This window comes from Rhopalosiphum maidis, chromosome 1 (assembly GCF_003676215.2).
Source record: "Rhopalosiphum maidis isolate BTI-1 chromosome 1, ASM367621v3, whole genome shotgun sequence".
NCBI lineage: Eukaryota > Metazoa > Arthropoda > Insecta > Hemiptera > Aphididae > Rhopalosiphum > Rhopalosiphum maidis.
Window position 1 is genome coordinate 84,084,635 of NC_040877.1, and position 144,179 is coordinate 84,228,813.

General features: G+C 26.8%; 4 protein-coding genes across 4 annotated transcripts; 3 read left to right on the forward strand and 1 right to left on the reverse strand.

Annotated features, from left to right (window-relative positions):
- The first annotated feature begins 12,390 nt into the window (after positions 1-12,390).
- Positions 12,391-53,253, forward strand: LOC113556406. Its single transcript, XM_026961326.1, has 4 exons — positions 12,391-13,057; positions 25,156-25,274; positions 35,909-35,999; positions 50,873-53,253. Exons 1-4 carry the CDS (start codon positions 12,851-12,853, stop codon positions 51,023-51,025), a joined length of 570 nt encoding a protein of 189 aa, XP_026817127.1. The 5' UTR covers positions 12,391-12,850; the 3' UTR covers positions 51,026-53,253.
- An 8,143-nt stretch (positions 53,254-61,396) lies between these two features.
- On the forward strand, positions 61,397-73,664 carry LOC113556902 (protein DVR-1 homolog). The gene is made up of 3 exons (XM_026962122.1): positions 61,397-61,616; positions 68,781-69,268; positions 71,997-73,664. Exons 1-3 carry the CDS (start codon positions 61,397-61,399, stop codon positions 72,351-72,353), a joined length of 1,065 nt encoding a protein of 354 aa, XP_026817923.1. The 3' UTR covers positions 72,354-73,664.
- A 2,647-nt stretch (positions 73,665-76,311) lies between these two features.
- LOC113556578 lies at positions 76,312-89,118 on the forward strand. The gene is made up of 2 exons (XM_026961612.2): positions 76,312-76,625; positions 87,327-89,118. The coding sequence occupies exons 1-2, from the start codon at positions 76,575-76,577 to the stop codon at positions 88,929-88,931; spliced, it is 1,656 nt and encodes a 551-aa protein (XP_026817413.1). The 5' UTR covers positions 76,312-76,574; the 3' UTR covers positions 88,932-89,118.
- A 13,610-nt stretch (positions 89,119-102,728) lies between these two features.
- On the reverse strand, positions 102,729-103,917 carry LOC113558804. The gene is made up of 2 exons (XM_026964355.1): positions 103,117-103,917; positions 102,729-103,047 (listed from the first exon to the last, which is right to left on the reverse strand). Exons 1-2 carry the CDS (start codon positions 103,859-103,861, stop codon positions 102,761-102,763), a joined length of 1,032 nt encoding a protein of 343 aa, XP_026820156.1. The 5' UTR covers positions 103,862-103,917; the 3' UTR covers positions 102,729-102,760.
- Positions 103,918-144,179: the final 40,262 nt, after the last annotated feature.

Here is a 144,179-nt window from a genome sequence, read left to right on the forward strand (position 1 = left end):
TTATTAAAAAAAAAAAAAAATATGGCACGAGTAGCGTGAGTTATCTTATATTTTAAGGGTTGCAAGTTTTATCTAACAGTACACAAACTACTTTCCGGGCGGGGAGGGAGGGAGGATGCTCGAGCATAATAGGAAATCATAGTTTTAAATCTATTTATCTTATCGTATAATTCAATATGCGTTTGTTCATATGATGATGTATAATATTTAGTATAATAATATTATTGTATTGGTACATTGTTATTGTTGCAAATCGTCAAATCATATACAATTATTTTCAAATAATATGTTTGCGGTTCTATAACACTTTTAGAGATCGAATGTGATGTGATTTTTATTTAAGATACTGATTGTAGTAATAAACGATCGCAGTCATGACTATCATTAAATATTTTATACGTTTTTATTTTTATAAATAAAGTTTCACGTGCATCAACATTTTTAGTGATTTCATATTGCAAAAATTAAATTTAAAAATTAAATTATCTAAGAAAAGTGTGTTATTTACGTTTCATTATAAAGTTTCAAATGAATTAGAATTTTATTAGCAATCAATAAAAAATGTGATTATATTGCCTCTCGGTTTTCATGTTTTGGAAAATTCAAGCTAAAACCGTTATTGGTTAAAAATTTAGTTTAAATAATAAAAATAAGAAATTTTTTTGAAAGTATTAAATTTTATTTTTATGAAATCATTCAAGTGCAGGTATATGCAATGTTTTATTTCACAAAAACCAAATATTTTTATTGTGAAAGAAATTGTTAAAAAAGTTTTTATTAGGTTTATTCAAGAAAAGTCTGTATACTAAATATAAAATATTATTCAATTGTTTTGATGAAAAAAAATAAATTACCGAAATTCATCAACTTTTATATTTCAAAAAACAAATGAACAAAATCGCAAACTTTTTAATTCAATTCATATAATACAAATATATTTTACAAAAACTTCATAAATTTACGTTATGGTAAACTTATAAGTTTTTATATTATATTTATTTAATCAAGAATACAATATAAAACACATCAAGTCGTTAATCAAAAAATATTTTTTTTTAATATAATTGCCAATAATAATAGCCTTTCTGAATGGCCCAGTCATTAATTACATTAAATATTATTATGAATACAATAAAGTAAATGTTGTTTTTGTAAGTATACTTATTATATTACGCGTATACATTATAATTTTTCAATTTTTCACGAAAAGCAAAAATATCGTTTTTTATTTTTATAATAAGAGTTTTTGTTTTAAAATAAGTCTCACACTATTCATAATAAGCATTTTTTGGCATTTAAAAAATATCAGCGAGTGGTGACTGGCAGTGACACGTCTTAAAAATATTTTAGTAGGTTCCTATCAAATATGGAAAAATTATGAATGGTTTTTCGACCGTTTTTGTCTTTGATGACATGTATACACTCATGAGTCAATTTATTCTAGACATTGTTAGTATCGTGGTTATATAACACTCACCTATCACTTTAAATATATAAAAATTCAACCATGCGTCCGTGTAACATTGACTATAGTTTTTTTTTTTCATAATATCAAGTATCACTGGAGTTTTTATTGCCGTAATATGTTAACTTTATTGTGGAATGTATGCGTGGACATTGTTCGCAAACGTCGTCAGCTCCAATAATGGGTACTATGCAATTTCGAATCATTTTCGAAAGCCGTAAATAAATAAAAACGTTTTGTTTCAGAGTCGTTGCATTATATTAGTCTCTGTTTATTTTTCCTGTGGCTTTATAGTGGCGATGCCGTCGCCACCGCCACTGTTCTGTTATGTGGTATAAATTAAAATTTACTACGCCCGGTGGAGTATTAGAAAAATAAATACCGATTCCCGTAATTAGTTTAATGGTGGTGTTTTGTGTTATTTTACCCTGAAGGGCATTGCCCCTTTGGATTCCACCTTAATTATAAATTAATGCGCCGTTTTATTAAACCTGGTGGTTCCGCTATAGGATTTGTGCACGGTGGCTGCCAATTCAAAAGATAATATATACATATCATATATTTATATTAAACTTTATATTATTAATATTGCATATTTTTTTGAATATAGTTCATGCCATAGGAAAGCAGAATATTATTAATATATTACCAAATCAAAAAATTCATTTCGTTTCGAATTCCAAAATAATTCACAATACACAAACTGTTTGTGTATTATATATAGACTATGTAGCTACTAAATAGCTTTATATCAAGAGTGTATTTGAGGGAGAGCGAGAGAGTGACCCTCCCCATAGGCTTTTTTATTAGATTTTTTTAACGAATACAATTCTTTTGTCGAATTGTGCACAAACAAAACTACACATATACATTTCAAGTGGTTTTTCAAAACAACCCCTTGATGGCGTGTTTATTGCTGTTGCATCGATATGAAACTAATATGATATGCTTTGTGTATACGCTGAACTTAAATTGAATGAATTATGATTATTTAGTTTTATGTTTGAGGCTTACAATTTAAATCATTGGCGTAATCATAAAACATAATATTATTATTTAATAAAATTAACATTTAATACAATTATACGAATGTAAAAACGTTTATATTAAATTGTAATAATTTTGTAGTGTTTATGAAACATATTGTCATGCTTATATATACATTAATTTCATAATAATTATTATCAATTCATTTTTAAATCATTAAACAATTTGGAGTGCTCGATTTTTTTTATATTTTGTACTACGAAGAGAGTATAAAAATGACAATTACAATATACGATCATTATGATCGTTTATTATATAATATGCATATAATTATTATTTAATATTTATTAAATTCACTTCGTCACTAACATTTTAGTATATTTTAGTAGGTATTGAAGTTGGTATTACAATGTGTAATTTATATTGCAATAAAGATGTTATTATAGTGTGTTATGTATACAAATATATTAATTATAATCTGTTATTTGTATTTATAAATAATAAATATAGAATATTTAGTGTAAATATTTGCTAACAACGATGGCGTTCTTACTGAAAACCTTATGAATGGTCGACAATGTTTGTATTACATTCCAGCAATTATTTATTGTTACACTCCGATGTGGTTTATCCACAATATATTTTTGTTTTGCCACCACCTCAGCGTTATCGCTGAGGTTTTGGTCCAGCGAATAGTGTGCTGTTGGATATAGTATAACGATCGCCAGGACTCATTAGACCCGGGCACATTAATCGGATCAGCCCCTCCCTACACTTTAGTCGCCCCCTCAAATCGAGTGGCGAATAGCCGACAGATTGCACGTTAAGCTGCAAGTATAGAATTTATATATATATATATATATATATTATGTGCGAGTGTGTGCGTATACGACATACGTATACCTATTATAAGTCCAAATAATCGCCAACAATATGTATCCCAGCTCTCTTGTTATACATACCCTTTGCCACCTTATCATCACAGTCCCATACTGGTATTCGTTTATATTGCCAAAGCCAGATCGACAAAACGGTCCTAAATAATTTCTAGAATAACGTGTTTGCGGTCTTGATTGTTTCCAATACATTCCATACTTCACAGGTTTCCATTTATTGGAAAACGACTGTGGAATATAGTTGGTGATGGGTGAGTGGGTGGGGGGGGGGTGCTACTGTAATGTGCAAATGGTAACGAATATTAACGCATTTACCATTCGTCAGACTAATTCGAACAATACAGAAACGTACATGTCACAAAAACAATATTGATTTTACAATGTTTGACTTGTACACAAAACGCACGTCCATTTATCTTTTTGTAACAATATATGATATCAAATTTGAAACGTCAGCCAATAAAAATAAAATACAAAAAAATACCAGTTCTTTCAAACGACCCTAAATCAAACAAACTTTTTTTCCTCTACTTTGTACATATATTGACAGGTTTCTATAATTTGACACTGAAACAGAATTGACATTAACTTTAAATTTAACAAAAAAAAAGGTCAATAAAGAATCCTAGGTTTTGTAACGTTAAGCATAAGTGCATTTGTAAATATTTTATATCGATGTTAAAACTTAGATATTATACATGTATACACTACAGCAATAAAAATTAAACAAAAACGTAAGCTTTAAATAAATTCGAACAGTACAAAAGTGTATAGAGCATTTCAGCATCTAAAAATGTATGGATTATGTTTAAACTTTTTGTATATTTCATATTTTTTTTTTTTGTCTAAAGTTAAAAAATAAAAACGAAACATATTATTTATTTTAAAGTTCTACTCCCAAGACAAAATAAACTATTCACTTTGATTAATTCGATTTAGATTCTTAAAATCTTACTTATGAAAATAAAATGTTACATTATTTATTTATTATCTTTATAATCAACGATAAACTTGCCAGTAGAAGATGAAAATGCAATCGACCCTACAACAACAATGATGTAAAAGCGTCTGTATACTCTATAGGATATATGCGTGAGCGTAACCGATAGCACGCTATATACACATCAATTTCCAATAGCATTACAGTTAGAAGTTTATACGCAATAGTCTATTCAAAAAACTAGATGGCTAAAGGAAATGAGGCGGTATTGGCTTGTGCAAAGAATCACTCGGGTGGAAAAACCAAAAAATTTACATTTCAAATATTGACAATGTAGATGTAACATGTAGTACAAACAAATTGAACCGTTTGTATGGTATACAGATTAAAACAAAATGTAAGATATGTTATGGAACGGATATATAAACAAACAATTAGTTAAATTAACGACCGTAATAATTGTGTTACTACAAAATTTAAAATTAACTTATAAAAAATTAAACATTTTCTCTAAACTGTTTTGAATGATCATAGTTGTGTTAGCGTATGTCACAATAATTGTTATTATATTTAAGACTCATTTTTGTCTTAATTTGAATGAAGCAACGTAGATATTTTAATTAATTTAACAAAGATTTTTTTGTTTTAATTATATAAAGTACATTTTATAAAGGAAAAAAAATAAAATCTGATTTACGAACTTACGACCTTATCACCGTATCTCTCATATTTTCTAAGCCAATTATCACGGACCTGATATCCTTAGTACACAAAGCAATATAACTCAAAATCTACTTGTTTGAGTTTTGATTTTGATACGTTAACATTTTTAGAAAAACTATTTGCTGAATAATCTATTGCTTTCTCCTTTTGAATTGTAATTTGAAAAACAGAAGTTTGTACCTCTATAGGACACTCTTTACATACAAAGTACAAAAAAAAATACCATGAATTTTAAAATATTGTGTATAGGTATATTTGAAAATTCCCAAAAATTAGATTTTAAATAACTGCATTATTGAAGAAAAAGGAGGAGAGTATGTTTATTGAATTACTCTGTATAGCATAATATATATGTACAGTGTGTTCACATTAAGAGATACAACTAAATGTTTCAGTTGGATAATCTTGTATTGAAATGGAATTTAGAGGAGTGAAAGAAAGTACTAAAATACACATATTAAAACAAAATTTCAAATTTTTAACCTTTCCTGTACGCGCATGGGCAATACAACTTACTTTTTTACACTATATTTTTTCTACATATTTGGATAGCACTGACGAACTTAGTGCTGTAGGTTGAAATAATGACTCCTCAATCACGATCTTGTTATTATTAGTCAAGTCCAGGCGCCGCTATTGTGGCTATGAATATGATTTATTAAATTAAGTAATTGTATCAAATACCTACGGAAAACCACACGGAATTCGATCAGTAGCCTATAGTTGTACGGTGGTTTCAGTACCGTGTATATAATATTATGTACCGCGAGCGCATTTAAATCGTACCGGAAGCCTAAAACCATTTATTCTTGACACTGCCGTATTTGGTGTCCATCATTTATTCACTGACGGTGTGCTTTAAATGGCCACAGTAATGGCGACGCGAGGCTTAAGTGAATATTTTACGTATTTATAACTGCAAAATCGTCCCACGGTGGCAATAACGATATTATTCCAACCCCTTTCCAACCGCCTAGGCTGTAGTGGCATAAGAACCGCTTCGGAATACCAAAAGCGTATGAAAGCTGATCGGAGACAATGCCGTGAAATGTGTTTTAGCCCCCTAACTCCCTACCGCTCTAGTGGTAAAGTCGTTTAAATGAATTCTTCAAGACACGTAGAGACGTTTATTTTTTTATTTTATTTTATTTTTGTTTAGCTTTTAAAGTTTATACTGAAAAAAACCATTTTTAACCCGGAACCCTGCCCCGTGGGATTTTTTTTCATGGAAAAATGTCTGCATGTGAACAAATGAAAATAACACCGTTACTTGTTAAAAACAATGCATGCATATACGACGAAAGTGAAGGCTGAAACAGTGGTGTACTGGTGCGTAACAGACATCACGTCGTCAGGGAATCCTGAACAGAAGGACGTATGGAGTTCTGAACGGTTTGCACTATGTTTATTAAATGTTTTTAACATCAGCAATCGCTTGTTTGGAATTTTAGATTATTGACAATACTATTACAGTATTACAATGTATGGCTCTAAGTGCAGTTTTCAAATAATAGTATAACTTTATTTTTTATAAACGAATAAATAAAAATAACCGTTCGGAAGTAAATCTGTTTTAGAAATCGTTAAGCTTTAAGTAATATAATGATTATGTGCATGTAATATTCAAGCCGTTAACTCATTTACTGGCGTAGACGACTCGAATAATACTCAATGCTTAAGTGTATTAAGTACTTTCACATTGTTTCGTCACGTTGTTAGTTAATGAACGCTAAAGGTCTTTTTTGCACGTACCGTTATACCGCTCTTATCACCATCGTTATGTCTTAGCTATTCATCGTGCAAAAAGTTTAATTATAAAAATTAATTCAAAATTTAGTCTTTAATATTCCAATATAAATGTTTATTACGTGGAACTATTTTTTAACAAGTAAAATGTATAGGAAAACAAAATATCATTAATGTGCATTATAAACCTATAATTTTTATGGACTGAAAATAATTATAATTTGTTGGTTATGTTTAATTTTTTGTTGTAAATACTGAAGTTTGTAAAATATATTATAATAATAATGTCATATCTTTAGAAGGTAATTTCTTGGTATTAAAATTTTATAGGTATTCAACAATTGGTGTGCAAAAATTATCAAAGTAGTAATAATAATATGCGATTATCGGAAAGTTATGCTAGTAATAACTTAAATTTTTTTATTATTAGAAAATAATATTAATTTTTAAGTAAAAATATATGTATATAAATAAGTAAAATGTGAATTAAATTAATTATTCGAAGTTAAAAAAATAATTGAATAATTCTTACCTACATAAATCAACGTTATTATTATTTTATATAATTAGAGGTTAGGTTAAAACGAAAATAAATTTCTAACACTCATCCAAATAGCTTAAAGTATGTGAAATATTCTTCGTTGCGTAGTAAGAGTTTTAAATAATGTTTAGTTCATTATTTTCATTTGTAAAAACATTAAAAACTCTTGTAGAATAATTTAGCACAGATGTTACAATTTATTTTTCATCGTATTATAAATCATGATTTATAATATATTATATCATAATGGGAAATAAGATTAAATAAATTGTAAACAAAATATGTTTTTAACAAAACATAGAAAAAATAAAAAAAAGACATTCAACTCATGATGATTAATGTTATTGACAAATAGTTATTAAATCACTATAAAAATCATTAAATAATTTTATTTATTCTTATTAAAACATCTCATGTGATGAGTCTTGACGATTGGTCAAAATATTTAGTATCTATACTAAATAGATACCTAGTAGGTATGATAGTTTTACATTTTTAACTTAAAATTAATAAATACAAAAATATTTATTAATCGTATTATCAAACTTGAAAATATACTATATTATATTAAAATTAAATATGTATTTGAATTATAATGTTGTATAATCAATATTATTTTACCTAATTTCTAAGAAAAAAAAGTGTATATAATTATTATTTAACAATAAACTTCTAAATTCTGAATATTGTATCAGTAAAAGCATTTTAAAATAATGCTTAAAAAATAAAAATATTAATAAATAATCTAGGATCTTATAATAAATGCATGTTTGACATAAGACAATATATTTTTTGTTTTTATAATTTAAATTTTTTTATCAATTAAAAATTATGATTAAATATATTATTCTGCTTATTTTAGTTTATTTTGTTAATTAATTAATTTGTCATTACACTGAAGAAGTATTCAGTAAATAAAGTCAAATTATATTCCATATCCTTTCGGTAGATCACACGTCATAACATGATAAATCGTCCATTGCTATATTGCTCTGTTCTTTAAAATGTAAAATATCATTAAATGAAATTAATTAGTGTAATATAAAATTCTGAATTTATTTGTTTTTCAAATTATTTTGTTTAAAATAAACAAGCTTATTTATTCACGATTAAAAAAAATATGAAAATAGTTTATTAAATATTTGTTGTTTTAAGAAAAATAAAATGCTGGAAAAATATTTTATAAATATAAATGTATGAAAAGGAAACGAGTTAAATGAGACTGCTTTTATTCTACGAAGTATATTATTCTCATTTTATGAAAAAAAAAATAAAGTTTTACATTCACAGTACTTTTATAAATACAGACAAATAAACCAATTTTAGCAAAATCAAATGAAAATGTAATAATTTACTATCATAATTCATTTCAACCAGGTATATGATTTATGAAGAAATTTGTAGCTAATATTATACGATATTATTATTATATATACTAACTACCTAATAAAACTTATAATATATTTATATTGTATAATATTATTAATTATGTGCTAAATCCATAGCGTAAATTGTAACTTTGAATTTATTGTTGAATAAATACTGTACTTGATTTTTTTTAACGATTTTTTACATTCCAATAGAATGTATTCGCAAATTTTTGTGATGGAATTTAATATGGACTAGTGAAAGTTTTTTAACGGGAATCAATTAATAATACTAATTAATGCTTAAATGCCCAATGTTGATACTGAGATAATAATAATTTATACACGATATTATATTATATAATTGTTAGATAGGTACTATAATAGTATAATTAGGTTTAATTAGCTAAATGACACATGTGGGTAAGAATTTACCAAATATTAAAATCATGCAAAATTAAGTCATTGACGAGTAAAGTCTAAAAAATAAAAAAGTGGATCGTGTATTGTTAATTACAATAAATAATTAATATTATAATTTAGTAATTTTTAAGTGAACTCCAGACATATATCCCCTGTTCCCAAGACAAAATCCTAAATACCATTGCAGTCTACAAGGATACCTATATCTTGAATACATTATTTTTTTATATCATTAGTTCTTGAAATCCACTACACACAATTCTTTAAGAGGACACTACACATCGGTTATTTAAGAGGTCTAATAAAGGTAAGTTTAATGTATTTCTTAGAGAAACGAAATTATTTTTTAAATTAAGGTTTAAGGATTTAATATTATTACTAATGTATAATATATCGAGAGTTTTTTAATTAGTAGTTGATTATACATTGTATATTTGATATTTGGTTAGAATAAAAAATAGAAAATAAACAATAACTAACTTAAAAATTACGATTTACAAAGATGATAATTAATAGTATATGCTTATTAAAAAGTAGTCATTTCTATAATCAACATTGTAAACTAACTTATTAGTGTGTAAAGTATAATTTATAAGTTGCCTATAAGAGGATAATTATTGATTAGTTAAATAGGTTAACACACACAATAAAAGTCTTTAAATGTATTAATTTTTATTAAATCGCTCTATTATATAGGTTGGTATCTATTTGTATTTAAAATATATTAAATTGTAAGTATTTTAAGATTAACGATTTTTATTATGGTGATAATTGATATTCATGTAAGTAATAGGTAAGTATATCAGGTATATTTTATTTAGCGACTCTTATTTACTCTAATTGTCTTTGAAATTGGTTCTTTACATTTTTATACATTCCTTCCTAAACTGGGAAAATAATAAGATAAAGAGATTTAGACGGTTTATTTGTTAAAAGAATTTTTATTTAAATCTATAAATATTATAAGGAAAAGACCGAAAAAGTACAGTCAAACAAATTCCTTTTTTTTAGAAATCGAATCATTGTTTATGTATATTAACGTAAATATACGTAATAAGGGTCGAAATTGGAGACTTATCTTTTTCTATTTGTTTTCTACACCTCTTTTATGTGTTATAAAAACATATAATATATATTTATTATTTTTTGACATCGTTTGCCTAACAGAAAGCTGCGCCTAGTTATCTACCCCACCAGTGCCATCACGGCGACAGTTGAATTGGCTCACGGCAACGCAAGGTAAATTCCCAATGGACCGTTAAATTGGCTCCCGAAAAACATATAATTTAATTGACTTCCAGAAACATGACATAATTTTTTTCCACTGTGAAGTGTTTTTGAATAAGGTAACGGGAACACGGAGGGAAAATGTTTTGCCAAGTCTTTAGTGCAATGGTAAATAAAAGAAATGTCCATACACAATTCATGACATGTTGGTTAGATATGAGTGATACGACATGAACACAGCCCAATATAAAGACCACAGCAGAATATAATGGTTATTAATAGACTAAGAATAATTTTTGAGTTCGAAAGAAGTGTGTATAACGAATAATATTTAACTCGTGTACGGTATATGTATATACAAATAGGTAGGTACTCGCGTTGCGCGCTCAAGTTTATCAATTGAAAATTAATATTTTGTTTGATGTTCGCAGTGACGTCAAAACGGAAAGTACCTATCTCTACTCCGTTGAACTTTCTCCGATACCCCGGCAAAGTCAGACGTTTATAATAACACAGGTATATATTTCATGGCGATAAAAGTATGACTTTAACATGATGTAGACTTTATACAGCCATAATACTGCACTCTACTCAGCAAGGACCGACGGCGTAAAATGGTCACGGGTTCAGCGTCTAATTCGAAATAAACGTAGCAGCTCGAGTACTCGTAAAAATATTTGAATACAGTGGTCGCCGCTTAATGTAATCACTTTGGTAAGAGACATAATCGATAATATAACCCGATTGATAACACCAAACGAAAGTTGAAAAAATAATAATAATGTAATGTCGTATCAGATTGTATACACATAGTTATTAACAAATATTATTATTTATAAATAATTATAATTTATTACTATTTAAATTTTAAATCATGCGGGTAGATAATATAGAAAATTAAAATTGTTAAAAAAAAATAAAATCGTAAATACATATGTACATATCATATTAACCACTACTAATTTGAATAATATTTTTTTATTGATGTCTGTTTTTTTTTTGTATCGTTAATAGATCACGGATACAATGTTCGTGTTTATAATGTAATTCAAAATTTGACGAGTGACGTTGCACTCCTACTAGTAACACTCTCCCAGGGCCGCTCTCATTCCAAAAGAACTCGGAGGTTTTTCAGTAGGTATCCGTTTGTGGCTAAAGCTCAATTTCTTCAAGTTCATATACTCGTAATAAAGCATGACGTAAGACATATCTTCTTCGGTGAGATTTGATGTAGTAGGTGTATTTTCATAAATTTTCAACCAATTTTTAAAATCTAAGTCTATTTGTTCGTATTATTCTTTTTCTTCCTCGTACTCGATGCTTTCCGCGAAACCTCCGTGTCTCGTGCATATTGTTGATTTGATGACCTGAAACTGATAACACTGTGCGGCGTATATTGATTATAATGACCGCCATAATTTACACATATAAGTATACATCCGGCCCGTGCTTATGGTCTTGGATAACGATTTTGATAACATATTCAACCGTGATTGCATTAAGCGGCGACCACTGTATATAACCGATACGAGTGCCGCACGCGCCACCGCGGCTCATCGTACTAATGGATACCACGCGCAAAATACCGGTAAACAGAACCGCGGTCGCCGACAACAACGCGTCAGGTATTAATAACGTGTCGGCAGTGGTCGTCGTTAAACTATTATCGTGTACTATCGGTATGGGGCACCTATGCGCACGATGTGTAAACCGTGTATAATGTATACGTCGTCGTGCGGCGATCAGACGAGGCGCGTCAGCGACTACACGGTGCCGCCGCGGCGAACTGAAACGGCTTAATTCGAGTTTCCTCCTCCGCCGCCGTTCCGCACGGCCACACCGCCCGCCGCCGGGAAAACGCGCTACGCCGCCGCCACCCCGCAAATCGGCCCCGCGCGCGCACGCACGTGTGGTGGGCGCAGCATCGGCGGGTCGACGGCGGGCCGGCGGGCGGGCGAGAGGGTGCCGTCCGCGGCGTGCGCGCGGGTCGCCCGTGGCAACGCGTCGGTGCGATGCGCCGCCGGCCGTGTGTGCTCTCTGCTCCGCACCACGAGCAGTAGTACGCGCGACGGCCCGATCGCGGAAAAGCTCATCATCCCGTCGAGAGTCCGGCGTCGCCGGAGAACCGCGTTTCTCGACAGTCGCACAACAGTCGGCACGATACCAGCTAGTCCGCGGTCGCACCCGGCCATCAGCTGTTCCGTCGTCTGGTACGCCGCGTACTGGCGTAAGCGCCGCCGAATGATAAATATATTGATATTATTGAAATAACGACAGAAAATATAAAGCGGCGTAACCCGTCGCACACTACACCGCACTCGTATTGTGATACGCTGCCATCGTCGTAATATTATTTTATTATCGTCATAATATTGGAGCCGCAGCGTGAGGCGACGGTCGCGACAGACGGCAACCACACTGTTGTTTCCCGTTTTTGGATTCGTTTCCCGAATATCGTTGTTTTTCGAAAACCTGATTTTGAAGTATTCCCGTACGGGCGAGACCGCTGCGCGGCCGCTTACACGACGTCCGGACATGAAGGACACCGACGAATGTTGCGGGACAACCGTTTTCGGTTGTTTTCCGGGCGCGAGGCGCAAAAATAAACCGCCAAAGGCGAAAGCGTCGCCGCCGGAACAGCATCTGGGGGACAGCCCGGGCGGCTCGGTGCAGGCGTTCTACCGGCAAAATCGCGGCAAGTCTTGCCGGAAGATCATGCGGTTCAACGGATATCCGAACAAAGTAAGCCAAAATATGTTTTCCACCGTTTGTATACAATAACTGAATAAATCATATTATCGTTTATTGCGTTATGCCCCACGGCCGCGTGCGCACGTGTTGTCGTTGCACTTGTGCAATATTTGCGGCTACACTGACCGTGAAAATGTACTATTTACGCGCATAATGATACAATTACCACGGATCGAATTTTCATTTTAATACTTCATCGTCGGCTAGCTACAGTGGCGTACTTAGACCCGATTTTTTTTTTTGGGGGGGGGGGAGGGTATCTCTTCCCCCCGTTAGTACGCCACTGGTTAGCTATGATAAACTATACTTATGTTGTATGAATCGATCAGTTGATATTATATTGTTATGATATGCACATTATTACGCCATAACACGTCATGCCTAAATACAACAACAAAACCAAACACATTTAATATGTCGAACTCGAGAACTCAATAAAATAGTACGTACCCTGTTATTGATATCATATTAATAGAGTAAAAGCTATTATTTATTATTTTGTAGACAATACGATAAAACGTACAATAACACTACATTTTATACCTATATATGTATATGTACTGTATGTCTGTATATGACTATAATACGTATCATTTCAATAAAGCGAAATAATAGTATCGCGCAAAAATTGATGATATAAAGCAATGGTATAAGTAGGTATGGTATAAGTAGGTACACAACGGTTGTAAACAACGATTCTAACAGTCAATCTTCTCTGATTTTCTATTTTTGAGTAGTTAAGTGCTGTTAATATTTTACCAAAACTTTTGTGCAACATATTTGTTTGTCGTCGGATGAAAACTGGTTTTTTACCGTTTATCATTTCAAATTACTTTTAAGTTTTATTATTACCATAAAAAGGATAAGTTTATTATGCTGTAAATCACATTTTTATGGACCCATTAGCTTAAATGTTTGTTCTATTTAAAATATTAAGGAATTCGTAATGATTTGGTTGTACTAAAATTTAAATTACTGCAATATTATAATAATAGGTACTTATTTGAGTATTTTCGATTATTAATAATTCGTTGTATGTAAATTACATTTATGAGTGAATAAGAGCTAACTAAAAAATTAATTTGCCATAAATTTAAAGATTTATGTTATGAGAACATTAAGATATAAACCATATACGTGTTCAATTTTTCAACAAAGGAAAACTTTTTGAGCTTATTCTCGCCCTCAAAAACATTAACTTATATTTCCGACCACTTCACTCATAGGTAGTATTTCAATTATACATTTACTATAAGGTATATAGATAGTTATGTATTTACTATTTAACTAATTTGAAGTATGTATTACTTAATTGATTTTTATTAAATCCATATTATTATTGTAATAACTAATGATTGAAAAACTATAATACAATATTATTTAGCATAGCTTAAATTCCACATTATAAACTTTTGCATTTTTACATTCTTAAAATATTTTTACTGATATATAATAATTATTATTTTTGTATTCATAATGGTAATATAAAAATAAATTAAACATTTTTTGAAGTTTGAAATGTATTTAATGCACGAGGGTATACATTATTGCTAGGTTGTAGAATTTCATAAAAATATGTTTTTGCGTTTTTACTTTTTACATAATCCTACTTGATCACGCAAATGTTTTAACGGTATATATCTAAAAAATAAATGAATATTTCAGTGTTTTCGACCCTTGTCAGTTTGATAGTTATGACTTATAAATATAAACATAGATATTTTATGTGGCTTTAGATAAATTTAGTGTGTGAATCCGACGATTTTTTAGTTAAACTGTCAAAAGTATATCATTTTAAAGACAGTTTTCAAATCTAAAAAAAAAAAATATGATTTACTTTTTCCTCAATTATTGATTAGAGGTTTGTTTGTATACATAAATCAGAATATAATAAACTATTGTAGGATTGTTTTAAAATCATTTTTAGGTATGAATTATTTGTGAGATACAACCTTCCTTTGATTTACGTTAAAAATTCCACGATACATTTCTGGAAAAAATCTATAAATTCAAATTTAATTTTTAAAGATAAAAATTGATCTACCAAAGTTATATAATTTTATCCTGTTTTTAAATATTCACTTAAACATGTTTGACTTGGTAAGGATCCTCTTGAAGAATATTATGTTATATTAGGGTAACATGAAAGAAAAAAATACACGACTTTACTTTACTTAAAAAATTACGACTTAAAATACACTTGAGTGTTAACGTTATTTTCATGTCATTTTAATATTAAACATTTTTGTACATAAAATATGCCTATTATTTCTTAATATACTTAATTTTACAGGTTTGCTTAATAAATAAGTAATTGTATGATTATGCATATAATTATAATAATTTAATTTAGTTCAAAATAAATATTTATGAAAATTAAAACATTTCATTTAATGGTACTATAGAAATTTAGATATTTTACGTCTTATATGATACTCTTTAGTAGTATGAGAATAACAATAATATTATCTGTAAATACAAAAAATAAGATAATTAATAACCACCTATATCATTTTCAGGTTATTACATATTTTTCCTAGATAGTATCTCAATTATTGACTTTTCTTTCCTTATTAATTATTAATGTTTGCAGTAAAAAGAATGATATTATATAGATTTTTTTTCTTATTTTTAGTATAACGAATACCTATCAAAAGAAAAATTGTTCGTTGTAGTGAAAAAGAAAAAAAAATAAACAAATAAATTTAATACAACTTTTAAAACATTCGCAGAAATTATTTTATTTGATAAAACTAATTAATTGTTTGTTTAAAGAAGACGGGTTTTCGTGTTAGATGCTTGGTTGGTTATTGAAAACTGCAGTGAAAAGTAAAAAAAAAAATGCTATAAACACATTTCTCGAGTAAATATTTAAGTCCTACTTAACCTAAATATTCTATTGTCTAGCTGATTTTTAATTCAAAACTATTGGTACGTCTACTCTTGTCCTTTTGCGTGAGCACATTTTCCATTACTTAATAAACAGGCGTTTTATTATTATTCCACTGCTCGTTCTGCAGCTATGTATATAAAAAAAAAAGACCCTAGTATTGTCTAATGTACGTATTTACATAATAATATTCTATTCTATTGGCTACTGTTATTTCGACCGAGTTAGTCGCCACTGCTAAAAAAATATCAATTTTTTAAAAGTGTTGTAAAATTTTCTGGAAAATAATATGTAGATAGTGAATAAGACTTTACGGATGCAGTACATGATCAGGACAAACGAAAAGCCATTTCTTAGCCACTATTTCCCTACTGTTACATACGTGACAACCCTTTTTTTTGTTTTTACTTTCCACACACAGAAATTGGATATGTGATATCCGACGTGCATTGTCTCAGTGTATTGTTCCACACGCAGTAATAGGTCCAATACCCTCCAAAATTGCTACACATACACCCGAAGGCATGACGAACGAGACGCAAAAAACAAAACGTGTTAGAAAAAAAATATAACACCCTCGATAGGCCTTAGGGGTCGATAGCCCATTCCCCTATCCACCGGTGTCGCGATACGGTTATCCGTGGCACATATTTATGCATCGTGGGTAGGATTTTGTTTAAAAGATCCACCGAGAGAATGTAACATATATTTTAGGGACCCTATAATATAGTAGTATATACGCATAAAGTATACGGATGACGCACTACCGTGCGTATAGTGTCGTTCATTAGTTTGCGGCAACGTTAAATTCGATTTGCATAACATTTCCTACGATCCAAAATTGTTTGCGTATAGAGTACGGGTAAAATAAAATACCCCATCTCATCACTTCAAAATAATTTAATGATCGTTTGTGAAATTTAAGCGGTTGATGTTTTAGATTGAAGTAGGAGAAGTGTATTAGTTACACAATGTTGTGTTGTTATTTTTTTTAGATTTTGAAAAAAATGAGGTATTACAAATGTGAGTTTTTTTCTGTCTTTCAGTTAGTTAAGTTTGTGTGTAATCGTTTTTTTTGTGCTTTGAAAGTTTCAACTAGCACTCTATCTAACAATTGGTAATTTTTTCTTATGAGTATATCCTTTGAAGAGAAAATATTTTTAATTTTTTTTTAAGTTTCAATTTTAATAGTTTTCAACTAATAAACAAATGTTAACATTTACAGTTTATTAGTTTATACCAAAATATGTTCTTAAAATATTTATATTTAAATATTATTAAGTATAACCAGAAAGATAGTTACAATAAAAAATATTTAAATATTTTATAAAGTTATAAATAATTACTAAAATGTAATAATAAGAAATTTTTATAGACATTTTATCATGGTTTTTGTTAATGTAATAAATCGGTAATACCTAGACTTAAGTATTATTTAAAAATAATTATAAAAAAATCCTTTAAAACTACAATCTATATATAATATCTCAGTTAAATGTATTAATGACTTTAATTATCTCATCGTATTACAAACATTACCACAAAAGGTTGCTGTTTTTCCGTGTATAAGACATGCGACCTGAGATTCCCTATAGGGTGTGCGAGTAAACGTATGCGACAAATGATAACGGTTTTTCGTGGGTGACATTTTCAATTATATACAGAGAGACCACTGAAAAGTCTCTAGGGTTTTTATTCACCTGACCAGACACCTTTTTTTATAAAAAAATATATTGTTAACGTTTAAAAAAAATGCAAGAGGTAAAAAAATTGTTTTGAGAATTTTCTATCTGTCGTTATCCCTAGCGGTTTCAGGTCGTAAATAGGAAAACTAATTCAAATCGAAGGAGGCCATTGAAATCAAAAATTGCTTTTATTCAAGTACCTTCTAGTAATAGCAAGTGGTTTTCGATTAGTTTTTCGAAAATATACGTATGGTCGATATTCGAATGACAGTGTTTTAAGAGTATTATACGAATGTAGTCCGTGTTAAAGTTTGGATTCGAATTTTTCAATTTGCAAATAAAAATGTATTGATTAAGTTTTAATATTTTTTAGTTATATTTTCCCGTATATTTTTATTTATTTACTACAGCTAATACAAGTAATCGCCAGCTAACAAAATAAATGAACAAATAGATTACTGGGTAATAAAAAAAAGTTTTATAAATGTGTATTTTTGTTGTTCTATTAGTTAAAGATTAAATATATGTAAGGAAATGAATAGAAATAAGGACATTAAAAAGAATATGTATAACTTTTAACTTCTATAAAATGCAAAATTTCAGTATTATAAATTAAAAAATTCAATATCATTTCACTTAAAAAAAAAAAAAAAAAATACAAATATCTACTAATTCATCCCAAAGAGAATTTTTCAAAAATGCATCAATAGGATTTCATTCTAACATTCAATATATTGAAATTCATGTAATGAAAAACATGCGTTTGTTAAAATATATTTTTGGGTTATATTTTGTAATATTGTATGTGTATAACAATACAAATATATTTCTTTGTACAGTTTTGATTTTTTTTTTTATAGAAATACCTACCCAAAATAAAACGTAAACGAGAAAAATATAATTAAAAATCAATTAATATTACATTTTATGTAGGTTCATATTTAGATTATACAATAAAACGTTTAGCTTTTTTTTTTTTAAACTTTATTTAAAGAATTAAATTATAATGTATGTACGTATTTTGGTAATGATTAAGTTTTGACTATTAATAAAATACATGTTTATTATATTAATTACTTAATATCTATTTACCATTTGTAAGGTAAAAAATACATAAATAATTTTCATTCACGTAAAATTTATATATTTACTGGGTATATACGTATATTTATAATTCATACTAATTTATTAGCGTATTTAAATTTGGAGACTTTATTTTATTTTATTGGAAAGCGTGAAGAATCTTATATCTATATTCTATATGATTGTATTACTTAATTTGTGTTTTAATACAAAGTATAGTAATATTGATATATAATATTTTTATAATTTTAGTTTGTCATTTATAACTACAATCAAACCTAACTTAAATTCATTTTTAGGTTAACGCTGGGCTTTAATGTACTTGAACAAAATGTGAATTAAATATGATAATTAACATTATATCATTAGTGCTAAAGAATAAATCAAATGTACATATTTAATATATATACTTTAATAAAAATGAATTTCGTATGATTTAGAAAGAATATTAACATATTAAAAAAACAAAAGCAGATAGTAAATTCATATAACCATCAATCAGTTTCAAAAGTCTGACATTGAAAAAGTAGACTTCAGTATACGCTACGAATGAAAATATTAAGGATAATAATAATATTATTATTTCATACATTGTGCATGCAATAGCTTAAATAATATCGTCTGGGGTTCAACCATTCCCCTTTTAAAGCATTCCAATCTTCACGAGTCAACTTTGTGCGAATAACTGGTGACTATTGTGTTAATTGCCTTTTTCTTTATCGCAAACCGTGTAATGAAAAGCACAAACGTTTTTTGTTATAATAATGCGTTTTATCTGTGTATCTCGTGGGCCAATTTTATTTTAGCTCTGAGAATTGGGATTACTATTCAGTTTTGGGTTAAGATTTAATTTCGGTAACACACGCGAATCAGAGCTGTCTCGTTACTAATGATAATGTCATCGCAATAGTCATAATGATAACTATAATGATTATAATAATAATAATAACTATCACGATGAAGATGATGATGATGATGATAATGATGATGATGATGATAATGATAATAACAACACGCTAGTACGATACCGGTATTTTATATATTACATCATAAATAATTCCATTTCAAAGGCGACACTTTGAGCAAGTAAAAGTAATTTATACCGAACAGTTCATATTCTACAAGAACACCAACACGCTGGCCATATAATCCGTGACAATGACAAATCGCACGTGCAAAAGTTGTTGTACTCATCCGGAATTCCCTGTCAAAAATATGTTTTTAAATGGCTTATGTCTTATATGAGTTTGGGCTCCATGACAAATACCTTTCTCAATTGTCTCGTAATAATTGTTATTACGACTCAAAAGATTTTTTTTTATCGATCGTGAATAGAACTTTGGTTTTGGCGACTATGGCCGATTAACATCACATATTATTCTAATACACAAATGACACTTGAAAAATGTATTTTAATTTGTCATGATGATGTACGATCTATACGATCTATAAAAGTGAGTGGCATATTCATCTAGGTAGGTATTATATTATACACTTATGTATAAGATGACATACCATTATGACCTTCAAAATTGATACATATAGATAAACGCTGCATAGCGACAGTGCACATTATAAACTATATTAATTTGGAGATTACTGGTGGATTACAATTATTTTTGTATGGAAGTATTGAATATGATAATGAAACATACGTTAGGTGGGGTACTGGGGTAGTATCACAGTGTAGTCGTGATTTATCCACATTTTATTTTATTCTGGAGCGGTAACAACAATCGTGTATTAAAAATAAAAATTACATTAAGCTTTAATTTTTAGTAACTTTAATACTGAAATACTAAACAACATAATAAATATTGTTTTAATTTTCAAAGCGTAAATAGATGTGCGTTAAAATGTATGTTATCACAACTTTATTTCAGTTTAAGTTTTTAAATAAACAATGAGCGTAGAAATATAAATACGTAATGCATCTCGTTTCACCCGGATTAACAATTACACGAGTGTACGGTTAATAATAAATCCATTACCAAAGTGTTAAAATATGCCAATTCCAAAAATCACAAATTTTATTTAAAGAAAATATTGTGAGTTGATTGGCTTAATTAATAAAAATGATAGTGAACATAATATAACGTGTTCACTGTTGAATTTTAAATATGTTAAAAATAACCTTTAAATAGTTATATCGTATGTGCTTAACGCAGTTTATGTATAATTAATATCAACCAGTTAATAGACAATAGAAGAATTCAATGTATACTAACATACAATTTTTACAGTTTTATTACATTATGAAACTTTTTAAAAGCTTTTATAAAACCGTTGTGCTCGACAAATTATTGTTCAGCGAAAAAGGGAATTGTAAATATTAGTGCAATTTAAAAACCACTCTCGCTAAAATTCAGAATTCAATATAGTGCTGCATATTTACATAATTACTCTAGGTAAGAATATACACATTATGTAAATCCAATTGATTATTTTCATTTTTAAATTAATATCACGTCAGCTATAGCGGAATCTTAATTTTATGTAGTAATGACAAAATACTACAATCGAAGTGTATGGTTATAGCAAAAGTAGTAAAAAATTATTTTTTTTTTTTTTGTTACCTATGTATTTTTAGGTACATTTAATTAGTATAATATAAAGTAATAGTGTAGTATCTATTTTTAGTAACATAATATCTTCTTATGTTTAAATTATTTATTAATTTATATATATCTCTCTCTCTCTCTCTATTAGCATCGATTATATTATTTACGTTTTATTGAAAATTGTGTATTACATACTTTCAGTGAACATATAATTGAAAACTATATACATACTTTTTATATTAAAATTCATTGCCATTATTGATATTTGTTTAAATAAACTTCATTTTTTTCTATTTAAACCTTTATCTATATTATAGGTACTTAGTATTTATATCCAGCGAAATAGAGCGTAAGATAGTATAGTTAGTAGAAGTTTTTGGATTAAAGTATTTCAATACGAATGAAAATGAAAATAATAAAATATTGTTTTATTTTGCTAGATTTATAAATGTTATTTTTCTTAATACTTTTTATTTGCTTTCAGTTGTTTTGAGGTAAAATAAAGTTTTTATAGAATTCATAAATCAGGATTAAATCAACATTTACTTGAATTAACGCCCACCCTAACATTAAATTAAGAAACCAATATACCTACCATTCTTCTGTAATGTTTATAAACTTTGAAAAGTAAAGGTTTTTTAATATGTATGGTGAATTGTTTTATATTATAATAGATTACTTGTGTTATTAAATATTGTATATAGTTTATATTGTTTATATATTACAAAAACAACAACTTTAATAAATTGTAATGAAATAATATAAAGTGAAAATATGTTATATTTTTTGAATTCAAGGTAAATTCAATTTCATAAGTAGTATTTTAAGTCATATAGTAAAATGAGTATACGTATTTCCGTGTTTATTTTTATTATAAGTTTTTAATATTCTGTTATTTAAAATTTGTATTGCGCGGAAGGTTATAAATTATTTTGCCTTGATAAATTAAATAGTTAAAATGTCAAATAACTGCATGCTAATACAAATCACGATATTACAAAACACGACTATAAAATCAATTTGAATTTCTCAGACTATAATATGAATTTTAGTTGAACGTACATTGTACATTGTCATTAGTACACTTAGAATACTTATCAAGTGTTTTTTGTCGTTATTTTCTTTTGTACTCGATATACTCTCATGAGTCAAAAATAGCCTAATTTTCTTTTTTATTATTGGATAATTCATGATTAGAATAGGTATGTTATACTATCATATATATTATGAACTATATTTGCATGTAGATTGTTTACATTTGAATATTAAATTCCTGTAAAACGACAATTCGAGATGGGGCGTGATAAAATACATGTTCAAGAGTTTTTTTTTACCTTTATTATTATTATTTTTACCCTTATACGTCGAAGCCGCAAACCACGGGATAAACCGGATATTTGATAATTTCAAGTTGGAACAAATCGGGTGGAAAAGATTTCCATCTCCGTCGCGGCCGACGACGAATGCTACATCTAGTCATATCGCCTCAGGACCGTGCATAACATTATTTCCTTTCACATTCCTAATTGCGAATCAGTCAGCTCCGGCGGAAACTCCAATTTTGTATTATATTTTCCTCATAGTATTATTATTTATTTCGTTATTACTTATTTTTTATACTCAGCCTATCTTATGTTTATTATTTTTACGTTTATATTGTTCATTTCAAATATCGGCAATATCACATCTATGTTTTTCTTATGCATAGTACGGTTTAGTAGTCATTGTGAAGATAAAACGATTCTTCTTCGTATAAATCTCCATTGGAAGTAACCGTTCGATCCAACCGGGAAAATAACAAACTTTTTAAACGAACTGCGAAAGTTTTTTTTTTTAGGCCTAATGTAAATGTCGTTTGATCCCCATTTGCTCTAATGTATATATATTTGTACTGCCAACAATGTCTTGAAGCAATTTCCTACGAATTCTATACAAGAAATCTGGGTCTACCACTTTATAGTTTCCTAAATCAAGATAAACTGCGATGGAAAAATACGACTTTTCAAAGTAATGTCTTCGACTTTTAACAATTTTAGGTGTAAAAGATGGGTGACTCACAATATTACGCAACACGTTTACTGACACTGTTTTTAATGATTTGTTATTATTATTTTCACACTCACACGATACATTACTTAACCTTCAGTTTCCTTCAACTTATAGAAACCTAAGTAGAATTTATAATACAATTGAATACATGAGATGATTATTTTACTAACTGTGAATATTATTTAAAATTAAGCTAAATAAACAAAAAACTTAAATCATATGGGTATACATACAAAATGTAAACTAATGAATACTTCGTGTGTTTTGTTTTGTCTTATGTTTGTGTAAAAATTATTAAAGGCGTTAGTATATTGATTAAGTATTAGAAATGTGTATATTTTTCATAAGCTGTTACGAATTTGAGTGTGGTCTTTTTAATAATTCTAATAAAAAAAAAGTGTGTGGTAAAGTAGGTAAAAACGGTTGTATAGTAGGTACAGAGTATTCCTCACCATTAAGTAAATCATTGTAACATATGTATTAAATTTCAATTCACTGATAATTCGTCATATTATACGAAAAACAATTTTGAATGAAGACTGAATTCACTTTTATCAGCCAATTATTTTCAGTAATTCTTAGTAGTTTCACGATATATATATTTTTTATAGCTATTAAAGTAATTTACTATTAGTATTAACAGTTAGTATTACGGTAGATTGATTTTAGTTATTTCCAAAACATTATATTTATTATATTATTGCAATAATACATATTTAGTAGTATTTACTAAATAAATTCGTCAATAGTTTATCTTCAAAAGCTCATACAAATCCACTGTGAATTTACGCTCAATTAATTTTTTTAATTCAAGTATTAAAGTATTTATAAGGGACTATGTATAATATTTTTAGCTTTTTAATCGAGAAAAAAATGTTATTGATGTTAATAGGAAAATAACTAAAAAAAAAAAAACCAAACTGATTTTTTGGTATGTGTAGGTATTCAAGGTAACTAAACAATTATTTAAATAATTAAATTACAATTTTATAAAATTTTCGTATTTTTTCCTACCCGATTATTTTAATAAGTACTGATAATTTTTTATTTTGATCTTCCAAAAGTACTAACTATATTCAATTTTGTACTAGAAACTTTTATCAAAGTCGACGATCAGAGCATTTATTGTATTAGTTACAATTGTTTTCAGAAACAAAAAATAAAAATAAAAAAGTGCATTATAGTAAAATCAATACATTCATACCTCTACTCAGAATATAAATTTCTATCTTCACCTTTGGTTATCAAAAAGTTTTATTATCTTTACTCATATACTTAATAATGTTTGATCGCATAATATGATTTATCAACCTTAACCTCACGCGAAGGGAATTTCATTTCTACTATACAGCAGAGCGGTCATTTTTTAGTTTATCTATTAAATAATATTAATTTTTAATATAATGAATGAAATTGTTACATAGAAAACTGTTGTAGATCACCAAATTTTAGTTAAAATTTAAATTCTCCTTTAAGATACAAATATTATAATTTATAATCCTTCTATTGGCTTAAGTCAAATATTAATATTGAAACTTCTGATAATTATTTTAAATATTATATTCTTCGGTCTTCTTATACGAAATGGAAATGTTTGTTGGTAGATTTAACTAATGCAACATAAATGTTGTCGAATAACTTTAATTCCAAGAAGTTTCGTTTCAGAAATTTTACATAATATACCCTATACGTATATGAATGTTTGGAGTAGGATATTTTCTGTTTTCCGAAGAATACCTAAACATAGATAATAACTATTAAAATTTTTAGTTTTTATACAATATAAATTTATTTTACTAATTAATGTTTTAATTTGTATAGGTGCTTCTTTATCCAGAAGAAGGATGGGCACGGAGTGCAGTTTCTAGCTACTGGACCCTCACGCCATCATGGTGGAATCGAAGCAAATGTAAAGTAGTAGAAGTAACAGGCACTAGAAAGTAAGAATATTTAATTATATGGTGATATATATAATTATTTTTTATTTGAATAAGCATATTAAATATCATTCATTTTATATACATATATATATATATATATATATATATAACAAGTAGGTAAAATGTTGTGCTTAAATCGTTATACAAATAAAATTCATCCTAATATTTTATTTATTATGTAATATGTTGAAACATCTATTTAAAATTAAAATATTCAATTTTATGATTATATTTAAATGTAATAAATTATCATTTATAACATTACGATAAATATGATTACTCGAGTGCGGAAGCAGCCCATTAACAGCACCTCCGAATTTTAATAGCTTAGTTGCTACATTTAAGTATTTCAACATAAAGCGCTTTATTTTTGACATCCTTGAAAATGTATTATGTAGAGTAAATTATGATAATAAGAGACAATGCGAGGAATCTAATATTCGTTGTGAAATATTTCATAGTTTTAGTATACAGTTTTATTTAGCATGAGTAAAAAGCATAGTATGAATATGGGTATAAAAATAAAGAAATAAACGTAATACCTCATAAATTATACAAAAAAAAAAAAAAATGATTGTGAATTTTTTTTTTATGAAATAATTAATTTTTTTTAACTATCGTGTATAATGTACATATTAGCATATATTAGTATTTGCACATTGTACATAATTTTAATTAGTGAAACACGGTTCATTACTTTTTTTTACCAATCACTAATAATATACTATATTATATACTAATATATAGTGTACAATGTATATAATATAATAAATAGTGAATACTATAGCTCGTATAGCGTGTATATTTAGTCGGTCGTGCGTTCAATGAATCGTCAGAATTATGCATGGACCTTAATTTTCATTCGGTAGTATCGTGTTTTATTTTCAATTCGAAACGTATAACTTTTGATCAACAAACACAAAAATATAATAAACCGAAAAATTTAATCCGATTTGTAGTATAGAGTTTCTTTAACAAGATGACTCCGGTGTATTATTTGTCTAACGTAATGCAATTTAATAAGGTGTTATCCTCCGCAAAGCTCGTTTAGTATTCCAAACGGCATTTTGTAAAGTCGAACAGGCGCGCCGAAGAATAGATGGGTTCTTCTTTTACTCTCATCGCCGATGTACACCTAAACTCAAATTTCATACTAATACCTAATTTTACACATCGCAGATTTTTGTTTTAAAACCATATTCGCATACTTACCACGTCATAACTCGTAACATTATATCGATATGACTATATACTCTTACACACACATATATATATATATATATATATATCGCAAGGTAATATTATAACATCATGAACGGCCTACGTATTTACAGAGCTTAAAATAAATGTCCAGTATAATAATGACATGTATATATTCAGCATAAGATTTATATTCTTGACGTGCTTTGTGCTGCGAGAAAATTTAAATTTCCATCATTTGGGATAAGAAAATAAATGTAAGATATAATAGTACTGATATCATAATAAATTATTTTATTAGATTTATTTCCATCATTATATATAATGTATATATATATATATATATATATGTGTGTGTGTGTGTGTGATTTTTTGATTTTATATGGTAATACTATGTTTGATTTTTTTCATGTTTTCTCACTATAAAATTAACAGTTTTTGAAGAAGTGAAAGTACTCGAAAGTTCTATTTAGAAATTCAATACAATTTGCATTAAAAATTATATTGTGTATACACTAAAGTAAATATTTTCAAAAAACTATGCTGCAATGACAAAAAAGTTGATAAAAAAAAAAGCCAGCGAGATTAAAAGTTTGTTACTAAGAAACTAACAACCACTAAGAATCATTTTATTTAAATATGCAACACAATATGGAATTCCGGAACTTAAATTTAATCAGGCTTATAACCAAGTTTTTATACTCTAGTTTATACATATTTTTATTATTATTAACGTAATAAAATCTATTTATTTCGATATCGAAAAGGAAAATTTTTGAGATATTATGTTTATAAAATTAGTATTGAGCATGATGATGTGTATACGTCTTATTTGCGTGTCACGGTATACACTGAATTATACATACAGTTATTATACATAAAATATTGTATTTATGTATTCAGTACTTACCAACCTTAAATAAAATTAATTCAGTTAGTTATTATATCCTAACTAAGAAAATATTATTCGTAGGGGCTTAATGATTTTTTCCATTACATATATTATTATTTTATATACATAATGACATTTAAAAATTATTTAGACAAATGTTGAGCTTATTTATACAACACAATATATTCATATTCGTAATACCCAGAATACGAGGTATTTATTTTTAAACTAATAAAAATATTATAATATATCAAATATCAATTATTGATAATTGTATGTAATATACTAGGTATGTTTTTTTTGGAAAAATCAGTTAAATATTACGTAATATTAATAGAATTACTAATAGTAACTATCTATAGAAAGAAAGTATAAAGTATATTTAAAATAGAGACTAATTCATTGTGTCCGCAAAGTATTGTTTTTCGTATTTTAAATTTATTAATAAATTACAATTTAGTTTATGCATTACAGAGACCTACTCAATATGAGGTTACCTTAAAACTTGCTATACAATACTTAGTGACTTTTCTGATTTTTTATTTGTTACCAAGCCATAATCTAACTTAATAAAGCTAAATTATATGTAAAATATTGCTATTACATTTTGAATTAAAATCAATTAAAGGTCGGATATTTTTGTACAAAAGACTTTTAAGAATTGAATAATAATTTATAATATTTATTATGTTTTAAAATTTTAATGTTGTATAATAAATTTTATAATATATAGTACTGTCTGAAGTTTTGAAATAATAATAAGTTTCAAAAGATACCGTAGTAACTTTTAAGTATAAATAATTCTATACAAATTAAAAAAAAAAAAACATCAGGAAATTAAAATTGAAACAGTGCTTGATTTTTAGTTATTTATTATTCTTAATAACTATGACTGTTATGCATTTTTATTTATTCAAAAAAGCTTTGTATTTAGTTACATATGAATGTTTAATAATTTACAATATTGTATTGTATTGGGCTTATCCTGTGTGTTATAAAATAAGATAAATAAAATAAAAATATTAATAAATAAGAGTACATCATTAGTGTGTAGCATATTCCCTACGTTGTAAAATATTGTCTATACTTATCAAATTATCTTATAAGGGAAGTCGGATTTAATTTTACGCAGAAGATACTTTACTCTTGAAATAGATTACTCTGGCAGTTGTATTAGGGACATAATTTAATACGAAGGCCACGAATACCCTCATTTTCGGGGCAAAACATTGGCAATAATAGAACATAATATATAATACCTCTATTATTTGCGCTGTGTAATTATTTTGTATAAGCATTTATGATAATATGTCCTATCTCATATTCAATTTGTAATAACTTTAAATTCTGTAAGATGCGGAATATAGGAATTACATATATCTATAAATCATGCGTCCATTGATATTTATATTTTTTTAGTGATTAATAAATGTAATATTACGTGTTCAATTTTCAATTAGTGTTATAATTATAAGTAGTACATTTTTTATCTTGAAAAGTACTTTTCTATTATGGTTATTTTTTTTTAAATAATAATAAAATATTCATACTTAAATTTTAAGCTTTATTCAAAATCGATTATCAAATTTCGATGGTTTTATCATTAAGTTCAAATAGGGAACAATTCCCAAAATAGTCTTCATCATCGATATTTTGCATCAAGTTGAATATTTATATGTTTATTATTTATTGAATATAACCTACCAAATGGTAGTATTCTAACTTAAAGAAATACAATTTTACGATCAAATGATAACTTTCTTTTAAATTATAGCTATTGTTTTTAGTATAGCAAATTCATCAAGTGAAAAACGTGAATTACCAATTTATATATACTTCCAACACAAATCGTTTTTATAGCGTTTGAAATATGGTTGTATCAATAACTGAATATGAACAATCAATACCAAATAACGTCCCTCGCACACTACATCAAAAATTCAATTTCACAAGAAATAAAAATGTTTTTACGTTTTTATGATATATCATAGTCGTCGATATGTCGGTCTCTATTGGTTTAATAAAACATATTTTTTGTTCTTACTTTAAAGGGAAAGTTTGAAACAGTGGTAGGTATAAGAAAACTTCAACATTTATTATACGAGTACTGTAAGTTAACTGTAAATTGCGTATACATATTATCTTAAGATTTAATGAATATACTTTATTTTTGAATGACATATGTAAAAGTTTTGTTAAGTAATTACGACCATTAACTAATTAACGTAATTTATATTGCAAAGGTTTAGTTTAAAGATTGATTTAAATTCAATCAACAGTGAATAGTGATACATTTTTTATTATTTTTTTTTGAAAAATAATGAATTACGTTTTAATAAATATTAACAATTGTTTCATTGAAAGAAAATTATTTTTTAAAAGTATAATATTTAATATTATTTCTATAAATGTAAATTCTATTCAATACTTTATAATCGTCGTATAAATTATTTATAACGAAAAGATATTATTCGAACTATAAATATTATAAAAATCAATAGTTTGTGTTTAGCCTGACCTTGCAAAAGTTTTTAGTTAGTAAAATCTAGTAAAAAGACTTATCGTGAGATTTTAAAATTAGATATAAATATTTACATAAGGTTTTTTTTTAAGTTCTCATTTAATAGAACATTATTTGGAACTTAGTATTTTGAATATAATTATCAAGATAAAAATTAAAATTAGAATTAGACACTTATATAATACAATTATTTTAATGGTTATAATTTGTATGTTTTAAGTATATTTTTCTTTTTATTTAATTCACTCAGTAAAATTTAATATTATTATAGTAAAAATGATGTTTTAATGTCTATTTATATTTATTTTTTATATTTCATCTATCTTATAATTAATAATTAATGTTGAATATTATTATTTTAAATTATTGAAACTTTTGATATACTCGTATATCATTAAAACATTCATGTATAATACTCTAACATATTTTTAAACGTTGATATTAAAAAAAAAAAAATGTATTGAGAAATATGTTATAGATTCTATAATTTGATCAAACGAACCTATATAATAACATATGATACAGAACTGCCATGGTAACATTTGAAAAGCGTTAAACAATAATATGATTTCCCATATTGTAGGTTATGGAAACGTAGGGGTACCGAAGTATCCGAATAGCCATTAGCTATGTTTTTTAAGCTTTGTCTGTACATACACCCGGCGGACTTTTGAAGCGAATATTGCATTATCATGTTTTTACTGTCCATTTTATTCCCGCGTTATAGTTTGTATGCAAACCCACTGGTGTATTAAAAGTGTACATAGTATGGTACATAAAGAAATATTTTTTAAAATAAAAATACGTTCACTATACCCGAGACAAAAATGATCGCTAAGAGGGACACGAATTAAAATCGAACCGCAAACATTTGGCAATACAGTTTTCCCACGAGGCTGGTATAAAGCTTACGAATATGAGCCCATAAAACCCAATCCGATATGAACAAGAACGTAAATACGACCTGACGTCGGGTGTTTGTTAACAAACTTGTAAACAACACAGTTCTCTTGGGACTCCCTTGTAACTTGTAAGGTTATATTTGTCATAACCAATTATACATTTTTATTTAATTGCGAAATATAACCGATTATTCCCAAAGGGATAGATGTCACTCCTATCACAAAAACTACATACTTTTAAAAGTTATAAATTAAATAAATAAAAATTTCAAAACATAAAACTTGAATTTTTAAATGTACATTAAATTATAACTGCGTCGTATAAAATAAGTACCTATTTGAAAAATAAACAAAATTGATTGACGACTAAAAAAAGTTATATACAATTTAGCATTGAAAAATAATTTGTTAAATATCCTCTGGGTATCTATACATGTTTTCATAAAATTCCTTTTGCTTTTTTTTATGAACTTTTTATAGCATTTTAGACTTTTTAGGGGTCATAAGATTAGTTCAACGCATTATTAAAATAAATATAATATGAACATAAAAACCATGGATATTTTATGGAATATAGATATATGTAAATTAATAATAAGTACTATATAAAAAGATAAAACTCTGTCTAAAAGTAAAAAATTTACACCTTTGTAGGTGTCACGTGGTTTTCCGTGTATATAAGTTTTTTCTATAAAATATAATCGTTTTTTCAACCATCCACGCATCTTGTCGAAACTGTTGAACTAAAAATAATTATTAGAATACACTAAATGGAAAATAATAGTTCAACTTTTAAAATATTTATGTTCATTAGTTCTATAAATTAGCTGTTTAAAATTTTTAAGGAACACGATTATATCAATTTTTATTGTTGTATTTTGAATTACATTAAAAAAAAAATACTATGTGAATACATAATAATTATGCATTTGTCATGTATCTATAGTTATAATTTTCCAATATCTTCAAAAATAAATTAACTGATAAATTTTAATATTTGAATAAGCTCACGAAATTGTATGTGCCTATCAAAGTATCCTTTATGAATAATTTTAATAAGGTTATTGATAAATAATGAAAATATGTTATATGCTTCTTCATACCATATCATAATGTATGTTTATCATTATTATGGTGTGTACTCTCTATACGTAGTTAAAATATACATATATAACATAGTCGTTAATAATTACTTGCACTGCAAATGAGAATTTAATCGACGTTTAGAAAAATATATTATATCGTTTTAATGATTCATGATGATGGCTCGGAACATTTTGCCTTATTTTGTTAATAGTGATATCAATTATGATCCACATACCTTGAAAAAAAATACTCTTTGACATCGAATTCAGAAAATATGTCCAAAAATTATAAAATTGAAAATGGTTATCATAAGCACTAAATATTATTGCAATTTAAAATAAGTAGGTAACTTATATTTTATGTAAAGGTTAGGTAATTTAAGGGTTGCAATAGTTATATTTTATGAGTAAAAGTTGCTTTAGCTTAATAACAGATTGTGTTTCAGATTATTTATTTTTAAATTTAGTCATTAAACATAAAATAATATATATTATGTATTATATATGTATGTCTTATAGCCTATATAACAAAATGAAACTCATTTGATGATATCAATCGTTTTAAAATCGTTGTATTTAAGGAAGAAGAAGTAAGTAACAATAAGGGATATTTAATTATACTATTAATAAATCCTGTTAGAAGCATCGTATTTGAGTAATATCTCCTCCGACGCAAATGACGCAGGTTTGTGTTGTATAAGATGAATAATTAATCTCCAACTTGAGTGGGTACCTGATCGCTTGGTATTAATCTAACAAGATAAGACCTTGGCAGTAAGTTTCAATTTGCATACCAGTTGCTCGATAATAAATCCTAAGCCCCTAAACGGCAATTCATTGCTCGTTTAGAATCGAGTGAGCTGCTATCGAATGATGAAGATGCAATTTTGAATTCATTTTGAATTCCAAATACGGAGCCATACTATATGTAGTACATATTTATTTATTTGTTTTTATTTTTACTTAATATGTATATAGTGTATACGCTATAAGGTATTTTTTTTTTTTTTTAATTTTAATTTCAACTTCACTATATTATACTTGCAGCTATGCGTCTTTTTCGGGACAGGACAATTGGGTGGTTGGTTCTTGACTTTTGGTACGGTCGATTAATCCTTTTGTGGATAAAGGAAGCTTGTTAGAACTCGGATGCCGTACCGGTGCGTGCGGTTAGATTAAAACGGACAAAGGGCCATGGACTGAGGGCATAGAGGACGAAAAGAGAGATGAAGAGAAATTCGGAAATTGGCTTGTTAAAAGTTGCCATGTCGTCGTAGTCAATTTATATATCCACGACACAATATATATAAATATACGTATATAACAGAATCGGTAAACCAGGTTTGAGTTTTTCCCCGGAGGGCCAGCTGCTACTATGAAACCGATGAACCATGAGAAAGAAAATATTTGATGAACCGTTTGAACGCTTATATAGAATAAATGGATGCAGTAACTCGGAATGAAATAACCTCGTATATACGTCGGAAAGGCAATCATAATATGAAATTTGAAATAAAACCATACATTGAAAACATAATGTCATAGGGAAATGTACATACCTAATAATATTGCATTTTTGAAATCGACTTTATGACCGCGTTAACAGCCTAAACCGTATGATTTATGTTGTCTACTATTTTGAAATAGTAATACGTATATGCATTTTACAGCAGCTATGCCATAAGCGTGATTCGTACACTTCGTATACGGAGATAACATTAATATTAGATATTAGATTTAATATAATCACCGTTGATAACTCTAATATTAATCAGGACTCGTTGTACGAATCCACTAATTCAACTTTGGATGCATTCAATTCTTTATTAATAAGCTATTTAATCAATTTATCCACTAAACCAATTGTAAACCACTAGGTAAGTAAAACACAAAAAATTAAAACAATGGATTTCTAAAGGTCTTATAGTTTCAATTAGAAACCAAGAGAAATTTTATTTTCAACTACAAAAACAACTTATAATGTTATAAGCATTTATTTATTAAATATAGGAATATTTTAAACGAGGTTATTAGGCTAGCGAGAAACTTTTATCTTGATCTTGAATATCGTACCTATTAATCGAGCCAAGTAATGACTTTAAAGAAGTTTGGAATCTTATTATAGACTCAACTAGTATTAATAAAAATAATAAAAATATAATATATCTCATTTAGTTGATAATAATAACATCAAAATTACTGATAATAAAATATTGCACAAGAATTTAATAATATTTTTCCAAAGTCGGTACTGTGGTAACATATATATGAAAAATCACAAATTAAAAACAAAATAATTTTTATATTCTGGATAAAAATTATTATAATCTGACTCTATATATTTAAGCCATATAAATCGTTAGAGATTTTAATCATTTTTCGGAAAATTCAATTACAAATAATATTTTAAAAGAGATAGCCAATTATATATTATTTTATACTCTTTCTATAATATTCGTGTAAATATTTTTATAAACAAATCGAATATAATATAATATAAACAACTAATATATTTTAATAATAATTAATGGGTATTACTAATAATAATATTAAGTATGAGATAATATGAAAAAATATTTATTTTTTTATATGTATTATTGATTAACAAGTTCAAAGAATGAAGATCCGTGACTCGTTGTGTTATATTCACACATATATCACGAATCGATTAGAAGTAGAAAATATGTTCGATTAAAATTCTGTGAAATTATCTTCCATTGTTAGATATAATAAGAGAATAAGTATTATAAGAGAAGAATCATTGCGTTTTATTGCCAGCCTCTGAGACGGAACGCAGGCGTTCGCGGACATTATTATTATTATTATTATTATTATTGCAGTTATTGCGGTGTGCATGATTTCAAAACATTGCGATGAGGCCTGAGGAGTATTGGGGTGAAGTAGATTGCTAGGAGAAAATAATTTTTGATCAGTAACCAAAAGGGGAAAGAGACGGTTGAATAATTCACGATATTGTTTTAGGATTTAGGGATGGGATAGAGATAAGTCGTAAACTTAAGATTGATGTATATCTTTTAACATAAAAAAACAGTATATTTAACAAGTATGACATTTTAATAAGGTATTTTTCTTATTGGGTACTAGTCATATAGTTAGTTAATAAATATAGTAGTTTTTATAAAACAAAACTCTCTTTTTTTTTTTTTATCACCACAATATTCTGATGTTTCAAACGCTCCAAAATGATTTAACTATAGGTATATTTATACATTTTAATTTTGAAAAAATCAATAAATAAAATGTGTATATTTTAGATTTGAAAATCTAAGTACATTAAATGTTAAATTATTATTATAAGACATAAAAAATAATCAAGAAATATGGTAACACAATTATTAGTTTGTAAAATGTATCTAGATTTCTTAAGCTCATACATAAGTTATATAGGCACTTTAATAATTTAATTTCTTTTATGTAATATGCATCATTTCAAGTTACGATTACAAGACAATTATAAAATAGTCAGCCAACTTTAATACGTAAAATAGTAATATAAACGTAAAATTAAAAATTGTATTTAGGTATTTAAGAAAATATTTTACACATTTAAGTTTGGTAACATAAAAGTTAATTGCTATAATAATCATAAGCTTAATATGCATATATTTGTAAGAGATGTGTGGCATGTAACGTTCTTGTCTTCTTGTTGAGAATATAATTATAGTCTTTGTAAAGTAACATAGAATATTATTAACATATTATAACCTTTCATATCTTCATTATACTTATTCATATAATGGTATAAAATGCCTCAGTCGTTCTAAAATAATTAAAAACTCAAATGCACCAAAATGGAAATTATTAATATTTATATAGGTTAGTAATAAGTACTTATACTATTAGAATACTTAATGAATAATAGTTCCAATTTAGCGTGCACAATTTTCTAAAAACTGTTTATTAATTTTAAATTATATTAAAAAAATTTTATAACACGTGAAAAAACGAAAAAAACCGATTTATCACAAGCATAGGATTCAATATTTACTAAGTCTGTTTAATTTTGATTTTAGGTATACAACATTGGCTAAAATGGTCGACACCGATACCGGCAATCTTTTCATCGTCGGTTCGTTTAATAAACGTACTGATCCAGATTTTAAAGTAAGTATATTTATCAAGTTTTTAACGTATAATTTTAATCAGAATAATAATTGAACATCACTTCTGTGGACGTTCAAAGTGTAAATCTAGATTTCTTAGCAATTTTTTGTTATCTTTTGATATTAAAATAACGCAGTATGTAACTTCCGGGATTGTGTAGCATCAACAAATATTAGCACTATTCTTTTATGCATTTGTTTTTCTTAAAAGCAAGCACATAGTTTGTTCTCTTTTTATCTAGACAAAAGGATAGGTTTAACAAATTCGGACTCTGGTGGGAATCATGAAAATATAAGAATGGCCCCTAGGCCGCCGAGGCATTGAAAAAAAGTTACAAAAAACAAAGAAGTTTTGTCAGATGAATAATGTTTGGGGAACAAAAATCTATAAAATAGCTTAAGAACTCAGAAACGTTGGAAGAAAAAAGTGATGAACTTTTTTTTATACATTTTTTCCTGTTTCCCGTGTCTGCCGAGCACTCAAAACTTTTCAAACCCCATTTTTGTATGTAGTTTTAAAATTAGAATTACTACATGCATATCAGGTATCTGAATTGTATTTCCGTAACTATATCATATTTGTTTTTATTTTCAAGATTTATAAATACAACAGTATATTTTAATTGTTTTAATACAATTTAAAATAAATTGGACGTTGTTATATTCATTAAAATATTCAAAAAAAATTCATTTTTTTAAAGAATATAATTAAATATTTTCTTTGTAATGAACAGTTGTGCGCTTTAAAATAATTTTAATTATGTATTCATATTTATATTACTTGGATCTTTTAGCACGAATATAGTATTAATAAATAAGGACTTTCGATTTTTGTATTTTCCAAAGCAACGTGGTAAGGAAATTAAAATATTTCACCAATCAAAAAATGAAACACGTGGTTATGTAATATAGTTTTACACAATATTATATCATAATGCAATAAATAGTATTATATTTTATTTTATTGATCATAAGCAAAAACTTAGTATGTTACAATTTTTTGGTGTTAAAACTTAAAACTAATGCATTTAGCATTACGATAAGGCTAATGGATTGGACTTCAAACATCGCCTAGGTACTTTAAAAAAAAACGTATTGCGTGTCGACATTGACAAGTAAAAGAAATGCTGTTTTTAATATTTTTTTTTTCTAGGTTATGATATAATATTGTATATAATATTGTTAGTATTATAATAAACGGGTTCATTATTATAATTTAAAACTTTGAATGAATAGGTTTCATGTCTTACAAGTATTTTTGTTTGCTCGTGATTGTTATTAAAGGTTTAAAAATATCGAATTTTTAAAATACACTAGTGTTAAATACCCCATCGGTATATGAATCAAGAATTTTATGCCTTAGTTTTTTCATTAAATACCTAGGTAATATAGTGTATTAAAAATTATAATACAGTAAAATATAATAAAAGAATAACAGAATATTATTAGTAGGTAATAGGTAGATTATAGGTTAAGAGACATAAAGACATGGAATCAATCAATCGTTCAAAAAAATACATTACCTTAGAATTTTGATTAAGTCTCCAGAAAAATTAGCAAATGTTAAGAATGACGATTATATTAACGTTTAACATAATAACAGGTCTATAATTTATATAATTATTTTTAACTAAGAAGATGTATGATATTTAATCACAAATTTATATAAATCGAAAATTTTTTTTTATTTCGCTCAGACATTAATAATTGTATTTATGTTACCAATCCGCAGAACTAATCAAATTACATTTTGTAATGCAATTTGTTGTAGTTATAATCCTCAAAAACTAAGTATAGTGAGAGGGGGGACTTGTATTATAGTGGATACGTATACTTGCGAGTATAACAATGTTTTAAATCCGGCTTTACCAAAAGCTGTAGTGGCTGGCCGAAATAATGATGGATTTTCCAAGCCGAACCGAAGGGGAAATATGAAAGGAACACGTGTAAAACAGTATAAAATGCCTATTTATTTTCTCATATATTTCTGTTTATGTGCATTTTTTTCAATCACGTTTCCTCGCGGTCCATCGGGTTCCCAGCGTTTTTCTCTTTCGCAAATGTGCGTCGGAGTCTGATACCTGTTATGCCTATACGCGTTTCACATTTTTTCAGCCTTAACCAAAAATATTTTTCTGCATACCTTTTTAGTTTTTATATATTATCATCGTTTTTTTTTTCTTTTACTAACCACTCAAAAGAAAACCATAAACGATTCGTTTGACCGGGAAAAATGGTGAAAAAGTTATGAGGAATGTGTACGTAGGTATACTATTTTTTTTTCGCATCCCCAGTGATCCGTCATCATGACGAGCTCGTGTATCGTTCCACTCGACCGACCCCCCTGTGTGGTATAAAACAGATGGCTAGTGTGATTTTTCAAGTACAACTTAGATTGTAACATGGTTTCTGACGTAGTTTATTTTACTGAGCACCAACATCAACATCTTGATTTCACCAGGTCAAACGATGTCAGCATATCTTAAATTATTCCATAATATTTGTCGTTTATACAAAATCGAGCAATAATCTAAAACTAGCATTTCACAAAATGAACAACTGTGATGTAAAAATGCGTAAATATAATATTATTACTTAATATAAATAAATAAATTATTGATCAAATTATAATCTAAATGTATTATATATTACTTCCAGCAGCCAGTAGTCACTATTTGCCTTAAACTCTTATAGCTTATATCTGATTTGCATACTATATACGTAAAATAGTACTATAATAGCAATTATAATAATTACATACTCATGAGTATTCGTGCATTATGTTTGATCAGAAATCAAATAGCAAATAAAACGTTGTCAAATAACTAATAACGTTGTACCTATAAAAGTATACACGTATTATATACATAGTTCTTATAGATGTAACTCGTTATAAATTATTATATAACACAAATTAATACACAAAAAGTACAAAAATTATGATAGACTTATGTAAAAATAGGATTTTGATGATTTAAAAATCAAAATTAAATATACAATAAAAACTAAAAAATCACTTAAAAATTACTAAGAACATTTAAATAAATAAAGTAAATGGACAAAAAAATTTAATTTAAATACATTGTTTATTGTTTGAAAAGTTTTTACATAGAAAGTGTGTAATATCATTTATGTAAATACATTGTTCTTTTTAGCGTGTTAGATTTGAATTCAATAATACATCATTGTATATAAATAACGATTCTAAGCGAAAATGGCCCATATTCTAATCTATATTATCAAGTGATATGTTTTTTTTGACATAGCTATAAAAGTAACTTATTTTGCTTTTAGTATTTTAGTAGGTTAATATAATTTTTTTCAAAAATATTGTATTTATTATATTATAAGTATTTAATTATTAATATAATATATATTTATATTGTATATCACATTTTATCAAACTATGTAACTCAGAAAGTAATAATATGTTTCTGTAAATACCGTAAAACAATAAAAATAAATTCATTATAGTAAGTAATTATAGATAGATAATATTTTAAAATAAATTTAAAATGTTATTGCGTTTAGAAAAATTTACAATAATAGAAAATACATAAAAGTTTAAGTTCCCACATTGAAAAAAAAATTTTAAATGTCTTATACCTATAAAAAGCTCAAAAATAGTAAAAATATTTTGAAAATATTATGATAAATAAAAAACAATAATATAAACATCAATTTATGACATTTCCAAATGTTTACGGTTATTTTTTTTTTTTGAGTTATTTATATAAAAAAATAAAATCGAAAAATGGATTTACCTCGTTTTACCCCGTTATACCCAACCACTGAGAGACATTATTAAACTGTATATTTGTTTTTGGTAAATATCGATTGAAAATAATTTTCTCTTGAAATGGATTGAAATAATGATTTTAAAACACATTAAAATAATGCTGCGAATTGAGTTGATAGTATAATTTAATATCGTTGAAATTCAATATTCAATAAAGCTTATTTAATTTGTATATAGGGCTTATCAAAAGTCTTCAACCGATTTCAAAATTTTATACAACGGTTAGGTTACCTAACTCAACTTTTAAGGGGCCAAATTTATCAGCTAGATAAGTTAAAATAAATTTGGTTATCTTATCTTTCAATTAGTCCATGGGTCGTTCACCTGCAGCTAACGATTGCTGAACTATATAATTTTTGTAATCGGATGAAGACTTTTGATACACTCTGTATAACTTTTTACTAATAGACTGTGATTTTTTTTTTTATCATTTTCTCTCGAAGCTTTTATAATAAATATAAACATGATGGAAAAACACTTAATATAACAACAATAATAATTATACGTACCGTTAAGTGATTATTTTGTGACAAATTTATTGAGAATTATAATTTTACATTAACTTAAAACATACCTTTATGCAATTACAAAATATATGTATTTAATATAATATCATGTAGTAAATGAATATATCAGAATAAAATAATATATGGACTATATTATTTTGTTATGTATGCAATTCTTGGTTAATATAAAATGAATTATGAATTTATATATATAACTTATTGTAATATAATGTGGAACTTGCATTCAAAAGTAAAACCAACACTACTATCATTATTATATACCATTATTACTATTATATTATTATTATGAAATAAAACAAAAAATAATGTTAATACATAAGTAAACAACAGTTGGTCAACAATGTTGAGGCTTTTCTAAATAATAATAATTTAATAATTATGGGTCTTGATCTTTGAAATTATAAATAAGTGAAAACTTTCGGTTCAAAAACAAAACTATAGCTTTTTTTTGTATATAAATATAGTGCAACCACCTAATGACTAATGAGTAATAATAATAATAATAAAAATAAATTAATAACGTAATTAATGTAAATTATTTAATTATTATTTTTATTTTTTTAGTTTAAGTTCAGTTTAACATTTACGCTTATCTACATTTTATTATAATGTAATTTTAGCGAGAATCTTAATTTAGCTCTTAATTAATTATTGCATTATAGTAGAATAAAAAATTTAAGAAGAACGTGCGTTGTTAAGAAACATTTAAATATTCAATGAAGATATCTTTCGAATGCAAGTTAACATTTTGGATATTAAATAATACTTTTACATAATGCGAAATAACATTAAATATCTATATTAAACGTATAATACATATATATATATATTATTATATTTTTTTATTAATAATATAATTTACCTACACAATTTCTTATAAATTGATTCGAAAAATTGTTCCATACTTTCTTTACACGTTATTACGTATTGGCTAAATTTAAATCATCGCACAATAATGTAACATTTTTTTTATTTAAATCATGGATCTAGTAAGTATAAAATATACAACCAAGGACTTATAAAAGAATTTTTGGCTGAATTTAGTTTAATTAAAAGAAAAGCTTAGTCAATGGACACTAAATTATCCTTCGACTAGTTATGTATTGATAAACTACGTTTCAGTACAATGATCTGACTGCTAGGATTCGATACTAAAAAGATAAAGCAAAGACACAGACCTTTTATTGTATCTCAGATTTATTTACACCTGTTATTTTCCAGCTTTGACACAAATTAGATAAATTGCAAACTCTTGTCCATTTTACACGTCGTGTGTCGTTGCTGTTTTTTTTTTTATTTATAAGATAAACTAGGGAACCGTAGCGACCAGTAGCGAAGAAAAATAAATCTGTCAATTGGCTGCAGCGTCTGTATATCGGTGCACAGTAGGTACTTGTTTGTATTATGTGTATGGCGTACCCGAGCAAAAGGTCCGCGTAGTAATTAAGTTTTAATCCCTTTGGTCCTCTTCAAACAGGGATGGACGAAGAAAAAAAGGGCCAGTGGGGGCGCATAGTTTCCAATTTTCTCAAGTATAACTCAAACGGAGCAATGCTATACAAAGTAGCCACGTGCTCTGAATATTTCGTGTACACGTATTCAGAGAGGGGAATCGTGCCACGATTAAATCTAGTTTATGGATATATTATATGGCGCTAGGTAATTGTTGTATCGACCTGCAAATAAAGGAGATTGTGTTAATGGGAGATGGTTAAACTCCTTTAGTGCTTGTTTAATGACCTCGTCGCTATTTTTTATTATTATGATTATGATTATTATTGTTATCATTATTATAGGTATTATTTTCATTGTTATTTGTATTTATTATCATTATTTTTTTTTTTCGAATGGAAAATTTGAGGTGATGAGTTGTGATTCATGAACCAATGCCCTTAAGTATGTAATCAACGAATAGTTTTATTTCTCTTGTACCTTCATGGAAAATGTACGTGATAAACCACAAATAAATAACGCTTAAACGAACTTGCAACAAGTTGCAAAAGATTTTTTCATTCCTCTTAAGTCGTAATTACAACGGTATCATTATTTTTAAGTAGTTTCGCACATAATACGGAAAGCGAGTAAAACTTTCTTTTAATAGTGTACATGTATATCAAGTTTTGGTAATTTATTTTTAATCATATTATTATAAGTTCGATATAGCTAGGCTCCGCATAAAGCGTATTTTTCAAATAAATTTGTACATATTATTTCAAAACATAGAGATGAACATATACTATTGTAAAAGTACATTTCCATGATTTGATAACCACCAGCAGGTGGTCCCAAATCGATTAAATGCTCCAAAATGGGTTTATCGATTAATAAATGTTAAATGTGTTTTTGATTATATTATCTTCGTTCAAACAATTCACTTTCATACGAGTCCCCAGAGTTTGAGTTGTTTATAAACCAATTGATGGTGTTAAATACAGTTTATTCACAAAAAAATAGAAATAGAAAACATTGTTTTTATTTAAATAACAGCCTATTAACTATTAATATTATAATGAATTTATTTTTATATTTTTAAAGTTATTATTACATAGTTAATTAAGTGATTTAAAACATTTTAAATATAGGTTAAAATGTACAGTTAAATATCCTTTGATTATTTTTATATAGATTAAAAAAAATATATATTTTTTAATAATAACACATTATTTTTATATTCTTACATGCATATACAGTTTCATTAATTGTCTTTATTTATAGAATACACCTTAGTAATGTTAATTTAATTAATAAAATGATTTAAGAATTGTTATGCTAGTAGGTACTACAATAATATAGAATATATTAATAAACGAGTATAATGTTTAAAATGTCTAATAACAAATTATAAAAGTTATACACAAAAATAACAGTTATTTTTAAATTATAATATTATTAAAGTGTTTACAATTTTAGTTTTTAAATTACTTATTATAATAATATTCCGTGTAATTGGTCTGATAAATCAACGTGTTATAAACGTATAATCATGTAATAGCTTATACAACGTTGCGACGTTGGATGTTAGCCATTTTTTTTTATATAACATTAAAATAATGTAATAAAATCATTGGGAATAGGGATTCATTCATTTCATTGAACCAAATATGCTTCAATAAATCTATAAATAAGATTTAATCAAACTATAATAGAAAATAATTAACTTTATGCCAGCCAAAAACAAGTATAATTTGAATAATTTACGGACTTTTTCAATATAGGAAAAAAAATAATATTGTGCACTTAATGTTACGTTGGAAAAACAATCGAACCCTTATTTTTCTATAGAACGACATTGTCGCCGTACTGGCTTATTCAAATCTGTCAACTGCGTTTATAGGAGATTTCAAGTATTTGTACAGCACTGAGTTACTGTCATTCAATGCAAATTCCTGATTAATTATGCAAGCTGGTAAAATGTTAATGAAATCGTTCTGACTATTGATTGTGTAGCAATATATTTTGTTTCGCTTAAAAGTAAAAATTGAAGAAAAACCTTTTTAAAAAATGGAATAGTTTTACCTTTTGCGGATACAGTGCACAGTGCATAATACTTGCTTGTATTTTGACATTAATCTTTTTTTCGATATTAGTACGTCAATATTTTTATAAAAATATAGTTTGCCAACTTGTCATTAATAAAGTTAAAGTCTTAAAGGTTTTTTTTCAAAAATATGATATAATTAATACTACTTTAAGCTAATATTACAAACATTTTTTTTTCGAAAAATATAAAATTACCGGTAAAAAGTTTGTCTATTGATAAAATAATCACTCTGTATAATATAAGGCGATTAGCGTTGTATACATATAATTCGTACATGTATACGTATAATGCTAAATACCGAACTCCGGATTCCGGGGTTGGCCTATCTCATTTAACCTCGTTCACATGAGAGGAATTACAGTAATGAAATAACGATTGGTCTTACTTTTGTTTTCCCCTATTCTGGTTTGGATGTTTCAAAGTCGTGTTAGAAGTGGACGGGTTAGAGAAAGTTTTAGGATGTGGAATGAGCGTGTCGCATAACTTTTAGGAATTAGTCGAATGAAAATAGAAGAAAACCAGAATTTTTGTTCCCCTCTCTTTTTTCCATTTTGTTTGGGCACATCTGAAACATTTATCATTGTTAGATAAGTTACGCCAACTTGTTATTCAGGCCTAAAAAAAATAAAATAAAAATAATTGTACTGCTAAAATCTCTGCAATGGCTTCGCATACGGAAAACAAAAGTAATATTTAATTAGGTTTTATAGTATCTGTGTAATATGTACACTAATTATTTAATTACTTTAATGAAATATATATTTCAATTATACCTACCTATTTTGAGCGTAAAAATCTTAATTATATAGAAACAGAAACAATAGTCATGTAGTGAATAATATTTTTTATAAATACATAATGACTTATTGAAAGTTGTTGGGTACTTGTCTAGGTCGAGTATTACAAACGAAAGGTAACTCGTGCTTTTCTGAGGATTTGAGTGTACCCTATCACTGAGGTTACTGTAATGGATGGATGTATTATATCATTTTTTCATATAATTGGGTCACAATAATTTTAAAGCATATTACACATTTACAAAAAAACAAATGGTACACTATAATAAAGTAATAATTAATTTTATCAATAACAAAGTTGCGTGCATGTTCCCGTTCTTTCACTGTACTCTATTAATTTTCTACAGTTTAATAATTATTTTAGACTTCATTTTGCAAGACACGAGAAAAGTAAAAATTAATTAAAATAATAATATTCAGGTATAAATTGCAAATTTATTGCATTATGTTATCGAGTTTTTTTTTTTATTAGACTAGTAAATAGTGATAGAGAACAGTACGTAGAAGAAGGAAAAGGAAGTAGTGTTGTGAAAGGACAAAAAACTTATGTTTAAAAAAATCGGTGTTTTTGGTTGCAATTAAAATAGCTGTTTTTAATTTAATTATTTATACATAATTAATAAATTATTTTGAAATGTATTACGATATTCTCTAAATTGTGTTTTTAGTTAATAACTTATATACCAAAACTTTGGTTATGGGTATATAATACTAAATATACTATTTGTGTCCAACTTCTAAGCCACTTAGTGGCACATATACAATTACCAAACAGATTTTTTTGGATCATTCTTTTCACTTGAAACTTTTTTATAAATAAAAACGAATAAATAATAAGGAAAAATCAAAAATGTAGTTTAGTCTTAACTGTCAGGTAGTAATCATTTTTTTTTTTTTATTAAATCTTCTGTATAACAATCAATTTTTTGAAACTATGAAATTAATATATGTAAATAGGTAGTGTCTGCTGCTAAATTATAGACGTATTTAGCTCATTATAATAACGATATTCGTATACTTAACCTAAAACCACTAACCAATATAATTACACGGCGCTGATTTAACCGTAATCGAACGTTGACAGCGACGATCTTTGGCTGTTGTAGAATACTAATTTGGACTCGTATAGCTTCATTTTATACATACGTAGTTGTGGAGGTATCTGTGACAGATCCCTCTGAAATACCGTGGCGTCACGTCGGCTACCTCTATAACTAATTCCTGCGATAATAGGTTGGTATCAATTCAACGAGAAAATGTGTCGAGAGTGTCTACTGTCTTAGGTACTTTAAAATTTCTTCTGAAAGAGATTTAAAATCACACAAACTTGTTAGACTTTGTATAGTGTTATTTGTGAGAGAGGAGGATCATCATTCTTACACAACATAAGCATTAACACTATCCAGACTTTAATGTGGGTTCTTATTCTACTTCTTCTATCTTTGGTAAAAAAGTATATTGGAGTAATGTGGTTTCAAAATTTTATTTGAGACATTTTTCTCAATATACAATAACAATTTTTTTATTTATAATACACAACATCATTAATACTGTCTAATATCTACGATATTTAGTTAATAACAAATATTTTATTTTAATCCATTTTATATACCAATCGGTAAGTTGATTCTATTCGCGATTTCTCATAATAGACATTTATAGGCTATAACTCTTCAATTTTAATCACATATATATTTATTAAAATATTCATTATGTCATATTCTACCTATTTAGCATAAATTCTGTTTTTTTTTCTGAAAGTGAAGGTTATGATTAACATCTCCTTTCTCAAAATATATAATTGTTATATCACACTGAACGTTTCATTGCTCGTAATACGTCCAGTTATAAGTGGTTTTATCGCATCATATCATGGTATTACAGAAGGTTGCTGCGGTCTATTGAGAGATAACTGTAAACAGAAATGTTACATGATTGATTATATTTATACTATTATAACATACCACGCAACTATACCCGCCAGGAAACACGTCTTCGGTCTTCGACCCTCATATTTTCCAAGAGTTTGCACTTCGGTGCATAAATACATAATAGTATTATTGTGTTCACTGAAAACTCGTACATTAAATCCCTACGTCGCATTAATGAAGCTCTCATAAGAGATCGTCGATAGCCCGTGTTGTTTTTCCTGTAAAAAAACACTCTATCAATAATGTTTCGTTATCAATTGATTGCGTAAAATATTTATTTTTGGTCGTTATTCACTTTCAGATTTCAAAATACTTTTTTATAATCAAACGTTCAATCCAAAATCAATATTTTTCAGTGAATAATTTATGTACATAAATAACTGTCAATTTTCTGTAATTTTAATTAAGTTATCACATAGTTAGGTATTTTTCATCGTATTATATTAATATTAAACTACATCGCTTGTGGTTATTAAAGTTCGTTAGTTGATGAGTGATAACTGATAACTGATAAGTTCGTCAAATCAATCAACACGTAACATTGTAGTAGTATAATATATCGATGTGGCATGTACCATATTTAAACGTGTACACTCGATACAGTATAAAAAATTCATTTCATAAGAATTTTGAATTTTTCTTCAATAGTTGAAGGCAATTTATATCGATTTTCACAGAGTGCAATAAATTAATAAACTATAACTTAGGAAATCCAATTGGCATCTGACTTAAAATACAATAAGATCATAATATTATACAAATCAATATCATATTATGATATTGAATCTGTTTAAAATATTGTGAGTTATGATATATTATCTACAACTATATGTGCATGCCATTAAATCCTCTTCGCATTAATCAAATTCACGAGTATATTAAACTTTTTTTAAAGCACGAAGTAAACGTCAATATATCCCTATTCTAAAATTATTTTAATGAAATTCTCTTAGGCTCTTCAATCTTCATATTGTGAAATTTGTTGATATACTTGATAGAAAACAGCATTTCTGGTTCAATACATTTAAATGAAAAATATCTTGAATTCAAGAAGGATAATAAAATGAATAGTTATTCAATCTTTTTAATGTTGGTATTCAATATTAAAAAAAAGGCTATATATTGGTTTGATTTATATCATTACAAATAAGTAAAAGCTTATCTTTTTTTTTTTTACCACCATTATTTATAAAAGCTTTATTTCTAAAATCTGATTGAATTCTTACATTAATCGTGTGACGTAAATGTTCAAAATTTAAATGTTAATAATCAAAAACTAAACTTTGCGACGTTTATATAAAATATAATGTTTAAAATCTCGTAAGGTTTCCGTATCTATACTATCTACATAATCAATCATATATATAAGCATACAAGAGCAAAATACATCGAATAATTATTATTTGTCTATGACTGTGTGAAACGGTAAGTGACAAAACACATTACGTGGGTAAACTATTGGATACAATATAAAGTTGTACACAATATATTACATTGTGCTTTGAAGTGTGTTTATCCAAATAGGTTTTGCGTCTAAATTAATTTTACTAACGCACGCCGTTGGCAATAAAAACAAAAAAATGTCATTGAAAGCGTGGGCCACGTGCGTATCTATAACAATAATCTGTATGTACGTAGGTATAGTTGAAAATGACTGTAACGTGATATTTATACAGTTTTCGAGCTTCTAAAGTATCGAACGGGATAATAAGAAGAACGCGTGCGGCATTCAAAGGATAACACTGTATCGTTTGTCATAATAATAATAATAATATAATACCAACCACCCGTTACCTATTTCAATTTGTCAAATGGATTTCGCGTGATTGTAGTCGTACTACACAATGCACCGTAAGTACTTATGTAATCTATCATTGTTGTATAGGCTCGGGACGGCGATTATTGTGAAATAAAACTGCTGAATCGGCAACGAAAACAACAATAATAACAGTAATAATCACACGTTAAACGACAGACGCGCATACGTCTCGGGATTAGGATCGCGCGGAGAGCGAATACAACCGTCCCCGAGGAAACGAAATTTAAAACCATCGGCTATAACACACACACACACACACATATATATATATGTACATAGTGTATACACTACATAAGTAATGGGGTAGTATAGACCCGCGAGGTGGCGGACGGTGCAGCGGTTGCAGGAGAACAACCGCGTGCATATTTGTTTCGTTTTTACGTGCTCGCGAGACTCACAGTTATACATGATATGTACATAGGATATTTTATATATAACCAGAGTGAGTTGAGCAAAGTTTTAGCAGAAAACTTTATTTTCCGGCATTTCTACGAAATATTATTATTATTATTATTAAAGTTTCCACTGCACATACATGTACGAAATTCACACTCACAAGCGCGTCTGTCTGACGTGGGGGGATGGAAGCGGTGAAGGGAAAGCGTGTACCAAAAGCCTGCCTAATAGAAGATTTTCCGCGTGACAAGACGACGTATATAACATAACAACCAACAATATGTTTCTCTGTGGCTGCGACGACGACGATTATGAATATGTTACGTCGGCCGCAATAAATCAATCTTAATTATTGTGTTTCAAGACTTTTTGCCTCGGAAATCTCGAGTGTACATTATTATTATAAAGGTACCGTGTATATATAACGGCTCTACGCGCGTTTTCTAATTAACCGGAGCCTTTGCCTCCCCCCCCCTCGTCCGCACACGGCGCTCGCTCCGTGGATACGTAATAATTGGTCAATGTGCAGCGCGCGCGGATAGCATGCCGTCCGTTATATTATAACATAACCTGTGAGCGCGTATTACGTGTCGCCTTTGTTCAGGGACAAAGGATTACTTGTAAAAATAACTGCGTTTAATACATATATATATATATATATATATATTATGAGGTCCCTGTCTGCCGTCCCAATGGCGGGCCTTTTGATATATTGCGCATATAACGCGAGTAAACGGGCAAACGAGAAATTACTTAAGTATTCTTTATTCGCTTAATTTTTTTCTTCGCCATCGTTAATTCTCGACGTATTTTCGCTTAGGCAGGCATTTTCTAAAGTTACACCGAACAAATGACGTATTTCACGAACGAGTTCATATTAATATTATTATATACACGACGAAAAATCATTATGGAAAACGCTAGGGAATTTAATTATTTAAATAACAGAAAACGTATTGCACGTGTCACGTTGATGTAGGCTTAATCACACCTTAGTTAAGTGCTTAGAATTGTTATATTGAAATATTTATCATTAGCCCCCCCCTATTATAACAAAACTACGTTGTAAAAACGGGTTTAATTAAAGTAAAAAAACCTATAATCTGCATCGTTAAACTTATATTCTATTCTAATAGAAACAATAAAAACAACATTGTATTGGACCGGTATAATTTTAATTACATAAAAATTCAATTTACAGTTATTGAAAATTTTGCTTTGAAAAGGACCATTTAAGTTCATTAACAATATCATATTATTATTATTATTAATATATAAACAATACTGCAACAAGTGCATACACATGGTGAATTCATAAGAAACAAATAATAATTCGTGAATATTTTACACTATTCACTACACTCTTTCATGCACCAAAATATGATTAAAAAATGTCCAATTTCAATTTAGCTTCTATTTAACAATACGTAGCAATCAGGTTTTCATACTTTTCAAACATGAAACCATTTAATATTTTATACGATGGATAATGATTGATTTGTAAAATATTTTTCTTCCGAATCCGATGTTCCGGAAAAGAGGATAATGAAATGAATATTACATTTTCAAAATCGAAATTAGATTTAAGGAATTTTATTGCTCCAATTTTTATAAATGCAGACACTATAACATAGTAGGTTGCTATATTATAATGTTAAATAAAACATTTTAAATAGATAATATGTACTCCTTTCAACTGTAAAAAATACTTCTATACACACACACACACAAAAAATATTTAATCACATCGTTGTAATGAAACCAACAATGTTTACCTATCTAGTCTCCATACTTACAACTATAAATTGTAATATTATTAGCATTATTATTATCACTACGGTATAATAAGTCAAAACTAATAATTTTAATTAGACAATAATACGTATTGTCTGTCTATGATTTTGAATTCAGTATAAATATATTGATAACTAAAATTTTCTAAAAATGTATTTAATATAATGGTTATGAATATTAAACCAAAAACGATATTATGTATTATGTACAATTAATGTAACGATGTCTATATTTTTAAATGTTAGTAATAAAATTATTTTTGTTTCTTAGTTATGCCTTACGTCCAATGTAAGCACAGCTGATTTCAACATGGGCTACAGTATTACCGGTTCGTTGGAGTGTGGATCAACAAAAAATAACAGTTTCCAAACAACACATTTCGCCGTTATTCGGAGAAGAGATTTTGATACAAATCGACCTTAACAATAAAAATGATTTGAAAAAAGAAAAAAAAGGATTATTCCGACCAATAGACGCGCATCTGAGACTATTCGCTGATTTATGTTTATTCAATCCTAAATAATTATAAAGGTATAATAATACATTAAAGGCATACAATAGGCATGAAAAAACATACCTCGGGGGTAGTCGTGTTTATATATTTCTGAAATGTCCTACGTTTAAGTTTTTGTAGAAAAATATATTATTTTTATCATTAAAACAATGTATAGGTTATGTACCGGTATTAGTATGACAATATTTTTTGTAGCTAAAGACAGGATTCATATTTCACTGCCAATTTTTAATATTTTTTTTTTTTTACTAATGCATCTTTTAAATATAATTTTTATTAAATTCAGTAAAATCAGATAAACACGTAGGTTGACTAACATAATCACTTCGAATGTAAACTAAGTAGGTATGCACAATTGTGTTTCCCGGTGCACATTAAATTCAAGAATAAAACTAAATTTGATTATTCCACCAAAATGACTTGAAACTATTTAATCTTCATATTCGGTTGTTGGATGTAGTAAATAAATTAAATAATATAATATTATACTATACACTACAGTTAGTTATGAATGTACGTGGAGTTACAATTAGATTAAGTTTACTTTGACATATGAGTATAAGTAGTTAAACATTTTATATCGTAATGTGTACCATCTCGGCTTATTTCAGAATTAGTATTTTTCTATTGTTATTAATAAAAATAAAATACTATAAAATTATATTATTTTGAATAGTATAAATCAACATAATAATTAAAAAACATAAATTGATAAATATGTTTTACAATGTAATACGTACCGAGCCGAACAATTCTATGCCAAGTTGTATGATAACGTTTATTCCTTTTTAAATATTCTTCAAAAATTAAAACCAAAATATTATGGTTTAAATAGCCTGTGAAATGTAAATTGATACTATCTAAGTTAATTTATATGTATTTATAGCTTATAATATAGGTGTATACAAATTACGTACTTTAAGAGTAGTATAAGTACCTACGACTATAATTTTAAGTATAATATATTTATTATTATTATTTTTAAGTAGACAATTTTATTTTAATTTTTTTTTTTGTTAATATTTTTTTAAGACTCAAAAGTCAAATTGTATTAATTTATTTTTAAAAATAATAAAAAATAGCTTTTATGTTGTTGTCCACGTTTTAAACACAGATTCGTCACTCTATAGATCCATTTCCAATGGACATGGCAAATAACATTAAAGCAGGGTGAAGTTTCAGGGAAAAGTTTAAAAAAAAATGCAGAACATAAAACTTTCTGTTTCAGATTTTCAGTTAAAGTTTTAAGAATTCGCATGAGCCGTAATGTAAATTTCTGGCATTTTATATACTTTTCATTGCAAGCCCAACAATAATCCGTACGTGAGTTGGTTTTATTACTCAAACGTGATTCAGATGTATCTGATCGGATATGTATGCGCTCAAATATCTTGAATTTCTTAAAAGTTTAACAAGTAATTATTTTAATGTTACTTCCATTTTGTACAACTAATATTATACTGTTAACATCAATATTATAATAATAAGTAATTAATATAACTATAGTTTAAGTCAGGAAATAATTATTTCATTATGAAAATTAATTTTAAATTTATTATTCATGATTAATTTGTTTTTAAAAAAAAATAGTTATAAATTATAATAATATACATTAATCGGTGTTTTACGGCCATAAAATCAGATAACCCGTCCATAAACATTTTGATGTCACTATCCAATAAACATCTAACTATACATTTAAGATATTATTTTAAATGTTCTGATGTTTTTTATTTTGCCTACTGTTTTAGTTGAATCTTTGTGTCCTAAAAATTAGATTATTGTACACATTAACATAAAATATTTTGATATAAAATTACGAAGTTGAATAGAACTGTATGATATAATTAATTAATATATAAGGTTGTATCAGTGGCGTACGCAGGAGGGGTGTCAGAGAGATATGACACCCCGCTTAAAAATAAGTATCTGTTCAAATTATGAAACAAGGACTAAAAAAAAAAAAGGTCAATTCGTGCATATAATTATGATATGACACTCCCCTTAAAAAAATCCTGCGTATGCCAGGATAATGTGCTTTTATAGAACTGTTTATTTATGACTTAAACTTAGGCATAAAAATATATGTATTTATTGTGTATTTGCTTTAATTTTAACATACATTTGTGATATTGAAAACAACGTAAATAAACGTTTATCAATTTGCTATATTCATTGTTTTTTTTTTTTTTTTATAATTAAAATCCCATCTCTCTTAAAATTACTTCCTTGAACTTGGAACATAAATATAAAACAATTCTTCACCATTTAAAAAGATGCAATATACAGTATACACTGTACCTACTTATAATTTTAATTTGGTAAATACAATTTAAATTTAATTTAATGTAATAACTATCTATAAAAAAATAATCAATTTGATTGCAATGTAATTTTATTCTTATTCTTTAGTGCTTATTAAAATAACATTGAATTTTATAATTTTATAATACTATAAGATCTTAACTATAAATAATTTATAATACAATTCAGTGTGTATTATTTGAGTGAAGTTAAATATGATATTTTATTTTTGCTTAATTTGCTTATGATATTATATTATTTTGCATCATTGCATCTTAAGATTTCAAATTCAACGACATATATATTACATAAAATAAATCAGTCGATTTTTAATAAATTTTTGAGATTAAAAAAATAAACTATACGAATAAACAAGTCAAGTTCTACATTTAGTAATATGTCAAACATTTTTTGAATAATCTTAGCACTACCGAATCGTTTTTCAAACGCAATGATTTATCATTGCTTTCAAATATAAAGACATAACTTGACTCGGTAGCTAGCCTAACTTTAACACTTTTATTTAGTATACTACTATATTATAATGGTTGAAGTTGAACCAACTTCTTGAGTAAAAAAATGACTAAGTATCCAAGTGGTTAGCCTGTATAACTTCAGATCGAATATTTAAGCTAACTATTGCACATAATTTAAACTTGCATTAATATCAAACATTAATTAATATTTATTGTCACAGAAAAATGATATTCTCAATACTACATAAATTTTATTCGGCAAATATATATAAAACTATAATTAATGTACACTGTTTTAGTGTTAAAAGTAAAAACCCGTTAATCAGACATACTAACCTATTTAAATCGATCAAACATTAAAACATACACATAAGTACCTAATTATGAAAATAAGATAATTATTATAACGAGTGCCGAATTGTATACGATGTGCAGCTCACCGAAAAACGCGGTCCTCTGTTCGTAAATTATTCGGTTCAAAACATTTTTTACAAAATATTTTAACCCGTTACCGAGTGAATTCAACTATGAGTATTGAGTATTGTGTGTATAGTAATGCACGTCTTTTGTTGTGCGTCGAAGAATTCTTGGCGGCGATCCATTTAACAACACAATAATTTAATCCGCCATCTGGCCGCCCGTATTGACACTTGTAAAAGGAACGCAGCACGTGTACCTTTTGCATGCGCGTATTCTAAACATGCTACTTCGGTACGCACGCCTATTTATTATAAACGGACGGTTTGCACCTATTTACATGGAAATTTAGTGAATAGAGAGGTGTCTACCAAAGAAAAAAGAAAAAAAAAAAAAAACGCGCACATTTCCTATCCCGCCGTGTCAGTCGTGGGCAGATGAAAATATATCGTACGATCTACATTAGACACTGCAGGGCTGTTGGGGAAGGTACCAATCACGTACAGACAAAGGTGTTTCGCATAAAACATCGTTAACTCGTTCCTTCAAAACGAATGCATATTATATATTTTTTATTTTGTTTAGCACGACTTATAATATACGACTCGAACCGTTTCGCAGTCACGTACCCGCCACCTATATATACATCTACACGCACATAACAATAATTCACATAATTATTAATACGTGTTTGTGCGGTGTTACTACGCGGGGTTGGCGTTGAATTATGCAACACACATTGATACAGGAAATTAGTATTGAATGCAAAATGCGTGGTTTCTGGTTTGCTGCACGAGAATTGGCAACTGTCATACGTGTATAATATTATAATACAGTATTATACAATGTACACGCCGTAAAATTTGAAAAAAAAAAAATGATGATTCTGCGTGACAGCATAATTTAATACATTATATTATGGATAGATGGGTGTATTGTAAACAAGCTACACCGTAATTATTACATTTTCTTGTAATATTGAATTCAAATAACTATACAGAGTGATTCGTCAGGTACTCTTACCCCCATTTTCTTTTGATCATTGACTTATTCAAATTGAAATTTTTGAAATTTTTCCAATAGAATAGATGGGTAGGTACCTAAAGATTATTATTTTCAAACATGTACTTAAATTGCTCATACCGTTTAAGGAGTGTATAGTGACGAAATAACTTTATCGTTTTTAATTATTGATTTGTATGTAGTATAAAATAAATTCGAACACATATTAAACTTTACTTTCTAAGGATAATGTCCATTATACTGAGTTTATTTTTACAAAGCATATGATTATTTGTCACTGCAGGGGTGGAAAATATTTCTGAGTAGTTTAAATTAGATGCAGGTTGAGTTATAAGGTAATTGTTTGTTATACTTAAGTCTATAATTTAGAATGACATTGTTAGTACCTATTGACTATTGTTCTGTGCCTTTGTGGCTAACAATTGGCCATTAATTTATTTACTGATTAGATTTATAAATTATCAAGAGTGCAATTCGAAACATACCATAAAATAATGCAAAGAGTAATGATTTTCCAAATTTGTCTTCCAAACTTGCAATAGCCCCAAATTAGTTGAAATATGGATTTGATACCTAGTCGTAATTAAAGTGATTTTTGTATGAAAATTTAAATTCAAGGATTAGATGAAGTGGATAGAGACTGCTGCGTAAAATTTTCTGTCTAAATTGTATGTGGGTTCTAAAAAAAACCTAAGATATTTAATTTTTGGATATATCGGAACTGGTATTGCTTAAGTTTGAGTGGAGAAATTTTTTTTAGTGTGAATTGAACGGGGTTTGATTATGTTTATTTATCAACAAACGAAAATTAAATTTTTATAAGTTTAAAAACGGCTATTTATTATCACTTCCGTCACGTATGGTCTGCATAAATGGATATAATATAGTATTTGTTATACCATGAATTGGTCAGGAGAAATGTTTCAGGGTAACTATTCAAAATTAATGCAATTTTAATATTAAAAAACATTGAAGGTATATTCTTTAGTTTAATTAATTATAAAAACAATATGGATCGAATAAATGGTAATGCAAAATTCAATTATAGTGGTTTTACATACAAATTGACCATTATTACATATTACTTATTACTGATGCACAACAGGTACGATTCAGTTTGAATATAGTCCATTTCCGTTAACAATTAAATTAAATTATTCAATAATAAGTCTTCATGATTACACGAGTATAAATTATACACGATAAATATATGTGATTTCGAGATAAATAATAAATTGGCTTTTTATCCGTTTGAATTTTTAAATACCAATTCATAACATTGTCGTTATATTTATCCATGTTATTTCAATTACGTTTATCGAATAGAACATTTTGTATTTGTGTACAATATAATATTAATGTACAATACCTATACATCTATATGTGTATGTAAATGTGAAAATGAAAATCATTGCCACGCATGTTCTCTGAAACTATTCATCCGATTTTTTTTTTTAAATTAAAGAATACAATATCGTGGAGCAAGTTCAAGTCTATTTTTGATTCTGTAAATTAATAAAAAATCGAGTACTTAATTAATTTTTAAATAATCAACAAACACGCTTTTAAATATTTTCATCCGTTTTACCGATGTCCGATCGGGTTTGGTAAATTAAGTCTCAAATGACTTTACCTCGGTAAATTGAGTCCCGGAAAAATATAGTTAGTAGTTAAGATGAGTCCCGGAAAAAAAATTTTAATTAAAATATATGTGGTTTTAAGTTTTTAATATCATGTTCTAAATAAGTAATATGTGGTATAAATATTGTATAAATTATATAAATTAAAATTCGTTAATAATGGTTTATTAGTGCTATAAACAAAGATTTTAAAATCCCGAGAATAACGAAAATTGAAAACGGATACGATTGTATGATTGGGAATGTCAGAGAGATGTGATGGAAACAGTAAAAGGCCTCTATGACTTGTGATATGTGTAAACAAATAAATAAATATTTTAACAATTAATTGTCGAAAAAAAACAAATTAAAGTCAATCCATTTGCATTGATACTTTTTCAAGTTTTTCTATTCACTTCTATTACTTTATAAGTAAATCATTTAATTAAAATAATACTCAACTGGAGGCCCCGTTTTAAACAGGATTATTTTTTATCTCAGCTTTGTGTCTACTCTTATCCTGATAAACTTATAAACTTCTTTCAGGTTGTTTTTTGTCATGTTTTTTTTTTTTTTTGTCAATTCCAATGTTATTTCGTGATAATTCTTATTAAGGGTGTAGCACCAGCATTTGTTTTCACTGTCTAACTCCCACATAATATAGGAACAAAGATACTCCGTATCTCTCCACGATTACGACTCTCTGGTTCAGTTTAGGGCAAAAGCACCTATTATATATTTTTTATAAAGAAGAGCATTCACCTGTGCATTGACCGGATAGATTTTTAATATATACTATTTTGAATGAATTATTCATTGTTAAAAATAATCGAAATATTATTTTAAATTGAAACATGCTTATATTTATAAAAAATGTAAATATAAAAAATCTATCCGGCCAATGCACATGAAATACTTTTCTTTATAAAATATTTTGCCCTAAACTGAACCAGAGAGTCGTAATCGTGGAAATACGGAGTAGCTTTGTTCCTACATTATGTGGGAGATAGACAGAGAAAACAAATGCTGGTGTAACGGCCCCTTAATACATAATAATAAAAATAATAAATAAATAAACATTAAAAATCTAAAATATACATTTGATGTAAACACATATTTTATTTTCATTTTTGAATAAAATTAATTTCTAAACGAAAATATTATGTTACCGTATAAATAATAATCACGAGAATTGATATCTGTGCAAATACGTAGGTTATATTATTGTTAGATAGCTTTATGTCTAGCGGCGATCGTGATCCAATCAAAAACTCAATTAATAAAAACAAATGTGATTTTGGAATCGTTTATTTTTATATTTTCATTTTATTTTTATTGTTACAACAATCATTAACGTAATGTATAATAAAAAAAGAACACGATTGAGCGTTGCATACATCATTTCAAAACCAATATATTCATAACCACTGAGAATTTTATAAAATTTGAAAATATTAAGGGGTCCAGTATCGATTTGTCAATTTTCAAATTTTCTGAAATTCTATAAAATTTAAAATTTAAAAATTGTATTTTATATTTTATTTGGCTATTTAGTTATAATATTTTTACTTTAATTTACTGTTCAATAAATATCTAAAAGGTGATGAGGAGGTTGATTAGATGAATCTATTAACAAACATGACTATTAATAAGAAAAACGTTCAGAACTCGTTAAATTATTGGATTTTGAAAAATGTTTTATTATCTGAAAGAAAAAGACTTTAAGCCAATATTGAACTCTGATTTTTCTAATTTATTTTGAAGTTACTATATAAAAATTTTTGTAAAAAAGTTAAAAATGTTCACTTTTTTAATAAATATTTGATTAAATATTGTAATTTGTAATATGAAGTTCAATTTGGAATGTAGAATATTTCCCTTAGAAAAAAAATTAAATTTTACTCTACAGGAAAGTGTCATTATTTTCTTAGTAGAGTGTATTTTTCAGGACAAAATGAAAATGACATTAGCATGGGGTGCCTCTTAAATTAACATGACGTGAAATGTGAAAGCATTAAATCAATTGCCCAGATTATGATAATAATTATTATTAGTTACTTACATAGTAAGACCATCGATTTTAAAGTTAAATATTACTTAGTTTTTAACAATATTTCATTTAAAAATGTACAGAATGGTACCTGGATACACTGAGTAATTACAGATTTGAAGGACAGGTACTATATTATTATAGTTCCTGTATTTTTGTGACAATATCGTTTATTATTGTACAAGAGTTGTTATTTTAAATTTTAAAGCAATTATTATTATACCACCTATACTATTTAAAAATAAATATTATTTTGTTTTCAAATATAGTTGTTTATGTAATAGTTATTTTAAATTTAAAATATGTATTTAAATTTTTATGCGACTAAATAAAATATTATTTCAGTGGTTTTCATTATTAAAACGTATTACAAAGACATTATGATTTCTTGTCACGCGCCTTACTTAATTTTTGCTTTCATTTTTCTTTTAATAATAAACAAGTTTCTTTATAATATGACCTTTCTTTTTATCATTATAAACTTATCTTTTGTTTAAATCACCAGAACTCTAAATCCATTACTTTTAAATTTTTTACTATTTAATTATTTAATTAAATTACATTAAATTTTAATGTGTCACACTTTAATTTAAATAATTAATTATATATTTTAAACTCGAATTTTTTAAAATATTGCATAATTTTAACTGAAAGACCTGAAAGTTGGTTGTTGTTTTTTTGATCATAAATATTATAGTTAATACTGTATTAATATATTAAATATGTCATGTTTTTTTTTATCTTTAAACTATTCAATATTTAGTGAAAAATTAAATACCTTCCTATTTCTAAATTATTAAAAAATAATAGTACATTGTTGTTTTAATTTTCACAAAAATAATTGTTAACGTATTGTATGTATGAGTAAAGTTCTTCAATCTCTGTTTTATGTACACAATGCTTTACAGTGTATTATTTTCGAAAAAATGTAGTAATAAGTGTAAAGTAATGATAAAATACAGTTTTGTTTTGTTCAAAACATTTTCATAGGATTCTATACATAATAAAAATGTAAGCATGTAGAGACACAATTAATAGAAAATAAATTTTTACTTTATAAATTTTTAATTTTGCAAACTGTTCGCAACTGTTGACCGAACATGAAAATGATTTTTATTTTTTAACTAACATAATATAATGCAGATAATATTTTAGCGATGTATTTATATTCATATTATGATTTCATTAGAAAATACTAAAGTGGTTAAAATCAGAGGTAGGTATTTAAAAAAATACATTTTATGCATGATTTTGTAATTCTCGTTGAACTATTCAAGTATATCAAATATATTTTTTTATAAATATTAAAAGTTTAAGCAATACATTGTTATGGGATCTGGATATCAGTTAGACAAGTTACAAAAATAGTTCTGATTTCATAAGAACCGTATTAATTATCAGCAATGTAGTCACATGCAGCATAAAAAAAAATACTTCCAGAAGACCAGAACAAATAATTGAATATCCCATTCCTATAGTTTCTTCTTCTATAGAAATAAATTAAAATAATTACATTTTAGTTTCAATTTAAATACCGACCAGATATTTGATGTTAAGTATTCTAGAAAACTAAAAATCAAATTTACCATTTCGGTGTTGTAGGAAATGAATACAATTTTGATATAGTAATATAGTATACAGCAGTAAATTCATTGTAATATTTAAAAGACATTTTTGTATATTTTCAATTATTTACCGTATGACAAACGTAGCATTCCGTGGACACAATATTGTTGTGTTATGGCCATCTGCAAAAATATCGAAATATATTATATAAATGTAATCCTTTTTAAATATTTACAAAGCATTTAACTCTGGTGTTTTGGGAACGTGCTTATATCTTAACAGTTCTCATCGGCGGCCGGTCCATTCAAGATGCTGTCCGTCGAGAAATATGACGGAAAAAGAAGTGGGAAAAAAAATAAGAAAGAATCAAAACAAAACAAATACGTTAAACACGTTTTTCCGTTTATTGACGTGCCTTTCTACGAATATTATTCTAATGGCCGAAATGTGGACCCGTTTCCCTTTGATACGTTCCGGTCCATATTTAATTGTCGATACCGCGCGGCGGCAATGTGCGCGAGTGGATGAGACGAAGGGGGAGAAAAAAAAAAAGGTTCACCGATCGACACGCTTACGCAAACGACATGGTACGGGTATTAGAGGTCTCGGACAGGTACTATATAATAATAATGGTCTCTCACTGCGTGCGTAGGTCAGGTATACACCCATCGTCATCTACCTGTGGACGACCAAGACCAAAGTGGCTCCAGTCGCGTCTGGTCCCTTGCAAGTGTCACACACGGGTCGTCGACAGAACACACCACATTAACGTGCATCTTATCCGCGCGTATTTCTCCCGATCAACCGGTAGTGTGTATCTCGGCCATGTGTCGTGTGTACGCGATCGTTGTTGCAGCGGCGCTGCTCGCCGTACCGCACTGTTGCCGTGCGGCGGAAGGCGTGGGCGACACGTTGATGAAGATGTTCCGCATACAGACCATCGAAAACCACACGGACGTCCAAATACCCAGCTACATGTACGAGTTGTACGAAGACACCGGAAACAGGCAATACGACGTGATAAGGAGCATCTCTCCGACAAAGGGTAACACCGTTCGTTTGAATATTATCTTACTATTTTAATAGAATAAAAATGTATAAACCGTATTTTGGTAAATATTTCGTCGATTCAAAACGGAAATACTGCATTCGGCTACATTACATTCAACAAATTCTGCATATAATATTATTGTCTTTTTTTTGTCTTCTGGTTGAGTATACGTTTAGTTTTAAATCAAGTTAACCCAATAGAATAGATATATAGTTACTTGCATTATCGCGTATGTGTCGATCAATTTTCCGCGTAAATATTATCTTAACATATTTAATTTATGTTAAGCTATAGATAGGAAATCTATAATTTACCTATTTTTTTAATTTTTATTAATGAACATTATGTATTAATAATTCAATTTAAATTAAATACCTATCTTAAGAATTTTTAAGGTACATGTAACAGTTATTAAATAGTAAAATTATTGATAAGACTTTTTAAAATAGAATACATTATTGTTTAATATTTGTATAATATATGATATTCAAAATGTGTTCTCAAATGTCAAGACAAAAATATTTTTAACCACCGATTGACTGATAACAAAGATAACATATTAACATAAATGCATATACCTAATACTAAGGTCTATGCATAAATGTGTCCGGTCTATGCGTTCTTATGACTTACCGTACGGTAAACAATTCGGAATCTGGTTCCTAACAATACCCAAAGTCAAGATTGTGAACTACTGCAATACTGCATACTCTTAACTATAACTCAATAATTTAAATATATTAAAATATATATTTAAAAAATTTTTTAAATAAAATATTTGTGATAATTTTAATCTTCAAATTATCTGTATAAGTCTTTAAAATTCTAATTGTATTATTAATAATGTTATAAAAATAAAATTTGTATATTTATTTAAATTAATAATAAGAATTAATTATTTGAATAGTGAATATTATTAATTGTTGAAAATTATTTTTATTTAACTAGTTATTTTTTCTTACATCGTGAAATGTTTTGTGCCATATTTTTATATGGTTTTTTAAAAAGCATTTTTTAACAAAATAAACTGTATACAACTTATAAGGCTTAACATACTGGGATGGTAGGTACCCAACGGCCGACGTTTCAATCCCCCCCCCAACCCTAATTTAATTATTTATAGTTTTTTCCCGTATTTTTTATTTTGAAATCTGGCATCCCTAGGTTAATAGTGATTGAAATCGTCATATTTTTACTATCTAATTATTTATAACAATTATGTGTATCAAATACCTATTATTATAGATATTAAATCATGTTATAATATATAGGTACTTACAACGCTATGGTGACTTCCAAGTTTTGAAATAGAAGAACATTAAATCATTTAACAGTGTGATGTCATCTATCATAGATTTAGTTTAATTCTTAAACTCTGATTTCACAGTTTAATATAACATAAGCTGTTCATTTAAATAACAATATATCCATAATTTAAGTTACAGTTTTTCAATTAAAAAGTTTAACAATATTAAACTTTGATTATGCGCAATTATCCAAAAATACATAAAACTATGAGAAAGAAAAATACAAATTGTCTAACAAATAATAAATAAATATTTGACTTTATACACTTACTTATTTTGCATATAAGTTATATTTATTAACTGTAAAATCAATTTATTAATTTTCTTAAAACATTTTTATTCTTTTATTTCTAATGTACATTGTTTTAAGTTTAATTTAACTTTTAATTACCTATAACTTATAAATTATAACGAATACTGTTTACTATTTACTATAAAAAAATATATTAAGACAATGATATTGTAATAAGCAATGCTTATTTACTGTTAAATGAGTTAGGTTACCGTATATTTTCCATTTTCTTATAATAATATAATGTAAATTATTAGGTTATTATTAGAGTATTCAGGAGACAAGAGACTGATGGTTCAGCAGCCCTGTTAAAAATTTTAAGAAATTCTTTTAAAAATACTTTAAGTATACTGTGAATGCATTAAGCAAGACCTAACCATGTATTAAAATTTCAATTTCTGTGAAAGTCTCTGCAAAAGTCTAAATTGTTATATACCCACAACGGGATATTCCCGGGATCAGTATATCAAACTTATGAGGGATCCCGCAGTTAAGCCTTCCTATATGACTATACGACAAATTATCAGGCTCCTCCTTAAAAATAAATCCTGGCTACACCACTGCATTTAATCGATTGCATTAAATATATTGAATAGTATAATAGAAAATATTATTGAACGTTATCGTGTTATACATTATATCCCCGTGTTTTTTTCAAACGCTCCTAAGTAATTATAAAAGTAAATTTTTTTTTTTAACATAGCTTTTTATGAGATAATTTAACCTTAATTGTTAAAATAAACAACTAAATAACAGTGTGATGTAGCCTATCATTGGAGAGACTTCTAAGTTTTAGTGAAAATAGTAGTAATTCAAAATATAGTTGTCACTATGCATAAAATCTATAATATATAAATTATAAATATTACTTGTATAATATCGTATTAAATAAAATCAGTATTAAATTTAAAATTAAATATAATAATAAGTACTTATTTATTTTATAATTATTTATAAATGCGTGGTATATTTTATTTTCAATATTTATATGATACAGATGATATCAGAATAAAATTGCATATCAAATTAATATTAATGTGGTATATTATCAAATAAATATTTGTCATACCACATTAATATAATGTAATGGTTAACATTTTTCAGAGATATCTTAATTTTAATAATTGTAATATATAAATAATTGGCTTATAATAATATATCCTTATGAAATTCAAGATATATTTAAAAATAAAGTAATTATTATGTCAATATTATTAATGTTTAAATAAAAATACTATGTAAATATACCTGTAACATATTTTTTCTTTTTGGGTATGCATGAAATATTTGTTATACTTATAGTATAATTAATAACGATCTCTAATATTAATATAAATTAGTTTTATCTTATTTTTTAAAAGTCATTATTAATTTTGGGTTGGAATATAAAAAAAATCTTGTTCACGGTACAATAACGCATTAAATATAATACTCAATCAGCAGTGTATTAAAAAGTATTTTAGGAAATTGCACCCGAAATTACGATAAATTTATAACATTTTTAAATTTTGATTACAATCAATATATTTATCAACTATAATTGAACTAACATTATTATTATATGGCGGTAAAAATATTTTTCCCTTTTTTAAAAATAACTACCCAAATTTTTATGGAAACTCATAAGTATATTGCACTATATATGTAATATTTGTTTCAAGTTAATATTGACATACTAAATATGTATATATTTAATTAATTAATTTTAATATGTAAATATATTGTATTAAATGGAGACGATATATGATTATAATTTAATATTTTTACTATACATTTTAATATTTAAATAAATTGTATACAATTTAAAGACATTTGTGGATTTCAGTATTACTTTAAGGATATATTATGAAACTTATTAAATTGTCACTTATTACCGTGTAAAATGTATACACATTTGGTATGTTTATATACACAGCATAGTATACAATTCTTTACCTTTCTTGTATAGGCGCCAAAAAAAAAAAAACCCAGTGGCGTCAAACCAGGTGACCTATGTCTTTAAAATACTGTAACAAAAGTATTGTATTACGTATTAGAGTAATACTTTAAAATAGTGTTTGTTAATCTTTTGTTATTTATTTTCACGGGATACATTTTATTATATTGACATACTTTATTCAGATGTGATTTATAGCATTACACCTATCAAATTCAAACATCATTCAAAATGAATAACATTTAAAGTATACGAGACCTTGTCTCATATTATATCAATATACCTAACCTACCTGATAATTGTTTATATTCATCGAATAAAGCACTTTTATAGTTATTTGTTTGATCTGGTATTCATTAAAAATATTTCTAAGCCCATAAGTTTGCATGATATTCCGTATAAGTATTGTTTTGAGCGCTCAACTTGGCCGGTGACTCATTTCTATAAATTACTTTTCGACTTCATCGGATGTAATTGTCAAGTCAGGTCGGTATGTGAAAATAAAAGTTCATTAAGCCCTGGTTGGTTGGTTGCAGAAATCCAATTATTGTCAAAGTTTGGTGTAAAGAGTTGACTCGAATAACAAATGAAAACTTTCCGCTGGATTGATTGTTTTTAGAACTTCTTATAACTTAATTACAAAGCCATAGTACCGATCCATTGGAAGATTAATAATATTGAAACTCGTAATTATATCATAATTTTGATTTTGAACGATTAGTTATCGAATTTCTGGTGAATTTAAATTTAATTATTATGCATGACTTATCGAAGGTTTGGTCTTAGGTATCCAAAGTAATAATGGATATCAATAAATTAATTTAGTTACGTTATACTTTAAAATTATATTTATGAAATTTAAAATGCAAACGTTTGAATTGATATTAAATTTTAAATGACAAGCAGATAAGCATACCTTCTAACACTTTCATGTTTAATTTAACAAATTTTAAATACATTTTTATTTAATATAACGCAAGTGTCACCTGCGTATTATATGACGTATGTTGTATATTTATATGGTATGTTGCACCTACTGAGTTTAGACAATGATTTAGTTTGTATTATCGCATAGCAAATAGATGATTCATAATTCATAATAAATAGGATAAAAATATGTTTTGGTTAGAATTTTTAATAACAGATTTTAGCAAAGTAACGTGTAAATATAATTATCTGTTCTTAAATTGAACGAAATTTTGATTATAAATAATTTTTTTATTGTAGTATATCAGTGCATTTTGTTTTTTGATTTATTTTAGTATATATTATAGCGTATATCATGTACTTGTATATTATTATTATTATTATTATTATGTTTTACTTTCTATAGTAATTTGGAATTTTGTTTATACCAGAACGTACGAGTGTTTCGACGACACGTCATACAAGTAATAGAAAAAGACATAAATTCTGGTATTCGGGGGGTGTATATACATACAAAACGTACGCGGGAAAAAAAGGGTCGTTTTCGGAGTTTCAAATTTGGCGCCTTGCCTACTCTACTTCCGTTTAATTTGCGTAGCGACGCCGTCTGGATAACATTTTGGAACATCGTCGTTATGGAAACACACACAAAAATAAAATAATAATAATATAACTACACACCGTAAGTATCTGTCACGTTGCTGTCGGCAGACCCGAGTCTTTCCGTGTACGTAAAACCGATTGTAATTATTGTTTTTACGATGGTTAGTCTCATAGAGAATATTTGGACCGTTTGGGAGACGATTTTCGTTTAATATCGTGTGCAGTATGTTATAAATATATTTGGAAGGAGCGAACAAAGTGAAAAATATATAGTGGGTGTGCGTGTGCGTGTGTGCGCGCGCGCGCGTGTAAACGAAGAAGACAAAATGCGACCCAGCGGTGGGCCGTAGGAAATGGTCGTGGCGCCAGGGACAAAAGACTTTTGTCCGAGGTAAAATACACATAAATGCAGGTGCTCGTCGTCGTCGTCGTCGTCGCGTCCTTAGGGTCAATGCGAGTGTCTAATCTAATGGCTTGTCAATTGGTTCGTCGCCGCCACCGCCGCCGTCGCCGTCGCCGCCGAGACCGCCGCCGTCCGTCCAGTACTTAAGCAGACGAGCCTCTCTCTCTCTGGGGCGACACACGTTTTTAATCCTTTGTAACTCCTCTTCCAATCTACACCACCCCCCAGCCGGCGCATACCTACACGGTTATTATGTAGGTACACGGGAATACACGAGGAATTCGGGAGACTACAGTACATTCGATGTATTTTTTTTTTTAAAACTGGATTTTGGTCGGGATTTCGCCTTGTCAGTCTGGCCCCGACAAATCGGATTTAAGGGGTCGTTATCCGTGCGACTTCCACGATACAAGTAGAAGATAAACGGATTATCAACGTTGTATAAAGTACGTGCGTATGCAGTAGATGCGTGTATTATAAACATGTCTACCGCGGTCGGTGGAATGATGATGCGCGGGAGGAGGTAACGACAGCACTGACAGATTCGCGTGTTCGCAATAACGATATTAAACACCCCGGTTTGTTATGGTCGCGCGAAACGTGATTGCGGGTTGTCGTCGACAAATACTTCGTCTGATCAAAACCAATCTGAGATATGTATTTAATAGACCCGCGCCGGTGAATTCCTCGAATAAAATAAATACATTATAACGATATCAATCTTCACGATTACTGTTTGATAAATTCTATCGATATGCTTTTTTGAATATGACCAGTTAGTGCCGCGATTACGTGTTGATAGGCGTCTTTCATTATTTGTACACGTTTCTACGATTTCGATTGTTTCGTTTTTTGTTGTCTATTCGACCAACTGTATTAACAATTTTGAACATATTATATTTTTACCCAAAATTATTTTGAATTTTATTTCATAATATTTTAAAAGTAAATTGATACGTCTATAAATAACAAACAATAGTATTGATCACGAGTCTTCGACTCGCTTCATCTTTATTTGAGGTCCATGAATATCGTGTATTTTTAAGACATTTTAATAATTTAGTACAATATATTTGTATCACTAATATAGCCCGCGAAATTAAAAAAAATAAATAAAATAAGTAGCATCTCGCTACCTAAAAATGTTGAACATTTAAAAACCTATCTTATATTTTAATTAAAAATTAATAGTTATTAAATAATAAATATATACAATATAGTTTAATAGTTTTTCTTGCCTTCGGAAAAGTTCTTTATTACTACAAAATAATTATCGTATTTATATATAAAGATTCATTAATAAATAATCAAGATAAACTGTAAAATTACTTATGGAAATATATTAATATTATTATGACTAATTTACGAACATTAAATGAAATTGAAATATAAAAGAATTCTTAAAGAACTAAATATATAAAATACAATCTAACTACATTGGCATTTTATCACCAATAATTAGAATTGAACAATATTATTCGTTTTTATAATGATACAATATCAATGTATAAAGAATTTAGTAATATAAATATATTATAATGCCTATTACAATTACACTAATGGAAATAGTCTCCATTAGTCACTTTGTTAAAATCTTAATGACATCTCTTTTAAAACATTTTATTTTTAAATTCCCTAAGTAGGTAGTTTTATTTCATTATGTTAATATGCTTGTATTTTATTTTTTCAGAATCACTGGGCTCGTATAGTCAGTTTGTTTATGACCTGAGTACACTTGAACCCTCTGAAGTAGTCCAAAAAGCAGTCCTTCAGCTTGAACCTAACACAAATCATCAATTTAGCAAGGCCATAAATGTATCATTTTTCGCTTTGCCTAAACAAACCGTGTCTAAAACGTATTTAGGGTCAGGAACTATACACGGTACTTTAAATTTGGTCAACACTCTGGGTTCACAGACATTAAACAACTTCGACCAGTTAGTCGTTCAAATGGAAGGTGCGGTAAAATTGTCTATTGGACTCGTGTTATATTCGATAACCACTAGTGGTGAATATGCAAAAGGAAATGAATTGGCAAACTTACTGTTTGAAACTTCAGTTAAACGACGTAAAAGGTCAGTCGCTGATAATGAAATTGACATTAAGCGAAAAAGTTTCACGAATGAACCAAAACGAAAGAAGAAGAAGCAAAAAATTTCACGATCCAATAAATTACAGGTAATTTTATAGAATGTTTTCACTTAAATAAAAATATAAACAATTGTGGATAAATCATTTTTCTGATTTTCTACTATGCCGATTAACTATTATAATAAACCATAGTAGATCTACCTAATATTTTATATATATAAGTATAATATATATTTGCCATTTGGTATAAACGATTTTATATTTTCCTAATACTTTTTAAATATAGTAAACCATTAATTAAGGCTATTTAATACGTTTTATTTTATTATGGCTTTAGTGACTGTTAAAATTTCAAACTGTATCATATGAATAATACATTTATATAATAGAAAAAAAAACAAACTAATAATTTTTTTTAATGTTATAGTGCCAATAATTTTGTAATATTTTATATTTTTTACATTTTTTTTATGGTTTTCTAAAATCTAAAACATAATATATATTTTGATTTTAATTTATATGTTTCATTATGAATATCTTAAGTGACTTTTAGTATAACATTTTTCTGTAACTAATAATTGTCAAGCCTATAGCTTTCGTATAGAATTAAAAATAAAGATATCTATTGTTTATTCAGTAATGTATAATACGTTTTAATAATATAAAATTGCAATTAATCAATTTATTTATAAATTCTAATTAAGCTGATAAGAAAAAAAATGAATCTATAATATTTAATCAGTTTTTGTAAGTAATTATAGAAAGTATAGTATGCATAAACAAAACATATTTCAGTCACTCAAGCACAGAATAAAACCTATTAAAAAGCGATTAAAAAGCTAATAAAAAAAATAATTCAAAGTATTAAAAGTTGATGAATTTTTTATTAATTTTTGTGGTATATATTTTGGAGTTTAGATATACATGAAATATGAAAGCTTTTTTTTTAATTTTAAAGAAATATTAAGTTGGAATTGTAACGCTCTAAAATAGTTTGAATAAAAATATTTTTAATGTATTTTGTGATGCATGTAATTAAACAATTGATATTTTAATAGAATAAAATATTTAATTATTTGGATATATAGTTACTTGTAGCTAATTAAATGTTAAGCTTAGTCATTTTAGCTAAACAAGAACAAGTTGAAGCAATAATTTTTATTTAAAAATACAATTCATACTACTCGAAGATTTGTTATGCACCAAAACAGTCTTAATGTTTTCCCTGATAAATTGTGTTTTTCAAACTAAACATAGAAATGTATCACATTTTTCATTCAGTCTAATTAGTATCAATTGATTAAACGCATCAAAATGTTCTGGTTCAGTAAATTCTGAAGTTATATTTAGAGAATAATTGGTTTTTGTGCTAATTTGCGTAGGTATGTTGTATAGAAGTTAAATTAGTATTTGTTCTCAAAATATCTTTAGCAGTCTCGTGACATTTTATAAAAAATCCACGATTTAATTAAATTTAAGGTAAACCCACGGAAATATAATATATAGTACCATTATTGATGATTTTGATGCGGACGCTGTAATAGTTATCCATATTAATGATGCATAGATAGATATGGATTGGACATTTCCCGGCCGAGTAGAAAAAAAATTGATATGGTATAAAAATCAATTTTATTACATTAATTTATGCTATTTAATAGACAGTATAATATATTATCTTATTAAAAAAATGTTTTGGTGGGCTTAGAGCTAATGTTTTGAGTTTTTACGCTGAAAATGCATAACCTAATAATAACTAAAAAATAAAATAATAAACATACCGATTAAGTATATTTAAAAGTAAAAAGCAATTAAAAGGATGATACATCTAGGTCTTCGTATTATTATTAATATTATCTTTACGTTGTCTCGCAGATGTAGCAACATTGCGTTCAATATTATAGTGTGTTTGAATTGGTCAATTATCAAATTTAAATAAGTAAAAATATTATAAATACCATTATCGCTTTTATTAATTTTCAATATTAAAACAGGTTATAACTGTGTAAAACAATTAATACAACTTTAAAATTATCATTGTTAACTAACTTAAAAATTTAAATACCAACACAGTAAAGTATAAACTACAATTAAATAATGTTCTTACATCTAAGTTAGTTGATATAGGTGAATTCACAATTAAATTAAAATCAATGACACAAAATGAATTCAGCTGAATATAAATTCACTTAGTTGTACATTTGTAACGAGTGATGCAAACACATTATGCACAATACGTAGAAACAACCGCAAAATAGTTTAATTTCAGATTCAGTATTTTCTGTGGTATTGCGATTCTATTCTGTATGTATTTGACAATCTACAAGTACATATTTTACTCATACTAAAAAATAAAAAAAAACCAAATACAACCAATAAGTCATTAATGACAATTACAGTTAATATTATTTTATTCTATACACGTGAAAACGATTTTGTTTGATATATCATTAGGTAATAAGTATAACATTGATAATGATTAATATGCAACAGCCCCAAAACGTAGATATGAATAGTGTCTAACCTACCCATGTAATGCGTAACGTAGACAAACGACAGTACGTGCGTTAAGTCAGGCGGTGTTCAACCTCCTTTGGTGGTTTTATTATTTTCTTGGTACGTATAATGTGCTATCGATATATCGAATACTCGACATACGTAAAAAAAAAAAAATATATATAAAACGTTATTCTAACCTATACCTGCTAATGCGAGATGTATACATGTTTATTGTAATATATATATCTGTACACTTATCAGACATGCCCATCGCTATACCGTTGTATAATATTGTGTGTGTGTGTGTGTTGTGCAGGCCGTGGACACGGGCGACACGATCACGTTTACCGGCATGGACCAGTGTCGGATGGAGAAGCTGGTGCTGAACTTCGCGGACATCGGCTGGGAAGACTGGGTGATCTACCCGAAGGGGTTCGAGACCAACTACTGTGCGGGCGGTTGCCTGTTCCCGCTGGGCAAGGGGTCCAAGCCCACCAACCACGCGACCGTGCAGAGCCTGGCCCGATCGTTCGGCCGGTTATGGGACCTGCCGGAGCCGTCGTGCGTGCCCGACACGCTAGCCCCGCTCACGTTGCTGTACATGGACAGGTCCAACCACGTGCTGCTCAAAAGCTACCCCGACATGAGGGTGATCACGTGCTCTTGCAAGTGATGCTACCGCGGTTATGACATGCACGTCGGCGGTGACGTTGCGCGACACCGCCGACAACAATGTTTCATGGCGCGATGTACTTCTGTATACTATCTAATTTTAATTTATTGTTCTGCTAGGCACAAATCGTCGTTGATCCGACACACTCAAATTTAACTATAATGTGACCGAGTCAGATATTCCGTATTATATCGCACTCGTACACCGTGTGCCTATCATTATAGTACGGCGGTGAACAGTTATTATATTATCTACTGTGGCAGGCTCTGCGTTCATTATTTTTTCCTAGTTGAATTTTGTGATTTCGAAAAAAAAAAATAATTTATTATAAATTCATAAGTGTGTAGTTTGAAGTTTATTTAAACGCATACATTAATATATATATAAAAAAATCCCAGTTCAAGTAAAAGGAACGAGGTTTTTCTTTTGTAAAAATTAGGTGTTATAAATACTGCTTTAATCTAAATAGAAATATATTTTTACTCACAAATATTGACTTGTCGAATTGGCGTAAACATCGTTAAATAGATCGCTCTATACAATAGTATATAATATATTGTATACTATTATGCATTATAGTAATTCGTTTACGGATGCTTTGCACAATACAGCGAAATAATAATAAAATTATTACGGCTAATGACAAAGATAAAAGTTCAATGTTACCAAATCGTGTGGTGATTTGTACAGCTTAGGTTAATCCGCAGTAGATAATACATGTATAATTGTCCATTGTACAATATTTATGAACCGTTATTATACTATTGCTATTTATTGAAAAATTGTAATATTTAAATATCTATTATTATTGTGATTGTTCTCGATAAGTGCATAATAGCAATAATAATAAAATAATAAACATTTTGCTACGTCACATACATAAAAATAAAAAAAATATTATAAATACATAATTATTGTATAATATTCAGAAAGTCCAAGTCCAGTTCTTTTGAAACGATACAGCATTAGAAGTGCGACGTCCCGTCATCGGAAAAGTGATCGCTTTATTTTTATTTTTTAAATGTTATTTCAGACTTAAGTGAATGCGATATTCAGTTTTGGTTGGTTATTATCCACTTTATTGAAGTGTGCTTACCATATTAATGTTACTTTGTTTTAAATTGTTTATTTTGAATGAATTATGAATGTGACGACGCAATGTTTGATGATGATACACGAAAATTGTATTATTATCGTACCGATATTTTGTCTTATGTTGATAATGATCTATTATTATAATACCATGTTATATGTTACATTATTATTACCTAAAGTTTAAGATGAGTTGCATTATATTATTTTTAAGCTGTCCATTTTAATTTTAATATGTTTAGGTATTTATTTTATCAGTACAAATTGAATAATAAACGTATAAAATATACCTAACAATTCATATGTTTAAGCCTATATATTTATACCTGTAGCGAGTGTTGTTTTCCTTATATTACTAATATGTGTAATGCACACCATACATCATATTATTCTGTTTGTGAACTTTTACTTATGGTTTTGTATCTTTAAAAGATATACGATTATTTTATTAAAATATACATAAGTAAATTAAATTTTATTAATTATAATAAATTTGTCAATGTCCATTTGTATAGGATTTTAGATAAACAGAGTACCTCACCAAACGTGATCACACCCGTTTTTTCCTGATAAATATTTATTTAAATTCTGATTTTTAAATTTTTAAATATACTCAAAAATCATATAATTAAATTATTTAAATTTCTCGTGCTACATAAAGAGTGTATGTAAACCTTTTTCAAATGAAAACCCCTTTTTATATTGTAAATGGTTTTTTTGATATTTTTATTGAAAATGTTGATGTATATTAAATGAGAATTTGTATTTATTTTTATTATTAAAACTGTTATACTAAGCATAATAGGTAGGTAGTCCTTGAAAATAGTCTTTCAAAAATATAAAATAGACATAATATTAGTTCTAATACTTTTTATACCTACATCGTTTTTGCACATTATTAATATTAATAGCTTAATAGCAATTACTAATAACTATTTTGATTCATCAATATTTTCAGAAAAATGATTTGCTATATAATTTACAATGTTAAAGGGAGGTTTTCATTAATTAAAAACCAGAAGTTCGTATCTCAACAGAATACTCCTTCAACAACACAAGAAATATTAAAATATGACCCTTAGGTTATTTAAAAATTCCAATAATCAAATGTTAAATAACTATATTATTGAATAAAAAATTTAAAAAGTGATAAGCATAATTTGTGAATCAGCCTGTACCTAATTTTGTTATAAAATTAATTTTAAAACTACTTTAGTTATATATTTCTTTGTACCTAAAAATATATTACAAATTAAATTTATCAATAAAATAATAATTTCACCATAATTGAATCATTACGAAATTGAAATTGAAAATATTCATTATTCATTTAGGCATTAACATATTGTTGTATAATAAAATATTATACATACGAGTAGATACCATTTTTTTTTTTTTGATTTAATTTACCAACTGAAATTTAGTTGGCAACAATAATAGATGTAAAATGTCTATATTTTAATTGTTTGCCAGTACAACATATGTCGAAAGTATTAATGATTCTTTTATTTTATTCTAGATACAAGAAAAATGTACAAATTTTTTCGATAATTTATTTTATAGACGATTTATATTGTATAAACGAAAAAACAATACTGCATATTGCAAATATATCAAAATACTGTTGTTACACATATTTTGTGCTACATACATTTAAAAAAATGTAATTCGTTTAATCTTTAAACAGTATTACTATCTTTTCTAGTATTCGTTGATGAATATTTCATTTTGATCATTTCTAATTGTATCGCGTATACATCGTAAGCGTACACTGTGTGATGGCGCAATCGATGTATACGTTACCATGTACCTCTATATCGTTCGGCGCAATATTAATGAATATGTAACCTTTTTGAATCCCATAATATTGTATTTTTTACCTGTGGTTTATGGTGTAATTGATATAAGTGCACATAACCAATAATATTTACCTCAAATGAATATCTATATATGATGTGTAATAAATCAATAGTTATGTTTTCGTACAATTGCATGCATGGTTGAATAGCCAACTATTATTTAAGATCAAAAAGTGGGAGACTATTATAGGTTATTACAGCTTTACTGTTACAACAGTAAGTGCCGAGTGTACCTCGTCATTGAGCAAACACTGTAATGTATGTGTTAATTTTTAATTTAATGATAAAGCACTGCATTTATAGAAAATGCTTGTATAAATGTTTTAAGAAAATCTTTAAGTATTTAAAGATATTCGTTTTCGAGTTAAAAAAAAAAAAATCAATTTTGTCAAAAATTGAGTTTGCGTAAAAATCTTCATTTTTATAACTATTTTGAAAAAAAAAAAATTAAGAATTTTTGATTTTGTTTGAAAGTACCAACTAAATTAGATTTCCTACCAAAAATAACCCTTAAAGTTGAAAACCAAAGCATTTTTACAGTTTAAGTTTCTTAATTATTAATACATTTTATTTTTCTTTACGCGTTGTCGTAAATTTTTATCTATTTAATCATCGTGTTAGTAGTTCAATTTAAATAAAAAATGAAGCCTATCTAAACAATTAATTCAAATAATACTTGATTTTTATCTTATTATGAAGTTTGTAAATAAATTCAAGTAATACGTCCTACTAAAAATACATATACATTATATCTAAATATATTTTGTAGAAACACATCAAAAACGTATGTTTTCTAAATATTATGTTTTGGTTATTAAGTTATAACATAATGCAGTAGAAATAAATACCAAGACTTGAATAAAAGGAAAGAGTAATGACGTTCGGTTAAAAATTTACCTTTACGTCAATGAAACTGTTAGTTTTAAACGGAACTTGGTGAGAGGCGGCGCAGTAGTGGTAATAATACAACGACGTGAAGAAGTGGGATAACTCGTCGTATAATACTATTACACTAGAGACATATTACGTATCAATGGATTCGGTGGACTGTTGAGTATGTATACATCTTATACTGTAACCACTAACCGGCCAGTCGTATATTAGTGGCTGATACATTTCGGTCGCGGGTGTTCAAGATAAGTGATAAATAAACCGTATCGTTCGTATACCATTAGAAATATTAATACCAATCTGGTCTACAATATAACAGTGGTGTGTTTTATTTTATTTTGATACAAGTGCACACTTATAGTGTGATTTTTGGACTAAAATGATTCTTACACGAAAGCCGAGTCCTTTGCACCCGTCTAGACTGAACACGGTGAGTACATTTTTTTTTCAAACAAATTTTATTTTTCAAGAATATATCTAAAATAGAAGTGTATAATATTTTTTCAATGTTAAAAATCATATTGGACACTTTCACTTAGTTAATATACTCTTGATGACCATTCGTGGTATGGCCTTACGAGAGCGAGATTCAATATTATAACCCGAGGTAGTTGTAGAGAATAGAAACTAAGCCGGTTATATCTACTTGTTTAACACAACAATTTAGACTAAATATTGTTACATTTGAAAAGTCAGTGGTGCAGCTTTATACCTTTATTTATTTTGTGTAGGCTTTGGCTATACTAAATCAATTAGGCACATATTGTATTACTATATGTAGGGGTCACCAAAATTAATTCATACATTTATTAACTCTTTACTCTGCATTCACAAATATTAACGATTCTACACACCATCACTGCAGTAAATAATTCTGTAGGTAGATTACATAAATACTAAATTTAATGTATTCTTACATTGTTATTTGATATTTTAAATAGATAAAGTTATTAAAATCTGAAAATAATTAATTTAATTTAAATGTTTTTTTTTTGTATTAATAAAGTATTCGAATTAAAAATTAAATAATTATAATAATATATACTTATTTTAAATTGCATTACATGAATTATATTGTTTATAACTTACATCTATGTGAAATATGTAGTATATTATAATATAAACTAGTTATGACTATATTAATTTATATTCTGAGCGGAGCGATGAATGATTGATTTTAAAATTATTTTTTATTTATATCTGCCAACACCTTTTGAAAAGCGTAAATGCTTAAATTTTTAATTTTGATATCATTTCTGGAATTAAAGTGAATCTAATTATTATCTAAGGATTCAGAGGTAAACCTTTTTCAATATTTTCGTTAATAATTCAGAAAAATAAAAAAAATAAAAATAGGATAAACTGGAATTTTTATTCAAAACCAGTTTTTAACAAAATCCACTTTCTTATTTTTTATAATTAAAAAAAGCTTTACTATACTTGATTAGAAATTTACATAAAAAGTTTTTGATAGCTTTTTCTATTCATTATATAATTTAAAAATATTTTGAATATTTTTGAGCTACTTATTAACATGTATCAAAAATCAATAACAATAGTAATTAATTTATACTATTTTAATAACTAAATATTAATAATAATATAAATGCAATGTGTTCGGAAAAAACTAATCTTGTCATATTACTAATAGTAAAATAAATTATTATATAATAACAATACAAATACACCTTAATATATGCTTAGTATTTCATATTATAGACTGGACTGACAGACAGTTGTCTTCGCCCGGAATCATATTTCGTATGCAATGATTTATTATACACTAAAGTGATTACCCAATTACTAGTTATGTTCCGCACCTACTGTAAAACGGAGTGACTATCTACTTCTCCTTTTATTATCTTGTAATATTATTAATTGTTTTTGTTATACAATTTAACATTGACTTTTATAAAATGAACCGAACTTATAGATGATACGATTGAATAATTCAATAAACTCATGTTTCTATTTTTATTGATATGTTTTGAAATATTTTTAATTTTCTAATGATTACACTACGTGTATAATAATAATAATAATTCGACTTCATAAATTTAGTTGATTGCAAGTGATACAATTGATCTTCCGGTTTCCCTAATTATAATATAAGTACTAAAAAAATGTATGGTATTTAACGTTAACATGTATTTACCTGTTTCAATATTGGTATTAATTGGTGTTATGTCGTGCATATCTATAGGTGCTATATAGCTATAGGTAAAATTATTAGCGTATCAGTTATATTTTTATTATATTTTATCATTTAATATTTTTACTACAAATATTAACATTACAAAATGACACATCATTGATTGATAACAATGTTGTGTGGAATTAAGGTTAGATAGTTGATAATATTTATTAAATTCAAGTTATTAACAGTATACATTAACAAAATATAACTTTGATTTAGTTTAAAAAAATAAAATACGAAAAACGCATACTCAATAAGTTATATCTATACATGTTTAATATTATTAAGCTTTACCTAGACCTCATATTTTTCCAATACTTAATCTAAAAATTTAATTATTTAATAAATGTACATTATATATTGATTTATTTTTAATATGTACGTATTTATAATCATTAATAATAATAATTATTAGTAAATTATAACATATAAATATATTGTTATTTAATGATGTTTCAAATAAATAAAAAGAAGAACTTTTGAAATCTCAAACGTTTTCAGTAATGTCATCTCAAAAAAGAGGAAAAACGATGATAAATGTTTCTCAAGGGATGGGATACAAAATAGGGGTCTTCACTATGGCATTTATGAAATTGGAAAACTGACTTTTATAATTTAAACTCTGAGTTTCTGTGATATATAATATGAACGTAAGATTGTATTTGATACAAGTTAATTTTTTTTTTAAACACGATTTTACTAAAATATGTATAAATAAATATGGTAAAAGTTACAGTTTGCCATAATTTAAATTAGTCTTGAGAATAACTTATTTTACGTATGTATACAGTTTTATAATAAATAGCGATGTTCAGATTGTAGTGTACAAATTACCTACACATTTCTATTTTATAATTACAATGTAAGAACATTAAGCAGACATTTCTTATTTAATATAATCTTATTCTAAAACAATAATAGTTATAAATTATAATTTTAGGTTTTTTGAGCATGCTCAATGATTCATGTTTAAAAAAAAATATGTTCAATTTTTTTCAAAATTTCCCATGACTGATATCATTCAATTATTACGAAAATATATACATACACAAGTTCGTCATAAAATGTGTTTAGCGTTATTGTACAATTTACACCAGTGTTAAATTATTCAAATATCTAGTGTAAAAACTAAATATAATACGTAAATAACAGTAAAATATGTGTAAGTCTACACAATTGATTAATACCGAAATTAATACACTGTGATAGCATTGAAATATATATATATTTAACAAATATTATTAGTATTTTAAACTTTATCCGTCATAAAAACTAGCTATTACCTAATGGTATGACTTCATCGTTTGGAAACGGTTTGATTTTATTGTACACGAAATTGATATAACGTAAACAATGTTTGAATCCACGAAAAATCTGACTAACGCTTTGATCAATCATCCTATGACTATTTTTATAATATAATAATATACGTCATATTATTGAGTATCGCTATAGAACCTTTGCAATAATATGTATAACTTATATATTGTAACTCGTCAAACATGAACAGAAAGACCTGATCGAGCGTGAGTTTGTTTTTAAGTGTTAATATTAAATTTAGTAATATCATATTGGCCATCTATCCCGTAGGATACGATGTTCATGAAAAATTTTCTCACAAAATCATAACAACGTTATAAATAAAAACGTAACATTGTTTCAATAATTGTAGTACAACGGTTATTGTATACTATCCGTAACTCGTGTAATGCCACGCGAGAGGTCTATTCAATTATGATAGAGCACATGCAGTCTTAATAGGTTTACTATACCCACTCATTAATAATCATAATTAAAATTAAAATAACAGAGTGTTTTATTTTCCCATGATAACTATGCAATAAGAACGAACGAACAATAGGTATTTACGCATCATAATCATTGCTCAATACTTACCACTTTCTCCGCGTTCCTTCGCGCATATCGTACCGTGTATAGCTACTTATGGTTATTACAATACTATCATCGTCATCATCGTCGCTGTTATTACATAATATCACAATACCGTATATTCCGCGTGTCGGGTAAAAAGTCGTCGCGTTCTTATCATCGCGGTCGACTGATGACGACCCCGTTGCCGCCGTATACCCATCGGAATATTATATTATATTATAAGTATACGAGAATCCGCCGCGCCGTCCGGAATAATTAATTTTTCTCTTATTGTTATTAAATACCACACGGCTATAGAGCGAACGCATGAGATATCCTCGTGTTTACCAGACGCATTTTTTTATTTTAAATTTTTTAATGTTTGATCACTTCAAGGACATCGGGTCAACTGAGCAAAGCGCGATTACGCAAGACGATGGTTTATTATTTTTTATTTTTTAACGGTTTTTCGAAACACTCATAACGTTACGTTCGTCGAATTCTAACCGTGATTCGTTACCAATAATGTATTATAATAATTATACTATATAGGTATTAACCTATGCATCATAATGCGTTCGTGGGTATAATATACGTCTAGTGCACTCTGTTCACATAACGAGTAAAGCCGCTTTTTTAAATATATGTTTTCATTATCGACATTATATACACTTTCACCGTATACATGACCTTAAGTCTTATACAAGTGCATCGAACTTCGCGTTTCTCACATTACTGCGTTAAATACCTACATCAATGGCCACGTGCAATTATAATATTCTAATGTTTCTAGCAACATATACATAAGTATACATATCACATTATAATATATTCTAATTGGGATAGTGATTTGATATATTTTATAGTAAATACATAATAGTATGATATATATATATATATATATATACACGAATACATATTAACTAATATCGCAATTAATAAATGCAATGATTAATTTAAAGACATTATGTCTGCATCGTCTTACATCTAATGGTAGACAATCCATGGTAGTACTGGTAGCATAACATTATCCTTGGGAATTGAATAATATATCAAAATAACTCACACAGCACTTTCACTCATTTCACTTTCTAACATGAGTAAATACTATCCGCGTTGTCGCATGATATCTATAATAACATACAACAAATGCAACAACTGCAATATTGACGATCGGGTTTGATGAAACTGTTAAAAATCATAGTTTCCCAAACAACATAATATTATAGTATTGTATTATATATTACGTGTATCTTTGTGTTTTTTATGACTATAGTATGTCTGGTCTAAACTGTTATTACCGTCAATGATATGGCACTATTATACAAATTATAATGTATAATACCTTTGTACTAACCTATTTTGTTTTATTGTTTGTTCATTGACACTACCAGCATTTATCATTTTTAACGTTCTCTGCCCGTTATAAAATATACCTTTGTACTATTTTGTTTTAAAGATGAAACGAAACGACTTCCTCATTAATAAATTATTCAAACAGTTATTGACTATGTAGTTTTTGTAAGCATTTACGGGTATTTACGGTATGTAATGATGAATTTACATATTAAAAAAAAAGCTAAAACAAATTATAATGACATAGGTATTTTAGTTCAAATGTACTCTAATAGACTATTGGCAAATCATTAATAAATATTTATAGAATATAATATTATATACCTATACTTCACATTTTTTTTAAAAAATAAGATCGGTGAGCTCCAATTAGCGCTTTAATCAATTAAATCAAACAAAACCGGGAAAGTTGCTCAGCTGTTATAATATAGTAGGTGACAGGTGTCGAATGTTACTCGTCATTGAGTATAGCCATATAGGTTACTGAAATGGATATGTTCAATTTTAATTTTAATATAAATCGGCGTATGTGAAGGCTTCTTCGAAGTTCTTACGAATAATATGTTTTGAATTTTAAACCAGAATGGTAATTACTTCCCCCTCATTTTAATTGTTTTTCTAATTATACAGAACAGTAAAGGGTATTTTTCTTTTGAGTATAAAATTAAAAAATAGGATGGTATTCGAAAATTAAGATATTTTCTACAACAAAATCACTAAATACAATATTATAATGATTATTGGTGGTTAAGAATTTTAAAATAAAACAAAATTTGTTACAAAGCTTAATAATTGTTTTAAGATTAGTCAAGCTATGTATTATACTATGGATTGCTCTGTTTATTATATTTGAGTAAGAATGTTATAGTCAGGGTTCAGGATTTATAGCACTTAAAATCATTAAAATAAGCGCATAAAAACATAATTATAAACGCTCAAATAAGAATTTAAAAAACTTAAATTTGTGCAAAAATATTTAATAAAAAAAAAAACTTTCTTATTACATGATAAAGTAGGTACTAGACATAATTTGTAACAGTGCTAAAAATAATATAATTAAAAATTACAAAAAAAATTGAAACAAAATGATTAGGAAAAGTTTAAACCAAAAATAAATAAAATAAATCTTTACATTATAAAAAAAATCAAACTTCACTTTCGAGACATTTTGCCTTATTGTTTATAGATTTTCCGAGGGATTTTCCGAAAACATCATAAAAATTAGAAAAACAGGTCAAAAAAGCAACAAAAAAAGCACTTTCAAATTTCATAATTGAATGTGTTGTAACATGATATACACTTCCATAGCGCTCTGCTACATTTTAAGTCAATCCATAAAAATAAGCAAATGGTTTAAGTCTCTAGCCCTGGTTATAGGTATATATTAAGACGATTAAATTGAAATATTATAGGAATCTAAAAATGTACATTATTATATATTAATATGGGAAAACATACAATATAAATAATATACCCGTTAGTATCTTATAACTAAAAATGTGAAAAAGATAATGGAATTTCAATGTTCAAACTATTTAAAAAAAAAATAGAACACCCCAGGACACCGTTTAGTATGCATTATATTCTGCATTGATAATTATTTTTTTTATGTTCTAACGTAAATATACATTTTTTAAAAATAAATTTTTTTTTTTTTTTTATAAAAGCGAACAATATTGATATTTTGTCTTTTAATAATACGATCGTTTATCAGTTTTTATCTAGACCTATATGTATATTGTATATATTAAATATCCATGGACGTGAATTGAAATCTAATATAACCTGTACATCAACCTGATATTTAAATAAACATTATAAACTCTAATGAGCCTAACGACTTATGAAAAATGTATCTGTTTAAAGTTTATTAAATTATAATTTCCACATTTCTCTTTGAAATTATATATTTTTATGCAAATATACTTATATTTTACTTCAGTTCTTTTTCGGAATGACTTTCGTCAACTAACTTGTTGGCATAGAAGGTTATTTTAAAATTTCTCTTTTTATGTTTCATTTCTCAAGGAAGATTTGAGAATACATAATATATAGTTATAGTAAGGTATATACATAGTTTAAATATATAACATTGTGAAAGTTGTATCTAGTAAAACAGTTTGTATTAAAATAATTTAGATTTTGAGTAGAGCAATGAATGCATTGGTTTAATACTAGTGTGTTGTTCTTATTTTTTATTCTGTTATTTTTTTATCTGATGTTTATCTTTTAAGTAGAAAACTTCTGACTTTGAAAAAGGTTTCAGGTAGTAAATAAAATCTAGTTTGTACTTAGGGAAATAGTACATTTTAAAATAATCGGATAATGGATTGGCAAGTGGGTACCGTTTTGCTGTAAATTATAGGTGTTGAATGATTCACTGTAATAGCATAATGGATGATGTATTATATTTCAATTCGATAATATGTGAGTATACATAGGGTGTAACAGGACTATTTAACAAATATAGTAACATTTTTAATGGAAGTTTGTCAAAAAGTCTTGTTACACATTATATTATACAAAAATGATATTGAGAGGAAACTGTCTGAAAACCTATATTATTATCGTATTTATGTTTTTGGATATAGCTACTAAATTAATTTATTTTACTATGATTTAATTTAAAAAAAAAATTTCGCATTTATTATATTATTAGAATCTATTTAATTATTGTAATAATATGATATTATTATTATTGTAATTTACTCTTGAATTAATGATACCTTACACTAAATAATGTAAAATAGTGTGAATAGGTTCATATAGTAAATAAATAATAGCTTAATATGAATCTGCATATTTTGATAATTTTAACGCGTATAATACAATTCGTGGTACCTTGATAATTAATAAAAGTTTTAAATCCATATGGATAATGATTTTGAAAAAAAAAAAATAATATCATTATACATGGTTAAAACACCTGATTTTGTCTAATTTCGAACCACAAATATACCTATTATTATATGTTAACGTCTAACAATAATGATGTCACTACATTTTTAGATTTTTTTAGTTCGAGTATGAATTAATTACGAGAAACATTGTATTACATTTTCATAATTTTTACCTTAGCTATTATAAAAATAAAAATAGAAGATTTTATAGATTATTACTACAAAGTACTAGTTTGCAAATTTCAATTTTTCGTGATTTATCAATATATTCAAAGAATTTCATAAAAATTTAAACTTCAAATGCATATAAAAAAAATTGTGCCTATCACATCTGAATTTTTATAATTCTTACAGATATAAGAACATCTTTTATAGGATATTGTGTTGTTATTATTTTAATTTTGTTTTGACCGAATTAATTTTTAATCGATATTCATGGAAAAATTTTATAAAAAATTTGTAACCGATATTCACAGAATTAAAAAAAAAAAAAACAGAAATTTTTCGTGTCTATAAATAGCTCAATAAGAGTCAAAATGTTTTGACAATTTTATAATAAATAAAAAATTATAATATAAACATTTAGTGAACATTTAAAGAATCTACGAATATTCGTTTTTGAATTACAACAAAAAAATAAAATTTACTCTATCAAAAACTGGTTATGCATAAAAATTCCCGTTTTTCTTTAATTTTTTGTTTATTTTATGGGTTATTTTAATTAATACGGATAATTTTTAATTTTGACCTCTCTAAAGAGTCTAAAGTAAACTTGCTAAACTTTTCATCCAAAATCACCCTTAAATTTGAAACTCAAAGCATTTTATTAACTACTTATCGTGTACGTACGCACACACATACACACAAAACATAATCAATGTAAAATTAATACATTCATCGCTCCGAAAAATCAAAAATAGACGGGAAAGTTAAATAATCATTGCTGTTTACTACGTGTCAATTGTCGACTATACTTCGTTATTGGGAAAGTCACTGCAGTAGTCCGTAATATATTAAATTTGAATTCAATCACAAATCACTGTAAATAATATGTTCAAAGATTCTGAGCTATGACAATCTATATGCTTATGTTATTATAAGACTATATTTCATAATATTATACGTTTTTTGACGTATAACGTATTTTAGTAATTCATTTTACTATTAGCGTATTATGGTAGCCTGTAGGTATAAATGTATAAAATTATGTTTTCAATTAATTTTTTGTTAGCTTTCATAGTGATCGAGAAAAACAAATCGAGAAATACAAGAATTTTAATGTAAAACAAGTTTTTATCAAAATCGTTTTTCTTGTTTGTCAACAATATATTTTTATCTTCAAATGCATATAAAAAATTATTTTGGGTTTACGCTTCCAGTGCTTCCGCTATAGTGACCTACTCGATGGCGATGTACACTTGACATGTCCTATTGTACTTCAGAGCGCTTACCCACTTGACGGCTTTTTCGCTTTCTTTATATTGGATTTTTTTATTTTTATTGTAAGTGCCTATACATAGTTACACAATATAAAACTGATGACATTTAACCCATAATTTATTGTTAGACAAATATAATTTTTTTAGTGTTGTAAAACCCTATTTTATTACATCGCAAGATTTACACTTTTTTTACATTTTACTACGTTACATTGTTAATTGATGTAATAATATTGTTTATGCTAAACACGTATAATTCCACGAATAGTTAAAAATATTGTTATTTTAATTAAAATATTATATTATTGTTTGACATCTAGGTATGACATACATAAACAGAAATAACAAGTGTTTTACCACGAGAGGGCGTTACTATATTCACCTAGTATTATAATATTTTATTCGACTTCGTTCTAAAAGTATAGATAGTGCTACAATGTTTGCATTTTAAAACATAATAATATGTATGGTATAACAAATTAACACTGAATAAGGTTAATATTAATAAGTTAAGTACACACACGTTTTAATGTAATTTGTCAAATGCGCACATCAATGATTGAATAGAGAATATCAAATAATATGTGCATTTTATTTAATTATCGATAGATGCCTACTTATTTGGTAGGTACTAAGCAGTTTATACAATTTAATACAAATTCATGAATAAATAAATATGTTTAATATAAACAATATTAAACATTTATGTTTTTCTTAAAATAATTTACTTTGAATTATTAATAATAACTAAAAGAGATTATTTCTTAAAGCTGTAATAATGCTTCAATATTTATGAAGTTGATAAGTTAATGGTTAGGTAAATCTAACCTGATGACAAATGTTTTAATTACCTAGTTGAATTATTATGTATAATTCTCAAATATTAAAAAAAAAAAAATACTTTTTATTAGCAATCCCATAAATATAGTTATTGACTGATATATTTTAATTTCCTACGGTATACGAATTAAGAGTAACTAATTTTCACTTTTTTTTTTAAAGAATATTAGATATAGGATTATCAGTAGCTCGTATATTATATTATAATAAATAGAGACTTACCAACTATCAAATTAATTTACGATAGGTACTTATCTGATAGATTATATGCTATGTTATTAACACTTACGAATAGGTAACTACTTACTAAAAAATTAATTAATCACATTCAAAATAAGTGACTTAACATTGTTAATGTCATTAAACTATTGTTCAAGGTCTTTCAATTTGTTCTAATTATATTTATTTACGTTACAATCATATAAAATACTTTCACCCGCTTTCGACCTTCATTTTATTTATTTTTACGATTCCTGTTTATGTTAATTTATTGGCAAATCTAATAATATTTGTATATCTTGTTTTAGGCTACTGCACTGTTGCTAGTTTTTATTTCACTGGTACGTGGTTTCCCGTTAAATGGACAACAACTCGATTCTGCAGTGGAAGGCGTACAGAAATATTTGGAATCATCTGGTTTTCCAAAAATGACTCGTGGTGAAGTTTTGGATTTTTTAAACGATTTTTCAAAGAACTCTCGAGTAAGTCGTTCAGATAATAATGCACTTAATGTGAAGAAAGACATTACGTCGTACGTCACACCACAATCTGATTTCGAGTACTCAACAACACAAATGCCACATATACATAATGATGCGACGGAAAATAAAACTCCGGCACCAAAAATCCCTAATGGTGAATCACCACTTAACTATGGATACCCAATGAGCATAAATAAACAAACAGACCAGTCACCGCCATCGTCCACGCCAACTATATTTGTGACAGTGCAAGACGGAAATTTAACAAGTGATAAAAGAACTGAAATTATGTTGCAAGCAATGCAAGAAAGAAATGCACATAAAAAAAATATCGGCCCTTCTGTTGATTTAAATGCATATACTAAGTTTAAGAAAATCCCCGAAGCCAGAAATTTGAAAATCGACGATGATATGAAAGATTTTCTCAACAATTTCGGACTATTAGACACTCCGAAATCGGGTAAATCGATTGATTTAAAATCCAACGAACCACTAAGGCGAAATGACGATGCCGCCGTTACAGAAACTGTGGACGAAAAACTATTGAAATCAATTCTGGCCGAAACCGGCAATAGTGGAGTAAACATATCGGAGTTTCAACCGCTGCTCGAAAGTGCATCGACCTCCAGGGACCATGTGTTCAATCCGTCCGACTCCAACGTCAAAACTGTAGATATTAACAGGATAGCGAAAATAGTGGCAAATATACGACTGTTGACCGATGACAACAATACTGTTTCACTGTCACAGGATGCTATTCAAAAGAAATTGGAAAACATAACGGAGGCGATATCTGCTATTGATCAACCTACCGATAACAATAGTGCATTTAACGGGTACGAAGTGTTCTTCGACGATAATTCTAAAGAAATCGATTCTGATCTGCCTGCGTCACAATTTGTCCCGGAGACTCAAACTTTGACTAAATCACAAAATCCACCTGATCCTCTGTCCACCGATGAACTTCAAATGCTGCTGGAAAAGAATAAAAACGACGTGAAACGTCAACAGCCAGCGAACGATACGTCCATAGCGAATACCTCAACCTCTACCGAAGAATCAATACCTGTCGCCACGTCATCAGAAGCTGTTGTAACATCTGTAGTCACTGATTCGTCTTCGGAAGCAACGTCGATAGAAGTAACGTCCGGCGCCAGCGCAGCAAGAGATTCTTCTACAGTAGCTGATACAAACCCAAGTCTATCCCAGTTGGCCGAATCGTTTGGCGGAGGCGAGACCGCCAGTAATCCACCGCCGGCAATCGATGAATTGAATACACCTTCACCCGAACGACCTAAGAACGGTTTGTATTTCTATGTGGACTGGAACTCGTTTTTGACAGTTAACGGAGGTCAAAAAAATCAAGTTAACTTGAGGTTTGCGCCGAAAGCTGGGAACCCAAATCATTTTATCAAGGTCAACGTACCATAATCAATTCTAGACGCTATTAAATTATTAATCTAAATAATACATATTATTATGTTTGGCTCTTTCCGAGATGCCGTTTACTAAATACGCTGTACAGTTGTACTATTTATTATATAATTGTAAATATAGTTTTAAAAATAAAAAAAAAAACGTGTTTTATACCTAAATATATTTATGTCGTTGAAAAAAACCTACGCCTTTATTATGCTCGTATCATTTTTTTTTATACATATAATAATTATTTGAATTTAAAAAAAAAAAAAAGTATAAGAATATATGTATGTTTGAGTGGTGCCCATAAAAATTCCCGGCCCCTAGACACCACTCGAAATTTCCTTTTGAAATTTTACCAGCTACAAACAAATAGTGAATAAAAATACCACGCAAGTGCCAACAAACGAATGCATTGCCCGTTCGCGTAATAAGTGCTAACCCTCCATTAAAATATTTCTTCAATTCGCCCCTAGGTTTAAAGCCCCGCCCATGTTAGTACCGAGTAACGACTTTTTTTTTTCCTATTTTATATGCCAGAATAATTATCCGCATTAATAATGCCACTAATGAGATCGAGAGGAAGTGCTGCAGTACCTATACCTACGTATATAGTCTATATAGGTACCTACGACACGTAATATTACGCGCGGTGCAATCACTACAACGCACATTATTATTTAAAAGTATTATATCCGTACCTATACACTATGCGTTAATGTATATCTATCGTTATAATAATATAATATATATCACTAGATTATAACATTATATTTATATATACGTATAAAATAATACTATTGATTATACACCTTATAGAAAATATTTTAACACACGAGTACTTGTGCATAATAGTTGTGATTTATAAAAACGTAAAACATTTGCAGTACTTGATGGATGCATTTATCGTTTATCCTGATACCAGCCAGAGTAGTATTGCAAACATTATTTTGTTGACCATAATAACCAACGTGAATCAAATACACAGATTAATAACCACAGTTGTGAAACAATTTCTACTTTTAAGTTAGCCTATATGTAGTTAGTACTTATTATTATAACAATTTCAAAACTTCATTAAAATAATTTAATATTTCTTACACTTATTTTATTTATATAAGTGGATACCTACATATAGTGTCACTTATTGTCAACATTTCAAATTCAACACTCGACACTACAAAGTACATATACTTACTAAGGATTTAAAGCCAAAAAATAATGGTGCAAGTTAGTATTCAAATTTTAAATATTAATAATCTAGAATTTAAAATAGGAATAAAATATTTTTTGATTTACAGTAATTTAAATCTGTACATTTAGAAGCGAAAACATTTCATAAACAATTTCACAACAGGCTAACTACTCTCACTTTAATCATCTAATCGAAAGTTTCTAGAAAACCCCTCAAGGATGACTTGAGCGAATTGATGACGTGACATGATAAAGTATTAAACTAAAACATTATACAAAAAATTAAAAAATCAAGTTAAATATATACATTTATAACACATATTAAATAAAATAATTTATTAAAATCACATTTGTGATCAGTGTAATCAGTGGGTGACTTCTTTTTCCAAAACAATTTATGTTTATATTTCCTTGTTACTATAGTACTTATATGCCTAATAATTGTGTCTTGAGATAGGTACAGTTGTACATTTTACTAAACTAAAAATTAAATAATTTTTTTTAAATATGATTTATAATATGTATCATTATAATAATATATACACATTATAAATATTAACTATACTGTATTATTAATTATTATTTCATCTGATTGGACTCTGTATAATGAATAATGAGTAAATCATGTGTTTTTTTCATATAATATTAAAAAAAAAAAAATTATTAGAAAAAACTTAATTCCATATATAAGTGTAATATTATCATACAATGTAGGTTCTTATTATTAATAAGTTACCTATTAATGACAATTTGCAATTACATAATAATATTTTGTAAATTGAAGTTTGAACAAAAAGTCATGCTCTTTTCACAATTCAGTTTTAATTTTCTTTTTTTGGAAGCTACCAAAAATTATATGTAGGTATTATTTTAATGGTATCATATTTAAAATAATAATTAAATGTTTTTGGAACAAACTTATTTGTTCAACATATGATTTTTATAAAAATATGTAATGCTTCAATATAAGACCAAAAGTATTCTTATTCATTTCAAGGCATAAGACGTCAATGTAAAGTACTTGAAAATCAAAGATTGGTGAACTTGAATTTCTTATTGTAACTACCATATTTTGTAGCGCCGTATTTAAGGCACCAAATTTTGAAAATGTGCTAGTACTTGAGGTTAGTTGTATCAATCTAATACTAATGATAACATAGAATTTTCACAGTACATTGCATTTGTAATTTATTAATTTATTAATACAATGTTTGCGAAAATAAAATAAAATATGCAAAGTGAACGTCAAAATTAAAATTTTGGCTGCATACTAAATGCGTTTCAAGATAACTACGAAAAAAATAATTATTTGAATTCGTCTAATTCAAATTACGGCCCTGATTTTTGTTCGTTATATCCTATAGTTGCCGATTGAGTTTTTTTTTTGTGTTATACCTAAGTTGTGGCTCAGATACATCTTTCGTCATATATACTAGATATGTCCGTAGACAAAAGTGCGGTAGAGCGATAAGTAGTTCATAAATACATTTGTTATAAACATATAAACCTATTTTATAAGATATGTATGGTTTATTATCATAAAATATCGCAATACAATAAAGTATATATATTTTCCAGTTTTGATAAATAATTATTTTATTTTACATAACCAATATTTTATATTTGTAAATAGTATGTACCCAGAAAACCATGAGTTTGTAGGTACCTGGTATTAACCTTGGCCGCAATAAATAAATATTTACCCTAAAAATTGCCGTGCCACATTTAGTAAGAATTTTTTTAGTATGAAAGGCAATTTTTATAGCCACTCAAAATGGTCAGTGGTTTAAAATGTATAAATAAATTTATAATTTGAGACTTCTTAGAGTTAAAAATGTTTACGAAGTTATTTACGACATTATGGGAAACTACGTAAACTAGCAGCTTATAATAATTATGCCTACGTTGCTGAAATATGTTAGTAGTATGTTAGTATATTAATGTTCTCTATTTTTCTATTCCATTACTCGATATTTAAATTTAAAACACTGTAAAAAATAAAAGAAAGGATAAATATTTGAATTTTCTTGGAGAATTCACCAATAATTTTGCTTTAGGCAGGAATTTCGGCCTAATTTAATTTTAAGACTATATATTCATATAGATGTGCTGACATTAATTACATTTAAATTTCAAGTTACTCTCTTCAATCGATTTTAACAAAATGTTAATGAATTAGATTTTCTTTAGATTCTTAACACTGATGTAGGATCCTATACCAGGACGCCCGAATCAAATCGAAATATAAGTAAAACAATGAGTATTGAACAATTAAAATTGTTAGTATAATTGTATAATTATACTTTAAATTGATATTGTTTGTCTATTTGTGTATAATTATTATAGTTAACATAAAAGTCTAGCACTAAACATTTTTAATGAATTAAATCAACTTGATACTTATACCGATTATAGTTTATATCTATGATTTTAATGTACACAAAAATCGCTGGTTTGGTTTATAAAATTTACCATAGCATAGTCAACATTTTTCACTATTAGTTACAAATTGCAATACATGAAAAAATGTGTATCTTGTCTGTAATCACTAAAATGTATTAATTATTAGTAAAAATTGAGTGAAAATATGTTAGTTATTGTTTATTGTGATTGAAAAATAAATAACGATTGAGACTTGAAATCCTTACCAATTATTTATATTAACCATTTGCTAGACACTTAAAATGTTGAACTTTTTTCTAGTAATCATTTGAAGGTTTACAGAATTTTAAGTTCTAACGTATACGATTTATAAATGTATGATATTTATGATTAAATCTTCAAATATAATTCATCTTCATAAGAAGATTATATAAGTATATTTGTTTTTATAAATAATAATTAATATACTTAGCTAAAATTAAATTTATTTGTAATACATTTTAATAGCTCCGTTCAAATATTTAAGATGTATGATGTAATTCATAAGACATACCAATTATTTATTATATTAAATCGAAAAATGAATGATACCAATTGTATGTAAAAGCTTAGATAATAAGTTTAAGTGCTGTCTCCGATGTGTAATATAAAAGATGAGAATTTATTTTGGTAAAAAAGCAACACTAGACTACAACCAAAAAGCTTTTACGAATTATTCCAATGGTTTTTCAATACTTCTCTGAAAATGTGGAGTAAGAAAGAAAAATGTGTATAAAAAAGGGAATAAAAGATGAACAATTTCAAACCCTTCATCACAATCGGAGTGCCATTAGTGTGATATTCCTACAATTGAATAAAACCATTCAGACATCATCTGCCACCAACATTATGTAATTTTAAGTTAAGGATGCATTTGAAATGTTTTCAAGAATTATTATTATTATTTTATTTTTAGCGAAGTTGACGTTATTTTCATTCTTCTTGAAATCAAATAGAATTGTTTACATTTTTCAACCAATCCTTAGAATTATTGATTTGTAAATATTATTAACACGTACTATTACACGATACCTATGTAACGACTTATTTATTATTTTTATAATCATTAGTTTTAATAAATTCAAAATTAAATCAAAAACACATTAAATACATTTATAAAACAATAGAATAAGTAGGTAATAAGTACTTGTATACAATCACACAATAAGCAAATATTTTTCCCATGAAATCGTAAACATAAATTATTATTATAGCAAAATATTGGTTATATACGTCATGTTAACCCAGCTAAACTAAAAATGTAAACCATTACAATAATCTATTTCTATAAACAATATACACTATAGTGCTATTGTACCCGTGTAAAATGTATAAACATGTTTATATTAATAAGGATTAAAATAATAAGGTAATTAATATACGTTCGAAATGTTTAATTTTAAAAACCGTTTATAGATATGGATTTAAATCAACAAATTTATTCGGAAAAGCGCCTGTTTCTTTTTTCGTTTTATTTATTTATTTTTTTACAGTCGAATTTTAGAGTTGGATAAAAATGAAAAATCTAAATGAACGTTATTCATAACAAATTTGCTTTCATACTTCGTTTAACTTTATTCTTCACCTTTTCAAATGTCAACTTCCAATGACATTGCTTGTGTCCCCTTTTTGCCATTTTACAATATACTTTTTGATTGCTCAATAAGATGATTTTTATAAAAGTACGTATATAAAATGGACAAAAAGGCAATGGACGTTTCGATGATTCACTATTTATTTAGCAAATGAAAAAAAGTAACCATAAAATATAATAATTGGCAAATATCAATTTTTTTTATTGATCAATCACACTACAGATCTTGTTATACCTAGCATAAATGTTATATAATACAATACGTATAAATATACACAACAAAATAAATTACATAGATTACTTATACAAAATCATCCAAGGATTTTTATTCCTGTATGATAATGTTCAAACTGATATTTTATTTTATAACTAAATGACCAAATAAAATAAAATATTTTATACTTTTTTATCAGAATTGTTTTTATTATAATAATGTATTAATTTACAATATTATGTATGTTTAAATTCATAGTTTATTCTAGAAAACAAATATTATTTATTATTTATTATTTCAACGTTAGGATAAACAAAAAAAAAAAAAAAAAATGATACATGAAAAAATAAATTAAAATGTATAGTTATATTCTTATATTTTTATAAATTCCTATGTATTTTAGATGATTGCTTAAGTAAAAAAATTCAATGTAAAATTTCACCGTTTAATTATTGTATTGGTATTGAGTTGAACTGGTCCACCCTTCACCCCGTACAAGACGTCGACTGTACACGATATCATTATTTGAAGAACAATATCCAACTTATATACGTGGAAAGCAGAGCAAAGGCTTATCAGACCGAACAACTCATTGTCCCGGAAACCCATCTCGATTTGTGGAGTTTTGTTTAGCCCTTGTCGTGCACACAACAAAAGTCACATATATACAACAACACAATGGCCTTTTTCTTTTCATAATTTTTATATCCTAGTGTATTGTTATAATTATTTACTCATATATATATATATATATATGTGTGTGTGTGTGTACACGGTGGTCGGTCGGGGGCGATGCTGCGAGAGGTGTTGTGAGATATTGTACGTAGGATACCGTGACAGCAGTATAGAAAGGATTGCTGGGAACAGTGAAAGAAGCTTAGCGAACTGTGAAAAAAAACCGTACATCCCGCAAATAAACAATCAGTGGTCTTAAGAACAAAAAATAAAAGTATGTATGTATACACATCGAGCAAAGAAAAAATGCCTCGGGTTTTTTCTTATATACATATTATTGTGATATTATTTTCCTTGTTTGTCAGTATTCTTTATTACCGGTACGTGTTTATAAACATAGAAACTTGATCGGATGCAAAAACATTTTTTATTTTTTATTCTTATTTACAAGCAACCCCATCTAATTGTACAAACTGTAAGGGAACTTCACTACCGGTGGGTTTTTTTTTACTTCCAGATCGATATGACAAAACATTAACACCACCTACATTATCATTATACAGAGATTCTAAAGATGTAATGAAAATTATACACATCAACCAACCCGCGAGTGTAGAAATGTTCGAGTGATGTAAAAAATTAAAATCCTCCAGAAAATTGACCAAAACGAATCATCTCTATAAATTATAATTATTAGATATGCTTATTATTTCCTGTACATACAAAATAATTTGACCATTACATAAAGATAGTGTCACTGGCGTTTTTAATATGATTCCACCAAAACTACTAAAAATTTCATATTTATTCATCAACTCTTCTTTATTACAGGTATTGGTTAGACAATGAAGGTATTATATACACTATACTGGCACAATTTTCATTACTTGCCGCAATAATTATATACATTTGACGCGCGATATTCAAACATTGATGTTTATTGTGTAATGTTCTAGGAAATTATTTATATTCTCTGACGTCTAATTGAACCTCGCACAAAATTAATTCATCCCCGTGGATAATTTAAATAAAATGTATAACATCAGTAGATGATTGAAACTTATCAAACAAGATAAGTAGACATATCTTATTTCGATAAGTCATCAAAATCTGATGCTCTTGTCAGTTTTTTCATTAACACATGACTGCAACATAACCTATCACGAAAAAGCTACCATTGACGTGGACTTTTCCGTCATATTTTTGAATGATTATGGTTATTTGTGGCTAATAAATAATGTAAGATTAAATAACCAAACAAACAAACAACCAATAAATTTAATTTAATTTAATAAAGCTTTTGAATAGAATGGTTATTTTTTTTTTTTATCAAAACTCATAAAATATTTATTTGATTTTAAAATCCACTGCAAATATATTTTTCATTTTTAACTTAGTTGTATCATCCCCCTGGTTGCAGTATTATTGGTGATTGAGAAACCATATGGGTACCAGAGGTACATATATAAACATTTTTCAGTTAAAAATTACCCATCTATAAGCGGCTATGGTGACTATCACAATAAATAATGGTTTTTTTCAACAACAAATTTTATTTTGGCATGTAAGTCATGGTTTAGTATTTTGTATATCAATTAAACGTAAAAAACTGTAAAAGCAAACTTTGTTGATAAACATATAAATTTTATCTTAATGAGGCGAGTATATAATATTTATTTAATAACACTATTTATTTTAAAGAATCTAAAAAAATAGTGTCAATTGTAAATAGTTGAACAAAAATCAATTTGAAGTGTGGTATATACTTTAAAATAATATACGAGTAATATTAACAAAATATAAAAGCACGCGATATGTGTTTGACAAGAAAAGTGCATTTAAATAATAAATGTCATACACACACACACACATTAATATATATTGTACTAATAATAAATAAGTATATAAGTAGTAATTGTTTTTTTTAATGCATAAATATATATAAATAAGTACATATAATATTTTATGTATAATGTACATAGATTAATATTTTTAAAATATTATTACATATTATTTGAATGTATAAAAATATAAAATATATTTTTTAATTGAACATCATATAATAACTGTCGTATATAAATAAACAATAATTTAAAATTATTTTTTATGATATCTTGAGTGAAATGCTGCTTATTGAGAACTTGAAGACTCTCAGCAACTCAGAAAGAAACTCTGCAGTTAAATAATAAATTCATTTTTATAATATTATTTCTGTAGTCAATATACTTAATTTATAATGAAATATTGGTTGTTATACTTAGTTGACAAAATATTCTTAATCTAAAGAACTTTGTTAATCTTAAAACTGCAAACCAGACTCCTTTCAAATTAAAATTCAAGTAATTGTAATAAATAATTGAAGCTTATATTTTTCAATAATAATTTTTCCATAGTTTATGTACAAAAAATAATATTATAAGATTGAATTCGATCTTAAATATTAAGTTTAGTTTTTTACTCTACTATAATGAGTACTTAAATGAAAAATTAACAAAAATTAACTAGGTACCTATATTTGATTCAATATAGAATTAACCACCAATAAAACATTTGACTTAATTTAAAAATCTATAATGAGTAGGTACATTATGCATATTAACAATTCTATATTGAAGAACGTAAAACTGTGTTACACTATACATATTAATCCATACAAAGTCATAAAAACAATTGTTAGCTAAAATTTTTTTAATGTTTTATCCATTAATAATTTATAATTTTCTATTCTAATTACACATTTTTTTTCATCGTTAATAAAATAAATCAGTATTAAAATAAAAACATTGTTTTTATATAAAAAAACTTCCTTTCCTTGTGTTATTGAAATGTTGTGGACTGTGGTTGAGAAATATTTAAAATATTTAGATATATATTTGCACCATTTTTCTAGGTGTATAACGTGGTCATCGAATTAAAATATATCAATATTAATATACAAATCTACATTTAAAATTCTCTAACGAATCACGATTGGGTGTAGGTATATACTGTATATTATAGTATAATATCTGGAAAATGCATTTATTGTGTATCGTTTTATCGAGCACATAGAAAATTCAACAAAGTGTACGATTAAAATGTTTTTGAAACGCGTGTTTAATGCGACTTTAACATGGATCATTGTATAACTTCGAATCACAAAACCAGGTGGACAGACGAGTGGGGACAAATGTAACCGATAAAAGGAAAAAAAAAAATAGTAAAATCCATAAAAATCGTCTGCAGAATCGTATTGGATGGCGTGCACTCGAGTGTTCGGTCTCAATGCCGATGCGTCGTTTCGAGAGAACAAGCGAACAGATATATTATCATAATTTAATATATTATTATATTTGCCGACGAGATAATATTATGTGTATCGTATATTCTACATTATTCATTACGCGATATTCACGTTGCGCACATATACGCGCCGCGGGGGGGGGGAGTCGTCGTTCGATATAATATTATAATAATGTGTTGACACGACTATATTGCGTACGTACGCAGCTTTATATGTGATGTGAGCTATATAGGTATATGACGTTATTATAATAATATGATGGTGTTTACAGTTATTACGCCATCGTGACTTTAAAAAGCGCGCCGCCATTCGACGACGACAACGACGACGACGACGACGACGACGACGACGACGACGATGATGATGATACTTGTCGCCTTTCAGTGTTGTATGTTTTCGATTATACTACGCGTAGATAGGCATTGGATCGATACATTATTTTTCTGTATTCGTTCGAGTGGAGCTCCTCCCATGCACAATTTTTATGAATACTCACACATACAGCACACTCGTTAATGCGCGCCCGATTTTACAAATATTATATTACTCACCGTTTTCTTTTATTTTTGTAACGTTTATTTTATTGATGTAAAGTCTGTCGAACGTCGATGTTTGCCAATACTTTTGTGTTGATGTGCGCGCTTGCCGAACAATAATATTACAATATAATCAAATAATAATAATAATAATAATAATAATAATAACAATTTGACAAAACACACGATAACGATTGTTGTCAGACACCATACGTATATAGGTATATTATTTAAATACAGCGACTCGAACAAATAAAATAAAAATCCGTCGAAAGGTCTTGGGAGCTTATGACAACGAGGGGGTAACACAATCGTGTTGAAGATGTCACACGCCGTCTGCTCTGTCATCCCATTCTTGTACAGACGTGTTATCCCAGCGAGATTTACATATTTTATAAATAAATCGTATAGGTATCTACAGATATATATCGTAATAATATAATAGAAATGATCATATTTATACCACCGAACACCGTCAAATGTATTCGATTACCAGGTGTTGACATATTGTTTGACACTAATATTTATTTACTGACACCCGGCGGGTTCTTGTTTTGATAGCCCGTATATCATCTCTCCGTCGTGGGTTTCGACGGTAGGTAACCGATTTAATGGATGAAACAAGATAAACGTATCGATGCGATTGTATGGAAACGGGAGAGGACGGAAAGAAAAACCGTTTGTCATATTAATGCAAAGTATATTGACGCGTTTCAAAAATAAGTTCTATTGGTTGTTCATTTAAAAAAGTTATTCTTTGCATGTTAAATTGTATCTAATTAATATTTAGAATAAAAATATGACAACACATAATAATAATACACGTTAATCATACTCAACTTAACTTCCAAAAGCACATTATTATAATGATTATATTTTGCATTTACAATGATGATTGTATAGTTTTATTAATACATTTATGAATCAAGAAAATCAATGAATTTTTTTTTTATTAGTTTATTTTCCACAAACGCAAAAAAAAAGCTTTGGCTTATAGCATATTTTGAATGGATATAATAAATGTGTTAAATTTAAATTTATTGAAAAATCGTTGTTTATGAAAAAAACGATTCTGAGCAACGACCATAAGAACGATATCTATTTTGGAAAATTATAGTTTATCTTATGAGTATTATTTTGAATCAGTAGATGAAACGTTTCAAAAACATTGAAATATTGAATATAACTTATAAAGTTATAAGTTAATATAAACTCATTATTGAGTAAATTTGTATTAAAATGTTTTGAAAATTTCATTGTGTAGAAAAGAAAAATTTACGTAATGATGAAACGTTTCAAAAAGTCTCTACAGTTAATATATTTTAAATTAAAACAAAATAACATATATAATTTCAAAAAATGCCCAGTTTTTGCTAAAATATTGAATTTCATAAAAATATAAATTTGAATTAAAACTTAAAAAAATAAATTTGAAACTATTTTTAATATTTTTAAACTTTATTACAATAACTTATGAAAACCTTGATATTAATTTTTCGAGATTTTTGAATGAGAAGCAAATTTTTTTCAACATAAATTCCAAATATCTATAAATATTCATGAATCAACATTTTTTGAAAAATATATTTTGTCTAAAAAATGATGATATTATACATATTTGGTGTACATAATTGATATCATCAAATTGTTATAATCAATCCTAATAGGTATTCAAAACAACTATAATATCAAATTTGTGAAAAACCTGGTGTTAGGTACATTTTTTTATTTTTTCGCTTTTATTATCCATGTTTTTCATTTTTTTTTTGTAACAAAAACCACTTTTACTCCAGAAGATTGAAAGCTACTTTAGTTTTTTAAAATGTAAAAACTGACAAAAAAAAAGCAAATTTATAAAAAAAAAATCCCACATTATTGTAAAAATAATACATTTCTTGCTATACTTAAAATCTGAAATAAGTTATTTTATATGCTAAAGAATACAAATAGGTATTCGATACTATAGAACTAAAGTATAATTAATATAATATTTTAATGTCACTTATGCAATAAAATAAATAATTATTTTCATGTTATTTTAAAACTTTAGTTTAGATAATGACTATATTTTATTAACAATTTTTAGGATGTTAGAAGTTAAACTTCCAACTAAAATGAATATTTAATAATAAGGAACCTATGAACTTAACATATTTGTACAGATGTGTTACATAAATTAAAGCCACAATAAATGTATTAAAATTTTAAAATTAATGTGTAATCCAGTATAGTATTTACTTATATTTTGATGTTTATAGCAGTTTTTAGCAAGTGTTATTTCGTATAAATTAATTATGTATTATATACTAGAATCACCTTATTAAACAATAAACTTAATGAGGTACTTTAATGTGCTGATTCCAAGGTTTTTCTTAAACCCTTCAAATGTATATATTTAATGTGAGATATGTAATAATAATAATAGTGATAGTATAACTGGTACTAACTAGTAATTTATGAAATGTGTCAGAAAAATAGTTGTACCACTTTGTATTTATTTTTTACAATATTTTATTACTAAATATGTTATGAAAAACAGTTTAAGCTAACATAAATACATAATATTCATTATTAGAATGTAATTAGTAGATATTAAACAATTTATATATTTTTCCTACAAATATTGTACAGGAATTGCATATTTTACTTTTTGCTGTTCTTCAATTGAGATTATGGTATTTTTACATTAAATGCCAAAATAAATATTTAGTGTTTAGTGGTATTATTCGCAATCATAATTTATGGGTATTGTAGTTATTATAACATATAATGCAACACAGTTACATCATTAAGAGGACGCAATACCCGCATGTGTTGTCTTTGTCTTACTAACGTACATCATAACTAATTTTCGTTCAGCAGAATGCATTTTGTGATGTTAGCTTTAATATTAGAGTAAATTTATCTATTATCAAATTTAAAGGTAAGAATATTATCTAGACAATGACATATGATTTTATTGACATTATTATTTGAAAGTGAGTTATGAACATTTTAAAGTTGTAATATTTCACATAGCTGTAACTCACTTTCAAATAAAAATGTCAATAAAATCATATGTCATTGTCTAGATAATATTCTTACCTTTACATTTGATAATAGATAAATTTACTCTAATATTAAAGCTAACATCACAAAATTTATTCTGCTGAACGAAAATTTGTTATGATGTACGTTAGTAAGACAGAGACAACACATGCGGGTATGGCATCCTCTTAAATAAAGAATTAAACTAATATTGAACTCTCTCTCTCTTTAACACAAGCCTAGCTTTTAAGGACAGAATCAAAAACATAATAAGATTTTTATATATATTAATCTATATATTGTTGTTGTTATTATTATTATTATTATTAAAGCAGTCTAGTATTCACTTGAAAAATTATAACATGTCTAAATTTTTAAATTTTAGAAATATTACACACTATTATACTAATTAAAAATGTCATATTTTAAAGCATATTTCTAAGTTCTAAGTATTTATGTTTTTAATTTCGAATGACTATGTAAAAAATTGTTTATATAATATCTTCGTTTCAAATTAATTTCGAATTTATTAAAACTGTTTGAATTCTGATATTCTTCTACTAGCTAGGTGTGCTAATATAGGTACTATTATGCAGTAGCGAGGCTTGAGGTTTTTGGTTGGGGAGACACTGAAAAAAAAATGGCACTAATACGCCTAGACCCCCTCTTTTTTTCTTGAACCCGGCAACTATGGCCATTATCTAAACGGTAATAAATAAATGTTCAAAAACTAAAAACAAAATTAAATTATATTTAAAAACTTCCAAAATAATAATATTTGATGTAATAAAACAAATGTATTATAATTTATAAATTATAACCAACAAAACAAAATAAAATGTAATATAATAAACTGTATATGTGCAACTCGCATTAACATGAAGTTTAAAAACAAATTTACGTTAATTTATACGTTAAATCTATTTTTCTATTTTTTGTCTTAGAAAATAAGTCAATGACATTGTCAATAAATGTTGGGTCAGTGGCTAATTCACTCAACATTTTCTTCTCGATAGCCATAGTACACAAATTTGAGAATCTATCGTGTGTCATTGTATTTCTTAGAAACGTCTTGATTCTTTTTAAAGTACTCATACTTCTTTCACTAGAAGCCGTTGTTACAGGAATACACAAAATTAATTGTAACAATTTTGTAAGCTCTACGTACACTTCTTGTAACTCAGCTGAAACAAATATGATTATATTATAATTAAATACATAGATTTTAAAAATAATAATGATTATGTACCAACCTTTAATAATATAATTCAGCAATTCTTTTGGTGGAAGATGTTTGTTATTATCATTGTAAATAACTGTTAATTCATTTTGTAATCTCTCTTGTTCGAATACTCCTGGGAAAACTTTTAGTAGTTGATTTAGTTTCTCAATTGGAAAATGTTTTTTGTAATTAATAAACTCATTGTTGTTTGCGAGCTCAATAAATTTCAAAACGTGAAAATCTTGAAATCGAACTTCAGTTTGGATAATTATTGAGTCCAATATTTCATACGTCAGATTTTTGAGACTATTTATATCTTTGTCTGTATATTGAAGTTCGTTATTCAATTCCATTGCAGACTCGCAACACTCGGTTATAGTATTTTGGTCATTTCTCATAGCTGATAATTGTGTAGATAAATTTTTTATTTCATTTATGCAAGTTTGTACATCCGCAGTGCATTTTGTTTGAAGTATTAAAAATACATGATCCGAGTATATAAATATTCGATGAAACAGACATAATAAATACACAAATTTTTGATTTGATAATTTATGCAGTAACCCATACGCTGTACTTATAGAAATCGGATCCCAGTCTTCCCCCTCTGTTACATACGATATCGCTTTTTGTAGTTCTTTAAAATGTGTACTTATAGTAGCTGCTGCTCTTGAATGGTAATTCCACCTTGTTTCACAACTTTTTGGCAACTTAAAACCTTTTTCCCGAAGCAGCTCAGTTCGTTTTGGTGATCTACTGAAAAATGTGTGAAACATTGTAAGGTCGCTTATAAAAATACGGACGGACTTAATATTTTTTGACCCATGTAAAAAAATTAGGTTCAGTTGATGGGCATAGCAGTAAATAAATAGGGCTTTTGGATAAGTTTTTTTAATAATGGCTTGGACTCCATTTTGGTTTCCAGCCATGACGGCCGCTCCATCATAAGTCTGACATATAATTTTATCGTTTATATTCCATTTGGTTATTTCTGCCAATAAAATATTTGAGAGCCCAACAGCACTTTTATCTTTTGATACATCAAAAAAACCTATAAATCTCTCTTCAATGTTGTTGTCAACAACGTATCTTAAAATAATACTCATTTGTGATTTGCACGATACATCGGTAGTTTCGTCGGCTTGTATAGACACAAAATTTGCACATTTTAAATCATTCATTATTTTAGTATTTACGACATCTGTAATACAAGCAATTAAATCATTTTGCACATCACTAGACGTTCCTTTAAATAAAGAGTTAGACAAAAAATGTTCTTTGAGTATTTGTTCTTCTTGCGATAAGAGTTCTAATAGCTCTAAATAATTACCCTTACTTAATGAGCTTTTTCGTTCATCGTGTCCTCGGAAAGCTAACTCTTGTTTCCCCAAATAACACACAACATGAATTAATCGAGCTAATATGCGACGGTTAATGCCAACTTGTTCATTATATTTTATGGCTTGCAAGCGTCGCCCTTCCGATAGTGCATGATCAATTATATTTTTACCAAGTAACTTAAATTGTTCCTGACAAACGAGATGCCTTTCAGAAATAGCATGTTTGTTTGCTTTTCGTTCGAAATTTTTTATATTTGACACACCTTCGTTGCTCCAGGTTTTCTCTCCTCTTAATAATAAGCAGTAAAAACAATATAGTTTATTTCTTACCTGACTACCAGTAAGCCATTTATATTTTGAATACCACACGAATTGAAATTTTCTAGTTGTTTTTCCGTCAGCTATTGTTAAATGCAATAAGGGACATGGTTTTTTATTTTTAAGTTCATATTTTTTTTCGTATGAATAATTATTAATTCCATCGTCCAAAATGGAATTAATTAAATCGTCAGCCATTATGAATTACGAGGACAATTAATTACAATTACAATAAGAAATAATAAATATTGTAAAACAGTCGTACGACATTACGATTGCGCGGCGTGACAATGCGACGGCGACGTTTATTGAGGATTGAGGTAATTACGAACGGCGAGACTTGTCTCATCGAGTACATAGTAATCCCCACTCACATTAACATTTCCCTTGTACCCGCGCACCTATATTTGTGAGACAATGCGTCGCAACGTCTTTTAGATTTAGATATAATACCGTATTTGAAATGACCCGTATCGCCAACACGTACGCACGGCTGTATCGCCGCCGTATGCCCGTATCGCGTGCATCTAATCTATTTTAAGAATTCTATAACTTTATAACGAAAAACCGATTTTAACAAATACTGAAACATACATCATATATTTTAATATTTTATAATATAAAATAAAATTCACATTTTTAAATATTGTATAAAACAAAATAATAATTATTTATTTGTCCCGTGTTCTAATTTCTAAGTGGGGAGACATTGTCTCTTTGTCTCCTATGACGCTTCGCCACTGCTATTATGTAGGTATGTAATTGTACATTTTGTACATAGAAAATTAGCAAATTACATTTTATAGATGTATTGTATTGGATACAATTTGTAGACTACACAATATCGTTTATAAGAATGTTTATTTTATACTTCTCAATTAACTAAATTATTTTAAACAATATATTTATTGATTAATGTTTCTATTTGTGAGATGCACTATATTTATATTTTATAAATATGTTTATTCTTTAATAAATAGAGTAAACAATAAATAAATTTTAATCTAAGTTATCATTATTTTTAATTTCTTAAAAGTTATAATAGATAGGTAATTTAAAATATTTTAAATAAATCATGATTGGTCAATTGACAGTAATTTGGCTGTATTACACATTTTAATTTGATTTGTGCTTTCACTAAGAATATTAAAATATTGCAATAATAGCGAATATTTACGAACAATAAAATAATAGTAATAAGTAATAACCGCATTGGAGTAAGAGTGAAGTCCTTCTGTGTTGTTTACCCTACATAGTAAACAGACTGTCAACAGACTTACCTGTCAGCGAATCGTGTGACATTAGGGAGCAATCTCTCGATAGTATGGGGGAAACCAAAATTGCATCCCTTCTATTCATTCATTGTAGTATACATAATTTTTTTTTTTTTTTTTTTTAGTATTTTAATGGCGTCTTTTTTGTCACCCGCAGCGTTCATAACTTGGCAACCATATTACTCTTGGCGTGAATTTCTTTTGTCCCCTATGTGTATATTTGTATTATTCGCCCGGATGAATGGATCGCCAAAGGGAATTATTCTTAAACGGAATTTGAGGGGTTGGTTATAAATGCAAATGGCTGACGTACCTCCCCGTTATATACTTATGAACGGATAATTATATTTTTGAAAAGCCCAGTGACAGGAAGACGGGTGGCCAGGAAATGGAGGGAAATATTAGTACTTCCCATTCGGTGACCAAAATATATATTTTATTCCGGTGGACATAGTTTAAACATAAATCCATCTGCGTACAATGATGTATAAGCAGCTGCTAATAGACACAGATTAGTAAAAATAATTTATTCGTTTTATTCTAACTCAATGTAAATAAACAAGCACAACGTAACACTTCATGAATTAGTATATATTTATATTAAGTAAATAATAAGTATTAGTGAGGACATTGTACAAGTGAAATATCGCACTTACATGTGTCTTGACAGTACGTCATATACAAACGCAACGTGTCATGTTTTCAAAGTTTGGCTGTTATGACTTAATTTATTTCCATACTATGTTATTCAAGCTCAAACGCCGAAAACGTATTTACGCGTAAAAGTTTCTTCAACGTCAATAATATGACAGTTAAATGTGTGATATTCCACAAGTACTGTCATTCAATTTTAATACTCACAGTTAGTGAAAACACAATTATATAACGCATTGTACCATTAATTTTATGCTTATAGTACATTAATAAGTAAATACATTGAATAATAACCACTTACCTTTTAAATAAAAGAATACAAAATAATTGAAAAAAATATAAGAATAATTTGTTTTAAGCTCCCATATTAATTAATTTTAATTTCAATACACGAAAAAAATTTTCGTATTTTTAACCCATTTTTTTTTCATTTAATTATTATTATAAATAATTTTCGTATAGATTGTACATTTTTATTTTCGAAAAAAAATATGTAAATAACGATGAGTTTATGGAATATTATATAATGTAATATAATATACATTCTCGATAAAAAATTTTTTCGGCAGTACATTTTTCTGATATGATATATTACCGATCAGATTTAGGTGTCTATTTATATATCGTATACTATTTATATTTACCTATATTTATTATATTTTATATTAATTAATTTTTCATTATCTTTATCTCTATATTATAAGAATGATCGTCACCTCGGAGCCGAATGTTAAGCAGTTGATTATTAATAATAATACTACATTATGAATGTGAATACATATCCGGATTGAAACATTTTTGTCTAAGAATTTATCAAAACTTAAAATGATAAATGTGTTAGTTTTTTTTTAAAAAAGTCGATTCTCTGTAATAGTTATTGAATGTAGGCATTATATCACAAAGTCGATAGGTCATTTAACTAAAATATTATTAAGTATTTTGTTAATCTATTGAAAACCATTAAAAAAAAATGATTCAGAAAAAAAACTGCGAAAATTGTCCAATATCCATTTACCCTTCGTCTTTACTCTAATCCAGGCTTGTGGGTATTACAATAATATTGATTGCCCAAAGGCGAAAACTGTCAAGATATCCGAGTCTTTCAGAATGGACTTAATACATTAAATAAACGTCTTGTATATTCATAAACATTATAATAATTTAATATATGAATTTAATATTAAATACTATTTAAAATAATATTTTGAAATCGAAAGTAAATATAAACCGTAATACTTAAAAATATTATGATTTTTTATATTCCTATTAATTTTGATAAAAACATTTTTCTCGTGGAATTATTTATCATCGAGTTTAAATTTAACACATTCAGTATAGCGATTTACTCAATGATTAGGTACACTCGACAGCAGAGCGGTTATCTAGTATCTACGTACTTTCCTCTCTTTTTTTTAAATATATAAATTTTAATCTACTAAGGCAAGTAAATTAATCTTTGGTAAATCGGTATAGGTATTAGGTATGTATGAAACAAACAATTTTCTTTTATTATTATTTATTTAACAGTTAATTTCAGATTATCCAGTTTTGACTTTATAAGCTTTTTTAAAGTGATAAAAAAATGCATTATTTAATTATTGAATTTTTACTTGGCGTTGTTGCCATATATGGGCTACTTAAAAGGAAATATCTTCGTATCGTATCTTATTGTACTTTACAAAAATACCTGAAAATGGTAAACGGTTAAGTGTGATAAATATACTACTAGAGAAGTACAAGTCAACTGACCGCCAGTGCAAAATACTGTATCGGGTTAAATTGATAATTACGTATTCATAGAAGAATTCGAAAGAATGAAATAGAAAAATTTAATATTTGTAAAAAGATAATTGTTAAATAATATGATATTATAATATAATATGATCGATGATATTAATTGTTATTATGCAAATACCTTATATGGTTAATATTATATAGATATGGTCAGGCACGGCGAAGAGAAACAAATTTCGTCAATGTCGAGATATCTACAAGTACCTATTTAAAATAATCATTTAAATTATTTAATTGAATAATCACTTTCAAATATATTTTTAAGGACTCCAGTCCGTTAAATTTTTATAAGTTATCAAAATAAAAATATGTTTTTACATATTATAAACAAAGTAATAAATCTTTTTTATTTCGATTTCAATATGAAGATTCGTTGTTAACTAACCTGGCCCAAAGCCCAACCACACACCAGACGGGCAAATTGTACGCGTATTCGATGCAATATTTACACGACAAGATTGAAGAATGGTCTAAAGACCAGCAGTAACACTGTAACAGCAATAATTGATGATAAACTCAGGATACTTGGGTGTAATATTGTAACGATAAAAAAATGTTAATTTTTATAAAAATTAATTTACACTTAACGATTTATGAGTATAGTACACGATGTCCGTTCGTTTAGGTAACAATGAAAAGTAGATTCACGGGTATGGAGCATTTAAGACTAGGAATGAAGCCCTAGAAAGTAATATATTTCTAATAAGTCTTTATAATATTTACGAGAAATCAGTATTAATTTTGCTACGTATATTTGTGTATGTTTATGTGCGCAGGAGATGTAATGAAGAACAATTTAAGCATCATTGCTTTGGACCGTTCATACCGGGCGTTGAAGTTGGCTAGAAGTCAAGACTTCGGGTCCATTAAAATTTTCTCGCTCTGTTACAGTTGACCATTTACATTCGGAGCTGCATCGACGGTGACTCGCGATAAGTCATCAGTGCCGAAACCTCCGGATTCATATTTTGAACCAACGACTCTATTCTCTCCACCACCGGCCAAAGCATCGCCATCACTGTCTATGTCGGCACAGAGTAAATCAAAACCTACGAAGGATTCGGACACAGCACTCAGAAAAAAGTGTATTACCGGATCCCCATAACAACGGAGGTTTTAAAGTCCGTTGTCCCTAAGCCACCTTATGAGACTGTGAGAGGAAGTTCAAAGAAAATTTATTATTTCCTCCTAAATAGTTTCAAGGTTCAATCAGTGCTCAGTGTAAATACGATGATATTAATTTAACACGTCATATTTTTAGTCTATTATCCTCCTAACAGCTTTCACACCAAGTTGTTTATTTATGCAAAAAATAAAACTGATAATATCATAAAATCGTACCGATATCTTACTCAACGTTTTTGAATTTACTATGAAACACCGAGTTTAGATTATTATACCTAGCTAACTAAAATACCACAGATGCCAATCAAAAATATCGAAAACAATGTGCCTTTGAATTTTATGAATAGTATTTGTTTTCAACATCACTCACTCTATGATGATATATGCAGAATGTTTCATTACATGTGTGTCTGAAAAATATAACTTCAGCAAATAGGCGATTACTGTAGCAAACAATATTTTGTCCAGTTGTAACTTGTAGTCAATTTATAGGGGTTACGACTTGTATACTATATGTACAGAGGAATTCGACAACCTTGCTTGTCCGTATTTGCTCATTATTTTTTATTTTATGATATAAGGTAGATATCGTGTGCATTTATGATCGGATTTTTGAATCACACAAGTAATATATACAATTTAAAATTTTACAATGTTTGTATAAAATGGTAAATTTTTATACTAAATGTATTTATTTATTTAATAAGGCAATACTAATGTTCTATAGAACGGTGAAAATACAATATTTTTAGTATATAAATACCTTAAAATTAGTTTAAATTCCGTTGTACATATGAATATAATAATATAAGTTCATAATAATGAAGGTGTTTATGACTTTCTGTTTTTTGAATTAATATTTATTATTTGAAAATATTTTATTTCTTTATTTTATATACTATGAATATTTAATTTCGTCAACAGTTTTTTTTTTAACATTTTAAAATAAGATAAAAGAACCAAAATATTTTTAAAAAAAATATTGTATCACGTCTGGGAAATGCTAATATAAAAACAAAAACAATTTTGGTGAAAACTAGTATTGAATAAATATTCCAGTTTTCAGTATTTTTTTGTTAATTTTTCATCTTCAGGATTTTCCTGATCTTGGCTTCCTTAAACTATAAAAAAGATCAAATTTTTCATCAAATAAATCTCAAAGTTGTAAATTGAATTAAGCTACAAATTTACATTTTTAGTCATTATACAAGAGTATAATAGCTTCACTATAACATTTAGATCACAATCAAAGTTGTAAAATAATTTCTAGTTTTCACTTCAGCATATTAATGAATATAACTTGATGCAAATTTTAACTTACATTTAATTTTATGGAAATATAAGAAAATTGTAAATATTTAATGCGTTATTATGCTTATATTCAAATATTATATATTAATGTAGAATATTTATATTTTTAAAATAAATAAATAAGTATTTTTATTTAAAACAAAATTAATTTATTTCACAAACGATGTATGCAATAGACATTATATTTTGTAAACACGTGACCCGTCATCTCTAACGTTACCTCATAAGTAATTTAACTTAAATCTATTCAGAGGGTCCACTCCAGTGTCTGGAACAACCAATTCATGAGCTAATTAAATGTGAGCGTAACATCCTAGTAGTTGAGTACGTGCAATACCTTATAATATTACAAACATAATATATACATAGAAAATCTCTGTATCTCAGACTGGGATACTGGAAAAATTGAAATCATCAAAGTTCTATCGTATCAAAGGAGAAAAAAATGAAAAATGATTATTTATTTACATACATCATTAATTTGAATTTTATTGCATAATATCATTATAAAATAAAACAACTATGAATAAAGTTACGCTGTAAAAGATAAAAATATAAATAAATAAAATATTATAATAAATGTATAAAATAATTATTATGTATTAAGGGTTCTTATGAAAAATATTTTTTGCATTAATTTGTTGCTTTATTTTTTGTCGTTTCATCCATATTCAGACCATTAACCGATAATAAACCAATATAAAAGTCATATTATCGTTTATATACTATTTTACACATTTAAAAAATTTGGTGAATTTTCACATTTTTCATTTAAAATAACACTATGTTGATAAGAAAATAAGTAAATTCGAATATTTCGGATATTATATATATATATATTTTTAAGTTGTTAAATAATATAAATTACTTAGTTTTTAGGATATTTTTAGGTATCTGGTATATAGTTATTTATTACACACCATAACCTTGAAAAATACAATCATCTATGTATTTCAACGTCCTAACCACGGGATACTATAAATCGTGAGATACTATAGTTCTCAAGATAATATACAGTGTCACTTGAGTATAAATTAGTTAAGTTGAGTTTTTTACTTAAGTTTTTAAAAAAAAACTGGGTATATTTGAGACGATAGTGATATTATTGTATCAAACATGTGGCCTGCGTGTTCATACGGCCAGCGATCGCTTTCAGTGTGGCTCGTAATAAACATATTTTCTTGAAACTAGAAAAAATATTTATTTACTATTTCTCACTACTCTTTATGATACATACTCAGACATTAGTTGATATGCAGTTGATTATCTGTGTATATTCCATCATTATTATTGAAATATATTATTTTATTTTATTTATTTTAAGTGTTTCAGAATATACCACGCACTTACAAGTTGAATTACAGATTACAAATGTACAATAATATAATATATGAATAGTTATTATATAGAAGTTTTAATTGTGATTTGTTGTTAGATTTTATTTTTCGTTTTCATTGTTGTCTAATAAGAATAGATCTCGCGGAAGTCGCAGTTTTAATCACCAGTTTTTTGTTTTGGTTCCTATATGTTTAGGACTGTGCTCTCTCAAAGGTTTTGAGGTTTGTGTGAAAATGTATGAAATATTTTAAAAAAATATGTAAAACATTAAAGATAACCCGCAGACATCAGTCGATTATCAATTTGATCTACTTCATTCAAATAATATAATGAAAAGGTAGGTAAATCAAGTTCCATCATTAAACTAAAGTGTATTATTTCGAATTTCAATAATATTTTATTAAGATAGATTAAAACGATTAATATAGACTATTAAGATAAATTGTTAAAAATTTGTTTTAAAATGGTCAATTACATATTATTATTATTATTATTATTATTATTGTACTATTATAATATAATACATATCGTTCATAGAATGTTTGGGAAAATAGGAAATATTGCAGATTTAAAGTAACTTTTTAAATATTATTGAAATAATACTAATTATAAGTATATGCTGCTATAATAAATATGCAATAGATTATTAAAACAAACATGAATTTAACATTAAAATTCAGTATTTTTTTAAAAATTATTTTGAAAACAAAATGACTGCAGTGTTATTTTAAATTTATTATATGTATAATAAATAAGCTATATTTAATACATTTAAAATAATATATAATATATATGTTATAGAAAATTACAAACAAAGAATTATAGTACAATTTTAAATTATATTTGCATGTCATGAGCAAATGGCTCAAATACCAATCATAGATTAATTTATGTTTTTTTTCTAATGTATACGAGAGGACGTAATAGAATTCGATTTCCAATCTCTTTTAAACACCCTCGGGACCCCGTGGACGAAAAAAACTGACGCACAGTTACGGGTTTTGAAATTCGGATTTGGATTGGCAAAAAAATCTCCCCTACAAACCACGTTTTAATATTCAGATGCAAATTAAGGGACCCCAGAACCCGTTTATTCCCAGTGATATTTGAAAATGTAATCTTTACATTGGTCGTACAGTTTTGTTGAAGTTTATGTCTGAATTATTTGTCAAATACATTTTTTTATAAATGATGATGTCATTACATTTGGTATAGATGTGTTTAATGCATGCGAATAATATATTTTCCCAGAAAGTATAATAATTTTAGATTGGAATTCTACGACTAATAAGTGATCATATTGTTACGACTTTAATCCTACATAAAATAGATTATAAATTTAAAGTGATGATTATTGGATTATTATTCGATAATCATTATATTCGATAGGTATATAAATTACATGTCAATTGAGCCAGATTAATTAACCTTGTTATTTTAATTATTTATAAAATATTATTAAAAATTTTAGTCTATCGTTATTATTTTATTGATCGTATAAAATATAAAACTAAGTTATTTACTTTTAAAAACTGTGTAGAGCATAATATTTCCCACACTCTGTTTCAGTGTTCGAAAACGAGGAGTTTATAGGCCATACACAGCAAACGTATCTCTATTTTATAAAGCTGGTTATTCGTGAAAAAAAATTGAATTGATCTTAAAAATCTATAAAAATGTCTCGCACTTTTAACAAATATCATAAAACTATATTTATTTTACCTGCCATGATAGATTTCCCACTATAACGGTACACTGAGGCTCTAAGTTTTAACATGTATATTGTATTATTGTTAAATGTATCGATAAAATAAAGAATACCTACGTTAATTGATAGATGAATTCTTATAGTAAATAAAAAACTATACTTATCACGTTTAACGGATCAATGGCTCAATCACGTTCATATGACGGCTGCTGTTTCGATGTAAAAATTGTGAAATCTTAAAACATATTTTTTTTTTTGAACAATAGAATAATTTAATATTTTAATAGAATATATAAGATAACAATATCCAATAATACAAATTATAGTATCACGGAATATATTTTATTAAATTTTAATAATATTATTTACTTAAATATTAAATTATTATACTATAGTTACTCAATAATGTTTTAAAATTTTATAAATTAATAAATGCAGATGTATTTTACAAACAAAATAATGGTTATATTTTATATTTTATGTATTTTCCCGAATCACAATATCGTTTTAACAAATTTTATCAATTATGATTGCTTGAAAAAGTTGGCAACCGCTGCTCTAGTTATTTTATTAATTTTCATACTGCAATGAATTGAATTTACACAACGTCATGGTCTATAAGTTAACATTGTACTTACACATTTCATTGTCATTATCATTATATGCTATAAAAAGTAGGTACATCAAGTAGGTATAATATCTTTATCAGTTTTCTGTGTTATTTACATACAAGTGATCGATTACAATTGTTTTAGTAATTTGTTCAAAATGTCCATCATTTAAAAAATCACTATTAAGATTTTAGTTGGATATTCTGATGATTAAATTTTGGTAAAATCAATTGTAATGCGTTGATGATAGTTTAGAGTTCTCGGAGATGGTAACTAGTATTATTATTAAAGTCTTTATAAATATTGTCATATTAGATTTATTGTACCCAAATTAAAAGTAAAAAAACTATATTGATTATTAACTAATAATATTGCATCATTGCATGTAATACTGAAAATAGATATTTAATACATCATATTAAAAAGGATAAGTGAGTATTGCTCTGCTGTACTTTAAGTTTCAAGTGGGCCACTACTATGGGTGTGTTAAATTTGAATTCAATGCTATATCATTATATTATACAAAAAACAATACTGAGCAGAAGCGGTCTACCAAGTTATATTACCAAATATACTGCACTTTTTTTTTTATATATAATAGATTTTAAAGTCATGTATTTTAGTTTTTAAGGTTGATACATTTTTTTCCAAAAATATTGAATTTATTTCATTATTAGTCTTTAACTATTATAATAATATATATTTATAAAATATTATATAGGTAATAATTATAACTTGAAATTTAATAACATCTTTCATTAAACACCGTTAAACAGTAAAAATAGTTTCATAGTCTAAAAGTAGATACAATATCCTAAAATGTCATTTTGTATGGTAAAATTAATGTACAGTAATATATTGTACGTTAAAGTTGTAAGTTACCATGAATACGAGTAATGTACTCGTATAATGATATTTTTCGTTTAAATACGTAAATTTGAACTTAAAATGTATATAAAAAATAATTGACTGTATATATTTTTTAGATTTTATGGTTCCAGTATAAACTACTTATGAGAAATCTTATGTTAAATTTTCAAAACTTAGGTATAAAATTTAAATAGATTTATAACTAAAGAATAGTTTTCAATTTTTATGATTAAAAATCTTGTCAAAATTCTAACTTAAAATACGTATAAAATAATATCATGCTTCTATTTTTTTAAATGTGTATACAGATACAAGAACAACTTATGTGGAATGTTGTATTTAACTTTTAATAATTTTAACGCAGTGAATAATTTTTAAAAAGAAAACTAAAAAAATTGGAAATTGGGTCTAATTTTTTGAAAATTTCATCATATTACATTGAAACTATATTATATGATAATATCAATATTTTGTAAAAATTTCAAGTACCTTCGGTTATTTATTTTTGAGTAAAAACAGATTTTTAGGAAGAAATAGTTATTATTTGAGGGAATATTTACTGTTGTAAAAATTTTAAAGTCAAACGTTATAACAAAATTATTTTATTTTCAGGTAGAACTTTTTTTCATGAGTTGAAAAACTTATCAAGAACCTTATATTAATTTTTTAAATCTGAAGTATAACCAGAACATTTTTTATGACTTTCTAATTAAAAAATAATTTGCAATTTTTGAGATTTTTATAAATGTTGTCAAATTCTAAATTTAAATGCTTATAAAAAAAATATTGTTACTATAGATTTTTATGTTTTTTAATAAAGAAATAATGAACGAATTATCATTAAATTTTCAATCATTTTTAGCTACTCACAATTTTTTTTTATTTATAATAGTCAACCCCCTCACCAAAAAAAAAAAAAAATTTTCGTTAGGTATTAAATTTTTTTATTAAAATATTACTTAAAATTTGAAAATAATTTGATAAAAACTTTTTAGTTGAATCCAGAAATATTTACCACTTTTAATTAAATTATTCCTACCTATTATAAAACATCATCGAATCTTGATATTTCGTATATTAAATTTGCGAATAACATTCAGCTTTTATATTTATCTAAATATTTAGTATTTTTCTTTTTACTACATATTTGAACACGTTATGTCATATAAAAACATTGTAATTGAATAAAGTTACTAATAAATTATTATTATTAATGTTTTTAACGTTTTTGTTAATTTGCTATATTATTTAACAGGTACGTGTTAAGTTATTTATTATATTATATTATAATTATTTTATTAGTTTTTTTTTTTGTATATACAGTACTATTCGTACATATTACATTTTACAACATTTTGTATATATTATTTCGACACAAAATACTTTACTATAGTTATATGCTAAGTATATATTATTTAGTTAATGAGTACTATTTACTATTAGGTACTTACCTACACCTAACTACCATATTAGTTTTATTATTAATAATACCTAAGAAGATACATTGTATAGATGTTGTTATTGTTTTAAACTTTATTTTTAGATATCGTGTTAGTGAAACAAATGTTCTTATAAATAAATATCTTTATTTTGAATTAAAACTACAAAATAGTATTTAATCGATAGGTATTACTTAAATTAAAATGCATACTATTGATTTTAAAATTGGGATTACTCATAATAATATTGATGATTTGATGTTGTAATTCAAATAAATTGGTTTTAACATTAGCTTATTGTATATTGTTGTTATATATCTACCACTTATAAAGTTTTTATATCTATGAAGCAAACAGCTAAATAATTGCGTATGTGAAATATTCAATTTAAGTTTATGATTGAAAATTATATTATTTACTTCTGACAGTTTGCAATAAATTACTAGGCAGTAGCCGTCTATAAGTTTACAATATCTAATTAAAATTTCACTAGTTAATGTAATTCAGTAAACTTTGAATTCCCAAGTTCTGAACTCGTTAAGAACACTGAGCAATAAATTAATGCATAAACGACGGAATCCCGAAGCGACTCATATTTTCTGCACAATTACTCATCCACTTGGTCCATGAATACCGACACAATCCAATTATGACCACATTATAAAATACCCTTACTGGATTTTTACAGCGTGTTTAGACCTTAAAGTTTAAGTTTTTTTGCCCATCCCACATTTTGTGAATATAAAACGTCGTCAAGATTCGCTTATGATATTATTATAAAAAGAGGGCCCTACGCCAATGGTAGCTCGTCGTCATTATGTATTCTACCTTTTTTCAATGCAGCTTCAGTTAGACTATAGAGGAAGCAAAAACGATTATAATATATTCATTATTCGTATTTAAAGGGTTTTTTTTTTTATTCTGTCGGCCCAGAAATAGGGTGGGGAAACCGCTTTGTTGTGTAAAATAATAATAAACAAGCTGAGGAGGAAATGGAGGCGTTTTTCCATTTTTTTTTTTTTTTGTTTTTTTTTGCATGCTTAGGCAAATGGCGGTACAGGAATAAATAATTATATATACCTACGTATATTTTATAATAGTGTATTGCGGGTTTTTATGTAAAGTATATACTGTTCCGAGTGCTTTTGTACATAGCCGTCGGTCTAGAAATTATATGAAAAAAAAAAATTATACTAAACATATAATAATAAATAAACGGAGCCACGGAAGAATCATTAAAAAAAAAGGAAAGCAGACGAATGATGATTATTGTACTCTACCTTCACAGGATGGATTGTGCTATGCAAATGTGAAAATATGTCCTTTCATATTTGCCTCGGATTAAATGAGAACCAGCATACTGGATATTTCATTAATAAATAAAGAATACATCAAATAATTAAAAAGAATCTCGTATAAACCATTAAAATAAGTATTATTTTGTATTGCGTATGAAAAAGGAGCTATTTCATTTTTTTACAAAATATTGATTAAAAGTAAAAAAAAATTTTTATATTAATGCATATTATATAGAATAAAGTTTGAAATAATTTGTCAAATGCATACATTTTTTAGTATAATATATTGTACAATTAATTATAAATGATATTAAATTATTATAATAGAATACTAATAATTATTTTTAGTTTAAAAAGTATATTAAATACAATTTATTATAACGATCTTCGGTGTTTATTTGTGTAATAAATTTAAAAAAAAATGTATTTATATTTATAGTCCCGTATAATTTATTTTGTGTATAAAAATTTGATGTAAGTTTACTATGCAAATTGTTGATACCATTCCTAATATTATTTGAAATTTCTAACTAAATTAAGTACTATACGTATATATATTATATGTATATGTTATGTATTTGTTGTAGACTTGTATTGATGTTTTTATTAATAATATATTTTTAGTTTGCATATGAAATGCTCAAATCTACTTATTTATTGTTTTAATTAATAGAACAGTGACCAAGTCAGTCACAACGATTTTGTATTGTCATCATTTTTTTAAATTTTGACAAATACGTTTTCAATATCCTATTCCAAATTAGAATATTTTTATAGTAACATCTACCTGTCATATTTTAACTTTGAACAAATAATTTCTAAGAAGTACTGGGGCTAGGATTTTTATGCATTTCCTTAAGTCAATTCTCGATTAAATAGGAAAACATTTTTTTGCCTATTTTTGCATATTTTGAATATAATACATATAATTGCATATATATATATATATATATATATATATATTTTTGAGAATCTTATTAATTTTAAATAGTATTTATTTAATGACGTATATAGTTATTGGGTTATTTGTCGATTGATATATACTACCTATTTAAACTAAAATGGACTTGATACTAAAGAAGAACTAAATAAGTATAAAGGATTCAAAACAATTCTAAATATTTGTAGCATTATAAACGGAAGAAAAAGATTTTAATATTACTTTAAATCTGAAACAAATCGTGACGTTTAAATATTCTTCAATAATATCGTGTGATGTGGAAAGGAGTTTCAGACAATATAAATTTATTCTTCAATCTAATTGCCGGTCGTTCACATTTGAAAATTTAAAAAAACCTATAATAATAGCACGCAATAACAATAAATAATAAACAATAATATAAATTAATATTTATATAATAAATAATAATATAAATATTTTAAATTAATATTTAAAAATTAATTGTTTTTGCATATTATTTTCGTATAATGTAATAAATAAAATGCATATTTAACAATTTATTACTGCGTAAAAATCCTAGCTCTATTTATAAGTATATTTTGAGGTTTAGATGAGCAAAATAGTGAAAACACTAATTTAAACACTTATTTTGAAAAACTTATTTGAAACTAATTATTTATTTTTATTAGGTAAACAAATTTTAAATTTAAAAATTAACTTAGTTTATTTTGAAATATTATACATGATTTATACTAGTTATTTTATAATTTTGTTATTCTAAAGTTGGGCATGACTACAAGAGTACAACTCAAATTTTTAATTTATTTAGTTTTAAAGCAATATTTGAAAATTGAGTTACATAAATATGAAATCAGAAATATTAAGCATAAATAATCTTCAATACAAAATAATTCTTAATTGATTACAGAGAGTAGAATATTTATTGTAGGTACACTTAAATAATATTTTTCATTGTTCAAGTAGCTATTATAGGTTGTCAATAAAAAGGCAAATTATATAATAAAATATTTCTATAATAAAATAAAATTTAATATTTTACTCCAATTTCAAATACGGATAACCAATATCTCTTAAAATTATACTATCCTGATTCCTGATTATTATAATATGAGATATTATGAATTAGACTATTAACTGGGTATCATAGTAGCACTAATATAATAGTATAATAAACATATTTTATACCAATGTTAAAGTAAATAAAAAATCATAGAATTCTTAGGATTTGGTAATACAACCTAGTAAAAAAAAATAAAAAAATGTAACTATGGTTTCAAACAAATTACTTAAAATGTAAAATATATTATCACAATAATGTGAAATATAGTTTTCAAAATTAAAAACGTATTAGTATTATTTTTGTATAATTTCTATAGACTATAAAACTTAAACGTTTTGACCTAAAAACCTACATTTAAAATTATATAGTTTTATTTATATTTGTTTTCCAGAATTATAAAAACTTTTAAATTATCCTAAATATTAGTTTAACTATAATGTATTTTTTATGTGTGGTTGACTTCACTTATATGTATCAAATATCAGTAAAAATGTATCAATCTTTCAGCGTATATTTTTTAGTTTTAGTTTTTCCCGAAGTACTTTTTTTAAATTAATTTTTAATTTTGACCCTTAAAATGCCAACTATATCTAATTTTTTATCGAAAACCACCATTGAAGTTGGAGATCGTTGATTTTTACTGATAGTTGATATATATAGGTAAGTCAACTAAAATAAAATTAGATATGTGCTGAAAATAAGTTTTTGAAAAACTAATTTTGTTTTATTCAAAAAATCAATAATTATAGATGTTATTACTTTTAATTTTTCACTACTACGTATATAATATTATATATATATTTATTTTATTATATAATATATATTATATTTTATATGCATATTATCATAAATTCTTAAACTAAAATTTTGTTGACATTATTATTTAATTATAAAAAATATTTAAGTATTTGTGCTATTTATAAACAATTTGTTTCAATTTCTTATAACGATATTTGTATTTGCTGGTCAGCACATTTGGAAATTGAATACAAGGTGCATAATGAGTTTTCTGATCAAACATAAAAATATCAAAAATTCCATGCACTCGTAATTCCTTTTTTTTACAAACATTTGAAATTTATAAAATTGTTGTCATGATCACGGAAATTGTAAAAGTATTTTGTTGTTGAAAATGTATAAAGCATTTAAAAAGTATTGAAAATAAACAAACACAATTTGATTTAATTTTAAGTTCTAAATTGACAAATTATCCTATCAAACAAAAATACCAATTTTAATTATGTAATATAGTTTACTAAAGGATTTGCTTTATCCTTTTATCATACATAAATTATAATAAAACTTGAAACTTTTCACATTTTCAAAATATTGAACTAATATTGTAATTTTTTTATACAAAGAACCTATTCACATTTCTCGCCATTTTATGGTGAATGGTATTAATTTATTACCATTAATAACACCAAATTACTTTTATGATAATTATTTTAATATAACATATAGGTATTATGTATGCGATGTTTTTGGAAAAATTTAGTTTAACACATCGCGCTACTAAAATATCAAAATGAGTTACTGAATAGCATTGAGTTTATTTACTAGTAAAATATGTACTCAATGCTAATAGTAATAAATCTAGCTGATTATATTGAAAAATAGATGAAGAATTAGATGTAAAGACTGAATATCTAATTAAAGCTCATCACAACTATCACATTCGTCTACTCGATGACGAGATACGCTCTTAACTCTCGTATCATCTCGTATCCTCGTTTCGAGAAACAGCAGAACAACTTCCTCTGTTTTTTTCTTGTTTGGATAATGTTTTCATTAATTGTATTATAGTTTTGTAGGCTGATTTGTTGTACGCACTGCCGATTGTTTAGAACACCAAATTCTCGTTTCATTCTCATGGCAGAGGATGTTGTTGTGTACCAAAAGTATTCATGAACGTAGAAAATGACACGGTGGATGTATTTTAGTTTGTTTTGACAGGTCGTGCACGGTGTGAATATGGGATTTGGGATATCCTATCGTCCTTTGAACGGGGTCCATACAACGAAAATAATTCATTTTATTTATTATACAACCCCCATGCACGACAAAACACACTCGCACACATCCGTGTAGATATATATTATTTCAAGTGACTGCCTAAAAACACCTTTGTTCGCTTTCTTAACATAAAAATAACACACGCTTACGATAACATAAATTCGCCCTGCCCCCGCAGGCAATGTGTATTGAATCACCTTCAATATCTGCTACATGTATCGGTCGGCATTATTATATTTATGAGGGTGACAGAAATCATCGTATCTGAGAAATGTTCATAGGCGTTGTCAAATCTGCTTTTATGAAGAATAAATTATCATCGATCAATTTAGGTATGTTATTATTTTTTTGTACGCGCACAAATTCGTGTAACATCTCACCTCACCTGAGGGGCGGCAATTAATGGTAAAATCCAATATTATGACAATATGTCGATACATATTATAAATAGCTTATCGTACGGCTTATCTTTATGGTTTATCGTCACTATAGGTTAGGTACCTATTTACGGTATTTAACACGATTCAGTTATATACAAGTATACAATACAATATAATTAAATCAATAAGACCTTTGGGTTTTATTTAAATAGACGAAATCGAATTTTTGGTAAGCTCGTTATTAGATTATTTTATTTATTGAATACCAATAACATCCTGGTAAGAATTTTTCGAAGAAATCTGTCATCATAACTATATAAATGTACTTTTCAAAATATTTAAAATGGAATAAATCTTCTATCAATTTAAATACATTTAAAGTAAAAGATGTTGCTGTGAGTTGATATTACATTCAAATCATTTTAGTTCATATTTGGATGTAGGTATTGTAGCGCTTATATATTTTACATACGTAGGTAAATTTTAATTGCCTTTATTTCAGTTCTTTTCGAAGTAACTATTTAATGTTATTGAAAGAATAGAATTATCGATTTTCTGTATTCTGCGCATTCATTACCCAATTCGTTGGCCTTTAATTAAACGAGTTATTTAATTCATCACGAATATTCAGATGCTGCAACTATTCAAAATAATTGTGTAAGACGTATATAATTATTTAGTAATGTAAATTACGCCTAGTTGTTCAGCGATCTATAAACAGCATATACTGTGGTAGATTTATACGACTATATATGTATTTTTGAATTAATTGCATACAATTTATTTTATATAGTTAAATTATACACACGTCATACACAGTGGTGTAATACTCATCTACGCGGATGATATGAGTGGAAAACCGTTGTAGTATGACTATATGGAAGCGAAGAATATATATATATGTCTGCATACTATGTTTGTACCAATATAGTTGTATTATAATAATTATAACCATGTAAATTTATTATAAAACATTATTTAATGACGAAACACGTATACATTGTACATACAATTATATATGTAAAACATAATTTTAAATTCTCATGAATTAAATACATATTTTGAATCAATATAATTCAATTATTCATTGGCAATATGATAATAGTCTCAATCTTAGTCTTAAACAAACACTCATTAATGAACATTATTTACCTAAATGTATTTATATGACGCCTAAAAACGCGTATTGTGTCATCTCTGCTGTTTATTAGTGCGTTTATTGCTTATACAGTTCATGAATTATGCGCACTGTCATAACTTATACATTAAGCAATTGACCTATATAGTGCCAAAACTATCATAGTCTATAGGTGCATTGTGAGTGCCATCAGTGCCATCATTATTGCAATATTGCTAAATTCAGTATGGTATGCTGTTCAAAAAAATAGTTATCAGAGGCACTCAAATTATATTTTACACGGGAGTTTGTCGAGATAATGAAAATAATGATTAGTGTCTTAAAATAAATTACTTAATTTAACGTTGTATTTCAGAATAATCTTCTTTCTTTTTTATCTATAGCTCTCAAAATTTGAATTATAAATTTTATTTATACAAAATTCTTAAAGTTTATCTCAAGTATTTACTATTTTAATTTAAAACCCATAGGAGATTTCTACATTCTAATAACCAATTTAACATAAAAAGAAATTCCAATAATTGTAGTACACAATAGTGAGTAGTAAATTATACTGCATTCTATTTAATTTTTATTTATGGTTAACACAATTGTCTTTTTATTTATACTTTTCAATTCAGAGTAAAAATGTAGTATACATACAAAGAAAATATTTTATACAATTATTATATACTGTTTATTTTTTGTTTAGTTATTATATTATTATAAAGAGTGAGCTAAATTCACCGTAATACTTAGATCATCAGCTTATTATAAATTAAAATCGTATAATATACAACTGTTAGATCGTATAATCAAATCTATTTAAGTTTTTAAAGGCTTGGTTGTATAAAAATACGATTCGTTTTTATCAATAATAAACATACATTATTATTGGAAAATAATATTAAAAACTAGGCAAAAAATACTATTAATAAAATTTGAAAATATAAATCAATAGGTAATACTAATTGACGTAGTTTAATTAATATGATTATAAATAATGCTCAACCTGAAACGACAATTAAAACGATCACGAATACATGAACAAAAATGTATTTATTCATTCATCTATAAATCAAAAATAAATATTAGAATAAAATTAAGTTATGTTTATAGATTTATATAAATATGTATACATAAATTCATATTTCTGAATTTTTATTACATAATATGTATTTACTATTTAACTAAACTGTTTTTAAATTCATACTTAAATGGATACTTTAACATTTTTGAAGCATAGTTGTAAACATATCCAATCATTTTCAATACATGATTTTACAAGCTCTAAAAATAAGTCATAATAATGTATAGGTCAATGAACAATATTTAAATTTAAATAACAAATATTGAATACCTAATTTCTCAAGTTATTAATTTTTAAAGAATTTATTAGTATATTATTAGATATAATATATTTTATGTTATCTTTTTAATTTAAAATTATTACATTCAGCCTATTGTTTTACATTTTATTCTCCATATTCGGTAGATAAATTTTAAATGGCTATATAATTAATACCTAATTATTTAATATTATAAAGTAGACTCTCGATAATCCGGTCGCCCGATAATCCTGTACGTCGAGTAATTCGACTATATTTTATTTTTATTTTTACTAAATTTTGCTTAAACAACTACAAAAAATGTCTTAAGAGTATCATTTCAAACAAAAATAAATTGATTATTTTTTTTAGACATATCCAATCTAAGGATCAATTCAACACAATAAATTAATATATATATATGTATGTATTATTTGTATATTTTAATAAATTAGATTAAGGCGTTTCAATAAGTAAAAATGGGTTTTTATGTGATTAATCTGCTGTTTTCGATTACCCGGCAGTCATCAATCGCATTACTAAGAATCTACTGTACCTATTAAAAAACATACCTACAAGTTAATCTGTACAAAGTTTGAAATTTCAAAACATTTAATCTCAGTCAGTAAATGGGGATCAAGAATATATATATTTTTTTATTTTTCGAGTATAGGATTTATACTGATGACATTTATCTTATTAGATTTTAAACTAATATACTAATAAAAACAACATAAGAATAATCGTACTCCAAAATACTATAATACTACTTAATGTATACGAACTTTATGAACTTTAGACTCCAGAATTATATAACACTATGTCCGATGTCGAAATCTCCGAAAATTTCATTGAGTAAATAATTTTTGATTAAACTATCAAATGAAAGATTTATCGTCATTTTTTTTTTTTGTTTCTTCAATAGTTTAATGATGAATTTAATCCCTAATTTCTTATTTTAATCAAAAATGAAGCGTTAGTATAAAAGACATAAAACAAATAAAAAATACTTTTAATAGTACTTATCTCCTTAATTATACACGCCAAAATTATATTCATTAAAATAGAAATAGTATTCATTACTACTGTAGCCACAATATGTAATTAAGTTTAATAAATATTTAATAAGCCAGTTATTTTTTTTCACAGAAACAGATATTGATATGATAAATGATTAAAACATGGTTCTAGTTTAGGGGTTTTGTAACTAAGACAATCCACGTGATATTTTTCGTGATGCGATGCAAAATTACGTAACTAGGTTACTATGTTTCCATAGTACTAACCATAACAATAAAATAATACAACAATTTGTAAAACTAGTGTTTGAAGTCTGAAATATTTCACTATATAGGGTGAAATATTTCACCAAAACGTTAAACATTGAATTTTTTTTTAATACAAGTATTCATGATAACTATATTTATTAATTAATAATATTAATAATATATAGTCCATAGGTTGTAGCTTTAATGATACACAATTCATTAAAAGCTTTTGGTAAATTATATATTAATAAATTGAATGACAAATGTTCGTAAAAATAAAACTTATTTAAAATAGAAAAAAAAATTATAAAATTATATTACAAGCATGGAATTTTTTGCCCAACCATTTAAATTATAATTTTTTTTTCATGAACTCGTAACTTCTAGATATTGTAAGAGTTTGGTAATCCAAATATGTGTAACTTTTATTCAATGAAGATTATCTTTAATCATTGATATGCAACAAAATAGTTGTCACAGAATTTATATTTTCAACTATTTTATAGTAATTTTTGATTTTTGAATTTTTTATTCAAAATATATTATATAATACGTAGTAAATTACTATACACGGGTGAACGTAGTATTCCACACGGTATTCGTATATCTATTTATATATACTGTTTAAGTGGACATGACAATAATGTCAGTGTATAATTATTTTTATTTATGAAATAAGCGTCCCCGTGATGAACTCACTCATTGTACGAGTATATCAAACAAGCTGTCATTAGCAAAACGTTTTGTTAGGGTGCTACTACATAAATTGCCAATGTTGCTATTGTCGGACCTGTCTTTCCAATTACTTTTCAACAGCGTTCAATTATATAGTTTTTGAAAAGGGTTGCAATACAATTTCTCATCCTTCGCTTATCACAAAAGTATTTACCACTTATCCATTAAGTTTTACACCGTCAGTTTTTAACACTTCCAATGTAATTATAATTTAACAATGTATTATAACTGTCAATCACGATTAATTTTAAGTAAGAATAATCCTTTTTTTTATTTTTTTATTCTTTTTTTTGTTTCTAAATTATAAAAGTTTTTGATTAATTAGTTATCACTTAAATACAAATTTTAGTTTATCATTTATCATAATATACGAGTACAATAAGTATAGGTAATCGTTTAATAGAAAACATAAAATCCGATTATACGATTTGGGTTTAATTGAAAATAATACAGCTACAATGTCGTTTGATACTAAAGAGCTAAAATACTCCAAATGATAAATTAACGTCATGATTGCATACCTTAAAATTAAATTTATTCGTTAACTTTGAGCACTTAGCTTTCGATGTGAAACTATTTTAATTTAATTATTTTATCAATATTATATTTATTTTATTATTTTTTTGATGACTAACCCTTGCTCAATAATAAAGCTGGATTATTTTTTTCATAAATTAATGTTAAGTTCAGCTCAAAAAATGTAGAATGTTCAAGTGTGAATTAATAAAGTATATTATAAAGTTTTATTTTTTAACTATACGTTGGTACTTAAAATCTATATTATTCAACTACAAGTAGGAACGATTACCCCAACTAAATAGTATAAATTACAGATACCTGCAACACAAATATTCAATATTAATATAATTTATTGTATAATAATGTGAGATTGTTGGTTGTTTTTTTTTATAAATTATTGAAGTTTTTTTTTTTTAACTGCTTTTAATAGCTTTTTATAATAATATCCAAAAAATACTACACATTTTAGATGATGAACGGGGCAAATCATATTATGCACTTATGATCGTACGCGTGAAGTCACATATTTTATAAAAATGCAACGATGAGTATATAACTCGCAACATCGTACGTAATAATATTGCAATATAATAATAATTAATAACATTGTAATAATATGAACGCCCGTCGCGTACATGGGCAAACGGTGGCGCGACCGATAATTGGATCGGAAAATGGCCCCGTCCGCGTCAGTTCGTGACAAAACCCGTATAACCCTGTCCCCGTTATAATAATAATAATTGGTGTCCTGCCCCCTAAGCGTGCCGCGCCGCCACCAGCAAATCCTCCTCCTCTACCTACTCGCCATCGTACACGGCGGTTCGCCAGACATCCAGCCGCCGAACATAAGTCTGCCTGCAGCACACACACACGCACACACACGCACGAAGGGTGCTGAGCTGTATATAAACGCTTCGGGCGCCGTAATTTCGAGTGCAGTTTAACGAGCCAACTGAAACCGTGTTGCCGCCGTTGTACTGTACAATGTAATATACGATTCAATAATAATGATAATAATACGATAATTAATTTTATTTATAATATATTATTTCTTATACCCAGCTGTCACACGCGCGCCCCAAGATGTCGTGATATCGTTGTCATCTACACAACTGAGTACAGTGCCCAAATTATAATATACATTTCCGCTCACTGTTGTACAGCATCTACATCCAGTCCCCGACCAAGAAACTGGGGTTTGATACGCCGTGAAATTATATCATTTTAAATATAAAGCAATCTTACATATTTTTAAAAATTTAAAAAAACGGATTTATTAAAAAATATATAGTGTTTGTGTTTTAATACATTAATTAATTTTTTTATAAAATATAACAATATTTTATGTATGTATAATATGTATGACTTTTGACTATACCTACCTATTACATAATAAGAATCAAAGTTATAAAGTAAAGATATAAATACCTACACGATATTAGGTGTATACTGCTATAGGATGCTTCAGGATTTTTAGATCCTTAGGGTGCCGTGAGTCAAAAAAAAAGGTGGGAAACTTCTGATCTAGAATGTAGTATAATAATATAATAGGTAGACGCATAACATTTAAGTTTCAACATCGTGTGCGTGGGAGCTGTGTACACAATACGTATTAAAATAATTTTCCGTTTGTTTGTCTTCACTAAGAATGGCCTATGGCTAAATTATATAAAAAAAAATTCAACTATACTATTCTAATTCCGGTTTTGTTTTGGTTCAATTCCAATCCTTGGTCAATCAAAAGCAAAAATAATGTGTTGAGAGTTACAAATTTAATTTCCCGCATTGACCACATGGCTTAAGGCCCAAAATGGAATGTAAAATAATGAACAACATAGCTGGTGAATAATTTTTAGACAAATTAAGACAGAAAGTAAAATATAACTTTTTTATATTTTACTTGTTCGTGTTAATTTAAAAATTATATTTCAACAAAACCGCGAGGTATACCTATAGATTCACGACATGGGATATATTAACATTCGTTTATTCCTTCGTTATTCTATGTAAATTCTGTCGGCTACACTATCATAATGCATACACCCGTTAATCGTTACCGTGTGTACGACGGTATTATGTATAATAATACGATTATTCTGTATGCACTCGCGGTAATAATATTGTAGTTATCTAAAACTGCTGTAGTTACATAGATTTGATTGTCAAATGCGAAGACCGTGACCGGAAATATCGACAACAACCGACATTTTAATATATACCTATTATCTATATATACATATTAAAAAGTAGCATGGTATATTATACTTATATATATATTATGTATATTTAAAAACATTTCATTAAATTAATGCATTCCGTGGCAGTCGTGTTGTGTTGTGTGGGTTTCTCGTTTTTTTATTTCACAGACTAACGTGTATTTGTTTTACCCTCATTGAAAGTTTTTTCCATTTCAATTAGGCATTCCTTTATTCTAAATAATTTCATTGATGCTCTTTGGACATAACTCATACACATAACAATTAACAACATATACACATAACTAATGTGTGATTCTCGTCTATCCTTATTCATTTCTAACCTAAATCAACTCCACCGGAGAGATATCAATACACAAATAAAAAATTAATACCTACCAATAAGTCGCCAATATCCAAATGGATTATATACCATTCTACTGAAACCAACATAATATCATCAATTTGACGTTCTCTTTTTAAATACCATCTTTAAAATAAAATGAATATTTGAGCGCATTCGAATTCATCTTAGATCGGGCACACAAAGCTCTCTCACGGTTATTCGAGGACTAGAGAAAATCCCGGAGATATGTACCGACAAAAGAGTGCACACATCAATAAATAACTAAATGCCAAGCCTAAATCAAAACACCGGAACGAATTTAAATAGTCTCGAGTCGCCTGCTAAAATACTGAACAACCATTTTAAATAAATTACAATATGTTTAGAAAGTCTATAATCACCGCCCAGCAGCAAAACCACATTTAAAAACAGATATTTTTTTTCAATGTATCATTTTCTTGTTGTTTACTTAAATGTATAAAACCAATTTTAGTATGATAATGTTCACCCATTGGCCCATACAACCAATGGTTACGAATAATAAAATAAATAAATAAATGTGTATGCATGTGTTTACGACGTGTAAAATTATATTTTTTGTTTATAATATTATATTACACCAATGTTTTGCAAAATAATAGATAAACCGTTTTATTATTTTTATTAAGAATTCATGTTTCGTACAAATGTACAACCAATAAAATACTAAATAGAATTTGATCACCCGTTGAATCACGGTTGAACGCGATCTACCGGTCGTTCGTAAATTGCTTAAAAGTCGATCTACATAATTGGTTCTAATTTATTTTTTTGAACCTAATAAATTGTAAATTTATATTTTTTAACCCATATAAGATAACATTAATGTTTTACTTCAATAGCATGCCAATTTATAATAAAATTGTATTGATAACATCTCTTTGTTATACCTATGCATTATGGAGAACTCATTATCAAATGGCTATAGTTATTCATTTTATCAATACTAAATAATAAATAGTATGTAATAGTTTGTAGTATTTGTACATCTTATAAAGCAAATATATTCTCTGTCAATCTTTATTTTTTAATAACGTTTTTCAATCAATTTTAGGTATATTATTATGTATACCATTGAAGTATAAAATATATTTACCAATTGATATTTGTTATGCATTTATATATATATATATTAAACATTGTGGGTTTTAATTTATTACATCATCTAATACCGTCTATCCAATGCCTAATTACCTATGTCGTATCATTATCGTCTGTTTTACAGGTAATGTTAATTGGATTATATTGATATTATGCGAAAACTATATTTTAGTAAGTTAAAAATGTGTGTCCACTCGGTAAGATAATTTAAGAAATTATAGGATTAATATTAAATATAATAAGAAATTCTGTTTATAGAAATAAGCTAACTAACACGTAAAATGTATTAATTATTTAATATTTTATTTTGATTTACAACTTAATATACAAATATATTCATGGTTTGTTACCGTTGGGTAGTCATAGATGGCGCTAATAGATATGCAAGTTAACAAATACTAAAAAAATATGCGGAAACAGATCGTGTGTTGAGCCGCCCTTCGCTCTTCGTTTTTTCAACACACATAGTGCGATAATTATAATTATTCAGCAGTATTAATTTAAAAATAATAATAAGTAATTTCAATTAATAAATAATTTTGATTGGAACCCGGTTACGATGATTGAAATAGCACTTTAATCTAGATGTTTGTATTTTCATCTTTTTGAGATAATTAGTAGTTAATAATTATATATTATATATTATTTTCACATGAAATAGAGTGAGTTAGCATCAAAAATTCAAAGCTCAAAAGGTAAAGTATGAATATTTAAATAACAATGCGTATAAATTAACAATTTAATAGTTATTATTTATGTTGTAATATAATATCATGCAATTATAATAGGTACATATAATATTTTGAAAATGTTGATTTTCATGAAAAATAAAAAATATATACAAGGTTTTAGGTAAGATACTGAAATTTAGAATATTAGTTATATTGTTTATTCAAATTATAATTTTTTTTTATTATTTTTATTACTTTAAAACATAAACAATACATTTTATATTCTTTACAATTAACATTGAGCTAAAAGAATATATTTACATTAAATTAGATATATAAAAAAACAAAAAAATTACTTAATGGTGATTACCAATCCATCTTTTAATAAGTTATTTTATTTTTTTGCTAAGATAAAATATATTAATTATATAATATCAATTAACACAATTATTAATTTACTTAAGTTGTATTGAAAGTATAAAAAAGATTGATAGGTAACATAATAATTATATAAAATGTGAACATAATTCATGTTAGGCATGAATTTTCAAAAAAATTTAGTTTTCTAGCAATATAATTTTTTGTTTTTGTATTATGCATTCATTATTTATTTATTTAGAACAGTAACAAAGAACAAATAGATACAAACTACAAGTACCCGATTGGAAATTCAGGCCATTTGGGTAAACAAAACATTTTTTTTTTTTTCATCTAAATAGTCAAACGTGATATAAACTGTACAAGTCCTACATTAATTGTTATACATATATATAGCAGTAACGATAATTTATAATCTTGTAATAATTATATATTTTATTTATGATGAATTATAAATGTATCTAGTGTATAGTGTATACATTATATAGTACAGGTATACAACATTAATACTTTTAATAATTGTTGTAAGAACCACGTCAAATTGACTTTCATAAGTCTTAAAATATACAAAGCATTAATTTTAATATTTATTATTTTTAAATATTACAACAACAAAACTAAAATATTTTGAAAGAAAAAATTATTATTTTCAAGAAAATATTTTAGACTGGGAATCAACTGAGGAAATTCATCACGCTGTTTAACTGTTTAAGTAACTATATATTACTGTTTCTATAGCACCAACAGCGATAATATACAATAAAATAATAGTATGTATAATTGTAATAAATTTTACAAATTATAAAACTGCATTAAACATTAAGTGCTTTTCTCAGTAATTTATATTATAAAATATATTTTTATTTCTCAAAGTTGTAAGAATTACTTAAAAAGTTTGTAACTTTCACCCTGGGAATATATTAGCTATACACATATTAATAGCTCCCATTTTTAGTTATTTTACTTGTAATTTTCACTTTTAACAGCACTACCTTCCTCCTCCCAAATTACGTCTTTGACACTAAGTTAATAAAAAACGAAATTAAGATAAGATTTAATGAATTTGAAATTTAAATCAATAACTTATTAAAATGGGTTAAATATGTGTTTCACTTTTTAAAACATTATGATTCACTATATTGTTTAATAATTTAACACCACATTTCAAGATTTTTTGTTCGAGTATCAAGCTTTGTCAAAATGTAAACGCTTGTAAAACGATTATACGTATATAATGTTTTTATTATACATACATTTTATTACTACTTGAATAACTTTACAAAATAATTGTATTACATTTCAAAGCTTATTATTTAGTAGGTACAAAATAGAAAATGTATATTATATAAGTCAAATTATAAAAATAAACCATATAAAGTTAAACAACAGGATAAATATATCATAAAAGTGTGTTAATATAATATATTACCGGAGTAGAACGTTATTCACCGGTCATTTCCGTTAAAAATTGAGAGTTACATTGCTTTTTTAGTAAATCATATTAATAACCGTATGAAATGTTGATAATAATGGAATACGTGATATTTATGGATATTATGATCATATTGTTTGTCTATAACTGAAAAGGTCCAGGTTAAACAATTAATTAAAATACATTACGAATAAATGGGCGTAACACGTTTCCACCAAAAGTAGACCTTTCCCTTTTCCATCAATATCCGTTTCCACCAGAAAAAATTGTATACTACGCTTATATAGTTATATTAAAAGCCATAGCACATTTTAATTTAACATTCACAGCTGTAACGCATAATTTAAACTGTGCAAATTTTTCACGTGTTCATAAAATATTGTCCCCTCTTATATATTATCTTGATCAATCAACTTAAAAGGTAATAATTACGGCAACTGTTTAACATAATATCAAATACGAACAATATACAATATAGGTACATTGTTTATATGTGTATCTATACATTTAACATATCCGAAAACCGCACATAAAGTATATTTTACAATTTTATTCAAAAAAAATAGATCATCCAATTGATAATTCCATTAATAATATGTTTCCAAATCAAAAAACTTTCGTATCATAAATTGTTCTCTATTTTAAATATCGATGTGTTAAAATGGCTGTAACGTAAATTTTGAATCACCCTGTATATATATATATATATACATAATATTTAAAGTATCTATACCATAATATATCATTTTTTTAACCCAACATTAATATGGTACATAAACTTATTACTGCATTAAAGGTTTTAATATAAGCGTAGTATGCAAATTGTTTTAGTAAAAACGTTGTTAAGTGGATCTCATTTGGTGGAAAAGGAAAGATAAACTTTTGTTGGAAAAGGGAAGGTCCACTTTTGGTAGAAACGGGTATCGCCCGAATAAACAACCAACAAATTATGATGTTGGAGTATAATTATTGGCAGCACATTAAGTTAAAATTCAATAATGTACCGATTTATTTGACTTAGTTTTCATCGGCAGAACTTCATTCTAACATTACAATATGGTAATGAATCTTTTCTTGAGTGCAAATTTTGATCTCTATTATTATTGGACTTTGTTAGAACACTACCCAGTTTTTTTAGATTCCGTTTGGGTCAGTACAGCATTTTTACACGTTTTGTAATTCATTTCCGCAGCACAACATAACTTTTAAATTAATTAATCATAAAGAGGACTATAATGACTTCGCGCATGATGTGAATTTCCAGTTCATATTGTTTAAAACGATAATTACTCATGTACCTGTTTGAACAATAACATTATTATATGTTTATAACGTAATTTACCGTTACATATATATATTTATATAAAAAATATACTCGTACATTATCATAATTATTTAACCTATAAATTCATACTTTTCTCACTATATATTTCAAGATTTCCAGATGTAAATAATTTATGATTTAAATAATTGTTTGTGATTTGTGAATTTGCATCTAAAACATGTTAAATTATAATATGACTATGATTCTTATAGCTCATAGTATTTATTTTATTTCTCCGATATGTATATTTTGTTTACAGTACAAAATAGTATTATATATATCATATTATTTTAAACGTCTTATTGTTTTTTAATTCTGTAGGTAAGTAAGTACATTGAAGAAGATTGGTATAATATTTTAAATCAATTATTCGCGTCTTCGCCGCCATCTGATACGATTGATATAAACATTTTACAATGCAGTATAAAAACATTAAAAACGTGTAGGTATATGCGATTTCGTGTAAAATTCTATAACTACAATAGAATGGCAATTCGATGACTGCCAAAATTTTAAATTGAAGTTGAAAAAAGGGGAATTGCATTGAACTGGTGGAAACAAAACAATGAACGAAAACAATAGAGAAACCTTAGCTTGTGTAATGGCAACGCCCAATAGGGATCGAAGTTGCCGATATATTGGTTTGTGATAATAGAGGGACAAACAGTAAAATAAACGGATATTGACTGTCTGGCGAATGAATAACCACAGTATTTCGGAGGCTGCCTTTTCGTAAAGGTAATATAACACCGTCTCAGTTTTTTTTTCCTCCTACATACCTACTTCGGTGTATTTTTACGATTTGTCAAGTATATTGTTGTTATTCAAATCACAAAGTGAGTTTTCGATTCATGTTTAATGTTTTCATTCGAAGATAAAATCTCGATATACACAGTGTTAACAAATAAAAATGGGTACTTTGCGTTTGTAAAAAAATGCATGCGCACATTTAATATTATTCAAATCCACTTCAACTGAATGTCCGATTATCATTATCTGATGGAATAACAACAGCAAGTATAATTCTATTTTATCAATTTAATTATTGATTAATTACAGTTAACCATAAGAACACCTATAACCAATTAAAATACTAATATAGTTGATAGGTACATAATAATCCGCCAGAGACACCTGAGTTTATGATCAGTAGAACGTTATTAAAATATTAATTAGTTAATAAAACTAATATTAAAAATTAATATAAATTATATTTCATCATACTATAGTAAAAAGATAATTAAACAATAATATTAACAAACAATCATAGAAACGGAAAATATGATTCGGTCATAATTTACGTAGTAGGCATTATTAATTATTATAATGGTTTTTTTTTATTTGTCAACTTTTCAAACTACAATAAATTTACTACAAATTATAATTATAATTCGAAAAATAAATTATTAACTTACAAGCTATTGAGATGTAATTAATCATTAGTAAATAATAGCATACATATAATATGTATTACACTTACCTTATTAATACTTCACAGAATGAAACAGTGGCGTACCTAAGAGAGAAAAAAGATGGTATAAGCTTCCAAAAAAAGGATTTTTTTTATTTGTTAATATATTATTATAATAAATTGCTGTGTCACAAATATATTACAATGGTTAAAGACAGACTCCCTCCCTGAACAAAAATCATAGGTGCGCACCTGGTTTGAAACATAAATAATTACAAAGTGTAATATTATTTAGGTATTGTAAACTTTAATTTTTGAGAAAAAAATATTAACCACAAGATTTTTATTTTTTCTATTTATTTAATTTTGAAATCAATAGATTACTGGGCTTCGCTGAGAAAAACTCGTGTAGAGACACAGGAGTTATCTTAGCTTACAATATTTTAAATTTAAATTCACACATATTCCTTTAATATTTTTAAATATACATTTTCAAATATTATAATTTACAAAAAATATGTAACAAAAAAAAATTTATTCGAATATTCAAATATATAATGTGAAAATAAATTTTCTGAAAAATTAAAATTTTATTTTAATCACATAACATCCTGGGAAATACTAATTATTATGTTTTAATTAAATATATTAATCGTAATTTAAAATTTTTAAATTGACATTATAATATTATATAGGTATACTATAAAATGTTTATTTAATAAATAAAATAATTCCAATACTATTATGTAGTCATTGTAGTGATGAAGTATTTATTCTAAATAACTATTATATTATATCAAAATAATAAAGAAATTAAATTAAACATTTAGTAAATTTTGTCTATTTACTACTACAATATATATTAGTACATAATAAATTGTATTATAATAAGAAAATTTTAATATTAACATAAATTATAGTTTAAAGCAGTAAACATCTAAGATATTAGATAATAAGCGTGTAGGTAATTTTTTTATATGGCTAAATAATAGGTCACAAGTTCTTTCGCCTAAATACGTTATTGCTTCATATTACTCAATTAAATACATTCTTTGTTTAAAATCAACAACTATTAATTCTAATAATATTGCATTGTAAATAAATGTATTGTTAACTAACAAAATTAATTGAGATAAAACAAAATTATGCGATGTAAATTATTATTTAATTTTAATATCAATCACGTATAGAGCACTCTTTCGTGTTATTGTATTCTTACAATGGCTGTTCATTATTGATTTACGTAAAAGTAATTAATTGATAGAATATTATTAGTGTGGCTTATTTTAATTAATTTCCTATTTATACTTTTACGGTAGGTAAATTATCGATATATCGTAGTTTTAGGTGTATTAATATTGAAAAACCAATTAAAAACATTCAGCACTTGTATTGTAGTATTCCTGAAAAATATTTTACCATTTTAATTGGAATAGTACACCAGTGCGGCATACCTACTATATTTGATTTGAAAATTGTAAAGTGTAAAGAGAAACGGAGAGCGTGCGTGTAGCCGTAGAGGAATAAATTTGTGAAGACATCGATTTGCGCACGGGGAGGCGCCAAAGAACAAGTAACAACCCCCTCCCTCTCCATTCTATCACGAATGTATATTATAATATGCATTAACATGCTCACTAATATACATTCATTCATACATACATACATACATACATAATATAAACATACTTATGATATATGTATAATGTATATTGTATATATAGTATATATTGTATTCGTATAATCATAGCCAAGTAAAGACAAGAGAGTGTACGCTGAGAGTTCGCATGTAAATTATAATACTACTCAGAATACGTGCTTGCCTCCCGATATTCCACGACACCATGTAAAAAATAATAATAAACTACCCCACATATTTATTTCTCTCTCCTTTACTCTCTCACTCTCTCGCTCGCTCGCTCTAACTGTACCTTTCTGTCTCTGCAGTTGCTGTCGTATAGATATATTACATTCTTATTATAATAATAATTCCGCTTTGACGCACTTCATCCAGACCTAAATAAACCGTCAAAAGAAAGAAATCCTTATTCCCTTTGACGTGAAATGAGACGATATCGCGAAAAAAAAAATTAATATAATTCCACGAACCGCTTATTCTAACTCCACTCAGCCCAGCGTTCGCGAAAGAAGTTGTATCCCAGTTTCTGACATGAATACAAGAAGAGAGAGTGGGTGAGACAGAGGCAGAGAGAGAGAGAGAGAGAGAGAGAGTGATAGAGAGAATCGGAAAACTTTGGGACCCTTTGATCAGATTAAATAATAATCCACGGGTGCGCTGACTAGTGCGTTTTGCCCGAACTTTCAAATTGCTCACTTTCAAGTCAAAAGGACGCGCTCCGCGAGTATACTTAACGTAATCTCGGCTACCGTCCAAGAAATCCAAAATTATTATGCAGTCCCGAGTATTAATATTCAAATTTAATACAAGTTATCCACAAGTTTCTTTTGAAGTCTCCACCAAGAAAATAAATTATGCTCGTAATTACATTTCGTGCGATCGGGCGTAAACAGGATTTTAATAATGTAATCTCAGGAATAACTACTACGATTGCTTCAGTATGACCACGCGGACATATGATAATTTACACACAATCGCATGGTATTTAAACCATTTTAAACTCGTATTTCAATTCTTATTATCCTCTTTTCTTAATCCAGCCATGGTCCATGGGCCGATTAAAAGAAGCACTCAAAAATAATCCCACGCAGTTCGAATTTAATATTGCCGAATTGAAATTAAATAAGTCGTAATTATTTAATACATTATTTGTATAACAAATATTTTTCTATTAATTTATTATACAAAAATATGCTTCAACATCATATTATTTTTGGATCAAAATAAAGCAATACATAAATTAAAAAGAAGTATTTAAAACACATCTATATACCTACATTAAAATATTTAATCAACAAAATTACGATGAATGCAAATTTTTAGGGATAAATTAAAAAAAAATTATAAACCTATAATGAATTATTTCGATAAAGTATCTGAATACTACCTTTTATGTTTTATTTATGTAAGTTTTAAGTACAGTTATCATCATAGTACAAATAATTATAATGTCTTATGCCTTATAACATAAAGCAAGTTTTGTTTGAAATTACATGTTTCTTAAAATTGATAATAGAATACTTAAAGATTAAACTAATAAAAGAAACGTCAATTTATCTTTATTCATTTATTGTATTAGTAAAATAATCAAAACGATTAATATCTATTTTGTAAATAAATTATTATTTTCTACTACAATTTATTGTTTTCTATTTTCTTACATAATACACTAAAAATAAAAACTTATCTTCTAAGCATGAAAATTGTTTTTGTAAACATCTAATCATTTAATTGTATGTAAAATCAAAAATTAAGCTCATAACAAAATATTCTAAGAGTTTTTAACCAAATTTTTATATACTTTTTTAATTAAATAGAAACATATTATAAGATTCAAATTGTTGTAATTTTATTGTAGGCAATTATTTTTTTTACGCAAGAAATATTTTATATAGTTGTTAATTAATAATTTATTACACCGATATATATAAATGATAAAAATCGTAAAATTGTTATATTAGGTAACTATAAAAATAAATGAATTTAGATGTTTTGGTTTTTAAGCTATTATTTTTGTTTTTAAATTACATATGTGTGTAATGAATACTAAAATAAAAGTTCTCTCGAATCATAAGTTCATTAAAATTATGAAACTATAATAACCAAAAATGTTTTCCTCTCTGATTATTTTGATTATATTTTCACCATGATAATCCACCATGGTTTATAATGGTTAGTGGTTACAATCAGAAAATTCTAAAAATTAAAAAAAAAAATTTTTCCACATTATAGAAGTAATAAAACAGAAGTGTACAAAAGTTTTGTAAAAATGTTAATAAAAATAATAATGTTCATTCTTGTAGTAACCTATTATATCACTAAAACCCAATAGACTTAAATATAACTATTATAACCAAATAAATTTATAATAATACACTCATATACTTAAATAATTTTATACAATATTATATCTAAACTTCCCTACTAATGAAAGATTTAATTATAGTTTTATGAACTAAAATTATATACAGTATACACCCATTGGCTATTATAATAGGGCCGTTCTTGAAAAATTAGTACTAATAAACAATTATAATTCAAGTATCTCTTTTGATGCATTGATTTTTATGCATTTGCATATTTTTTCTAATATATTGCATTTTATGTTAGGTAAGCACAAAATCTATTTAATCCTACTGATTGTGAATCTTAAAACGAAAACTGATTTGCATAATTTTGCATACATTTTATAATTTTAAAAATTAATTTGCCTATCAAATTAATCCTTTTAAATCATTTTTAATTTTAATGAAATAGAAGTGAAAGTATGTAATTTTTTTTTCAAAATTGTAATAGGTGTTACATTTTAGAAAAAAAAATGTTGAATTGTTGACATTTTATAAAAATAATTGTTTTAACAGCGAAATCATCGTCTAGAATACTCAATAAAATGGCTACTATCGCGTGCCTCGTTAAAAACTCCCTACCAATTATTGATTTGTAAATCGCTATAATTCTAGTAAATAAGACCCCCATTAAAGTATTGTCCCTATAGCAACAATTTATTGTTTTTGTTTTTAATTCGAAACCATGGATTTATAATATAAAATGTTTTGTGAATATAGAATTAAGAATATTATTTCTTATTTCTATGATTAATAAATAACAATACATCTATATAATTACAAATTTTGTATTGTAATTAAATTATTCTGTCCAATATCATATCTAGGTATAATATGGTTAAATTATTACATATATTATTCAATGGTATTAAGATATAATCAAGTAAAGTTATTATATAAGAAATATTCAAAATTACAAGTTTAGTAAGAAATTTTATGGCGTATAATATTAAAAATCGTGTTTTTAAAAAAAAAAAAACATCTACATTAAAATAAAATAAAATACCTACTACACTATAGGTTGGTAAAATAAAAAATATACAGCTGGTATATCAAGAATTTGGAAGTTATTTAGGAATTTAGAAATTTCCAGCGAGTATGTTGTCTACAATATTGGAAATAAAGTTGTAATTTTAAATACATTGAATGAAAACTCGGCAACTCACAAAAAAACGAACTTAGGAGAAAACTCTGATATAGAATTTCGTTTATTGAAATGTTTTCATCGGTGTCTTGACAAAAAAATTCCAATAGAAAGATCCATTTTACGAGAAAAAGCTGACGAATTTGGATATAAATTAGGGCATTGGCATTTTAAAACCAGCAGGGGATGGTTAACAAATTGGAAAACTAGAGATAAAATGGTTATTAAACAAATTTATAATGAAAGTAACATTGTAAATATGTCCAAAAATGTATTTAGATTTTTCTATTTCTTAAATGTTAACTAAATACATATTTTTAAAAATAAATTAATATTTTTTAAGATTTTGATAACTCAAATAGTCAGATTGCTTTTGCCCTCTGTGAAATTCGAATTACTGAGAGTCGACTGTATTATTATTTTTATTGTTATTGACGAAATACAATATAAAGGTGTTGTATTTTAACATAAATATATATAGAGGGTGTACAGATATACAACTATAAATTTTTGTATATGGATACGATAATATTTATTGTTACAACACATGATTTCGAATCAATTATATTATTATTATAATTATTATCTATCCATATCCATATAATATGAATTTGAAAATGGAAATCTTTGTCAAGCATTTTTTCAGAAACTACTCATTCGATTATCTTGGTTTTTATTTTAAGCAAAATTGTATATCGCGGAGCAGATTTTAAACTTATTCTGATTTTATAAATTAATAAAAATTGAGTTATTACGTCATTTTAAATAATCAGCAAATACGCACTTAAATATATTTTTGTTTTTCGTTCGTGTAATTAATTAAAAGTTATTATTACAAATCAGTATTATAGTTAATAGTTGGTGTAGTATAATAGAACAACATTTTTTCGTTGTTCAGGTTCACACTATTGAAACTTTATGAATATTGTTTGTTTTTGGTCCAGAACGAAAAGGAAATCAAGTTTGGGTCGTTCAAAAAAAAAAAAAAAATATATTTATATTTTTAAAAAATCTACGTTGAAAAATGGTCAAAAAAAGCAACGCCGAGCGTGATAGCTATTTAAAGTTGATGTGTCCGAAATATCATCTATACAGCAAATCAGTAAACCAAAAACATTGTTTATCCACACACGTCATCACGCTGAATGTTGACATCAGACAAGGGCAACTAAATTTAACACGAGTGCATTTTGTACGTGCAAAGAAGTGTATGGGTGGGAGGAGGGATACGCAGTAGTACCGTACCGATAAATACGTCTAATCGTCGTGCAGTAATATACGACTAATAAATGACGGCTGCGTGGCTTGGTTAGACCGATGGCGATCTGCAGTAGTAGTTTTTTAGCGGACAGGTGCCTTCTTTGCTTATATAGTTATAATATTACACCTCCGCGGGAACACCGAATAATGCGATGAAGTCAAATAGAGCTGTCCGTTTTCTGGGGGAGGGAGACCCCTCTATAATATTATAATATTATAATATTCTGTCTGTATATTGAATGTAAATTATTTCCGGCATTCCAAGATGTACGATAGGTAGGTAGTACAGGTACACGGTGACTGTATTATATAGACTGTACAGATACCATCACAATTCGGCGTATTATATTATTGTCCGCATTGCGCGCGTACCTACATGATAATAATATATTCCTATACAATTTTGGGTCGTTAATTATTATTTTTATTACAAATTGTGAAAAAAATGAAAAAAAAAACTGTCGAAGTATTTCTGATCTTATCTAGTGCCCCCGCGGGCACCCGTAAGATAATAATTCGAAGTCTATTACAATAAAAAGTATAATATCTGTATGGACCTCTCGGTGTGCTTATTTCGTCAATTAAAACCGGTGATTTTTCGTAAACAATAACAATACGATGTTATAACGAACGTTGGCAAACCTCCACCCTCGCCATCCCGAACAGCGTCTATACTGCACCACCCGCGTCGAAGAACGAGTGCGGTCTGTCCTGCTGTAGCGATCCCGAGACATCCAGTGGATGTGCATTGCGTCCGATGAACATCCCGCGCGTACAGTTCAATGTGTGTGTAGTATTTGTTTAACATTGTATATATTATTAAGTACTCGAAAGTACGATTATATGACGATGGGTTCGAGTGGGCGACGGCGGACAGTTACTCGCGATTTGGCAGTTGACGTCGATGTGTTTTCGACAATAGGAAGAAACGACCCGGCGCGTTAACTACACCGATCCGAGTGCGGTAGGTACCTATGTATGTGCATGTGTGCGTGCGTGCGTGCGTGATTATTACGTTACTATATAATAAAAATATTATATACGTTTTAACGGCAGCGCGTGTGGTGCCAAAGACACTGTGAGAATCGCTAGCGGACCGGCCGATCGTCGTGACTCGTCAAATTCAAATTGTGTGTATGTGACTGCACTACATTGTTCCGTGGCATTATGGTTCTACGTACATATAGATGGCGTCAAAATTCCTCCAACAATGTTTGAACAAGAAAGTGAATAATAATAATAATAATAATAATAATAATAAGATTATAAAAACGTAGGTCCCAGACGAACTGGCACTCGCGGCGAAGCAGGGAACACTGATGATGCAATGTAGACGTGTCGTGTGAAAAATATCAACAATAAAAATATATTTCTACATACCTAA

Coding starts and splice junctions, on each gene's coding strand:
- LOC113558804 (XM_026964355.1), bottom strand. CDS start 103,861: ATGTTTCACACATTTTTCAGTAGATCACCAAAACGAACTGAGCTGCTT. Junction 103,048..103,116: donor GCTGAATTATATTATTAAAG/GTTGGTACATAA, acceptor TATTTGTTTCAG/CTGAGTTACAAGAAGTGTAC.
- LOC113556578 (XM_026961612.2), top strand. CDS start 76,575: ATGATTCTTACACGAAAGCCGAGTCCTTTGCACCCGTCTAGACTGAAC. Junction 76,626..87,326: donor ACCCGTCTAGACTGAACACG/GTGAGTACATTT, acceptor ATCTTGTTTTAG/GCTACTGCACTGTTGCTAGT.
- LOC113556406 (XM_026961326.1), top strand. CDS start 12,851: ATGAAGGACACCGACGAATGTTGCGGGACAACCGTTTTCGGTTGTTTT. Junction 13,058..25,155: donor TCAACGGATATCCGAACAAA/GTAAGCCAAAAT, acceptor TAATTTGTATAG/GTGCTTCTTTATCCAGAAGA. Junction 36,000..50,872: donor GTACTGATCCAGATTTTAAA/GTAAGTATATTT, acceptor TTTGTTTCTTAG/TTATGCCTTACGTCCAATGT.
- LOC113556902 (XM_026962122.1), top strand. CDS start 61,397: ATGTGTCGTGTGTACGCGATCGTTGTTGCAGCGGCGCTGCTCGCCGTA. Junction 61,617..68,780: donor GAGCATCTCTCCGACAAAGG/GTAACACCGTTC, acceptor TTATTTTTTCAG/AATCACTGGGCTCGTATAGT. Junction 69,269..71,996: donor CACGATCCAATAAATTACAG/GTAATTTTATAG, acceptor TGTGTTGTGCAG/GCCGTGGACACGGGCGACAC.